Source organism: Ornithorhynchus anatinus, chromosome 7 (genome assembly GCF_004115215.2).
Source record: "Ornithorhynchus anatinus isolate Pmale09 chromosome 7, mOrnAna1.pri.v4, whole genome shotgun sequence".
NCBI classification, from domain to species: domain Eukaryota; kingdom Metazoa; phylum Chordata; class Mammalia; order Monotremata; family Ornithorhynchidae; genus Ornithorhynchus; species Ornithorhynchus anatinus.
The window spans coordinates 58,922,005-59,055,401 of record NC_041734.1 but is presented as its reverse complement, the minus strand read 5'-3'; the positions used below and the strand labels follow the sequence as shown (position 1 = coordinate 59,055,401).

Genomic DNA, 133,397 nt, shown 5'->3' with positions numbered 1-133,397 from the left:
CCCAGGCTCTTTCCATTATTTATATTCTTGCTATTGATGCCTCTCTACTTGCTTTGTTCTGTTGCCTGTCTCCCCCTTTCTTGACTGTGAGCCCGTTGTTGGGTAGGGATGGTCTCGGTCTGTTGCCAAATTGTAATAATAATCATGATGTTGGTATTTGTAAAGCACTTACTAGGTGCAGAGCACTGTTCTAAGCGCTGGGGGGAGAAACAGGGTCATCAGGTTGTCCCCTGTGAGGCTCACAGTTAATCCCCATTTTACAGATGAGGTAACTGAGGCACAGAGAAGTGAAGTGACTCGCCCACAGTCACACAGCTGACAAGTGGCAGAGCCGGGAGTCGAACCCATGACCTCTGACTCCGAAGCCCAAGCTCTTTCCACTGAGCCACGCTGCTTCCCCTACTTTCCAAGTGCTTAGTACAGTGCTGTGCACACAGTAAGCGCTCAATAAATACGAATGAATGAACAGGCGCTTGGGAGTCAGAGGTGGTGATCCAGGCTCTGCCACTTGCCCGTGGTGTGACCTTGGGCAAATCACTTCACTTCTCTGTGCCTCAGTTACTTCATCTGGAAAATGGGGATTGAGACGTGACCCTCATGTGGGACAGAGACTGTGTCCAACCTGATTATTTTGTATCTATCCCAGCGCTCAGAACCGTGCTTGGTATACAGTAAGTGCTTAACAATAACAATAATAATAATAATAATAAATGTGGCATTTGTTAAGCACTTATTATGTGCCAAGCACTGTTCTAAGCACTGGGGTAGATACAAGGTAATCAGGTTGGACACGGTCCATGTCCCTCTTAGGGCTCGCAATCTTGATCCCCATTTTACAGCTGGGGTAACTGAGGCACAGGGAAGTTAAGCGACTTGCCCAAGGTCACACAGCAGACATGTTGCAGAGCCGGGATTAGAACCCACGACCTCTGTCTCCCAGGTCCGTGTTCCTTCCACTGTGCCATGCTGCTTCTCAATAAATATCATAATAATTATTACTATTGTTATTGACATCGAGGGGCTTTGAGCCCACCTCTCATGTCCCCTGATGGAGTTGGGAGAGAAGCTGAGTCCAAGACTCATCCAAGGACCCCCTAGTGAGTCAGAGGTCGGGGAACAGGCTCTGGACTTGGCTCCCTAGTCTGAACTTCACTGCCAAGTAGCATCCTCTTTCTCCTCCTCCCTGTCCCCTCCCATTCCTCTCCCCCTCCTCTCCAACTCCTCCTCCTCCTCCTCCTCCACCACCTCCTCCTCCTCTTCTGGGCAGTTGGGTGTTGCAGCAGGGGCCACACTCTCACCCCAACTTCCCCTGCAGGTGGGAAGCTGGAGGTTTGTGGTTCTTGACTCCTCCTCTCTCTGGGTAAAATAGTCCCCGGGGACTGCCAGGATCCTAGGCCTGACACTGATGGAGTCTCCCTCCTGCACAGTCCAGGAGCCCTGCCTGCTCCCCCTTCTCTTTCCCAGCCCTCCCTCCTCCTGCCACTGCTTCCTCTCCACCCCAAAGGAGGGAATTGGGGTGACAAAAGCCATACAAGCGAGGGCTCTTTGAAGGATGACCGGTGTGGGCCCAGGAGAGCTTCCTCACTGTTCTGGTGCCACCCCCCACCCCTCAGTCCTCCTCTCCCCCACCCCCCGACCCTCACCCTTCACTCCTCCCTCTTCCTTTCCCCCTGGCCTTCAGTGGCAGGAAGCTCAGACCACCCTGGCCTCAGATGGTTCTCAGCCTCGTGAATCTCACCACCCATCCGGACTCAGACCCCGTCTCACAACACAGGCCCCAGAGACCCGGAAGGCATGAGGGTCCTGCCTAGACGTCCTGCAAGGGGAGGGGCTGGCTCTCCTCCTGGCAGATCTCCATGGAGCCGCTTCAGCACCCTAAACCTGGCATCCCGCTAGTACCGGCTTGGCCCAGCCCACAGGCCGGTCTGCTTTCACTGCCCTCCGACACAGTAATCCGCAGTACATTTTTCTGGCCTCTCTCTCCCTTTAGACCACTTCAATTCTCCCTCTGCCTCTGTTCCCGTCTCGGGCCCTGGTTCTGCCTCTTCCTGCCGGCCTCCCCATTGGGTCTTTCAGTCCCCCGGGCATTTTTAATTCTTCCCTTCCCAGAGGGTCCCTTCCACCTTCTCCTCTTCCGATAGCCTCAGGACTGTCCCTGGCACCAGAACCCCAGACCTTATGGATCTGGCCCTTGGGGGCTTCTAGCTGGGCAGCAGAGGTGGAGACAAAACACCTAATATTGGGCGGGGGGGTTCTGGGAGGATCTCAAAATTTAAACGTATACCACAAACTCAGCCCAGGCAGCAAAACCTTGCTGTGTGATCTTGGACAGGTCACTTAGCTTCTCTGTGCCTCAGTAACCTCATCTGTAAAATGGGGAGCAAGACTGTGAGCCAATGAGGAACATGGACAGTGCTAGTCCAGTGCTTAGTACAGTGCCTGGCACATAGTAAGTGCTTAATAAATACCATAAAAAACCCCACCCATCCATCCCTTCTCTCTTCTCTCTTTCCTGGAGCTCTGTCCTGCCTGGCATCAGCTCCGGGGGTGAGGGTGGGGCGCGAGGATGTGGGACTAGAGCTCCTTCTAAGCTGCAACAGCTAGCACATTTGAGGGGCTCAGTCTTCCTTGGCTGTGCCATAGTGGCAGTGGGAGGAACTCAGTTCTCTCTGCTTAGATGTATATCTGCCCGGGGGGACAAATGCCCCAAGAGGAGGAGTGTGAAAGATGGACACATGGACAGATATGAGGCAGCTGGGGCAGCTTGGAAAGGGAAGAATCCTGAATGCCTTTTCCCTAAGGGAAAGCGGAGACTCGTTCCATTTCCAAAGATGGCATCAGTCCCGGCCCCTGGAGCTGGCCGTCCCAAGGGCTGGAATGCTGGGCTCACAGCCTTATAGTGGGGAGCTCCAGCAGACCCCTCCCATGACAGAAAGCCCAGGCTAAATGACAACCGTCTCCGACAAACTCCCACCCCAACTCCTTCCCAGTCTCCTCCTCCCCGGGCTGGGCCTGGAGGCCGGGGAGGGTCTGATTTCAGGGTTGAGTAAACAGGGTGCTGGCTGTAGCCTGTCACCTCCTCACCTGCAGTGAGACACGATTTTGCAAAGTAAACCCCACAGAACATTTTAGGGAAATGGGATAGAGCCACGAATCTGAAGGAGATCATCCTAGGGATGCTAGGATGCGAGGAGCCGCGTAGCCTAATGGAAAGAGCACGGGCCTGGGAGTCAGAGGACCTGGATTCTATTCCTGGCTCTGACGGCTGCCTACTCGGTGACTTTGGGCAAGTCACTTAGCTTCTTGGTGCTCTTGGACATGTCACTTCTCAATGCCTCATTCTCCTCATCTGTAAAATGGGGATTCAACTTCCTGTTCTCCTCCTACCTAGACTATGAGCCCCATTTGGGACAGGGACTGTGTCTGACCTGATTAACTTAGAACAGTGCTTGCCACATAGTAAGCACTTAACAAATACCACAGTACCATGCTAGCAATTCCTGTTCTAGGTAGAGAAGCAGCATGGCTTAGTGGAAAGAGCCTGGGCTTGGGAGTCAGAGGTCATGAGCTCGAATCCCAGCTCTGCCACTTGTCAGCTGTGTGACTGTGGGCAAGTCACTTAACCTCTCTGTGCCTCAGTTCCCTCATCTGTAAAATGGGGATTAACTGTGAGCCTCACGTGCGACAACCTGATGACCCTGTATCTCCCCCAGCGCTTAGAACAGTGCTCTGCACATAGTAAGCGCTTAACAAATACCAACATTATTATCTGGGTTGGGGTATTTTTCTGCCTCACCCTTTCTTCTGACTGAAGAGTGAAACCCTCTTTCACTCCACCCCATCCCCCTCCATCAGTACTTCTTCACCTTCCTTCCTTCCATTTCCCACCCTCTCTCTGCCCAACCTTCTCTCACCCAAGATGAACCCACTTCAGTGCCTGGTTCCCCCCCCCCCCCCCGGGGATGGTTTAGAAGCACGCACCACCTGGGGACATATCCTTCTTCCCTCTTTGGCTACCGCTGTCTCTTCCCTTCCGGGTTTTCTCAGTCTCTGGCTCATTCCCAGTGAAATGAAGTCATTTTAGCTCCAAGAGATAGAGGGCCTGAAGGATGTCTCTGTCTGATGTGTGGGGGTTGAGGGGGTTGGGGCGGGGAGGGAGGAGAAGGAAGCATGGCCTACTGGAGGGAGCAAAGTCAGAGGATCTGCGTTCTAATTCTAGCTCCACTGCTTGCCTGCTGGGTCACCTTGGACAAATCAGTTAATTTATCTGTGCCTCACCTTCCTCATCTATAAAATGGGATTAAGACTGTGAGCCCCACACGTAACGTGAGCTGTGTCCGACCCATAAACAAGTCTAACGTTAGAAAATGCCCAAAACATCACTCCAAGACCCTGTAGAATATGGGACTAGAAAAATTGTCTCAGAGGTTAACAACCTCCTGAGGGCAAACTGCCTGCCCAGGGCCACAAGGGACCCAGTGTTTCCTAGCACCCTAGGCCAACTAAAAGGCCAATTCCTCATCTCTCTCCCAGTGGTTGGAAAATTGATCAGAGAAGCCCGTCTTCACAGCACAACATGGATAGGCAGCCGGAAGATCGGAGCATCATTCAGAATAGGAACCGCCCCCATCGCTCTGGGCTGGGGGAGGGATGTCCTTCTGGAGGCGGGGGGATGGACAGTTTTATTCCCTGGGGATCCTACCAATCTGGCTACCCCTGAGACATGAACGGTAATTGTAGTGCTAGTAGTAATAATGTTGGCATTTCTTAAGCACTTACTTTGTGCCAAGCACTGTTCTAAGCTCAGGGGTAGATACAAGGTCATCAGGTTGTCCCACGTGGGGCTCACAGTCTTCATCCCCATTTTCCAGATGAGGTAACTGAGGCACACAGAAGTGAAGTGACTTGCCCAAGGTCACACAGCAGACAAAGGGCAGAGCCGGGATTAGAACCCACGACCTCTGACTTCCAAGCCCGTGCACTTTCCACTAAGCCTCGCTGCTTCTCTGAGACTCACTGGGTGCAAAGGTCTGTTCCAAGCTCTGGGAAAGTGTTCACAGGTGGGAATAATAATTATGGTATTTGTTAAGTGCTTATTCTCTGTCATGCTCTGTTCTAAGCCCTGGGGAGGAGACGAGCATATTGGGTTGGATACAGTCCCTGCCCTACAGACTCGCAGTCTTAATCTCCATTTTACAGATGAAGTAACTGAGGCACAGAGAAGTTTAGTGACTTGCCCAAGGCCACACAGCAGACAAGTGGCAGACCTTGGATTAGAACCCATGACCTTCTGACTCCCAGTCTCATGCTCTAGCCACTATGTCATATACTGACCCTATCTCTCCAGGGTCTATAACCTATGACTTTGGAAGAGGAGTGGGGGAGTACGGGGAGAGGACTGGAAAAAAATGAAACACTAAAACATTAAAACAGCAAAATGGACAAGGACAACCACACAATACACAAAAGAAAGATCATTAGGAGTCGGAGTGGACACTGATACTGCCACCGGGCAAGAAGGACAAAGAGTGGAGACACCAAGGAAAGAGAAGAACACAGAGGAAAGATTTAGACTTCCATCAGTCTTGGAAGATTCCAAGCCAGGTCCTGGGATTGGGAGAAGGTGGGACAGCCTTATCTTTCAAGGGTAACCAGGCAACAGATTCCCGGGACTCTATGTTCCAAATCCAGTCTTGGTCAGTTTTCCACTGGACTGACTCCAGCACTAATTTCTCCTCCCAGAAGCCTAGATCACACCTTGTTTTAGAAAACTGGTTTCACTGGGCCAGTTGAACCTTCTAGAGGACAAGTGGGATATTCCCCTGCCTCCAAGTACCATGAAACCAGTGGGTCACCTGTACTATAGGTACATGGCCTCTAGTTCTCACTTGTCAGCCAGTCTTTCATCAGAAAGTTCTTCCTTTGTTCTAATTTCAATCCCTCCTGCTTCTAAACTAGAGAAGCAGCATGGCTCAGTGGAAAGAGCACGGGCTTTGGAGTCAGAGGTCATGGGTTCGAATCCCGGCTCTGCCACTTGTCAGCTGTGTGACTGTGGGCAAGTCACTTAACTTCTCTGGGCCTCAGTTACCTCATCTGTAAAATGAAGATTAAGACTGTGAGCCCCACGTGGGACAACTTGATTCCCCTGTGTCTACCCCAGGGCTTAGAACAGTGCTGTGCACATAGTAAGCGCTTAACAAATACCAGCATTATTAAACTAATTTCCTCTTGTTCCGTCCTCACAACAGTTTATCACTCTTTTCTTCAACATCATCCTTTCTAAGCTGAGAAGTGATTGAGCTGCTTGCCCACCAGACCCAAGAGAGCCTGACTTCTAGCCCCGAATTTCAGATGGTGGAAATAGCCCAAGGTGGAAAACTGAAAGCCAAAGGGTAGAAGAGAATATCGCCAAGATCCGCCCTTTCCTCTCCACCCAAACGGCTACCTTACTATTACGGGCTCTCGTTATATCCCGGCTAGACTACTGTGTCAGCCTTCTCTCTGACCTCCCTTCCTCCTCTCTCGCCCCGCTCCGGTCTATTCTTCACTCCGCTGCCCGGCTCATCTTCCTGCAGAAACGATCTGGGCATGTCACTCCCCTTCTTAAACAACTCCAGTGGTTGCCTATCGACCTCCGCTCCAAACAAAAACTCCTCACTCTAGGCTTCAAGGCTCTCCATCACCTTGCCCCTTCCTACCTCTCCTCCCTTCTCTCTTTCTACCGCCCACCCCGCACGCTCCGCTCCTCTGCCGCCCACCTCCTCGCCGTCCCTCGGTCTCGCCTATCCCGCCGTCGACCCCTGGGTCACGTCCTCCCGCGGTCCCGGAACGCCCTCCCTCCTCACCTCCGCCAAACTGATTCTCTTTCCCTCTTCAAAACCTTACTTAAAAATCACCTCCTCCAAGAGGCCTTCCCAGACTGAGCTCCTCTTCCCCCTCTACTCCCTCTGCCGTCCCCCCTTTACCTCTCCGCAGCTAAAGCCTCATTTTCCCCTTTTCCCTCTGCTCCTCCACCTCTCCCTTCCCATCCCCACAGCACTGTACCCGTCCGCTCAACTGTATATATTTTCGTTACCCTATTTATTTTGTTAATGAATTGTACATCGCCTTGATTCTATTTAGTTGCCATTGTTTTTACGAGATGTTCTTCCCCTTGACGCTGTTTAGTGCCATTGTTCTCGTCTGTCCGTCTCCCCCGATTAGACTGTAAGCCCGTCAAACGGCAGGGACTGTCTCTATCTGTTGCCGACTTGTTCATCCCAAGCACTTAGTACAGTGCTCTGCACATAGTAAGCGCTCAATAAATACTATTGAATGAATGAAGAAGGGTGGCATTCTTGGATCTCTCTAGACTGTAAGCTTGTTGTGGGCAGGGAATATATCTACCAACTCAGTTATACTGTTCTCTCCCAAGTGCTCTGCACACTATAAATGTCCAATAAATGACCTTGATTGATTGATTACCAGGGCAGGGGCTCTGGTTAAAGGAGAAAGGGATGGTTTCAGTCATACCGAAAACACCTTCCTCCTTCAGATCCGAAAGTGCCTCCCTCAGGTGACCTCTTTTGTCCCACCTGCCTGGGAGTAGTGGGGAATTGGGGAACTGGGAATACATTCTTCACTGGGCAGAGGAGGAAGCTGGGGTCTAGAGAGGGCAAGACGCTGTCCCAAGGTCACATAGCACTCAGGAGCAGAGCCCCAGGTGTCCTGGCACCCAGGCCAAGGTCCTAAATACCAAACAATGTCAAATACGATTCAGCTTTGGTGTGTCGCAGACTTCCACCCGCTTTGGACTCTCCAGAAGTCCCAATTCGCAGCCTTCCAAATTCTTACTACTGAGTTCCTGACCCTCCTCTCCAAGCAGCCCCGCAGCCAAGCACGGGGCCTCGGTTCTGATCTCCCTCAGCCTCCGCCCTCTGCTCCACCAGCCATCCAGAGGTTGGTTCTTCCTTCTGCTCTTTAATTCAATTAAGAAAACATCCTCTCGGCACCAGGGACTCCACACCCAGCAGCTCTCTGGCCACCCTCTGCCCTAATCACACAGCCAAAGGGTGCCAGTTCCAGGACTCGATTCCATTCGGGCCATGGCTGTAGCAGAAGCCAGATAACTCATCCTAGCTCTGGCAGTCCTGTCACTCGCCCCTTGGCCCAGGATTTCGTGCTTTGTCCCTAGTCACTGAACCTCGGCCCACCCTCTTCCCAAGGAAGCGCCCCCAAGAAGGTCCTTGGCGACAGGTCTCACAGCCCTCGTCCCCAAAACCCGAGAAAACAACAGGAAGGCAGGAGAAATCCCCCACTTCCCAGAGCCCTGGGCTGGCCCTGGGATGAGAACCTAGGAGTACCGATCCCCTGTTCAGTGCTCAAGAGGCGAGGGTCCAGAGTGGTTCCCGTCATCTGGATGGTAAAGTGGTGGGACTCCCAGTGGGAGTTCAGCGTGTTAAGCATTTACTCCACCTCCCCCTCTGGTGTCGCTTCACACCGCTTCAAGGCCCCACGTCCTAGGGCTCCTGCCCCCCAGTGAGGCAGCCTGGGGCAGGGCCACAGGAGGACTGGAAGTAAAGGGGACCCAGGGCAGCCTGCCTTGTTGCCCAGAGATCTGGAGAGGTTAATGGACAGCTCCACTCCTTTGGTGCGCCAGCTCCTCAACCTGAACATGACTAAGGCTGAACTTCTCTCCGTTCCTCCTCCTCCCTCCTCCTAAACACGTCCCCTGACCCTAATTTCCCTCTTTCTACCCAAGAGGATTGGCCCACTATCCTCCCTGACCCAGAAACCACTTTCCTGTCATCTTTGATTCCTCACTGTCTTTCTTTCAGTGCTAAATCCTGCCTGTTCTTTCTGCACAGCTGCTCAAACAATTGGTGGTAATTACTGAATTTTACTCTGTGCAGAGCACAGGATTAAATTCTTAGAATATAATACAGTAGGGTTGTAGAAAAGTTCTGAGCTCTCTTAGGGGCCGTCCTGTCTCTAGCATAGGGAACAATCATATCCAGACTTGCTGACTTGGATCAGCGACTTTCTGTCACCGGATAATCTAAACAATTTCCCTGCCTTTGGACAAGACTGCATCTAAACCACCCCCAACAGCAAACATCCCAGGCATCCTAGATGCTATTCTTTGCAGCTGCTAAGCTAACCTTCTTGCTGTGTTGTATCTCTAGACTGAAACCTTGTTATAGGCAGGGAATATGTCTGCTAATTCTGTTGCGTTATACTCCTCCAAGCAATTAGCATAGTGCTCTGCACATGGTAAGTACTCAATAAATACAATTGCTCGATTTCCTGGGCCTTGTTCTCCACACACCCCTTTCAATAATTACTCACACTCTTCAGAATAACAATAATAATATTTTTAAGCACTACCGTGTGCCAAGCACTGTGCTAAGTGTTGGAATAGATAAGAGATGATCAGATCAGACGCAGTGCCTGTATCACCTGGGGCTCAAAGTCTAAGGGGGGAGAGAGAAGAGGTATTTAACAGTTACAAAATAGTTAATTGACTGGCCCAAGGTCACACAGCAGACAAGTGTTGGAGCTGGGATTAGTCCCCTATCCAGAATTCCTTCCCTATCCAAATCTGTCACAGCCCTTCCCATCCTGTCGTGCTCTTACTGTCACCAATTGTATCTATATGTTTCCTTCCACTTGCACTGTATATGGATTATCTCTGCCTGCCTGCCTCTCCCAGGGAAGGGATCATTTCTTTTCCTAAAATAATAATAGTAATAATCATGTTTGTTAAGCATTTACTGTGTAAAGGCACTGTACTAAGCACTGGGGTGGATACCAGCTAATCCCGTCGTACACAGTCCCTGTCCTACCTGGGACTCCCAATCTCGCTCCCCATTTTCCAGATGAGGAAACAGGCACAGAGAAGTGAAGTGATTTGCCCAAGGTCACAGAGCAGCAGGGATAAGAACCCATGACCTTCTGACTCCCAAGCTTGTGCTCTATCCACTACACCATGTCTCCCAAGCATCTAGTACAGTATTCTGCACAAAGTAGACACTCAATAAAGACTATTGAATGAATTAATATTTTATCATAATAAATAAAATGTCATAACCGTCATGTTAATGTAGAATTCCTGCTCCCATCTCTTTATGCTGTATTTCAAGACTCCCAACATTTTATAAACTTGAGAAACAGAACATTGCAAAGGCTCAGTTTTCCTTCTTTTCCTCCACATTTCACAGGATGGGGGTTTGGTTGTTTGTACGGAGCAATCCATCACACTTATTGAGCTCCTACAGTGTGCAGAGCACTGTTCTAAGCAATTGGGAGAGTACTGTAGAAATTAGTATTCAGTGAACCTGCAGTCTAGCCAGGAAGACACTTTCATAAGTTACTGAATGCTTAACACAATGGTCGGCACATTGTAAAGGCTTAATAAATGCTATTAGTGTAGGAGGAAGTAATAAACTAAAAGTGCTGTGGTGGACCCGGCTGGGAGTTTTAAGTACTTAAGTGCTTACATGATGTAGAAGGGCTGAATTGACAGTAGGAGAAGAAAGAGGAGAAGGAGGAGAAGGAAGAGAAGAAGGAGGAGGTGAAGAAAGATGGGGAGAGGAAAGAGGAGAAGGAGGAGGGGAAGGAAAGAGAAGAGGAGGAGGAAGAGGAGGGAGAGGAGGGAAGATGGAGGAGGAGAAGGGGGAAGAGAGGGAAGAGGAGAGGAAAGAGGAGGAAGAGGAGTTGAAGGGGGAAGAAAGAGGAGGAGAAGGAAGGAGGTAAAGAAGGGGGGAGGAATAGGAGAAGAGGAGGAGAAAGCATATGTTCTCTCGATGTGAGAGTGGGGAGTAAATGGAGGATTTTCAGAGGTCCCTACCTATGAAATCTCAGAAACTTCTAAGAATCCCTCCTTTTGCCCTCCTCCTCCCCTTCCATCCTCCAGGGGACAAGGTGGAGAGAGTGCTCTTTTTGCCTAAAACAGGTCCAGAGAGGTCGAGCGATTTCCCCAAGTTCACACAGCATGTCAGTCGCAAGATTGGATAAGATCCCGTTATCCCAATTCCCAAGCTCTCACTAGACTCTGCTATTTCATACCATCTCACCAGTGGTCTCAAATCTCTTCAATCCCCATGGCAACACCAAAAAAAGGTCCATTTTTGAGAATCCCCTGAACATGGTTTCTAGGAAGCTTTCTTCTGACTTTTATTCCCATCCCACTGCGGCAGAGAGCTGGAACCTCCAAGCCCTCAGCCCCCATACACGCTCTGTACAAGAATTGGAAATAACTGGGGGGCTCAGGACTAAGCCCAGAAAAGAGACAGGGCCCTTATTCTTTAAATCCAAATCCACGTGTCAGCCTCAAGCCCCATCTCCCACACCTGGCCCCAAACCCCACCCCTAACCCCAAATACCAAATCCTCCAGACTATAAGCTCCTTGTGGGCAGGGATCATGTCTATTGCACTCACCAAAACCAGTGGTACAGTGCTCTGATCAATAAATACTACTGATAGATTGATGAACTGAAATCCTGCCTCCGTCCCCAGTGACCCTTCTCTCGGTCCCTAGAGGAGTGTACCGAGTTCCTGCTTGGGGCGGTTCACTGTACAAGGCGCTGAGGGAGATGAGAAGGAAAGAATAAAGCCCAGTCCCTGCCATTAAGGATCTGAAAATCTAATGGAGAAGATAAACAAACAAACAGAAAAACCTTACCAATTGGAGAATATGCAGGAGGCAGAAACTCAGGAGAGACGCCTCACTTGCTGAGTAGTTAAGGTGGTTCCTCTGATCAGGGCAGTGGGGAAGGAGAGAATGGAGAAGGGGGTAATCTGGGAAGTCTTCCTGGAAGAGGTGAGGTTTTGGTAAACATTGGATGGTGGAGAATCTGTAATCAGTCAGTCAAGTGATGGTATTTATTAAGTGCTTACTGTGTGCAAACATTTACTAAGTGCTTGGGAGAGTACAATATGACAATGTAGCAGAGTTGGTATATATGTTCCCTACCCACAGTGATCTTGCAGTCTAGACAGTATTAATATAAATCAATTATTTATAGATATGCACATAAGCGTTTGGGGATGAGGGTGTGATGACTACCAAATGCCCAAAGGGTGCCGGTCCAAGGGCAGATGACGCAGAAGACCCATTTACTCTCAGGGTAGCAACTTCAGGCTGGATTTCTGCCCAGCATCTCCCATGGTCATTTTAGAGGTGGAGATCCAAGGTAGACTAACCTTCTTTATCAACCTTCTTTCTCCCACAGCAAAGGTCTGGAAGTCAGAGGATCTGAGTTCTAATCCCAACTCTGCCACCTGTCTGCCACGTGAACTTGGAAAAATCACTTCATTTCTCCGTGCCTCAGTTACCTCATCTGTAAAATGGGGATTAAAACTGTAAGCCCCATGTGGGACATGGACTATGTCCAACTTGATTATCTTGCATCTACCTCAATGTTCAGACCAGTGCTTGACACAGAGTAAAGGGCTTAACAAATACCATAAAAAACAAAAACTGCTCACCTCTGGCCACAGGACAGGCAGCCCCAGGCAAGGTGGACCAGGCACCCTTGCTCTTCCTGGCTTTCTGAGGTAGGCGGCACCAGGCCCCGGCCAGCTTCACCCTCTGCTTGGGTGTAGGGAGGCGGGGTGCCACTTACAGCCCACAGGGGCATTGGACAAGGGGATTCCTGTGACATCAGACATTGGATTTGGGGCACACAACCTGACATGGTGATGTCATGGACTCCATTTTCTAGAAGTATATAAGTACCACAAGAACCTGGAGCATTTTTCTAGGGGACCTCTAAACCCTCCACTTCTCCAAAGCCTTTGAGTTCCCCTCCCTGGCAGCACAGCATCTAAACAGCAGAACTCGGAGAGGCAGAGGGAGACTTGGAGAATGGTGGTCGGACCCATGAGAAGGAGCATGGAATAGTGGAAAGAGCACAGGCTTGGGACTCAGAGGACCTGGGCTCTGATCCTGGCTCTGCCACTTGTCTGCTGTGTGGACCTTGGGCAAGCCACTTAACTTCTCTGGGCCTCAGTTACCTCATCTGTTAATGGGGGTTAAGATTGGGAACCTTATGTGGGACAAGGACTGTGTGTACTTGATTATCTTGTATCTACCCCAGTGCTCAGTACAGTGACTAACACATAGTGAGCACTTAACAAATACCTTAAAAAAAGACAACAGAGAGGGGCTGACCAGCTGGAAACTAGATGCCTTGTAGATGATGGGACGATTGCTCACCCTGGCCCTTTCCCTGCTGCTCCACTAACTCGTGCTTGTCTGTGTGGAGTGAGAGACAGAGTCACGGAAGGCCAGAACTGGGTATGGGCTGGGCTGTCATGTTGTTATATCGCACTCTCCCAAGCATTTAGTACAGTCACTGTGCATAGTAAATGCTCAATGAATATGATTGACTGACTAACCGACTAAGACCGGGCAGGCTGCCAAAGTGCTTTAGAGCAGGGGCCCGGGAGTCAGAAAGACCTGGGTTCTCATCCCAGATCTGCCAAATGTCTGCTTTGCGACCTTGGGCTTCACTTCTCTGGGCCTCAGTTACCTCATCTGGAAAATGGGGATTAAGACTATGCGCCCTGTGTGGGACAGGGACTGTATCCAACCCATGCATTCATTCATCCATTCAGTCGTCTGTGTGCATAACACTGTACTAAGCGCTTGGGAAAGTACGATACAACAATAAACAGTGATAAACCCTGCCCACAGCAGACTCACGGTCCAGAGTGGGGAGGGAGGAAGCACCCGTTTACCTTCTAATAATGTTGGTATTTGTTAAGCGCTTACTATGTGCCGAGCACTGTTCTAAGCGCTGGGGTAGACACAGGGGAATCAGGATGTCCCACGTGGGGCTCACAGTCTTAATCCCCATTTTACAGATGAGGTAACTGAGGCCCAGAGAAGTGAAGTGACTTGCCCACAGTCACCCAGCTGACAAGTGGCAGAGCTGGGATTCGAACTCATGACTTCTGACTCCAAAGCCCGGGCTCTTTCCACTGAGCCACGCTGCTTCTCTGTCTGTCTATCTATCTTCTATCTACCCCAGCGCTTAATACTGCATCTGGCACAGAGTAAACACTTAACAAATACCACAGTTATTATTGTTATTATTATTCCCAGACCCCAAGGGCCCCGTCCCGGGATAAGGGGCAACTGATTCTCCTGAAAAGCTTGTGGTCTCCGAGTTCAAAGCAGCAAGGGTAGGAACGCAGCCTCGAAAGCTGGATTTCTGAGGCTCCATTTCCCTCTGCTGGTCAGAAAGAAAGACCAGGCAGGCACCCGAGTCACAGGCCCACTGCTCTTGGGCTCCCGCTGTGCCTGTGTGTGGCCACCTGCCCGGTTGATCCCGAGAAGATGCCCAATCCAGCCGGCCAGGAGAGGGCACGGCCCAAGGCTTCCATTGCCCGCACCAAGCAGGACCGTGACCGGGATGGTCCGAGAGGGGCAAAGGAATGGGGTGGCAACCCCCCCCCCACCTCCACCCCCGCAAGGGCCCAAGGCCAGAAATTGGCACTGCTTTTGGACTGAGAATGTCCGGAGCTCCAGGAAGGGGCAGATGACAGCTGGGAGGGGTTTGAGGGGCAAAGGGCCCTCGTTCACCTTGCCAACTCACTGGCGGGGCCAGGTTGTGACCGGTAGCCTCCCTGCAGTCACCCCTTGGCTCTCCGTGACCCCGTACAGTGATGAGGCAAACTCTGGGACCTAGTGCTGCTTCACTGTCCTTCCTCCCCATCCCTGTTGCCGCTCCCCCTGCTGATTCCAGCATCCCCTAGTGGCTGGTCCCCTCTACCCTCCACTGCTCGATCCAAGGCCCTCCCCAGTTCCTCACCCCACCTCCGTGCTCTCCAGCTGTCGCCCCCACTTCCCCCCCCCCGCCCCGCAAGGCATCTCCCTGGGGCCACCGTGAATCGTCTGCATTCACAGCCCCAGAGCCCCAGAGTCCCCACCTGTTCAATCCCCGAGGTCTGAGGTCTCCAGGGTAGCGGATCCCCGCCGGCCCCCTGCCCGATGTCCCTCTCTCCAGCGGGTGCCAGGCCAGAGGTTAGGGAGAAGACTCCCACCTTCCTTTCCTCACGGGGCCCCCAAGCCAGGCAAGCCCCAGGGCGGGGAGAGACAACGGCAGAGGAAGAGAGACCACCTTAGGTCCTTGCCCCTCAATTCAATGGGCTGTGAAGGAGAGGATAAGAGAAAAGCCTGGAGATCCGGCCAGGGGAGGAAGGCTGGGGTCCACAGGGGTGCAAGATGGGGAGACGATTTCTGTCTACGAAGGGTTAGCGTCAGAAAGGAGAGGATAATCAATTATTCTCCGTGGACAAGAAAAAGGTAGCTGACACTTCAGCGAGCCTTTTTAGATGTAAGAAGAGCTTCTGCCTGCCAGAGGAATCAGATCAGAGAGGGTGTGGAGTCTTACCATGGAGTTCTTTCAAACGCCTATCGGTCCCTGAAGGGCTTGGGGACTCACCTTCTTGGAAACAGGGGGCTGGACCAGATGAATTCTTGAGGTCCCTTTCATTTGAGATTGTCTGTCCCCAGACTGGCCCCTCACCGAGCCCCAGCCTTGACCCCCATTCCTAACCAACGCCCAACGCCCCCAGCCTGTAACCACCCTCTCTCTGTTTATGGAGAGGGAGGAGATTGGAATCTCAAACCTCCAGGGGAATTTGCTTTCTCCCCAAGTAGTCCCAGGCTCCAGCTGCTGCTTCCGGTTCACAGTCCAGGGCTCGGCACCCACCAGCCCCGCCCAAGGCCCCTCTTCACCCCTTGCAACCTTCTCTGCCTCCTCCCCTTGCTTTTTGATGCGGTTCCTTCAGTCTCTCCCTCCATCACACCTCCCCAACCCTGCAGCCCCTCAGTCCTTTAGGTCTCCCCTAAACCTGCTCCCACACCAGAGATCCTCAAGTAGCTCTTCTTCCACATCCCCACCCACCCCCTTTCCTCCTCAAAGATGGCAGGGCCAGTCTCAAGAGCCAGAGGACAGATGGTCAGGGGTGGAGGAGGGGGCGTCTCTCCTATTTCTCAGCCACTAGTATGTGCATCAAACAGCTTTCACTTCCAAGCATTTCTTTTCGATGGCTGCCCTAAATCTTTCCTGCCACAGTCTAGAAGCAGCTCGAGGGATCTGCTCAGCTTTCTTCTTTTCGACCTCCCGAGGATGCAGTCCTGCTCTGAGAGCCAGGTGGAATGGACAGCCTGCCTGCAGCTCTGCCCTCTCCTCTCAACCCTTTCAGACCTGCCTCCGGTCTCTGAATCTCTCTCCATATCCTTTTCCCAGCAGGAACCTGTCTAGCTGAGGATTTCCACTCCAGCAGGTTCCTGCGGTCCACGGCCTTCTATCTAAGCAGATTCCGCTTGGTTCTCCCTCCCCTGGGTCTGCCTTGGGCATGCGCACTGATGTTGACCAAATGTGAGGGGTGGATGAAACTCTTTTAAAGCAAAAACGTCCATAATTTTGGAGGTGTAGGGTGAAGGACAGAGCTGGGGCAGGAATAAATGGGGAATAATCCACATCCGCTCTGATATCTGAGGATGCCGGAGAGTTTGCTTGGAGTCTTTGTCTTCTTCTGAACATCAGGGGCCGAGTGGAGCAGGTGGTCTGGTTATTTATAGCCCATGATCTGTTGGCAAGTTTGACTCAGTGAAGACAAGAGGCCTAGGAAGAAATGGGGGATCCCCACCTCTCCACCGGGGAGTTTGCATAGGACACAGGACACCCAAACATAGAATCCTGAGATCACTGACTGAACGACCTTGTCTTTCCCCTTTCCTCCATGAAGGAAAAAGCCTACAGATTCCGGATGAATGAGAAGCAGTGTGACTGGACTATTTTATTTGTATTAAGCATCACTTAGCACATTGCTCGGAGAAGAAATGTGGGCCTGGGAGTCAGAGGATCTGGGTTCTCAACCCAACTCTGCCAATTTGTCTGTGTGACTTTGGACAAGTCACCTCACTGTGCCTGTGTTTCCTCCTTTGTAAAATGGGGATTCAATACCTGTTCTCCTTCTCCCTTAGAGCCCAGTATGGGACAGGGACTATATCTGACCTTATGATCTTCTATCTACCTCAGCGCTTAATATCGGGGGGAGGGGGAGCAATGGTATTTGTTAAGTACTTACTATGTGCCAGGCACTGCACTAAGTGCTGGAATAGATACATGCTAATCAGTTGGACACAGCCGATGCCCCACACGGGGGCTTATAGTCTTAGTCCCCATTTTACAGATGAGGTAACAGAAGCACAGAGAAGTTAAGTGACTTGCCCAAGATCACACAATGGATAAGTGGTGGAGCCAGCATTAGAACTCAGGTTCTCTGACTCCCCGCCCCATGCTCTATCCATGCTCAGCACAGTGGGTTATCACTTAGAAGAATTACCACTTAGAAGACTCTTAATGAATATCATTACCAATCAATCAAGGAGTTCTGACTTCACTGACCTTAAATTTTGTTCCTAAACTTTTTTAGGCCCCAGTCCAATAACTCACCAATAACCCAGTAACCCTCAGTAAGTTCTTCTTCATGTGTAACCTAAATCCCTCGTGCTGCCATTAAATCCCTTCTCCAATATTTTGCCTGAGGGAGAAAGAAAACAGCTGCCCACCACACTCAGGAATATCCTTTCATAGCCTTCAAGATGGTTATCACATTTTTCATCCATCTTCTAATTTTAGATCTGGCCATTTTGTCCTGTCCACAGTGAAGACAAAGAAATGCTAGGCACCCCTTCCTCCGTTTCTTCTTAACCATAAAACTGGGCTATCTCAAAGGTTCTTTGGGTCTTTGCCTAGTAACCTATGGGATAAATTGCTATTTATAGCACTTGGCGAAGGTGTGGGAGAAAGGGCTGCCCCTAACCCCACCATGCAATACTCATCCCTCTATTAGTGCCACAGGTCTGGTGTTTGTAAGCCCAACCCTGCATCATGGTAATTCACCCAACCCACAGGGACAGGTATTCCTCCAACGCTGCCATCTAAACACACTGAGACTCTTGCCTGCCATTCTTCTCCATCCTGAATCACCCCAACTCCTTTAATGGGCCAAATTTAACTTAATTCCACTTTATCACTCTCTTGTGGAAAAATGGACAGAATTATTTACAAGAATCACCTGAAGCCCAGAGAGGTCATTCATCCATTCATTCATTCAATCTTATTTATTGAGCGCTTACTGTGTGCAGAGCACTGTACTAAGCGTTTGGAATATATAATTTGGAAACAGAGAGAAACAATCCCTGCCTAACAACGGGCTCACAGTCTAAAAGGAGGAGACAGATAGCAAAACAAAACAAGTAGTCAGGCATCAATATCATCAAAATAGATAAATAGAATCATAGATTATAGATCAAACGGCTGACCCAAGATCATCCAGCAAGTCTCAGCAGAACTGAGGAACAGGGTGGTCTAGTGCAAAGAGCGAGGGTATGGGAATCAGAGGACCCGCGTTCTATTCCCAGCACTGATACCTGCCTGCTGTGTGAGCTTAGGCAAGTCACTTCACTTCTCTGTGCCTCCAATTCCTCATCTTTAAAATGGAGATCCAATGCCTGCTCTCCCTCCTACTTCGAGTGTGAGCCCTGTGTGGGACAGGGACTGTGTCTGACCTGACTCACCTATATCTACCCCAGTGCTCAGAATAGTGCTTGATACACTGTAAGCACTTAATATAATAAAAATAACAACAACATTTTTTATTATTAAGTGCCTTCGAAACAACAATGATAATAATAATAACCAGGACCAGAACGACTTCACTCCCAGGAAGGGGAAAACGTAAGTTTCCTGAGGAATCGTGCAAAGTGGATTTAAACAGATCTGGAAATTGAGGGCCCACAAAGCAGAAAAATATCAGGTCAATACTCAAGGGGGGGTGGTCGGGGGGCAGGTCAATGAGGATACTCCAGAAGGTGGGGCTCACAAATTGTTTTGTAAGATCTCTTCAAAGACAAGGAAAGGAGAAAAAGAGAAACCTGGGGAAGGAAGAAGGGACTTTTTTATGGTATATGTTAAGTGCTTCCTATGAGCCAGGACCCATATTAAGTGCTGTGGTAGATACAAGCTAATCAGGTTGGACCCATTCCATGTCCCACTTGGAGTTCACAGACAATCCCCATTTTACAGGTGAGGTAACTGAGGTACAGAGAAGATAAATGACATGCCCAAGGTCACCAGCGGACAAGTGGAAGAGTTGCGATTAGAACTCAGGTCCTTCTGACTTCCAGACCCATGCTCTAACCATTAGGCGACACTGCTTCTCAATAGAGCGATAGGAGTTCTTATGAAAATAGCACTCGAGAAAATATGAGGACATGTGAGTAAAGTGACCATTAGATTCAGGGACCCATCTCTGGACTTTGTCAATAACAGTAGTTGTGGTATTTGTTAAGTGTTTCCTATGTTCCAAGCACTGTGCTAAGCACTGGGGCAGGTATAAGATCATCAGGGCAAACCAAGTCCCTGTCCCTCAGGGGGATCATGGTCTAAGTGAGCAGGTATTGAGTCCCCATTTTACAGCCACAGAGAAATGAAAAGACTGACTCTGGGTCCCACAGCAGGCAAGAGACTGAATACGACTTATTCATTCATTCATTCAATAGTATTTATTGAGCGCTTACTATGTGCAGAGCACTGTACTAAGCGCTTGGGATGAACAAGTCGGCAACAGATAGAGACAGTCCCTGCCGTTTGACGGGCTTACGGTCTAATCGGGGGAGATGGACGGAAAAGAACGATGGCAATAAATAGAGTCAAGGGGAAGAACATCTCGTAAAAACAATGGCAACTAAATAGAATTGAGGCGATGTACAATTCATTAACAAAATAAATAGGGTAATGGAAATATATACAGTTGAGCGGACGAGTACAGTGCTGTGGGGATGGGAAGGGAGAGGTGGAGAAGCAGAGGGGAAAGGGGAAAAAGAGGGTTTAGCTGCGGAGAGGTAAAGGGGGGGTGGCAGAGGGAGTAGAGGGAGAAGAGGAGCTCAGTCTGGGAAGGCCTCTTGGAGGAGGTGAGTTTTAAGTAGGGTTTTGAAGAGGGGAAGAGAATCAGTTTGGCGGAGGTGAGGAGGGAGGGCGTTCCGAGACCGCGGGAGGACGTGGCCCGGGGGTCGACGGCGGGATGGGCGAGACCGAGGGACGGTGAGGAGGTGGGCGGCGGAGGAGTGGAGTGTGCGGGGTGGGCAGTGGAAAGAGAGAAGGGAGGAGAGGTAGGAAGGGGCAAGGTGATGGAGAGCCTTGAAGCCTAGAGTGAGGAGTTTTTGTTTGGAGAGGAGGTTGATAGGCAACCACTGGAGTTGTTTAAGAAGGGGAGTGACATGCCCAGAGCGTTTTTGCGGGAAGATGAGCCGGGCAGCGGAGTGAAGAATAGACTGGAGTGGGGCGAGAGAGGAGGAAGGGAGGTCAGAGAGAAGGCTGACACAGTAGTCTAGCCGGGATATAACGAGAGCCCGTAGCAGTACGGTAGTCGTTTGGGTGGAGAGGAAAGGGCGGATCTTGGCGATATTGTAGAGGTGAAACCGGCAGGTCTCGGTAACGGATAGGATGTGTGGGGTGAACGAGAGAGACGAGTCAAGGATGACACCGAGATCGCGGGCCCGAGAGACGGGAAGGATGGTCGTGCCATCCACGGTGATAGAGAAGTCTGGGAGAGGACCGGGTTTGGGAGGGAAGATGAGGAGCTCAGTCTTGTTCATGTTGAGTTTTAGGTGGCGGGCCGACATCCAGGTGGAGATGTCCTGGAGGCAGGAGGAGATGCAAGCCTGAAGGGAGGGGAGAGGACAGGGGCTCAGCTCCTCTGACCCCACATCTGTGCTCTTTATACTAGGGCACATTACTTTTTTCACACTGGTCTTCCAGTTCTGTTCTTCCCTGACCCTCAGTTTTCTACCCTGTTGGAGATAGAGAGGAATTCCTCCCCAGCCAATGGTGTGGTGGGGAGGACAGTGTAACAGACCAAGTCGACACCATCTTGAGCTCAGCGGGGCTGGAAGAAAGCTAGGTGACATCAACTCGGGGCCCTGACATGGCTTGTGGCCACAACTGCTTGAAAAACAAGGATCGAAGGCTCCGAAGATATTGGAAGTAGGGAGCCTGGGGACTGTCAGAGAGGAAAGCGAGCGATCCGGCCCGTTCCACCCTCAGAAGGGGAATTCCATCCAGCGCGAGGGCCGAAAGGATCTGGAACAAGATCTGAGGTCTCAGAACGTCCTGTTCCAAGTCTGGCTGCTCTGAAGGGAACATGGCAGATGTGGCTGTCTTTGCCTTGAGTGAAACATTTGGTCGGACCTCTCCCACAGTCTTCCTGAAGAGAGGGCTCAGTTAAGATAGAGTGGTAACTGGCAGATGAAAGATTGAAGAGAAGCAGGGTGGGACTCTAACCCCAGAAAATTGGAAGCTCAAGGAGAGGCAGAAAAATCTCAGGTCAATATTCTTAGAGGAGGTGGAGGTCAGTGAGGATATTTCAGAAAGCAGGGGTGAGAGAGAGGGGGTAACAAACTGTTTTGTAAGATCTCTTCCTAGACAAGGAAAGGAGAAAAAAAAAAAGCTAGAGAAAGGGAAAGTGAAAAAGATCTCATGAAAATGGCACCTGAGAAGGCTCGGAGAAATGGGAGCAAAGTGGTGGTGAGACATTCTGCTGTCAAGACGGAAAGATTAAGGATCACCCAAAGGGGAGGGAGTCTATGAAGGGTGTTTTTAAGGGGGAGGTGGGAGCTAGTCCTCTAGGAATTTTTAAGAGGAGAGCAAAACCCTTCTCTGGGATGGAAGCGGGGTGGTCCTTCCTGAGGCAGAGGACTGGACTCATTGTCTTTTGGAACTCTGAGTCTGTGAGGAAGAGCAGTCAATGACCTTGTCCCCTCCTACCTCACCTCACTGCAACCCCGCCCGCACACTTCGCTCCTCTAATGCTAACCTTCTCACTATACCTTGCTCTCGTCTATCTCGCTGCTGACCTCTTGCCCATGTCCTGTCTCTGGCCTAGAACTCCCTCCACCCTCAAATCCAACAGACAATTACACTCCCCCACCTCAAAGTCTTACTGGAGGCACATCTCCTGCAAGAGGCCTTCCCTGACAAAGCCTCCTTGTCCTCTTCTCCCACTCCCTTCTGCATCACCCCGACTTGCTCCCTTTATTCATCCTCCCTCTCAGCCCCACACCTATACACATATCTGTGATTATATTCATTTATATTAACGCCTGTCTCCCCATCCTCTAGACTAAGCTCACTGCAGGCAGGAATGTGTCTGCTTATTGCTGTGTTGTACTCTTCCGAGTGCTTGGAACGGTGCTCTGCACACAATAAATGCTCAATAAATACAATTGACTGACTGACCGAGCCAGGCTGTTGAGACCCCACCCCAAACCCCTGGGATATGCATCTCCATCTCCTTGCCCAGGTCCCCCAACCGGGATTGAGGAAAAGAGAGAGAGCAAGACCCTGGACACTATCTCCCTGTCCTTCGCTATACCTGCTGCAGGTGCAGGCTTCTACCTCCGTCTCACCCAGGTTTGAGCCCCTACCTGCCTGTGAGCCTACCTGCCCAGACAACCACCTGCCTGACTTCCCACCCGTCTGCCCGCCCACCTGCCTCTCTGCCCATCTGTCTGCCTGTTTGCGAAGCGGCCTACTCACCCCCCAACAGTCTTGACTTCCCATTTGTCTGCCAGCCTGCCTGTCTGTCCACCTACCTGCCTGCCTCTCTGTCCATCTGCCTGTCTGCCCATCCACCTTCCCGTCCAGCTGCTGGGGTCCCAGACTCCAACAGCCCGGCTGCTCTGAGAGTCCAGATCTCCTCCTCTTGGGCCTTCTGGGAGATCTAGAGAGGTCGAAGGCTCAGAAGGGTCCAAAGAGTTGTTTGGCTGCAATGACCAGCCCAGCATGCCTACCTCCTAGCCTGCCTCCCTGTCTGCTCTCCTTCCCTTTCTGCCCTTTATTCCTCATATCACTCCTGCTTCCCTCATTCCCTCCTTACTCTCTCTTGGGAGAAACATGCTTTTTCTCCCCTTCTCAGCAGCTCAGAGATCCTGGCATGGAGAGCCAAGAGTTGGGAAGCCTGAGGGAGACCCCCAAGGGTGGCAGGAGGGAAAAGACCCACTGGAGAAGAGCTGCTGCAGAAGTAAGAAGTCCTGGGCCCGGGAATAGCAGAACCTGCCTGAAGGGCGCAAGTGGGGGAAGAACCGATGAGCCCAGGTGGCAAGAGTGGTGAGAAGAAAGGGGCTGGGGAGGGTGGGCAAGGAGCGGATGGGGGGAGCAGGAAGGAAAGGAGAAGGGAGTGAGGAGGGGCAGCTGTCTGGTTTAATAATGGTAATAATGAAGATGGTATTTGTCAAGTGCTTACTATGTGCCAGACACTGTACTAAGCGCTGGGGTGGGTACAAGCAAATTGAGGTGGACACAGTCCCTGTCCCAGGTGGGGCTCACAGTCTCAACCCCCATTTTACAGATGAGATAACTGAGGCACAGAGAAGTGAAGCGACCTGCCCAAGGTCACACAGCAGACGAGTGGCAGAGCCAGGATTAAAACTCATGACCTTCTGACTTCCAGGCCCGGGCTTTAGCCACTACGCCATTTGCTTCTCCGGTTTGAGAAATGCCTCAGAGGCAAGTTGGCCGAAACAAAATTAAAACCCAAGAGCTGCCCAGTTTGGCGTCCGGTGGACTCAAAGGACTCCAGGGGCTTCCATCTTGACTGCACCCAGGGTGGTCTCGAGTGCCTGGTCGCCTGGCCCTCTCTGCCAGGGGAAAGCTGGAGCAGAAGAGGCTCGTGGGAGCCCAGGACTCCCACCCCCGACCCAGAAGGATGTGGGGACCCCCACGGCTTCCACCCCCACACCTGTCCTCTTGCCCCCCCCCCCCCCCCAGCCACATTCCTGCCCCAACCCAGGAAGCGCTGTGCGTCCGAAGCTGGGGCGGGGGGCTGGGGCACATTCCGGGGAGGGGGCTCTGAGAGGGGAGGGGCGGGGGGAGGGGAGTGCGCAGGCATCTCCACCCGGGCGGCAGCTGCTCCCAAATATGTTACAACTTGTCAAAGCGGCAGAAATAGAAGCTGGGATGGAAGCAGAACTGAGGCGGAGGTGGAGGGACCTTCGGAGAGGCCGGGTGGGGAGTCAGGGGGAAGGGGCAGACACAGAGAGGAAGGAGGGTGAGAGGAAGTGAGTTTGTGGGGAAGAGCCTAGCCCAAAGACTCAACCAACCAAGAGGACTGCGGTGAAGACTTCAGGAAGGAGCTGGGCAACAGGGTTCTGGGAGGGGGCAGTCGGGGGCCCTTGGGAAGGGATGAGGGAATACTGGAGGATGCAAAATGTTCCTTGAATGGAAACCTGCCCCGATCTGACCTTCCAAGTGCCTTTCAATCCCCTTCTCTTGAGCCCCTGACTCCCGACAGCCTCCCCAGATTTCCCCACCCCTCTCTGACCCGGAGCCCCCACCCAGCCAGGCAGAATCTCTCAGTGAAGCAGCCTGGCCGGTACCACCAGATTCCAGGCGGAGCCGGGATTTCCCAGGGGTCATCCGATTCCCTCTCTCCCAATGGAAACAATGTGCAGATTCTCCTTTTCCCACTGTGAGAGGAGGGATGGGGCTGCCCAAGTGGAGAGAGGTGGAGCCGGGGGAGGGAAAGCCAGGGAATGGTCAGCTCTCCCCTCTCTGCCCCCACAACTCCAACTACCCCTCGCCCCAGCTGGGAATCCTGTCTCCACCGCCCTGTGGAATCCCGATCGCTGTGGGCACAGAAAGTGTCTACCAACTCTGTTGTACTGTACTCTCCCAAGTGGTTAGTGCCATGCTTTGCATACAGTAAGCGCTCAGTAAATACCATTGATGATGATGATGATCCACAGCCCGGTGGATCCACTGCCCTCCAGTTTCCACCCACGCACTGCTGCCCTTGTTTCTCCTTCTTCCCTCCCTGCAGCCTGGGACCTGCCTCGCGACTGCCTCCTTCCGCCTATACCCTCCGACCCTATTGCCCAGGCCTCGCTACCCTCCCAGCCCCCCTTCTGGGTGGCCTCCACCAGGAAGCCTTCCTTGATTTCAGAGAGTCCCTTCTTCCCTGCCACACAGCTGACTCATCCGGCTCCCCCAGCCCACCAGCCCTGTCACTCTGATCTAAGAAACAAACCAACCGAAAGAGTACGTCACGTGCTCCCTCACTGGCATGTTTCTGTCAGCTTCAGCCCTTCTTAGGGTGCCTCAATAATCAGGGTCCCCCAGCCAGGGCTGCAGGGTGCAGAGCCAAAAAACCCTCAGCACTCTCCCCCTCGGTCCTGCGCCTCTTATCCAAGATGTTCACGCTGTGGACTCAAACTGTAATAGTTCCTGCCTTGCAGGTTCTCTGGAAAGCTAATGTCCCACAGTCCAGGGATTCCCCCGGCCTGGGCTCTCTGTCACCCACCGGGGACCATGAGGACTCTCGGTGTGAACGTTCCAGAACGCTTCATCCATGATAGCCCAGTTTCAAACGGAGCCTGGCCCCTGCCCTGAGCATGAGCCATAACAAGGAGAGGAGGGCCATTCCATGGGGCATTGCCCAGGCATCTCTTCTTGTCCAGAGCCTACCATCAACTCCAGTCCCATCATGGTCCTGAGCCTTTCCCTTGCAGAAGAACCAGGAGGGAATGGGCCCGCTGGGTGGGCCCACCCAGTCGTGGGCCATGGGGTTGGGGGCCAAGTCCCACAGGGTCCTTTCCTGCCCGGCAAACATCCCGTGGAGGGCAGGAACTAGATCAGACTCCATTCTCTTGTATCTCCCCCAGAGTTTAGTACAGTGCTTGGCGCAGAGACAGCACTTATCAAATACTGCAAAAGTTATAACACCGAGTCCAACCTATCATTCGTTTTGGCTGGGCTAGTCCAAGCCGACATAGTATGGGTGGGAGGCCCCAGGCCAGGGGACCTTGAGGGAATGGGAAGAGCAGAGCAGAAGGGGTTGGGCAGATTTCTAAGCATTCTGACATCCGGCATCTTCCAGATGCGGGCAAGTAATTTCCTTGGAGCTGGCAGCTTGGATCTTTGAGGGAGGGGGTGACCTGCCCACTCTGGACCAGGAGGTAGTGTGAGGGTGGCGGCAGAAGCGGGGAGGGAAGCCAAGAGACCAGGAGACCCAGAGACCCGGAGAGCAGCATTTCGGGGCAACGTGAGGGGAAGCCGGGGAGAGGGCAAGGTTGCGGCGTGGGCCCCGGGGCGGGCGCCGGCTCGGGGATTACCGCTCCGTTGCCTGCTGTCGGGTTGGAGTTGACGACCAGCCGCCGGTGGCAGGAGCACAAAGACGGTCTGTGCCTGGGACTGGGGTCAACGTGTTCCTGTCCATCACCGGGCAACCTGTTGAGGGGAGCAGAGGGAGGGAAGGGGGGTCGGGGGGGAAAGGGAAAGAGAGGAGCCGTGAAGCCCCAGCCCAGGCCTAAGGAGAAAGATCCTAACACAAGCCCCAAAATGCAGCTTCTCCCCACTCAGTCTCTTCCCAGCCTTCGACGAGGGTGTCTGCCCCTGCTCCCTTACCCTACTGAAACACACATTCACACTGTCTATAAATACACACACATATACTTCTACACACAACCACATCCTCTGCTAAACAGCAGTCAATCAATGGTATTTATTGAGCACTTACTGGGAGCAGAGCACCGTAGTAAGAGCTTGGGAGAATACAATCCAACAGAGTTGGTGCACACGCTCCCTGCTCACAAGAAGCTTATAGTCTAGAGCTTGCCCCGCTCAACGCTTTGAAATGCTCCCTCCTACATATTCACTCTCCAACTCAGCGCGCGCGCACACACACACACACAACCCCTCCCTACCTACATCCCTCCTACTCCCTTGCTTCAGAACAAACTTCCGTACATCCCTTCTCACCCTCCCCTTTCCAGTCACGCTTCCCACAAAAACACCGCCTGCCTAGATTTCCATCTGCTCTTCAACCTAGGCACATTTCTCCAGAAACAGCCCTTGGTCTGGGGGACAGGGACAGGGACTGTGTCCAATCTGCTTCCCCTGCATCCCCCTCATGCTTAACACAAGCCTTGGCACAAATTAAGCCCTTAACAGACACTTCAATCATCGTTACTATCATTCACATAAATACATCTAAACCCACCCACCTTACAATTCCTAGCACCACTTTCCTATCACACGCATTCCTCTCTGCATAGGGCTACATTTTCACCTACACATTCTTTCCAGTACATCCTTGCCTCTTTCCAGATGGACCCACCCTCCCAATAGACATACTCCTGCTTTCATAGGCACACACCTCCAAACATATACACACCCTTCCGTCTGCCCGGCCACACGGCTGGCAGGGTACGCACACTATCCTGCCGGCACAAACACTGGAACTATAAATTGCCATATATCTCCCATCCCTGTAACCTTTCTTAAGTTGGCCAGAAGAAGCTGAAGGTCCCCAGTTGATTGGTCAGGCTCTCTCTCCCTCCCAACCCCTCTCCCTCCCTCCTTCTCTCTTTGTTTTCCTCCCTTTCCCACCTCCCAGACTTTGCCCAAAGCAATTTTGCATTTGGAAAAGACTTCCTGCTCCAAACTGCCCCTCTTCTCTCCCTGTTTTCCCACCCTATTTTAGCAGAACTCAAAGACAGCTCTCCAGGAAGTTTTCCATGATAGTCCACCCACTCCCCAAGCTACCAATCCATCTGGAAACCAACACCTCCCTCTCAACTGCTTTCTAAAATAGTAATAATAACGGTATTTGCTAAGCACTTACTATGTGCAAAGCACTCTAACTACATGGGAGATGGAGGGATAAATTCCCTGAGGGCCATCTGGATTAATAACTGTAGTATTCTTTAAGCTCTCCTAATACGATAAGTACCATACTAGGGTAGATACAAGATAATCAGGTTGGACACAATCCCTGCCCTAAACGGGGCTCACAGTCTAAGGAGGCAGAAAAGTTGTTGAATCTCCATTTTACAGCTGAGGAAGCTGGGGCACAGAGTAGTGGAGACAGGGTGAGAACCCAGGTCCCCTGACTCCCAGTCCTGTGCTCTTTCCACTGGGCCACTCTGTCCTCTAGCATTCTGTGAGTAACTGAAGGGTCCAAGCTCTGAGCCACCTCCTCCCTGTCACCTGGAGCCGGGGTTAACTGGGAAGTGGGGGCCTGGCCTCAGACTCTCCAGAGTAATCCCCACTCCACACCCCCAACCCAGACTCCAGATCTCAGGAGAGGGCCATGCCCCCTACCCCTCAGCCTCTCCCCATAATGAGGTCGACCCACTAACCCACCCAGGCCCCCACCCCAGCCTCTGTCCAGAGCAGGCTCTGGTTGATTGAAGAGTCCCTTGGACCCCACTGTCCAGAGCGACTCGGGTCCCCTCCAATGAGGTGAGGTGGGCCGGGCCTTGAAGGGAGCCCAAGGCAGGGCCCTGGGGACAGCCCAAGGCCAAGGCCCTCCCTAAAACTTGTCTTCATCCGTCAAAGGCTCCAGGTAGCAGGCCGGGGCCAAGGCCCTACTCAGCGCCCAGAACTGGGCAGTGCTGGTCGCTCTGTCTGGATCTCTGCTCCAGGACAGAGGACCCAATTCTTTCTTATGGCATTTGTTAAGCACTTACTCTGTGTGAACACTATTCTAAGCACTGGGGTGGATACAAGTTAATCAGGTTGAACAGAGTTCCTGTCCCACATGGAGCTCACAGTCTAAGTAAGATCCCCAGTTTACAATTGAGGAAATTGAGGCAAAGAAAAGTTAAGTGACTTGCCCAAGGTCACACAGCAGACATGTAGTGGAGTTAGAACCCAGGTCCTCTGACTCCCAGGTCTGTGTTCTTTCCACTAGGCCGTGCTGCTTCAATTAACTGGGAGTAGTCAACCCCAAAACCAACCAACCCACCAACACCACCTGCTCTTCCTCAGCGACCCCACTACCAGGGGATGGGGTTGGGTAGGGGGTCTGGGGGAATTAGTTCCACTACAGGTCCCGTCATGCTGCTTGTTTGTTCCCATTCCACGGTCTATGGCTACGGGGTTGGCCCAGCCTAGGCAATGTCCAGTTGAGGAAGACGAGGAGGGGCTTGCAAGAGAAGGAGCTCTCTGTGCTGGAGCGGAAGGAGAGAGCTCGGGGACGGCTGGGAGCTGGGACCATTTTCTCCCTCCTGGGATGGGCTGTCCAGAGCACCATGGGGGGGGGCGGGGGGGACTTGCTCGCTCTGCCCTAACATCCAGTCGGCAGGCTGGGGGAAGAAGCGCGGCGTAGTGGATAGAGCACGGGCCTGGGAGTCGGAAAGTCACGGGTTCTAATCCTGACTCTGCCATTTGTCTGCTGTGTGACTTTGGGCAAGTCACTTCACTTCTCTGTGCCTCAGTTACCTCATCTGTCAAATGGGGATTGAGACTGGGTGCCCCATGTGCAACAGGGACTGTGTTCAACCTAATTTGCTTGTATCGACCCAGGAGCTTAGTACAGTGCCTGGCACACAGTAAGCACTTAACAGATACCGTAATTATTATATTGGGCTCAGCCAGGATTCTTTCTGTAAGCTCATTATGGGCAGGGAACATATCTGCTAACTCTGTTGTATTGCACAAGCCTCTATACATAATAAGTGCTCAATAAATATCACTGATTGACTTCTGCACTCCAGAGAGCCGATGAGGATGCTTAGTACAGTGCTCTGCACACAGTAGACGTGTAATAAATACTGTTACTATTACTCCATCGATATTAAGCCCAGACACCAGCAGCCCTTGCGAGCTCTGGGGGCGGGCAGGAGATGATTCGAAGATGGCATCCAACCCGGGAGCCGTGATAGTCAGTGGCCATTAGACAATCAGGGGTCACTGTTCCCGGTGCCCAGGGCCGAACCAGTCCCAGGCGGCTCCCCCCGGCCCCGACCCCCGGCCTTAACACACCCACACACACTCATACAAGCTCCCCACCCCTCAGCAGGGCAGCACCGCTGCGAGCTTGGAGATGCAGGGAAAGCCCTTCAGCGGGAAGTCAGATGCTCCAGGATCCCGAGGGCCCCTCGGAGGGTCTCCCGGATCGATGAGAAATTCAGTGAGGATTGCCTGAGGCTGAGAGGCTGGGAGGTCCCGCACCTGCCCCCCAAGTTTGGGCAGGCTCCCAGGCTCCATCTTTCTCTTCCCCACAGCCAGCCTCATCCTCCGCCACTCTAGGTAAGGAAGACACAAGAGTGGTGGCTGTTGAATTTGGGATATTGAAGGTAGAATTATGAGACATCCTGGGACTCCCCTACTACCTGTCCCCAGCTCCCAGATGGAGGGGCCGGCGATCTCCGGGTGCCTCCGTAGGAGGCGGCAACTGGTGGGGGAAGACGAGCAGAGGCAGGACGATGGATGCGGTGAGGAAAAGGATCACCATTCTGATAGGACTTTTGTCCCCGCCCAGGGCCAAGTTCTAATTCCCTGTGTCTGACGCGGCTTCTGTCATCTGTCCAAGGCCAAGTTCTAACTCACCGTGTCTTGTGACTAGTACCTTCCCGAACCCTTGAGCTTCAGTTTCTCTTTTAGTCACTCAGTGAGAGGGCTCAAGGTTCAAGATCAAAACCACAGCCCAAATCCTTCGGTCTGCAGGGACCTTTCCCCACCAAGAAGAGGAAGTCCAGCTGGTCTGGGTCCCCCAGCCCGGGGACAAATAAAAAAGAAGAAAGCAGAGCCTGCAGCAGGAGTGATTTAGGTTAAACTACAGGAGGAACTCCCAGTGGGTGGGACTGTCTTTAAACAGAGGATGGACTGTCTTCTGGCTAGGATGGGTGAGGGAAGGGACGAGGTGACCTCTCGAGTCTTCGGCTTCCATGGCTCCCCGCCCCCTCCCTCTTCCCTTGCTGCTTTCGAGACACCAGGGGGCCCGGCTGCCTTCCTGGGAATAATTGAAAGGAGCAGATGAGAGAAGAATCTCATGCGGCTGGGGGCGGGGGTCAGGGGGGTGCAGAGGGTGGAAGGAGTGGGGGACGGAGGGCGGGGTGCCACAGAGGACAGTCAGCCCCTACTTCGGCCGCAAGGCAACGAACACTAATCGTATTACACCAGCAGCCTCCCTCCCCTGGCACCCAGCAGCCTGCCTAGGTCCGGGGACGGGCTGGGCCGGGGTCTGGATCGGGGTGGGGGTAGGGGGCGGAGAATCACTTGAAATCCGATGTAAATGTTTTGATGTGCAGCAACAGCTTAGGGCCGGGGTCAGGTTTCTCGGGGTCGGCTATATTTATCTCTGTGATTCCATGCCAGCGGGGAGACTTTAAATGGCACCTGGCAGTTGGCGTGAAGGGACTCAGACGCCCGGAGACCAGGCGAGGCTGCTGGACCGAACGCTCCCATGGAATTCTACGAAACGTCCCCCTACTTCTTCCCCGAGCAGAGGCTTTATGAGGATGAGAACTACCTTCCTGGCCGGCTCCAGGGCTACGAGCAGCCCGGCTACGGGGAGCCGGCGGAGCTGGGGCTGTGCCCGGAGGGTCGGGGGGCGCTGGAGGAGCCGGGGCCCGGGGGACCGGACCACTGCCCGGGCCAGTGCCTGCCCTGGACCTGTAAGGTCTGCAAGCGCAAGACGGTGTCCGTGGACCGGCGGAGGGCAGCCACGCTGAGGGAGAAGCGGAGGCTCAAGAAGGTGAACGAGGCATTTGAGGCCCTGAAACGTAGCACGCTCCTGAATCCCAACCAGCGCCTGCCCAAGGTGGAGATCCTGCGAAGCGCCATCCAGTACATCGAGCGGCTCCAGGCCCTCCTCAGCTCCCTCAACCAGGAGGAGCGGGACCTGCGCTTTCGCTCTGGGGCCCCCCAGCCCGGGGTAAGTGGCCCCTGAACACACACACGACCGCCGGTACTCACCCAGCGCAGGTCCGAGGGACGGGGCAGGTTGGCGCAGGCCTGAGGGAACCCGGGGTGAGGGGAGAGAGTCGGTGTCCCAACTCTGATCCCCGACAGAAAGTCTTCAGTGAGAAATCAGCCCACCGGGGAGGCCGGGCAGTCTCCGTCTCCGGGGTTCCGAAGAATAGCGGAGAACCTGGCTGGGCAGAGGCAAGGGGATGGGCGGTTGTCCCGCCAGCTGGAAGCAGGGCCGTAACGGGACCTCCGGGCCCGTGCTCCCTCTAGGACGGTCCTTCCCTGGGCATTGGCGCTCCTCACACACTGTGGAAGGCTAGCACCTCGCACCCAGAGCAGCTGGGTTCTGGGCCGGCCTCCTGGATGCCCAGGCCTGTGGAATGACCGTGGAGAAGGGTACGATAGGCCCAGCTCCCCCCGCTCTCCTAAGCGGGACCCTTCGTGGCCGAGGACCGGAAACTCAGGCTCGCAGATCTGCCCTCAGCAGGTGCCAGGTGAAACTCCTCCTCTTCACCCGTCTCTTCCCAGGCATCACTTGGCTCTGAGGTCATCAGCTGGGAGAGCCATGGGAGTCGGGGCGATATTAGGAACACACTGGAGGCAGACACGCAGGCAGAGGAAGCCATTTGGGGCTTGGATCTAGAACCCAGCAGGCGCCTTTAGGCAGGGAATTCTAGACACATGGGAGATGGAGAAATGGCAGGAGAGAGCCCTGACCGGTGCCAGCCTTGCCCCTCCTGACGATCTCCCGAGAGCTCTGCCCTGCTTCATCTGACCCTAGCACTCCTCGCTCCCTGGTACAACGCCAGGGGCTGATGGCCCGCTCCCACTGGTGCCACGATCGGGTCGGGTAGGGTCAGCTCTCTTGCCATTGCTTGGGGACCCGGACCTTTTTAATGACTTCACCACTTGTGCCCTCTGTCCCCTAGGTGCCCAGTGAGTGTGGTTCCCACAGTGCCTCCTGTAGTCCGGAATGGAGCACCGCCCTGGAGTTCAGCGGGAACCCCGGAGGTAAGTGTCCCTGCTGCTGGGCCGTGCTCTCCTCAGGGCGATGGGGAGAGGCCTCAGTGGGAGGGAGGGTATGGGGTCTCCAATCCCCCGGGAGTCCCCTAAAGCCCCAACATGCCACCCCCAAGCCCTCGGCACCAACTCCCACCTTCCCAGATTGGAGTCGGTGCCCCATTTTGCCCTCCGTGGCCTTCCCCAGTTTCCCAGAACCCAGATCAGCAATAATTCCACCAGTTTCCAGCTCCTGACCCTTTGAATCTTCCTTTAGCGGGGAGGTGGAGAGATTGGGATTCTGAAGACAGGTAGAACCTGCCCCGTTCCCCAGGAGGTCCTGCCCAAAGTTCCCCAGGAGGTCCTGCCCAAAGTCAACCCCTCCCTCCCAGCTCCAAGGGAAGAGGGCGAGGGGAGCAAGAAGAGGAGAGGGACTGAATGCTCTTCCAGCAGAGTCACGGGAAAACAAAACTGGGAGTAGCCAGTGGTGGATCGAACACCAGAGAAATATTATCCCCTCTTGACCTCTATTCCTGGCTACCCAGCACACCTCTTACACCCCTTGCAATTATGGCTTCCAAATTCCAAAGGAGGGTAGGAGGCAGTGGAGGTCACATGCTGGGTTAGCGGGGAGAGACATACATTCCCTTAGCCCGGATCACATGACTCCTGGGTTTTCCGGATGTGCTGTGTGGCCTTGGGTAAGTCCCTTGCCCTCTCTGGTCTCGGATATCTCCTGCCCAGTGGGAGAGCTCATTCAAGGCCCTCGTATCCCCTCCCTATGAGGAGAGGAGAGCTGGGCAGGGAGAGAAGATCACTGGATTTGGAGAATATGCTCTAGTTGTAGACCCACAGCTTCCCTAGGAAATGAAGAGAGTTAATCTTGTGTCACTGATTCGAGCTCTTAAAGACTTTGAGGGGAAAGAATGGGGAGGGGTCCAGACAGTGCTCAAGCCCACCCCATTCCCCACTGACCCTCACCTCCCTTCCACAGATCCTCTGCTCCACGACGACTCCGCCGACGCCCGCAACCTACACTCGCTCACTTCCATCGTGGAGAGCATCACCGTGGAGGATGTCTCCGCAGCCTTCCCTGGGGAGACCAGGACCAACTGAGGCTTAAGATGCTGGGAGGACCACCCGGACTGCTGACGAGGGTGGTCCCAGGACCAAGATTCTCTCTGCTGCCGTGGGGTCGGCCCTGACCCATTTCCCTGGCCGAGCCTAAAGACAGTCAGCACTCCTGTCGCGCGGATTGCTTTATTGGGTTTGCCCGTGGCTCAGAGGCAGAAATGGGCTCCTCCTGTCCTCTCAAACTGGATGCCAAGTTCCAGGGCTAGTTTTTGCCTTCTCTGCATGAATAGAAAGACAGGGAAGCCATCCTCTGGCCCCGCCACTGCCCCTTTCATTCCAGCAGGGGAAAAGTCCCCCTTCCCTAGCCCCCTGCCCAAGATTTCTGAACAAAGGCACTGGCATCCAGGCTAGGCTGGGACATCGGCCCTTTTCATCTCCCTGCGGAGCCCTGCCCTACATGCCCCAGACCTGGGCCCTCCCTGGGTCCTGCCCAGTGGAGCGGTGGGGGGCACTCTGCCTCACTGTCGCGGGGGCGGGCAAACTATCGTATTGTTGATCATTCTTGTGTTGTTATTGTTGTTGTTGTTTTTTAAGTTGCCATCTGACCAATTCTGCCCCAGGACCCCCAAGGTTGGCAGGAGGGGCCGGTAGGGTGCGGGTGTTTTTTACTAAGCATTGTGTGGATTTGCTATTGTTGTATTTCATTTTTGCTAACTTATTTGAGTTTTCATTCCTTGATATTTTTTAAATAAAGAGCAAAGTGTTTGGAGAGCTTGGGGGACCTGGGGACTCTGCCCAACAGCCTCCCTTCAACCGGGGCCAGCCTCTTGCCCCAGAATGCTCAGTACTTCCTCCATGACCCCAACCAAAGGGAAGGGAGGCATGGCCGGTGGCTACTCTGCTCCGCTTCCACCCCCTAATGACATCACAGAGGACCGTGCCAATCTCCCTGCTGTCCTGCTCCAGAAAACCCCACCCAAGGGTGCACCCACATGGAAGTTTGCCCTGCCTGAAGAGGAGAAGGCCATTCTAACCGACCCTTAAACAATCTGCCCCGCTCGCTAACTAGCCAACAGGCAGAGCCCCTACAAAGTTGTAACAAGACGAGGGACTGCCATGAGGGCATAATATGACTGAGCCCAGACATCTGACATGATCGGTATGGGTGTTTACCCAACTAAGGAAATCGCCCATAAGTCTTTAGACATTGGGAACTCACCCTTAGGAGAACTGTCCGGAAAGTAGGTCCCCAGGGAGTGAACTCAAAACAGGGCTGCTGGAAAAGGTTGTGTCCATTCTACTCTCCCCATGGTAGGCCTGAATAGAAACTGGGAGCTTCCAGACAGCTAGCAGTAGTTGATAGTAAGTGCTTACTGTATGCAGAGCGCTGTACTAAGCACTGCAGAAAAAGGTACAGAGTTGAGAATTAGAATACTTGGTAAGGACAAGAATGTGAGTGAGAGATTAAGATAGGAGGAAGCTAAGGTCTGGACTTGGTTTGCAAATTGCTTTATATCAGATTTCACTCTGCTTCGGTTAGATGCTTCGGTTAGATTTACAGCCTCCTTTCCTGAAATTGCCTCACTGTTCTCCCAAGGGAACTTGCTCAGTTTACCGAAAAGGAGGGAGCACGGCTGGGAAGTGGCAGGTGGACTACAGTGGGATGCAGGGAGGGAGGGAAGGGGAGGGAGTGAAAGGGTGAGTGAATGAAAAAGAGAGGGGTGTGACTGTGTGCGTGTGTAGGGAGAGTGAGTGGGTGAGTGAAGGAGAGAGGGGTGTGTGTGTGTGTATGTAAAAGAATACTTTTTTCTCTGGAAAGGGAGATGGGAAGCCCAAAGCAGGTTGGAGAGGGGACAGAAATATAGCGCAACCATAATCTTGAAATGTCTCATCCAGGCTCTGTTAATAGGAAGTTCTTCCCAGGGTCTAGCCTAATGCTTTTTGCTACACTCGTCACACTTCCCTCTCCTCCTCATCCCCCGTGAAGACAGACTTTTCCATCTTCTAATAATCCTTCCTAATAGACCTTAAAATCCTCTCTGGCTTTCCTTCTCCAGCATGCTGGAGACAAGGGCCTGGCCTCGGCCTGCAGCTAGCCGGCTATTGACTGGATTAGAAGTCTGACTGACCACATGGATTTTGCTCTCTTGAAGCTGCTTAAAAGGAATGCGGGGAGTCTGAGAAACCCAGGGCAGTGATGAAGGTAAAAAGGAGGAGACAAGGCCTGATGTTGTTTTAAAATCTGAGTTTATTGGTATGTACACACATCCACACACATCTCCACATCTCCACACATCCACACACACACACATACACACACATCCATTCCTGATGCTAGGGGAGCCAATACAGTACTGAAGAGGGACCTGATGGGACAGAGTAAGGGCAAGGACCGGTGGGCCACTGGTGACTCTCCAAATGAAAATTTTAAAAATCTATCAGGCATTAGGTAAGGAATACACCAAGACAACACCCCCTGGCCCGCTCCTTTGCCATGGCCAACTTCTTCCAGCTGCTGCCCGGGACCAAGCTGGGGAGGGACCCAGGGAGGTGGGCTGCAGCTCAGGGCTCCCACCCAGCTTAGCGCCCTAGTGTTGGGGGAAAATTTTAAAAATTCAAAAGTTCTCTAAACTGTAATTGATGGCACCATGATCCTTGTGTTCCCAAGACTCAGATCCTTGACCCCCTAATCCTGAAAGAGGTCTTGGATCCTAACAACTGATCCCTAGAAGGCTTGGAAAGGACTTTACGTTCTCACCCATATTGCGGTTCCCTGTCTCTCTCTCTCGCCTCAATATCTCTCTCTCTCTCTCTCTCCTCAATCTCTCTCTCTCTCACCTCCCAACCACACCCCACTCTCACCTCCTAAGACACCCTCGGCTCCCAAACCCATCTGGTCCCTGCATAAACCAGGCTCAATTTCTTGCTCCTGGGAAGGAGGGGTGGGTAACAGATTCTCACTGAGTCCAAACTACCATCAGGACTGTGAATCCCTCACAACTCCCTCCTCCCTGGCAGAGCCAAGGCCTCAGCAGTGTCTCAAACCTTGGCACGGACCCCAAAGGGAGGGAGACAAGGCAATACTATGTGAAGGACTTCCTCCTCTGTAACCCCTTCCCAAAAAAAGCAGTGAACGAATCAAGCGCCGAACACTGGCGCTGACCACTCTCCCTTCCCTCCTCTCTGCCCAGATCAGAGAGCTCTGCTCACCCACCCTTGTGGCCTCAGCAGCCCCTTCTGGAAGAAAACACGCCTCGTGCCCTCTGGTCGGCCGCGGGACCGGTGCTCTGCAGAGCACCGACAGTAGCCTGGAGATAGACCGACGCTGTCCCAGGCCCAGAGGTTCTCACACCCCGAGGAAGCGAGTGAGTAGAGTGCGGCACCCTGCGAGGAGTCGGGGGACTGAATTTGGCCCTGAGTTATCCTGGATGGAGCCAGGATCAATATTCAAATGCTGGAAACGCTGGGAGCAGAGAGATTTCCAGGCTCACCCCGGGGCAGTGGAGAGCCCAGGGGAGGCTCTCTAGGCCGAGGTTTACCACCAGCCACTGTCCTGGGGCCCCTTATCCCTCTCAATCCCCTAGGGCCTGCTGGGACTGCCAGTCCCCTGCCCCACCTCCCACCCCCGCCCCAACCGGAGGACCATGGCAGAAGTAGGATAGGGGCAGGAGCTGTCAGACAAGCCCTGGTGATCCTGCTCAAAAGTTCAAGTAGCTCTGCACTCACCCCTCTGGCCCTGGCCCCGGCCTGGCCCTGCCCCAGCTGGGCTCAGGAGTGGGTGGCCTCAATCCCTGCTGGGACCCGACAGAGCTGCCGAGCCCTACTGCCTCTCTCAAACGCTCCCCCGGGAAGCAGTCTGGGAAATGAGGAGGCAGCTGGCCCCTGGTTGGGACCTGCTAGCCCCAAGCAGCAACGGTGTCCTGGTGGTTGGATTTGCTTTATTTCAAGTGGAAAAACCACAGTCTTCTGTGGGCATCTGGCAAAGAGAAGGGGCAAGGGGGCAGGAGTACCAGGAGCTTCATATGACCAGGCTCCACTCTGGGCCTCTGGCCCTCCCTCTTTCAACCCAACCAGGTTTCTCCTTCCCTTCACGGCCCTACTTCTCTCGCCAAGCCTCTGGTCTTCCTGGCACTTCCCAGAACCTTCTGCAGGAACTGGCACAGAGCCTACGCCGGGGGCAAAGTGGGCTAAACTGGACAGCCGCCAGACCAGAACCCCAGCTTTAACTGCTCGCTGTGGACGGATGGGTGTGGATTTGAGATCCCTTCTCTCTCCTTTTAAACCCACTCCAACCACCCAATCTAAAGCCGCTGGAGAAGGAAGGGAAAGTGGAGATCCAGGCATCCCCTTAGGGTGACACACACTCCAGCTTGCGGGTAGGGAGGGAACGCTGAAGAAAGCCTTTCTAAGGTCAGGAAACCTGCAATGAGTCCACAAATGAAGACCGACCAGAATAGAGATCACTGCTGCCTCTGGGAGGGCAGGCCCAGAGTCGCGGCCGGTGCCATTGCCCCTTCAGCCTGGAGCTGTGCCAACTTGCCGAACAGGATATCCTCTGCCCCATGGCTGCCAGGGTAAGGGTATGAATCACTTTCAGCCTCCAGACCCCCACGCAGAAGAGGAAGGGTCAGGGCTGGCCCCTCAGTCCTAGCATGATGGGCCGGAGCCCGGCCAACAAGGGCCCTTAGTAACATCCACACGAGACACGAGGATGAAGGAAGCCCGAGGGACAGAGGAAAGCCAAGGGGAGCGGTGGACGATGAGTATATTCTTAGACCCAGAGGCCAGGGTGACTGGAGAGTTCACAGACAAGACTGGGGGCTACTGGGCAGGGAACAAGCAGGAGGGGACGGGTCTGTTGCCAGTTGAAGAGGGAGCTGGTTGGGGGCACTCAGTCTCGAAAGGCGGAGAGCATGTGTCCATACAGATAGTGGGAATGCACTGGGAAACGAGAGAGAGAGAGAGAGAGAGAGAGAGAGACAGAAGATGGGGAAAAGAAGAGGAGATGGGGGGAGAGAGGAAGTGAGAGGGGAGTTAGGGCTGGGAATTCCAACCCCCCCTAATCCCAACCACTTTCAGGAGGGCATAACTCCCTGAACATTCCCAGCAAAGCAAGCGAGAGGACAGGCAAAGGCAGGCTGGGAGGAGAGGAGGTTAAGGTCAGGGTTGGAGAGCAGGGGCTGGACCAACATGACAGGGAAGCTGGGCCCCAGTCACCATCTCTGCCCAGGACCCTTGGGGACAGACGGGGAGAGGTGCGGGGGGGCATCTGTGCCCACTTGGCAGAGTGGAGGAAGGGAGGGGGTAGGTGGCGAGGAGAAGCCTGAGGCTGAAGTTGGCTAGCGGGGGTCCGGGGCCCAATCCCAGGCTGGCAGGGTGCATCCCTGCACTTACCCCGAGCGACGGGCAGATCCCCGTCAGACCCGGGGCAGGGCGGGGCGGGGGCTCAGCAGGAGTAGGTCCGGACCGTAGAGGCCTCCAGTCTCTGTGACCCTGGTGTCCCGGCTGGGAGCAGTCAGAAGCGATGGAAACACACAGAGCCGGGGGTTAGTGAGCTCACACAGCCAGGGGGAGGGCTGGGAATGGGAGGAGAGGGCGAGGGCTGGGAGTTAGAGATGGGAGTAGGGGGGAGTGTCGAGGAGGGGAGGCAGTTGGGGCACTACGGGCGCAAAGCTCTGGGGGAAGGACTCCGGTTGGCCCATCAGCTCAGCCTTAGCAAGAGTTGCTGCGGGGAGCCCGTGCTGGGTGGAATGAACTGCAGCCATGGAAACCAGCCACTCCCTAGTGGTGCCAGGGTTTGGCTATGTCCCCCCCGGGCCCCAGGCCCCTTTCCCCTTCAAGCTGGGCTCCCGGGCACCAGGGGCGCGGGCCAGGCCCGTGGTTCGGAGTTACCTTCCGGCAACATCTTCTTTGGAGGGGCTGAAGTAGGCTGCAGTGGCCCCATTGCAGAGACCCGGAAGGTGGCAGGGAGCGTCTCCGCCGACGTGCTGAGCACACTGCCCCCATGGGCATCCCGAGGGCGGAATCGCTTCCTCCAGGATGGGGCCCGCCGGAATGCCTTGTCATCTCCCTGAGGGGGACAGTCCATCATCATCATCATCGATGGTACTTCTTGAGCACTTACTAGGTGCAGAGCACTGTACCGAGCGCTTGGGAGAGGCAGTACAATAGAGTTGGCAAACTTGATCCCCGCCAGAGACGATCTTACAGTCTAGAGGGGGCGATGGTCATTAATATAAATAATTTAGAATAAGTGCTGAGGGGTTGAAGGTGAGGCAAATATCAAATGCCCAAAGGTCACAGATCCAAGCACATAGACAACTCGGAGGGAAAGGGAACCGGGGAAAAGTGGGCTTAATCGGGGGAGGCCTCTTGTGGGAGATGTGATCTTAATAAGGTTTTGAAGGTGGGGTGAGGGGTGGTCTGGCACATATAGAGAGGGAGGGAATTCATCCTGCTTCTAATTAGCTAGTTAGTTAGTCCTAAACTAAATTTCTCCATTTCCCACCTAGCTAACACCCCGAGACTTTCAACAGTCCTTGATAAAGTGGACTCCAACAAAACAAGTACCAACCCAACAGTACCAACTGCTGGTGTCTCCTTCCCCATCCCGCTCCGTCTTTTGGCTGTTTCTCAGCTCATCAGATCCTGACCCACAAGACTGGCCTGGTATTTAAAGATAACCAAGATCTGGCTGAAGGACACTCAATCAATAGAACTATGACCCTCTGTAAGCTCACTGTGGGCAGGGAATGCATCTGCAATATTAATACTCTCCCAAGAGCTTAGTAGAGTGCTCTGCACACAGTAAACACTCTCTCTGACCTCCCTTCCTCCTCTCTCGCCCCGCTCCGGTCTATTCTTCACTCCGCTGCCCGGCTCATCTTCCTGCAGAAACGATCTGGGCATGTCACTCCCCTTCTTAAACAACTCCAGTGGTTGCCTATCGACCTCCGCTCCAAACAAAGACTCCTCACTCTAGGCTTCGAGGCTCTCCGTCACCTTGCCCCTTCCTACCTCTCCTCCCTTCTCTCTTTCTACCGCCCACCCCGCACGCTCCGCTCCTCTGCCGCCCACCTCCTCGCCGTCCCTCGGTCTCGCCTATCCCGCCGTCGACCCCTGGGTCACGTCCTCCCGCGGTCCTGGAACGCCCTCCCTCCTCACCTCCGCCAAACTGATTCTCTTTCCCTCTTCAAAACCTTACTTAAAAATCACCTCCTCCTAGAGGCGTTCCCAGACTGAGCTCCTCTTCCCCCTCTACTCCCTCTGCCATCCCCCCTTTACCTCTCCGCAGCTAAAGCCTCATTTTCCCCTTTTCCCTCTGCTCCTCCACCTCTCCCTTCCCATCCCCACAGCACTGTACTCGTCCGCTCAACTGTATATATTCTCGTTACCCTATTTATTTTGTTAATGAATTGTACATCGCCTTGATTCTATTTATTTGCCATTGTTTTTACGAGATGTTCTTCCCCTTGACGCTGTTTAGTGCCATTGTTCTTGTCTGTCCGTCTCCCCCGATTAGACTGTAAGCCCGTCAAACGGCAGGGACTGTCTCTATCTGTTGCCGACTTGTTCATCCCAAGCGCTTAGTACAGTGCTCTGCACATAGTAAGCGCTCAATAAATACTATTGAATGAATGAATGAAAGAAAATACGACTGATTGACTGGTCTGTCTCCCTTTCAAAAACTGCACTCTGGGTGGGCAGGGGTCTTGCCCAACCTTGACGCTGAAGACTCCACAGTGCCCAAGACGGGCCACGCGCCCCCACAAGAGGTTGAGTCCAGGCGTACTTTGATTTGTACCCTTTATTCACCCCACCTTCAGCCCACAGCACTTATGTACATATCCATATTTTATTTACTTATATTAATGTCCGTCTCCCCTTCTAGACCGTAAGCTCCTGTAGGCAGGGAATGAGTTTGCCAACTCTGTTATATTGTACTCTCCCTAGTGCTTAGTACAATGCTCTGCACACAGAAAGCACTCATTAAATACAATTAATTGAGTGATAGAGGTGAGAGAATGATGAAGGCAAAACCATGAGGTCAGAGACAAAGGAAACAATGGAAGCACAAAGCCTCCTCTGAGTAGGTCTCAGACGCAGCGAGATGGCAGGAGACACCAGTTCCTGCCTTCCGCGCCGAACCTCAGCACATGGTTGAGTCTGGCTGGGCCCTCAGGCTCCCTTTTGGGTCCCAGAGACAAATATTGTCATCCTCACTCACCATATCCATCATGATCCCAAAGCCAGCAGGCCCTCTGGAAGTCAACCAAGTCCCTTCCCCTGCTTCCATGTGGGGCAGCATCTCACCTCAACCGGTCCAATCGCCATCTCCCCTTTCCACCAGAGAAAGAAGACTCCCTATCTCCGAGTCAAGGAACCTTTCCTGAGGTCAATTTTCCTCCAGTGACAACTACAGCTCACTCTCTGTTCTCCTGGACCCCAGGGGAGTCGCAGACCTGCCTTTCTCATCTCTGCACACCCTGGAGGAGGCTCATCTTGCAGCAGGGAAGGTCCTGGATGATTTCCTGGAAATGACCTCATTCTCTCTCAGCCCCCTCCCAGCACACAATACATCTCCACCCAGGCACTGGGCTTCTCTCTGCTTCTCCCTCACCCTTCCTGGGCTCTGTCTCCTCGGCCTCTCCCCAGAGGATCTGGTAGAGGCCTCCGTATACTGTGGGCACTGGAACAGACTGGTGAGAGCCAGACTAGAAAGCTAATCTTTATTCCAGCCCTCTCCACCTGACTTCTATTTCTTCTCTTGAGGAAGGTTGTTGGCCACTAAATCCCATCCCCCAGAACATCAACAGAGAGGGAAGGAGTCAAGGGAGGGGCCTGGTCCCCCTCAAAGCACTTCCCACTGAAGTAAAGACTCCACAAACTCTTTCAGGTTCCAGTGGGGTTCTCGCACCTCACTTGGATGATTCATCCCTCCCTCTGCCTCCTCCTCTTCCTCCTGTTGCTGCTGCTGATCTCCCCAGAAGCATTGCTGCCCCGCAGACTTTAGCATGGAAGGGACCAAGGCCTGATCCCATTCCCTAATCCCACCCCAGTGCCAGCTTTCCACCCGAAACCGATAGCGGAAGGCTGCTCACTCACATCATCCAGCCGTCGGTCCGTGCCCAAGGCCAGGAGGTTGTTGAACTCTCTTTCCATTACTTGCCGGGCCTAGGGATAGGCAAGGAGGGAGAAATTGGGGAGGAGGATGGGAAGTGGGGGGTCACAGTCAAACGTTCCCCAGAGGAGAGGTGGGGGGCGGGGGGCTTTGAGACATCCCCTGGTACCCAGAGAAACAGCTGCAGAGCCTATCTACTGGATGGCAGGATTCAGGATGTCATCACCCGCTTCTCTGCCCTTCATCCACCCCTCCTGCCAAACCTGCTCCCACTATCACCTTTTGGGCTGTGGTTCCAGGGCTTGGGTACTCTGGCCACCCCCTCTTTTAAGAGGGCTCCACTTGGGTCCCCAGAATTCTCCACAAGGACATGGGTCTGGAGTAGGGCAAGTATCAGGTCTGGTCCAGACTAGTCCTAGGAAGGCCAGTTTGGTTCTTGTCTGGGCTCACTGTCCAAGGTCCAAGGTTTCCTAGACATGAACTATTCAACCCAACCCAGATTAGAAACCAACCCCCATGTCCCCTAACCCGGGATCCTCAGGGCGGGAGTTCCTCCTGACCCACACTGGGATGAGAAAGGTGGGGTCCCCTTCCCCTTGATTCACCTGAAGGGGCAAGAGGACCTCCAATTCACCCCACCTTTGCCTGCTGCCTCTCCTCCTGAGGAGGAGAGAAATGAGAGAGAAAACTGGAAACTAGATTAAGTTCCTGGAGGGCAGGGATTCTCTCTATTAATTTTATTGTACCTTATTATATGGTGCTCTGCACACAATGAGGACTCAGTAAATATCATTGATTCATTGATTGATAGGGCAATCCTAGTAGCTTCCCAGAAGGACTTCAGCCAGGAAGGCCCCATCCTTGGTTCCTGCCTCTCTGCCTCTCATGTTGCCAGGTCCAGTAAAAACAGCAGGAGCCCAAGTGGGCAGAAGGCTCAATCTAGAGTTAGAAGTCAGGGATGTGCCATCCATGACACTCGAGCGGCTCCTCACCCCAAGCCCACACCCAAGCCCAGAAGACATCTTCCTCCTCCCTACTCCATGGGGCTGCCAAGGAGCAGCTTGTGGGGAGGAATCTGATGGGGAGGGGCTAAAATGTACCCAGACTGCCCCACCACTTCCCTCCCCAACAACCAGAGATGCCACACACTGGGACTAAGATCGGCAGCGAGGGAGAATGAAAACCAGAGTCAAACAGGAATATTCTGGAATATCCTCAGTTTTAGAAGGGACCGGTCAGGAGACTCATGACCTAAGGGGAGGGTCCGTCCGTTGCTGATGGACTGCTGGACTTAAGACAAGTTGCTTAGGTTCTTGGGATCCTGGATTCCTCTTGTTGTCCCTGGCCCTCCATATCCCATGGGGAGTTGTTGAGAGGAAAGAGGGGAATTTGAAGTGTCGCCACCAGTGCCAACATTATCATCACTGTTACCTGGGTATTCTGCGTGGGGATCTGTAACACCAGGGCCAGCGTGTTGTGATCAAAGTTCTCGTCTAGGGCGAGGAGGGCCCCGTGCACCCCGCTCTCGTGGAGGTTGTTGGCATATTCCCGCAGGCCAATGGACTGAATCCAGTGCATCACCTGGTCGTTGGTCCACACCAGCACATCTGGGGACGGGGCAGGAAGACAGAGAACCCCATGCTCGGCCCAGCTGCTCTCATAGGATCGGGGCAACCCAGAGTGCTCGTCCCGGAGCCCGGCTGCTCTGAGGCCTCATGGAGGTGGGCTGCTGAGGGAGCAGTCCTGGACCTGAATCTCCCCCGTGCTGGAAAGAGTCCATTCAGACCCTGTGCTATATCGCTCACCTGGATTTCAGTGTCACCATCCCCCAAGATGACCCACGGAATCGATCCGTGACCAGTGAGCACCACCGCCCCCGCTCCCCTCTCGCCAAGGGAATGGTGGCTCTGCTTTTGACCCAGAGGGTGACTTTGGGTGAGTCACTTAGCTGCTTTAGGCCTCAGTTTCCCCACTTGTTAAATGCAGAGAATCTTCCTGATGGTAGGAGATACTGTGGGGTTGATGGAAAAGCACTTTGGGAATTCAAAGCTCCATAGAAATTCAAGCTATTATCATTAATATTATCAATGATATAGAATATTTCAATGAACCAAAATGGGATGGCACCAAAATCATTCCAGATAAGTTCTTCTGAGAAAGGGAATTCGGTGTAAAAGCTCAATCAATGGCTGAGGATCCTTTTCTGAGGGCAAGGAGTCTCTCGTCCTTGCTGAGCCCTCTCGCCCAGCCCAAGACCCTTTCTGGAGGCTGTGGCTACAGCTTCTTTGCCTCTGGGCATAGGCTGATGAAATCAGCAGAAGGAGAATGAGGGAAATCTTGGCAGAACAATGAAAAATGGGAAATCCAAGACTAAGTTGTTTGGAAAAACGTGATCTGTGTGGTTTACCACCCCACAGCACAGAACAGTCACCTTGGATTTCATGCTGGCTCTCCTCGCGCCTCTTCTCCAGTTCCTTCCGGTCATAGTTGAGCCTCTTCAGGCACATGATGCCATACTGCAGGCTGGACCTGTTGGACCCGAACCACCTGCTGAGTGGGGACCCCCAGAGCCGGTGACACTGTCTCTCACCCCCCAGGGCAGGGGCTGCCTTTCCTCCCTCCAGCTCCAAACAACGCCTCATCCTCCTGGGTGGGTCAGGGTCGGTGTTTCTACACCTTCCACACCCCTCCTTATTCACTCCTGCCCAATATTCTCCCACTCCCAACTCAAAGTCGTCTCCCCGTCAGAGCCCCCTCAAAAGTTTCTTTCCAGTCAGGGGTCTCCCTCTTGTCTCTTCTCTATCTCTCTTTCTCCTTCCTTCACCCCCCGTCTCTCCTTTCTTCGCCCTTTCTTCCCTCCCTCCTTCCTTCCTCCCTCTCTCCTTCATTCTGCCCCTCTCTTTTTTTAATGGTATTTCCTAAGCACTTACTATGGGCCAAACACTGTATTAAACCGTGGTGTAGATCCAAGATAATCAGATTAGACACAGTCCATGTCCCAAATAGAATTCACAGTCTTAATCCCCATTTTACGGACGAGGGAACGGAGGTACACAGAAGTTAAGTGACTTTCCCAGGGTCACACAGCAGAAAAGTGTCAGAGCCAGGATTAGAACCCCAAGCCTGTGCTCCTTCCATTAAGCCACACCGCTCTCTCCATTCTTCTCCCCATCCCCTTTTCCCACCTCTCAACTTTCTTCCCCACCTCCCTTCCTCTACTCCCCTTCCCCCTTCTTCCTTCTCCCCCTTCTCTCTCTCTCTTCCCTCTCACCTTTCTTTCCCTTCTTCCTCCTTTTTTCAATCAATCAACTGTATTTATTGAGGACCTATTCTGTGCAGAGCACTGTATTAAGCACTTAGGAATGTTCAAGAGAGTAGGTAAAACTGAACCCTGCCCACAAGAGAAGCGGCAAAACTTAGTGGCAAGAGTCCTGGATTGGGAGTCAGAGGTCGTGGGTTCTAATCCTGGCACTGCCACTTCTGCTGTGTGACCTTGGGCAAGCTACTTAACTCTCTGGGCCTCAGTTACCTCATCTGTAAAATGAGGATTGAGACTGTAAACCTTACGTGGGACAGGGACCGTGTCCAACCTGATTGCCTTGTGCTTAGAACAGTACTTGGCACATAGTAAGCACTTAACAAATACCATAATGATTATAATTATTATTAAGGGTATTATTAAGGGGTTTACAGAGACAGACATTTATATAGATTAAGGATAGGGGAAATAGTAAAGTGCAAGAATAGTTATGTAAATATTGTGAGGTTAGGATGAGTGTCAAAGTGTCATAAGGGATACATAGCTAAGTTCATAGTTGACGCAGCAGGGCAGGCAGATGGGAAAAGAAAGGACTTCCTCTGGGAAGGCCTCTTGGAGGAGACATGATTTAAGAGGGCTTTGACTGTGGGAATAGTGGTGGACTGTACGATTTGAACGGAGATGGAGTTTCAGACCCAAGGGAGAATTTGGGCAAGGGGTCAGTGACGAGATAGACGAGATCAAGGTTCAGAGGGTAAGCTGGTGTTAGAGGAGCAGTGTGTGGGTTGGGTTGTCGTAGGAGACAGCTGACTGAGGATCAGTGTGGCCCCCTGGAAAGAGCAGGGCTTGGGTGTCAGAGAACTTAAGTTCTAACTCCAGCTCCACCACTTGTCTCCTGTGACCTTGTCTTTTAACTTCTCTGTGCCTCAGTTTTCTCATCTGTAAAATGGGGATTCGATACCTGTCCTCTCTCCCCCTTTGACTGTGAGCTCCAAGAGGGACACGGGCTGCATCCAACCTGATTATCTCGCATCTACCCCAGTGCTAAGCACATAGTAGACACTTAACTAGGGAGGCACTTAACTTAGAGAGCCAGTGTGGCTCAGTGGAAAGAGCCCGGGCTTGGGAGCCAGAGGTCATGGGTTCTAATCTAATTCTCTTCCCCTCTTCAAATCCCTACTTAAAGCTCATCTCCTCCAAGAGGCCTTCCCAGACTGAGCTCCCCCCTTTTTCCCTCTGCTCCCTCTACCCCCCGCCCCCTTCACCTCTCCGCAGCTAAACCCTCCTCTCCCCCATCCCTCTTCTCCTCCCCCTCTTCCATCCCACCCCTCAGCAATGTACTCGTCCGCTCAACTGTATATATCATCACCCTATTTATTTTGTTTAGTGAGATGTACATCACCCTGATTCTATTTAGTTGCCATTGTTTTTGAGATGTTCTTCCCCTTGACTCTATTTATTGCCACTGTTCTTGTCTGCCCGTCTCCCCCGATCAGACTGTAAGCCCGTCAAAGGGCAGGGACTGTCTCTATCTGTTGCCGATTTGTACATTCCAAGCGCTTAGTACAGTGCTCTGCACATAGTAAGCGCTCAATAAATACTATTGAATGAATGAATAATCCCGGCTCTGCCACTTGTCAGCTGTGTGATCTTGGGCAAGTTCCCTCAGTTACCTCATCTGTAAAATGGGGAGTAAGACTGTGAACCCCACATGGGACAACCTGATCACCTTGTATCCCCCACCCCCCAGCGCTTAGAACAGTGTTTGGCACATAGTAAGCGTTTAACAAATACCAAAATGTATTTTTAACCAATAACAGTATCACCATCATCTCTCCACTCAAAAACCTCCAATTGTTGTCCATTCCTCTCTGCATCAAGCAGGAACTCCTAGTCCTTTTCTTCAAGGTATTCAATCAGCTTTTTCCCCCACTCTTTAGCCTCACTTCTCTCACACTACACCCCACAGTTCACACACGTCGCTCCTCTTAAGCCAGGCTATGCCTCATTCTCCTCTCTCAGACTGCTGACCTCCCTCCCACTTCAAAAGTGGCAGGTCGCTACTTTCCCCCTCTTCAAAGCCCTTCTGAAATCATAGACTATAAGCTCCTTTTGGGCAGGGATTGTTCTTACCAACTCTACTGCATTGTATTTTCCCAAACATTTAGTACAGTGCTCTGCAGACAGCAAGTGCTCAATAAATACCATTGATTGATCTCCCGGAAGTCTTCAGCATGGTCTAGAGCATGGGCCTAGGAGTCAGAAGGTCACGGGTTCTAATCCCAGCTCCACCACTTGTCTGCTATGTGACCGTGGGCAAGTCAATTTACTTCACTTTGCCTCAGTTCCCTCATCCGTAAAATGGGGATTAAGACCGAGACCCGTGTGGGACAGGGACTGTGTCGAACCCAATTGTCTTGTATCTCGTCTGGGTTCGATTCCCAGCTCTGCCACTTGTCAGCTGTGTGACTGTGGGCAAGTCACTTCATTTCTCTGTGCCTCGGTTCCCTCATCTGTAAAATGGGGATCGACTGTGAGCCTCACGTGGGACAACCTGATGACCCTATACCTACCCCAGCGCTTAGAACAGTGCTCTGCACATAGTAAGCGCTTAACAAATACCAACACTATTATTAATATCTACCCCAGTGCTTGGAACAGTGCCTGGCACATAACAAGTGCTTAAGTGCCATAACTATTATAATTATTAATCTCTCATCTCCTCACCTTCCCCTCCAACTGCGGCTTGAGCTCTTCTGGGTCACCTGGATACACACACCCTGTCCTCATTGATCTTACGTAAATATCCTCAAACTCCAGTAACTTATTTTGGAGTCTGTCTCCTCGGCTAACTGGTAAGCTCCTTGAGGGTAGGGATCATGCCTACTTACTCTACTGTACTCTCTGAAGCACTTAGTAAAGTTCTCTGCACACACAGTAGGTGCTCAATAAATATTAGCATTGCTCAGTTGACTAAGTTGAGCACTATTCTTCACATACCGCTCTGCCGAGAACCAGCGTGAGCCAGGGAGAAACAGCATGGTCTCGTGGAAAGATCACAGGACTGGGAGTCAGAGGTCCTGGGTTCTCATCCTGGTTCTGCCACTTGTCTCCTGTGTGATCCTTAGCTTCTCTGTACCTCAGTTCCCTCATCTGTAAAATGGGGATTCAATACCTGTTCTCCCCCCTGCTCACGCTGTGACCCCCATGCGGGATCTGATTATCTTGTGTCTAACTCAGCACTTAGTACAGTGCTTGACACAATGTAAGCGCTTAACAAATACCACTATTATTATTACCACGTCCACAGAGGGCAGGATTAGGCCAAACAGGCCTTCAATTCCAGTTTCCTGTCAAGGAAGAATTTCTTTGTAATAAGGTTCTAAAGGAGAGTCTGGGGAGTCACCCTTCCTGAAGACCGAGGGAAGGTGATGTCCCCATCTGTCTGGGCTGGGGGCAGGTGGCGGGCCTTCCCGGAGGTCCGGCCTCCACAGCCAGGCTCACCGGTGGAAGCTGTCCACCATCTTCAAGTGGACGCGCAGATCCTTCTTGGTGAGGTGATCCAACATGCGGGCATCCACCAAGCACTCCATGAAGTAGCTGCGGTACTGGGGGAGGCCCAGGCTGGGCAGCCACTCGTTCCCGATCCACTCGTGGTTCATATCCCCATAGGCCAAGGTCTGCCGGAGCAAAGAGAGGGCGGGCTCCCAGGATGGGCAGGGAGGACAAGAGGGGAGACAGGGTTAAAAGGGAAAACACGGGATGCAGATAAGAGGGGGAGAACAGGGGAAGGAGAGGGGGAGCCAGGCAACAGTGGACACATTACTCCCTTCGGTTTTTCTCCCAGGGCACCCGCTGTACCCTTGAAAGAGGGCAAGGACGAGAGGAGGAGCCTTACCTGAGCCCAGCTCCCCTCTTCTTTGTCCTAGCGCAGCGTGGCAGGGGAAGAAGCAGAGTCAGTAACCCTGGCACTCCACCACCCCAAGATAGAGCCTTGCATAGGCCAAACCCATCCCGTGGGTCCACCAGGCCTGGTCTCCTGGACCCACGGAGTCAAACCTTGCTAAACTTAGCTGGGTTTAGACCCCCCAAGTACCTCCCAAGCCGCCACTTGAGGGATGCTTGACTTCAGGAGGGACTGCAGCCGAGCAGTGATCCCGCTGTCCACGCAATGGTTTCAGCCAACCCCCGGAACTACAAGTCCCAGAAGCCCGCCGTAGTGACGGCCGTGAGTGGGAACAGCACAAGGGCGGTGCCACCGCTTGGAACCGAACTTCGGCTTCACTACTTTCGAGCCTCTCTCTGCTCCGGGTCCCGGCCCAGCGGCCCACTGTCTCTACTCAGGCAGGGCAGACCAGGTCGGGTAGGGAAAGACGTCAGATGGTCAGCTGCAGTCAGATGGAAAAGGCTGGGGGACTTAGGCCGCTCAGAGAATCAGAGAGAACAGACCCAATATGTAGGAGGAAAGAAGGAAGGAAGGCGGAATGTGTCCGTGTAAGTGTGTACATGCGAGTGTGTGTGAACCCGTTGGTATGTGTTCATACAATTGCATGTGGACACTCTAGAGTCTCCAAACTGGCTTGAGACCCTCCTCACCCCATTCTCCTAGTGACCGGAAGAGCAGAGCCTCAATATCTGCCTTCCCTGCATCCCCCAAAAGTTCTCTCTACCCGCTGCTCTGCCTATTCCTCTGCCCTCAAGCCTCTGACAGTCTGGGCTGGATCTCTTGGTTTTGAATCCCTGCGGGCCAAGGTTGCCTCAATGCCAAGCACTCCTTGGCCAGCACGGGGTTAGCCGGTCTGACTGTCCACACGCAGGAATGGAGCCCAAAGAATGACCCCCACCTTCCCAGATGCCCAATAGTAAGTAGTAGCCGCAGTAATACTATTTACTGATACCGGTCCTCTCTGAGCTGGACTTGGATAGCCCCCCAACCCAGACTCAGGATGGACTCACGGTCTTGGTTGATGTCGCCAGCGTCTCCATCTCCTCGTGGGTCACCCAGACATTCCCAGAAGACTAAGGGGAGAAGGCAGTTGGGAAGTCAAGTGGGATAAGGATTCAGCGGTAGTCAACACATCCACACAGTTCTAAGAAGCAGCAGAAGCAAGGTAGTAAAAATGATAACAATAATCATCATCGTATTTGTTTAGCACTTCTATGAGCCAAGCGACAAAGTAGAAGTACTGTGGCCTAATGGGAACAAGCACAGATCTGGGAATCAGAGGATCTGGGTTCTAATCCCAGCTCTTTCAATTGCATGCTGTGTGACCTTGGGCAAGGCACTTAACTTCTCTGTGCCTCAGTACCTCATCTCCCTCTAATTTAGACTGCGAGCCCCATGTTGGGCAGAGACTGTGTTCAACCTGATAAACTTGTACCTACCCCAGCGCTAAACAACAGTGTTTGATAAATAGTAAACGTTGAACAAATACAATAAAAAAGCACCATATTAATTGCTGAAGTAGATACAAAATGAACAGATTGGACACAGTCCCTGTCCCACAGGGAGTTCACAGCCTAAGAAGGAGGGAGAGCAGACAAGGAAACTACAGCATAGAGCAGTTAAGTGACTGTAAGCTCCTTGTGGGAAGGAATCTTGTTCACCAACGCTAGTGTAATATATTCTCTCAAGCACTTAGTACACTGATTGAATTGACTTGCCATAGTCCCATAGCAGGCATCTGGCTTTGCCCAAATCAGGTCTGTGACTCCCAGAGCTGGGCTTTTTCCACCAGGCCATGTTGGCTCTTCAGAGTCTGTTTTGTTTCCTCAATCAGGCTGTGACAATTTTGTTTTTGTTTGCTTTTTAAATAGTCTTTGTTAAGCACTTAGTATGTGTCCAGCACTGTTCTACGTGCTAGGGTAGAAACAAGTTAATCAGGCTGGATACAGTACCTGTCCCACATGGGACTCATATTCTAAGTAGGGGAGAATAGGTACTGACTCCCTATTTTGCAGTTGAGGAAACTGAGTCATAGAGAGGTTAAGTGACTTGTCCAAGGTCACACAGCAGACAAGTGGCAGAATCAGGATCAGAACCAAGGTCCTCTGGCTTCCAGGCCCATGCTCTATCCACTAGGCCATGCTGCTTCCCCTAAGGGAAGTGAATTCCCTGAAGGCGAGATTCGCCTTTGCTTCCCCATGGCCACCTAAAGCCTACAACAGCCCTCCCTCCACTGAGAGGGCTCAGGATGGATTCAAAGCGTGCGAGAAGCCCCGAGGAGAGGGGTCCTGGGGGGACCACTCACCGTCCTGGAGGTGGGCGGGGCGGAAGGGCTGGTCAGCGACACCATCTCCTGGATGGCCAGTCGGAGCTTGAGCCGGTGCAGGGCGTTGCTGATGCCGATCTCCCGCTGGATCTCCGTGTCCGACAGGGCCGACATGATAGCGCCACTCTTGACGTTGGCCCGGCAGGCCGCCACGTACCAGGCGGGCATCCCTACCCACAGCTGCCCGTGAGGGAGGAACCGGGGCGTGTTTGCGCGTGTCTGTTTCTCGTTCCGAGCCACACCCCCCAGGATCCTCTCACTCTTGCTTGCCAACCCCGCTCTCCCTCTCCTTCTGTACACTGAAGTTTAAGGCCCCTCCCCCATGAAGCCTTCCCTATAAACTCCCACCTGCCCTTACAGAATCTTCCACCACCGTTGCATCTCTAGGGGAATGTTAATGTCAGTCGTCTGCCCTGCCTCCCGCTTCCACTGGCAACTCCCCGAGGACAGGGAACACCCCCCTCCACGATCCCCCCGCCGGTGCCAGAGCTGGGCCAGGCATCAGCCGTAGAGCAGGAGGCCAACGTCTGCCCCAGGCAAAGCACGAGACGGTCCCCAAGGCCCAGGTCACAGTGTTGGGAGATCCCTGGTGGAAAGCCTCTCCGGCAAAGGGAGATTAATGCCATCCACAGAGTGTAAACACCTCCAATAATTAGGGCTCATCAGTGCGCTTTCCCGCCTTCCATCTCCAGTGAACCCAAACAGATGGCCAAGGGGAAATTGTACTCATTAGTGATATCAATTAGGTTCTTCAAAACAACTTGTGAGAAAGGAGCATGATGTAGCGGATGCGGCGTTGGCGCCAGCTGCGGCAGGGTAGGGTGGGGAGCGGGGAGAGGACGGGCAGAGGAAAGACTGTGGCTCGGGCAGCAAGGAGGATCCTGGGAGCAAAGACTCCGCCACCCCCAACCCCTCGGCCTCGGCCCCTCCCGACAGACCTCCACGCCCCCAGTGGACCTGCCGTTCAAGGGGCCAGCACCGCCAACTCCGCCTCACCTCCAGCCATGACACCACCGTGGGTCCGTCCCAGTGGGCAAAGGGCATCCCCTTGCGACGGGCATCTTCCAGGAGCTGGTGCCTAATGGGAGGGGAGGCAGAAGAGCCTCACCTGAGAGGGCTGGGGCCAGGCCCCTTCCTTCCCTGTCCTTCTGGAACACCCTGCCTGGGGGGAGGGCCTTTCCAACCATGTGTCCGTGTCTAGGGTGGCTGCTCCCAGAATGCTCCCGCCCCATCTCGACACCCAATCCAATCCACCCTCTGGCCACAGCCTCCCCCGCTACTAGAGGCACTTATCCCACCTACTCTGTGAACAGTTAAGGATCAGAGAACTGGATACTGAACTACAATCTTTTCAGCCAGAGTGCTGGGTCCTTGGTACATCTGTGTAACATTTGCATGCTCCTCTTTCGATATAAAAATGCCCAGGCATCTCCCCACATCCTGTTCCTTTCCCTCTGGGGTCCCTCCCGCCCGCCGGGGGCCTTTTCTGGGTTGGGTTCGGCCAGCTAGTCCAGCTCTTTCCCTCCTCCATCCCCACAGCCCGTGGGAGAGGGGCGGGGACAGATCTGTCCTCAGGATACCCAGGGTGGGGAGGGGGTCGGAGGAGGCCCTCCCCCTGCTCTGCATGCTCCGCCCAGTCCCTAGACCCCAAGACCCCCCCCCAGGGCTCTCACTTCTTCCTTAATCGCCGGTCCTTCTCTGCCTGGGTGCCCAGCTTGGCAGGCACCAGGGGCTCCTGCAGGTTCGGCTCCGATTCCGACAGCATAACTGAAAATAGCACCACCGGGGCGTCAGTGTCCACTGTCCCTCAAGTTCACCCAGCAGAGTCTTTCCCCAAGCTGATGGTCAAGGCTTGGGAAGGAGCACAGAGCCAGGTCCCAGAAATTCAACACCAGCTCCACCTCCTCTCTGCCCCATCCATCTCAGACTCCAGCCGCCTCCCAACCACCGGGCCTAAGTGGGGCCTGGCCATCCAGCCGTGGCCCCCGAGGCCGGAGATCTAGATGCGGTCGGCATAGTCCAGCGGCCGCCGGCCCACGTCGGCTCTCCACATGGCTGGGCAGACTCTCCCCATCGGCACTCTGCCCTCCTCTGACGTGCTGAGTCCCTAAATCGACTTTGCCTGCCTAAGGCCAATCGTCTAGAAAAGAGGTATCTGGTGATATCGCCTTAAATTGTAAACTCTTCGTGGGCAGGGACTGTGTCCATTATACTGTTGCATTATACTATCTCAAGCGCTTAATACAGTGCTCTGCACACAGCAAGCACTCAATAAATAGGATTGATCTCCTATAACCTGAAGAGATAAAGGGAGTTAGGCTTCCTTCCCTCGTTTGTCCGGCACCTTCCAAAAGGAACTGAGCAACGAGTGGTTCCCGAGGAACCCCGAGGCTGGGGGCACCCTCCCCTCCCTCGCCCCATCCTCCACCTGCCCACCCAAACGGTCCCTAGGTAGAAGGGCGGAGACCGTGGCCCGGGGCTCCTTCCCTGCTCAGCTGGATGAGCCGACCCTTCTCCTTCTTCCCAAACAGGCGGCCGATGGAAGACTTGATGCCTTTGCGCTTGGTGCCCTTGTGCAGAGAATCCTGGCTGCTGTTGCTGCTGCTGCTGGGATTACTGCCCTGGTCGTCCAAGGAGCTGAGCGGCCCGGGGATCGGGGCCGAGGACCAAAGGAGAGAAAATGGACTTAAATAGCAGCGGGAAGGAGTCAGGAGAGAGAGAAAAAAACTTCTTCCAAACTGCCTGCAAGTGTGAAAACCCCTGGAGTGCTTAGGGAGGAATCTCCTGCTTCAGTTCTCTTTTGGAATAATAACAACAATAATTATGGTACTTGTTAAGTGCTTACTAGGTACCGAGCACTGTTCTAAGCACTGGGGTAGACTCAAGTTAGGCTGGACACACTCCCTGTCCCACACAGACCTCACACTCTTAATCCCCATTTTACAGACGAGGTAACTGAGGCCCAGTGAAGTGAAGTGAATTGCTCAGAGTCACACAGCAGATATGTGGCGGAGCTGGGATTAGAACCCATGACCTTCTTCTGACTCCCAGGCTCGTGCTCTATCCACTAAATCTTGCTGCTTCTGGAATAGGGAGGCTGCCTGCAGAGCCAGGCTGAGGGAGGTGCAAAGTTGAGGGGAGTCTGCTCGAGGGCAGCATCCAGAGCCCCCCACCCCAGCACCCAACCCCACCTGCTCACCTTTTGCCATCTTCCTGGCTGGGGGCCAGGTGGCCGAGCCTTTCCAGCCGCAGGGTCCTGGGTGAGGAAGGAGGAGAGGTCTCACATTTTATGGTGGTTTTGTCTTCTCGGCTCTCTTCCCGAGCAACTGGAGACTGAACAGACGGCGAGCCGTGAGGGGAAGAGGCAGAGAGGGTGGCCAACACGGCCGCCTGTCCACCCGGGGGCCCGCGTGGATGTCCAAGCCCGCCGTCAGGGAGTCTCAGTCAATGTGGGCGACCTGGTGGGGAGGAGCGCTAAGAGAGGATCTGGGGGTCTACGAGGGCAGAATGACACCAACCCAGGGTGCCCTGACATCAGGCCCCAACAATCCTCAGTGGGCACCTGCGGGGTGCTTGGGAATGCTCCCAGGCCTTTGCGGTTAACCCTTCGGCACCTGAAGTAGTCTGAGGCCCTGATTGCCCAAGGGGGACCAGCTGTCGCTCACCAGAAGCTTCCTCCTGTGTTTCCTTAAATCGCTTGGCTGGGAAATGCAGGAGAGAGAGAGGGGGGCAGAAAAAGAGAAAGGGAGAGAAGGAGGGAGAATAAGAGGGAGGGAGATGGGGAAAGAGAAAGAGAGAGAGACAAAGTCAAAACCCTTTCCTGGGGCACCGAGGCCCCATTTCAATCCACAGCGGGCCACAGCCCTTAGGATGAGGGCCAGATAAGCCATCAGGTACACTAACCCCTGATGCTTCTCTCTACTCGGCCCCTCAGCATCTAAGTCTGAGGACCTGGAAGTGTCTTTTGGGGGCAAGCTGGGACATCTTCCAGGATCAGGCTAGAAGGAGGCGGTGATTAAGATGGCGAAGGGAGCTCTCCCTGAAGCCAGCGAGGCAAGGGATGGGGCCACTATAGTCAAATGTCTTCTCTCCTTGCCCCCACCCTCCGACCGATCCCGAGGCAGACGCGGCTGAACTCGCCGGTTGCTAGGCAGATCTCACCAATGTCATGACCCCCATGCGGTCCAGATCCTGGGCGGCACTGCGGGAGGTGAGCTTGGGGGTGGAACGGCCGCTGAGGGGCGGGGAGGCACTGGCCAGGGACAGGGCCGTGAGGGAGGTGGGGATGGAGCCCCGCTTGCGCAGCTGCGTCAGGTTCAGGGCCTCCATGCTCCCACTGGTCACCCGGGTCTCGATCTCGTCGGCCCGCAGCTCCGTGGACTCTTTCTCTTCCTGGATCATCCTGCGGGAGGCCGAGGGGAGGGAAAATCAGAATCAGAACAGGCCACAGCTCCCCCACTGCTCTCTCATTCAATCATTTATTATATTTATTGAGGGCTTACTGTGCGCAGAGTACTGTACTAAGCACTTGGAGAGTACAGTATAACAATAAATGCACACGTTCCCTGCCCACAACGAGTTTATAGTCTCTCACCCACACCTGCGTGGCCTGGGTCTGCTATCCGACTGGAAGATGGATCCAGCCAGCCTAGCGGCCACTGGCTCCTAAAACATGAGCTCGGACCAGTCCTGATCAAACCCCTTGGGGCCGGGTCAGACCCGTCCGAGCAAGGGCAACTCAACACGTCCAAAACAGAGGTCCTTATCTTCTCTCCCAAATCCTGTCCTCTCCCTGACTTTCCCATCACTGTAGACGGCACAACCATCCTTCCCATCTCACAAGCCCGCAACCTTGGTGTCATCCTTGACTCCGCTCTCTCATTCACCCCACATGTCCAATCCGTCACCAAAGCCTGCCGGTCTCACCTTCACATCGCCAAGATCCACCCTTTCCTCTCCATTCAAATCGCTACCACATTAGTACAGTCAAATATCCTATTCCGACTGGATTACTGCATCAGCCTCCTTTCTTACTTCCCAACCTCCTTGTCTCTCCCCATTTGAGAGCATACTTACTCTGCTACCTGGACTATCTTTCTACAGAAATGTTCTGGACATGTCACTCCCCTCTTCAAAAATTTTATGTATTTATATTGATGCCTGTTTACTTGTTTTGATGCCTATCTCCCCCATTCTAGACTGTAAGCCGGTTGTGGGCAGGGATTGCCTCTCTTTACTGCCAAATTGTACTTTCCAGGCACTTAGTACTGTGCTCTGCACACAGTAAGTGCTCAATAAATACGATTGAATGAATGAAAGGGTCCTCCTGGGAGTGATCCTCTCCCATGGGCAGTGGCCCCAGCAGGATCTAGGGAGAAGGGTCAGCTCTAGACCCCTTCTGGAAAGGGCGGTGGCGGGAGTCGGGGTCCACATCACTGCTGCTATCCCCAGGCTTGGGGGCTGGTTTGGCCATCCCTGGGCCCCTGTCCCGTGTGAAGCACCAACGGCTGAGCAGTATGCCCTTCTGGTTCTTTCCAGGAGGCCCCAGGGCCCAGGAGGGTCCGCCGGACATTGCTCCCAAACTCCTACCTGATCTCCTCATTGATGGCGTCCAGCTGCTCCTGGAGCATCATGGCCAGGGTCTGGGCATCCGAGTGGCCGCTCGGGGAGAGGACGTCCACAGGGCCCACCGGCCCCGCTGGCTCATCTTCGTCCACATCTGAGATCTCAGGGTCGCTGTCAAAAGCAGGGGCCGCTGGGGCCAGGACCCCCGGGAGCGGGGAAAGCTCCCAATCCTAATGGTGTGTTTAGTAAACACTTACTATGTGCCAAGCACCAAACTAAGCACTGGAGTAGATACAAGATCATCAGGTCGGACACGGTCTCCGTCCCACACAGGGCTTGCGATCTAAGTGGGAGGGAGACCTGCTCTTTAGTCCCCTTTTCACCGATGAGGAAACAGAGGCCCAGAGAAGTTAAGAGACTTGCTCAAGGTCACATAGCAAGTAGCTGAGCTGGGACTAGAACCCAGGTCATCCGATTCCCAGGCCCATGCTCATTCCACTAGGCCATGCTGCTTCTCTGAAGTATCGGAGGGGCAAGGTGAGGGAAACAAGACAACAAATAAGGATCCCCAACATCTTGCCTCCCTCACCTCTCACTCCCCACACCGGCTAGAAGGCACTGCATCTGTCGGACTAGATCCCACTCTCTGCCTTGGAGAGATTCCCACAAGCTCAAAGACTTTGGGGGCTGAAAGGGACCAGCGGCCTCCCAGGCCCCCTCAGGCCCTCTGCCCACCATCCCAGGATGGCTCCGGGCCAGCTGGCTATCGGCCAGCCCCTTCCCCAGAGGGGAGGAGGGAGGGTGAAAGGAAGCACGCCGGCAGCTGGGACCCCTGATTGACGGGCCCAGCCCTCTTGGCCACAGCTGTGAGGACCCAGGGAGTGGGGAGGAGAGAGGGCGGCGCACAGGATTTGTAACACACGCCAGGCCGCAAGCTTAACCGGAGGCAGGCACGCGGCTGGCTGGTCCCCGGGGACCCCCCAGGAGAGACCTCCCTCTTCTCCCCCAACACACAGACACACTCATACCATCTCCTACCTTGCTGGGCTCTTCCCGTAAGGCAGAGAAGCGGCGGTGAAGGGCATGGGGACCGGGAGGAGCGTGAACCACGCTGCTTAGGGGAAATCGCAGGTCCACGGCGCTCCCCAAGTGGGACCTGGGAGGAGCGGGACAATCAGCACGGGGAGATGAAGGTGGAGGGTTGGGCATCACCCCAACCTCTCCACCTCCTGCTCCCTCACCTCCCCCAGGCCAGGATCAACTCTTAGGCCCTCCGGTTGCCTGATCACTCCCCAGAGCTCCTCTTTCCCGGGCAGCAGGAGGTTTGGGCCGCCTCGTGCCTTCAACAGAGCTGGTTGGCCTGGCCACCCCTCACCACCTCCGCTTGACCCCCGGCTCCCCAGTTCCTTCACAATCCTCTCTGACCGGCATTGAGCTTCAAGGTTCAGAACCGGGCCTGAGCTCAGGAGGTAAGAGTCTTCTAGTCACTCTGAACCTTTCCCCCATTTTTAAAAATCCCCTCGTCCCCACAATCCAGCACATGGGCTCTTTGGGCATCTAGCTTTGGGCCACTGCCAAACTTGCCCCCATCTCCACGAGACAAGAGACGTGGGGAGAACAAAAAGCCAGGATTCAGCTCACTACTTTTCTCTGGCGGTAAATCATGTTGGGCCGGGAGAACAGCTGTCTCCACCCTCAGAGCGATAACTCTTCATGGACCTGAACGTGGCGATTCAGACCCAGTAGCTTAGCCTCCCTTCTCTGGGTTGAATTATCCCTTCACTTTTCCCCTTTCCCCTGGGGCGCAATTTCCCCACCTTTTACCCTCTTCCCTTCTCTCCTTCCTCCAAGACTAGTTCTCCGAGCCCAAACCCAAAGCAGGCCCCAAGGGAACCAGTGGATTGCTGAGTCTCCCGGATTTCCCGGCACTGAGTAGAACACAACCCGGGAACGTCCTGGCCTGCCACAGTCTTCTCTTTCTCAGTCTCTGGCCATCCTCTTCCCTTTTCTCCCAGGCGCCAATACAAACAGAAACACACGCTCAGGGGTGGAGTTTTCCTAGAATCCTGGGCTCAGGCAGGACCCCCAGGGTACATTAGACCCATCTCTCTGTCTCTGAGCATGTCTGCCCCTCAAACAAATCAGACAGACTCCTGCCTTCCCTTTTTCTTATCCATCATCTCCCTCAACAGTGAATCCTGGAGCCTCATCCTGTTCTCCGTCCTACTTTTTTAATGAAACAGTATTTCTTAAGTGCTTACTATGTGCCAGGCATTGTACTAAGCGCTGGGGTAGATACAAGCTAATGAGATTGGACGGGATCCATGTCCCTCATGGGCCTCACAGTCTTAAGCCCCATTTTATAGATAAGGGAACTGAGCCACACAGAAGTTAAGTGACTTGCCCAAGGCCACACAGCAAGCAAGTGGCAGAGACAGGATTAGGACCCAGAGCCTTCCGATTCCCAGGCCGTGCTCTGTCCACGAGTCCACGCTGCTTCCAGTCGGAAAGCTCTTCCCGCTACCGAACCCAATCGATCGTATTTATTGAGAGCTTACTGTGGACGGAGCACTGTGCTAAACCTTTCAAGCTGCAATTTAGCCCTCCCCTCCTGTTTTTTCAGGGGTGCCCTCCGCCCACGCCCTTTCTGGACATGCCGCCCGCCTCTGGCTGGATTCAACGTGAAAGCCTGTGGCAGTGGGGCAGCATGGGCCTTTGGGTTTCTGGGGTGAGCGCTTAGTTCGACGGGACCACTTCCACGACTGTTTCTCCCCATCCTCCCCTGGTCGCAGTGGGCCCCTCCCCTCCTCCCTGCCAAGGAAATTACAGTTAATCGCAAAATGGAGCTGTCGGCAATGCCCGCCCAAGGGATTGGGAGCTCATCAGACTCTCCCTACGGCCACCGACTGCCCCCGGATTGCAGTGCCCCAGACAACCTCCCTGCTCCTGCCCTTTCTCCTGTACACCCTGGATGCTCCTCAAGGGGATGAATTCTGGGGACACTGCCCACCAGCCCCCCCTTCCTGGGAGCTACCTGGCCCCCTGACTAACCAACCACCCCTGGGGGGAAGGCCAAAGCGTTCAGATCTAATCTCAGGTCCGTCGCTGATTCCCGCCTGATGTTTCACCTGCCCTGCGGGCCTCGGCTTCCCCACCTACTCTTCTCCAGGGTCGGGCTCCACCCCGGGAATCGATCTTTGTCAGGAGCAGGGAGGGAAACGCCTGGAGCACAAAGGCATCTGGGAAGAGATCCTGGGGTTCCCCACCGGCCCGTCGCAACCTCCGCTCCCCATTTCCCTCCACCCCCTCGGCGATACCTGGAATGGACCCCCTCCCCAAACGGGCCACTCCGCCCCCTCAGCTGGTCCACTTCCAGGCGCAGCTTCTCGATCTCCTCCGACAGCCGGCCCTGTGGGACAGGGCAGAATCGAGATGGGGGTCAGGGCCCAGGATGGACGGGCCAACTGAGTCAACTGGGGGCAAAGGCAGAGCCTCATTCCACAGCCAGGGTCCTGGCTAACTCAAGAGAAAGGAGGCAAAGGGGGAAGGGTGTCAGGAAGGCCTCACAAGCCAGGAAAGGTGCGGCCAGGAAAAGTTTCTGTGTCACACTCACCTACAAACATACACAAATGTCCCACAGGTGTGACCGGGAAGAAGGCCCCATGCATATACACACACATATATATATACTCCCTCTCAATTTAGGCCTGAACCCTGGGGTCAGAGAAAGGGCAAGGGAAGGAATGTAGCTAGAGGGACCCCACTGCTGCCAAGACCTCCCTCCTGGTCCCCCCACCCCACCGCAGTGCAATCAATGAAATGTATTGAACACTTACAACATCTTAAGCATTTGGGAGAGTACAGTACAAAAGTGCTGGTTGACCCAGTCCCTGCACTCAAGGAGTTTAGAGTCTAGAGTGTCCCGCTCCCTGGTCCTCTACACGGGGCCTCCGTCTGAAGGGCCATTTTGCTCCCGAAGAACCAGAAAAGAGAGCACCCTGGGCCACGAAGGCGCTGGAGCAGCTAACGGAGCCCATTTCCTTCCCACTAGTCTGGGTCGTTGGCGACACGTGGCACAGTGGGGCCCGCGCTCCCGCGGAACCCCGCTCCCCCGGGCCCGGTCTGGCCCTCCTCCCTCACCTTGTGGTGATGCTGTTCCTCAATCTGCCGCTGGGAACTCTCCAGCTCCTGGATCAACGTATTCTAGGAGACGAACAGCAGCCCATCGCAGGGGGAAGCACTGCTCAAGGCCGACCAAGCCTCCCCTCCAAAGACATCTCGGGCGAGAGCCTGGATTGGGCCCCTTTCCCCAGTAGAGAGATGCTCCCCTCCCAGGTGGGCCCCGAGCCCCCTCCCCAAACTCCCTTCCCCCTCCCATCACGGCCACCTTACCGACATTCCCACTGCTCTCCTCCAACTCCCCTTTATGGCCCCTCTCTCTTCCCATCCCGACCCCTGCCTCCAATCCTGTCACCAAGCAGCTCCCGGACCTTCCCATAATCCCCTTAGGGCCATCCCTGCTGGCTCCTTCCCTTCTAACAGAGTTGATTTTCCTCCTCCTCCTCTTGTTCCTCCTATTCCACCTCCTCCCAGGGGGCCAGGCCCCTGGGAGGAGCTTGTTCGCTTGCTGAGAAGAGGTTTCTGGCCCGGTGACATCCTGTTTGGTGTCACTAAGGATCCAGGTAAGGGGCGGACCAGAGGTGCCATGTGGAGAGCCACCGCTTCCTTGCCAGGCCACTGAGCGACCAGCCAAGAGCCCAAGAGGCAGACCGGCCCACCCGCCGCTCAGGGGCCCTACCTTCTCCTCCAGGGCCGCCATTCGCTCCTTGAGGTGCAGCTGCAGCCGCTCGTTGGACTCGCTCAGCAGCCGGTCCACCGTGTCCGACAGGCGCTTGTTGTGGTCCTCGTTCATCTTCTCTCGCTGGCGCACCTGCCAGACCACCGGCATTCGCCCTCATACAGACCCCTCGCTCGGGAGCATCCCACCCGGCCTCCCTCTCTGTTCCATTCCCCACCCCCCAAACCGTGAACCTCTCCTACCTCTGAAGCTGCACCCAAGCCACCCCCTTCTGGCCAGGAGCGTCTCCCCGCCCCTGTCCTCCCTCCCACACATTGACACCCCAGGTCACCTTTGCCAGAAAGCCTGGAGCAGTGGGGCCCAGCAGAAAGGGCATGGACCTAGAAGTCAGGGGATCTGGATTCTAATCCCAGTTCTGCCATTTGCCCACCGGATGACCTCGGACAAGTGACCGCACTCATCTGTGCCTCAGTTTCTTTATCTGTAAAGTGGGGTTCGATACCTGTTCTCTCCTTTAGACTGTGAGCCCCATGGGGGACGGGCACTGTGTCCAACCTAATGATCCCGTATCTACCCCAGGGCTTAAAACGGTGCTTGGCACACAGTAAGTGCTTGAACGAACACCATTATAACAACAGCTTTTCCTCTCTCCAACTTGCCTACCCAACGTGACTCATCCCTCCTCCTCAATATGCTCTGAACTTTCTGGGTCTGCCTGGCCCCGCTGCTGTGGATTGTCTTTGGGTCTGTCTATTCTGCTTTCCCTAAGAAGCCAGGATCTTTGCAAGGGCTGGGCAGGGTCTGAGTTGGCTCTCGGGCCCCAGCAGGATGTTGGACACTAGGAGGGGCTCAGAAAGGGCTTTCTAGCTGACTGCCTGAAGAAGGGCCCCCTTTCTGAGACTTGAGAGATTTCTCAAAGCCGGGGGGGGCGGGGGGGGGCCTCTCCTCCATACTCCCAAGCCCAGACTGCACCGGGGTCCTCCCGGGACCCCCAGGCAAGACTCACCCTGGCCAGCTCCTGGTTCTTCTCCTCCAGCTGCCCCTCCAGCTGCCTCAGGTGTTCCTCGATGTTGCCATGCCGCTCCTCAGCCTGTGGGCACCAGCACAGCACCCACTCAGCACTCGCTCAGCATCCCATCACCCCCCGCAGGAGTCCGTGTCTCGGATCCAGGCCCGATCGGAAATGTAGGGCCGGTTCCTAGAGCGGACTCGTCTTCCCTGCCCTTTGACCGACCTGCCCCCCTAGAAAGTGGCCGGGAACACCCTCCCGTCCCCCCATCTTCAAGGCACCGGGGAGCCTGGTTAATGGCCCTAAGGGCTCCCCGACGGCAGATGCGCCCACCTTGGTGAGGGCCGCAATCCTCTGGGCCAACTCGGCCTCTACTTCGGGCAGGGTCTCGGCCTTGCGGATGGTCTGCTGCAGCTTCTGCTCGGCCAGCTCCAACAGCTCCTGCAGGTGCCGGGATTTCTCCTCGCACTACGGAGAGGGGGAGAAGCTGGGCACAGGGGAGCAGGCGGGGGCCGACGGGGAGGGAAGAGGACAGAGGAAGGAGAGGAAGCTGGGGTGGGGGAGGTGGTCTTGGGACAGGGGCTGAGGACACCCCGGACTCAGGTCAATGACCCTCTGCGGCGCAGTCTACCCATACTGTTCAGGCCCACGGGTGACAACTCCAAGTGGAGAGAGTACGCGGGACCCTCAGGGTCCTGCCACATCCCCCCCTCACCTCCGTTCCCATCACAAGGCCGGGGGCAGGAGGCCCCGCCCCAACCATGTGGCCCCTGGGGAAGGTGCCTCCCTCCCCGGCTCCCGGCAGACGCGGACCTGGCGGTGTAGGGATGCCTCGGTGGCCAGCTCATTCTCCAGCTTGTCGTTGAGGTCATGGATGGACGTGGCCTCCCGCTGGGCCGCCAGGTAGCGCTTCTCCAGCGTGGTGATGCGTTCTTCCATGTCGTCCTTCTGCGCCAGGGCCTGAGGGGCCGGCGGGGGGGCAGGAGGGGTGGGGACCGCAGATAGACGGGGGTGGAAAAGTAGGTAGAGGAGGGGAAGTGACTTTGCCCCTGCCCATCCAGGGTGGCACAGCAGACTTCCCCAAGTCACTATCTGGTCTCCGAACGCTGGCCAGGACCCCCACCCATCCCCACAAGACCTAGCGCTGAACGCCCACCCCACCTGCGGGGGCGGGACAGCGGGCAGGGGTTAGGGGTCCTGACCTCACGGAGGTCCCGCTGGTGCTTGCTGCTCAACTCCTCCGACTTGATAAGGTCCTTGCGGGCGGTGCCCAGGTCCTCCTCCAGCTCGGCCACCGTAGCCACCAGGGCCGCCAACCGCTCCCGGGCCTGGGCCAGCTCCAGATTCTGCTTCTCCAACAGCTCCTGCAGCTCCAGCGTCCGCCCCACCTCATCCTCCGGATGCACCGAGCCATTGGTCAGTCGCTGTGAGGCCCGGACACAGTAACGGCCCCTCACCCAGGGTCCTTCCAGCCCCGGGGCTCTCCGCACCCCTTCCCAGACGTAGCCCACGGTCAGACTCCCAGGTCCTACCGTGCGTGACCTCTGCCCCCAGTGGGCCACCCCCAGTCTTCTCTAGGTCTCCCCGGCCTGCTCTAGAGATCTGCCTTTGGTCCTGATTGTTTCCGGGTCAGCCCAGAGGCCCATGCCCTCCTGCATCCCATCACTGGGGGGTCCCTGGGAGGCGGGGGAGGGCCTCTCATCCCATTCTAACTATAGAGACCCGGGAAGGGGGGTGGGGAGCAATCTAGCCCAGAGTCACAGAGAAGAGGCAGTGAGTGGGGAGGGGAATTGCCTCCCAAATATCTCTAGGGGTGATAGCGGGAGAGGCTCCAACCCAGTCAGCCCCTCAGCCCCTGCTCCCAGTACCCCCAGGGTGGGAACCCGGGCTGGAGCAAGCCACGGGGAAGGCCCCATGGGGGAAGTCCAGGCGTAGATGAGGCTTGAAAGGATCCCATTCCCCGCAGCCCGAAAGCACCCACCTTCCACAGGAGCTTGGGCCCCGGCTCCGGGGCCTCTCCTCGGCTCCCCACCTCCCCTGGAGCTGCATCTCGGGGCCGGGAGCCCTGCTGCAGGGCAGACACCTGAGGGGCAGAGCCACCACCAGAGCTAGGCTCTTGGAGCCACCCAGTTCAGAGCCCAGCACCCCCACCGCACCCCTCTCCTTTCCCTCACACCTCCCACCCCGGCTCCTCCCTGTAGGAGCGGAGTTGGGAAGAGAGGGGCGTGCTCCCTGGCCATCCCAGGGCAGAGATGCAGTGGGTGATAGGGCCGGCCAGGATGGGCCCGCCTAGGGACCGCCTGGGGATCCAGGGACCACAGAGCTTCTTGGAAGGAACAGAAGCAGAGGATGCAGACTGTCCCACCGGAACCAGCCATAGCCTCAGAGCGGGGAGCGGGCCACGAGGCGGCCAGGGGTCTCACCTGCTGGTGGGCTCCGGCCAGCTGCTCCTCCAGGGTGGTGACACGCTCCAGTGCCGCCCGCAGCCGCTCCCGCACCTGTGGCAGGGGGGAGACGGGAAGGGATGGGGCCGACCAGTCTGGGGCGGAGGACACTTTGGGAAATGGCCACCACCAGGCAGACACCAAGAAGGGCCTGTGACCGGCAAGGGGCGGACCTAATGCTGAGTGCTCCAACAGAAGGCTGTGCGGGGTCCGGGTAGATACGTCGGGCTGACCGGCAGCAGGAGCAGCCTCAGAGACACCAGGGCCGGCGGCGTCAATGGCAGACACGCCGGGCCGGCCGACCCTTAATCAGGGAAGGTGAGAAGTGGGGACCGGAGAGGCCAAGCAACCTGAGCCCGACCCGGCATCTGGCTCACCTTCTCATCCAGTGCCTTGTGGTGCTCAAATAGGGACTTGAGGGCCTTGAGGACCTCCACCTCACTCGACACGCCCGAGGGCGACTGGGCCTGACGCTTGACCACCGTCATCCGTAGAGAGCGCTCGTGGCGGGACACCAGGCACTCCAGGTGCTCCAGGAGCAGCTGAGGGAGTGAAGAGCGGCATGTGCCTCCAGGCCGGAGGCCGGACCACTGGCATCCCAGTCCTCCCCCAGGAACCCCACCCCCTTACCCTCGTGTTGTTTCGCTCGGCCTTCAGCTCCGAGATCTCCTCCTCCCTCTCCAGGAGCTGCTCCTGACAGACGTTCAGCTCCCGGGTCAGCGTGGCAAACTCCTGCAAAGCCCAAGGGTCTGCTCGGCTGGGGGCTCCTGCCCGGAGAAGGGCCGGGGCCTCCTGAATCAGCAGGAGCGGCTCCTGCCTCGGGGGACCGGCTCCCCCGACTGACTGGGTGGTGGTCGTTCTTCTCTTGTCCCTGAACCCCAACTCCCTTCAACCCTCTTGGGAACACACCCTCCCCTGTAAATTGGTGGGGAGAATATGGCGGGCTGCCCAAAGGGAGGAAAGGGATGGGGGGGGTCACTCCTTTCCTCTGACCCTCGGTCTGCTGCCATATCCAGTGTGCTGCTGCTTAGAGCGACACATCTCTGGCCTCCGGGAGCCCCCACCTTCCACTTAGACTGACAGACAGACACACACACACTCCACCTTTCCCCCCGAACCATCCCTTAGCTCCGTCACAGCTAGACACTCTGAAGAAAGCCTGACCCGGACTCTGAGGCCCCTGAAGTTCCCAGACCCACATTCCAGCTGCCCCCTGCCCACTTCCCAGTTTACCAGACTCCCCTATCAGCCACGCTCAGCCCAGTTATCAGCCCGGAACCTTGGTCGTCCAGTAACAGAGTAGAAATACAGTCAACTGTATGCCAAGGAAACAAGACCCGGGACTTCGGTTTCCAACCCGAGGCTTGGCCCTTCCCCAGGCTGGCGCTGTCTGAGGCCCAGAAAGGAAGGCGCTACCCAACAGGAGAGGTGGCTGCAGTGACCTCGTTCCCAGCTTTCTGCTCGATGGCAAAGAATCGGGATTTAAGCAGGGATCCGCCAAATCTGCCCATTCCCATAATCCCAGCCAAGAGACCAGAGAGGGAGAGGCCAGAAGCAAGATGGGGCACACAAGGAGAGATTGCGATACCTGACTTACACACTCATGCATACTCTCATACAAACAACCCACCTGTGCCCCCTGAGGGTCACTCACATCCCCGAGTCCCAAGGAAGTGGCTGCTCCCCACCCTCCACTCCTTGACTCCTGGACTTTGGGTTTCCCACAACTCCACAGGTCCCCCAAATCCGAGCGGTCCACTTAAATGGCTCTGGAAAGGGCCCGGAGGATGGGCCCACCGGGGATGTGGCTACTCAGCTCCCCCTCCCTTCTGCATCACCTCAACTCGCTCCCTTTGCTCTTCCCCCCGTCCCCACCCCACAGCACTTATATGAATATACATATATCTATAATTCTATTTATTTATATTGACGCCTGTTGCTTGTTTTGATGTCTGTCTCTCCCCTTCAAGACTATAAGCCTGGTGTGGGCAGAGACTGTCTCTCTTTATTGCTGAATTGTACTTTTCAAGTGCTTACTAGAGTGCTCCACACACAGTAAGCGCTCAATAAATACGACTGACTGAATGAATGAATGAATGACTGGGACCTGAGGGATTGGTCTGTGCCACTGCTCTGGGGTCCGAGGTGGGTTCTGCAAAGCCGGTGTGAGGCACCCCCGTCCATTTAAGATCTGCCATGAGGCCAAGTGGCCAATAAGCCCTCAGTTTATTAGAGAGGAAGAGGGTATGATGAGGGGGGCAAATTTTGGAGAGGGTGGGGGATTGTAGGATGGAAATGCTTGGGAATCCCTCTACCCTGTAGGTTCCTTTTTTTGTGGTATTTGTTAAACGCTTACTGTGCGCCAGAATTGTACGAAGCACTGACGTAGATCCAAACCGATCAGTTTGGATGCGCCAGGATTGTACTAAGCACTGATGTAGATACAAACGAATCCGTTTGGATGCGCCAGGATTGCACTAAGCACTGATGTAGATACAAACGAATCAGTTTGGACACAGTCCATGTCCCACACGGTTACAGATGAGGTCACCGAGGCCCAGAGAAGTGAAGTGGCTTGCCCAAGGTCAGACAGCAGACAGGTGGTGGAGCCGGGATTAGAACCTAGGTCCTTCCGACTCCCAGGCCCGTGCTCTCTTCATTAATTGCCGATTTGTACATTCCAAGCGCTTAGTACAGTGCTCTGCACGTAGTAAGCGCTCAATAAATACTATTGAATGAATGAGTAATCCATTCGATTCATTCAATTGCTCTTATTGAGCATTTACCGAGTGCAGAGCACTGTTCTAAGAGCTTGGGAGAGTACAAATTAACAACAGACACCTTCCCTGCCCACAACTTTTACTTTTACTTGAACTTTTACTGTGAGCAGAGCACTGTAATAAGCGTTTGGGAGACTACGCTACAACAATAAACAGACATGTTCCCTGCCACAACGAGCTACAGTCTAGAGATGAGTTTACAATCTAGTCCATCCACTAGGCCACGGTGCTTCTTATAGGTAGGGATCATTCCTACCAACTCTCTTGCACTGCAGGCTTCCAATCACTTAGCAGAATGCTCTGTGCCCACTATGGCTTAGTGGAAAGAGCAAGGGCCCGGGAGCCAGAAGGAGCTGGGTTCTAATCCCAGCTCCACTACACGTCTGCTGTGTGACCTTGGACAAGTCACTTCACTTCTCCGAGCCTCAGTTACCTCATCTTTAAAATGGGGATTAAGAGTGTGAGCCCCACGTGGGAGTGTGTCCAACCGGATTAATTTGTACCTACCCCAGTTCTTAGAACAGTGCTCGGCCCATAGTAAGCACTCAACAAATACCAAAATTATTAAATAATAACAGTGATTGATGATTAATTGATTGAACCTCCCCCCACCAGCTCCCTCCTCTGACACCTAGCGGGCTCAGCCCCAAGGAAACTCTCTAGACTGTAAACTCCTTGTGGGCAGGGAACATGTCTGTTTATTGTTGTAGTGTAGTCTCCCAAGCGCTTATTACAGTGCTCTGCTCACAGTAAAAGTTCAATAAATACGATTGAATGAATGAATAAATTAATGAATAATAGTAATAATAATGTTGGTATTTGTTAAGCGCTTACTATGTGCCGAGCACTGTTCTAAGCGCTGGGGTAGACACAGGGGAATCAGGTTGTCCCACGTGGGGCTCACAGTCTTCATCCCCATTTGACAGATGAGGTAACTGAGGCACAGAGAAGTTAAGTGACTTGCCCAAAGTCACACAGCTGACAAGTGGCCGAGCCGGGATTCGAACCCATGAACTCTGACTCCAAATGAAACCCTGAGGAGATCGGGCCAAACGCCATCTGTGCTTGGTGAGTGTTTCAGGATGCCAAATTTGTCCCACTTCCAGATCGCGCCAGTTTCGCCACCGACCCCTGACCCGTGTCCTACCCCTGGCCTGGAACGCCCTCCCTCCTCAAATCCGCCAGACGACGACTCTCTCCCTCTTCAAAACCTTACTGAAGGCCCATCTCCTCCAAGAGGCCCTCCCAGATAAGCCCCACTTTTCCTCATCTCCCACTCCCTTCTGTGTCACCCTGACTCGCTCCCTTTGCTCTTCCCCCTTCCTTCACCCCACAGCACTCATGTATATATCTGTCATTTTATTTATTTATACTGATGTCCGCCTCTCCGCCTCTAGACCGCGAGCTCCTTGTGGGCAGGGATTCTCTCTTAATTGCTGCATCGTACTTTTTTAGTACAGTGCTCCGCACACTGTAAGCGCTCAATAAAGCAACGTGGCTCAGTGGAAAGAGGTCATGGGTTTGAATCCCGGCTCTGCCACTTGCCAGCTGTGTGACTGTGGGCAAGTCACTTAATAATAATGTTGGCATTTGTTAAGCGCTTACTATGTGTCGAGCACTGTTCTAAGCGCTGGGGTAGATACAAGATACAATTAGGTTGTCCCACAAGAGGCTCACAGACTTAATCCTCATTTTACAGATGAGGGAACTGAGGCACCGAGAAGTTAAGTGACTTGCTCAAGTCACACAGCTGCCAAGCGGCGGAGCCGGGATTAGAACCCAAGACCTCTCTGTGCCTCAGTTACCTCATCTGTAAAATGGGGATTAACTGTGAGCCTCACGTGGGACGACCTGAGAGACGACAGTGCTCTGCACATAGTAAGAGCTTAACAAATACCAATATTATTATTATTATCATTATTATTATTCTCTGGGCCTCAGTGACCTCATCTGTAAAGCGGGGACTGTGAGCCTCACGTGGGACAACCTGATCACCCTGTATCTCCCCCAGCGCTTAGAACAGTGCTCGGCACATAGTAAGCGCTTAACAAATACCAATATTATTATTATTATTATTCCCTGGGCCTCAGTGACCTCATCTGTAAAGTGGGGACTGTGAGCCTCATGTGGGACAACCTGATGACAGCGCTTAGAACAGCGCTCTGCACATAGTAAGCGCTTAACAAATACCAACATTATTATTATTATTATCTCCCCCAGCGCTTAGAACAGTGCTCGGCACGTAGTAAGCGCTTAAATACCATTATTATTATTATTCTTCTTCTCTGGGCCTCAGTGACCTCATCTGTAAAGTGGGGACTGCGAGCCTCATGTGGGACCACCTGATGACCCTGTATCTCCCCCAGCGCTTAGAACAGTGCTCGGCACGTAGTAAGCGCTTAACAAATACCAACATTATTATTAATAAAGACGGTAGGATGAATGAATGGATGAATGAATGAATGAGGGGGTGGGGAGGCCCCCTCCCCTCGCGCCTCGTTCCCGCTCAAATTCAGATGCGGGGCAGGGGCGCCACCTGCTGTCCCGTTGCGGTACTGAAGCGACCCAGGCCGGCCCCCCTTGCCTACCCCCCCTGCCCTCCCGCAACCCTCCGCAAGACGATGGACGGCTTGGACCACTCGTGTCAGGACAAAGGTCCGAGGCGGATGATAATGTCGGTATTTGTTAAGCGCTTACTATGTGCACAGCACCGTTCTAAGCGCTGGGGGAGATACAGGGTCATCAGGTTGTCCCACGTGAGGCTCACAGTCTTCATCCCCATTTGACAGATGAGGTCACTGAGGCACAGAGAAGTGAAGTGACTTGCCCCCAGTCACACAGCTGACTAGTGGCGGAGCCGGGAGCCGAACCCACGACCCCTGACTCCCAAGCCCGGGCTCTTTCCACTGAGCCGCGCTGCAGAGCTCGGCTGGGTGGAGCGACGGAAAGGACGGACAGCTGCCACTCCGGCTGCTGGGGTGAGCTACGGCTGCTCTGCTGCGGTGGGCCGCCCTGAGGTCTCCCCGCCCTGCCCGTCGTTCTCTCCACTCCTCCTTCCCCACTCAACCTCTCCTGCTGTTGCCCCGAAGGGAGGACAGTTGGGGGATAATAATAATCATAATAATGTTGGTATTTAAGTGCTTCGTGCCAAGCACTATTCTACGCACTGGGGTAGATACAAGGTCATCAGGTGGTCCCACGTAGGGCTCACAGTCTTCATCCCCATTTTACAGAAGAGGGAACTGAGTCTCAGGGAAGTGAAGTGACTTGCCCAAAGTCACACAGCAGACAAGTGGCAGAATCGGGATTAGAACCCACGATCTCTGACTCCCAAGTCCAGTATCTTTCCACTGAGCCACACTGCTTCTCTAGAGCTGGGTGGCTGTCTATAAGCAGGCAGAGAAGGGGCTCAGGGCAGGAGGGGGGAAAGGGGAGAGCACTCGGACAACTCCCTCACCCAACCGGATGAGAAAGCTTGTCATTTGATTGCCATTAGAGAGGCGGCGTGGCCTAGTGGATAGAGCACGGGCCTGGGAGTCGGAGGGTCAAGGGTACTAGTCCCGGCTTCACCACCTGTCGGCTGTGACTTTGGGCAGTGACTTCACTTCGCTGGGCCTCGGTTACCTCACCTGTAAAATGGGGATTAAGAGTGTGAATCCCATGTGGGACATGGACTGTGTCCAACTCGATTTACTTGTATCCACCCCAGCCCTTAGAATAGTGCCTGGCAGCCACCTGACTCACCCAGCTGTCCTCCCTTTGGGGCTGTAGCAGGAAAAGGTGAGCTGGGAGGAGTGGGGAAAATAAAGGGCAGGGTCAGGGAGACCTCGGGGCAGCCCATGGCATTGGAGTAGCCATAGCTCACCCCAGAACCTGGAATGTCAGATCATCCAGATTATTATAATTATTATTTGCCAGGTCCAGTCACGGGTACCCCCAGAAAAGTTGCCGGTAAGGGTGGGTAAGTCTGTTCTTTCTCTGGTGTTGGGAAGGTACCGAAGGCTCCAAATAACATCCGGGCAGGTCCTTAATCTTCTCGCCAAGGCCGGACTGGGGTACCCCGGGCTGGGGCTGGCTAGGCAGGGCTTTGTTGGGACAGGAGATGAGATCGAGGGAGGTGGGGGTGGGTCTGGCCTTGAGACCAGCCGGGGTTGGTTGAGCCCAACAGGCAGCTGGACCTGCCCCGGAGGCTGGCCCAGTACCCGACAGAGAGTTGATTGGCCCCGGAGACCGGCGGGCCGGCACCGGAGTCCATCAGGGAATCGGACCAGTACCAGAGCCCGGCAGGGAATCAGACTGGCACCAGTCTCTGACAGGGAGCAGGGATGGCCCAAGAACTCGGCAGGGAGCTGACAGGCTCTGGAGCCTGGCAGGGAGTCGAACCAGCACCAGAGCCCGGTAGGGAGTCAGAATGGCACCGGACCCTGGCAGGGAGTCGGGCTGTCCCAAGAGTCCGGCGGGATCCGGACCAGCCCAAGAATCCAGCAGGTAGCTGACAGGCCCCGGAGCCCGGCGGGCCGGCACTGGATCCCGGCAGGGAGCCGGGCCGGCACCAGAGCCCAGGAGGAAGTGGACCGGCTCCAGAATCCGGCAGGTAGCTGACAGGCCCCGGAGCCCGGCGGACCGGCACCAGATGCCGGCGGAGCGGCACCAGATCCCGGGCGGGAGCCGGACCACCATCAGAGCCTAGCAGGGAGTCGGTCCGGCCCCAGAATCCGGCAGGTAGCTAAAAGGACCCGGAGCCCTGCGGGCCAGCACCGGCTCTCTGTAGAGAGACCCCCAGAGCCTGGCAGAGAGTCAGACTGGCCGGGGAGTCTGTCAGGAAGTCGGAACGGCCCCGGAATCCAGCAGGTAGCTGACAGGCCCCGGAGCCCGGCAGACCGGCACCAGGTCCCGGCGTGGAGCCGGACGGGCCCCGGAGCCCGTCAGGGAGCCGGCTTACCTGGGGCAGGGCGGAGTTGAGGTGGCGCTGCAGCTGATCCCGCTGGTGCAGGGCATCCTGCAGCCGGCTCTGCGTGGCCCCCAAGCTCTCCTGACTCTCGCGCAGGGACTCCAGCAGCTTCTCCCGCTCATCCAGCATGTTCACCATCAGCTGCTCGAAGTTGGCGTCCGCGTCGGCCGGGTGAGAGGGGCCCAGAGGGTCCCCCTCGCTGATGGTGGGCATCACCTCACACATGGTGGGAAGCGGTGGGGTTCTCCCGGGGTGGGTCACTGGCTCTCAGCCTCAGAGAAGGTGGAGCCGGGCAGAAGTAGATCCCAGCAGGGAGCTCTCCCCATGCCCACACACGGATGCAAGTCAGAGACCCTCACCCCGCCGAGATCCTGCTGCCTGGAGGTGATGCAGAGCCCTGGGGGGTCCCTCAGGATGGGCAGGATGCTGCCTGTGCCTCTCGAACCTCCAGCCAGGCAAGCAGGAGACGGGCAAGCAGCAGCCAAGCACGGCCATGATAAAGAGATGCCTGTACCAGGAGAGTGGGTGCCCTACTTCTCCCACTGGGCACTGGATTCTGGTAGCATCCACACTGGGCACCGTGATTTCTTTAGCCCTGGAGAGCTGGACTAGATCTGCGGACAAGAGAGAGGAGACAGACGTGAGGTTGGCCAGCCGTGGGAAGGCCCAGATAGACGCCCAGGGCGAGGTCTGGGCCGGTGGGGGAGGAGAGGATGAGCCGGCCCCTCCCCGGATTGCTCCAGCCTCCTGCAGCCCCGTGCCCCACCCCCACCCCTCCCCTCCAGCGGCTGGCAGAAGAGCAGTCGCAGTGGTTTCTGTGCCACGTGGCTCGCTGACCAAATATAGAAGTGATCCACCTAGCAGAGGAAAAGAGATCAGCCAGCGGGCACCCCACCGGCATCCTGCTCCGGTGGCCACCGCCCCGCTTCCCGCACTGCCCCAACAGCACAGGAAGGGTTAAGGGGGTCAGGGCAGGTACAGGTTTCCCTAGAGGGCCTAGAAACCCCAGGGGCACCTTTGTGCATAAGACACTGGGAAAGCCAGTGCCCACCTCCCAGGCTTAATTCAGAGGGCACCACTGGGCACAGAGGCAGGATGTGCCAAGCAGCCGCAGGACAGGCCACGGGGGTGGAGAGTGGGAGGAGAAAGAGGAGTCATAATAGATTAAATCAGTTAGACTGGTCTGCTTTAATCCAATTCCCCTCTATTAAGCCTGTCACCCCGGGTGCTGCCAGGGCAGCAGGGCATGCAGGAAACTCAGCCGCTCCACTCCACCCCCCGAATTTAGGCAGAGGGACAGCAGGGCATGAGGTGTAACACAATCACATGGTTAGCAGCATTAACGAGAGCCTCCCACGTATACACTAAGAGGACAGTGAGGTGGAAAGTTGAAGTCCAGCCCTCCGCCGGTGGTTGGGTTGCACCCGGCCAGGGGTGTCGACCCACCGGCAGCTCTGAGAAGCAGCGGGGCCTGGTGGATAGGATCCCGGGCCTGAGAGGCAGAGGACCTGGGGTCTAATCCCAGTTCTGCCACTTGCCTGCTGTATGACCTTGGGGAAGTCACTCTACTTCTCGGTGCTTCAGTTTCCTCATCTGCAAAATGGGGATTCGATACCTGTTCTCCCTCCCACTTAGACTTTGAGTCCTGAGGAGGACCGGGACTGTGTCCAACCTAATTACCTTGTATCTACCCCAGTTCCTAGTACAGTGCTTGGCACAGAGTAAGTACTTTAATACTGTTATTATTGTTGTTGTTCTTAGTAGTAGTAAGAAGAAGAAGAACCGAATAATAATAAAACATTTTCCCCTTAGAGGGCCAGGAAGGTGCCCTGGCCTGAAGGATGACACCCTCTTTGCCCTCCACTTGCCCACTGCTCAGGTCCAATAGCAACAGGGATGCCCCATGGCACGAGAATCCTGGAACTGGAGGGAACCAATCATTAATTAATTCAATCATACTTATTGAGCGCTTACTGGGTGCAAAGCTCTGTACTAAGCATTTGGGAGAATACAATATAATAACAGACATTCTCCCAGTCTAGAGGGGGAAACAGACATTAATAGTGCCTGGCACATAGTAAGCACTTAAATATCATAATTATTATTAAATAGATAAATAAATTACAGATATATATATTTGTGCTGCAAGGATGGGAGGGAGAATGAATGAAGGAGCAAGTAAGAGTGGCATAGCAGGGAGTGGGAGAAGAGGAGAGGAAGGCTGAGTCAGGGAAGGCTTCTTGAAGGAGATGTGCCTTCAGTAACGCTTTGAAGTGGGGGAGAGCAAAAATGAGGAGGGAGGGTGTTGCAGGCCAAAGGTATAATGTGGGTAAGAGGTCGGCGGCGAGAGAGATGAGATCGAGGTACAGTGAGAAGGTTAGCATTAAAAGAACGAAGTGTGCAGGCTGGGTTGTAGTAGGAGAGTAATGAGGTGAGGGAGGAGGGGGCAAGGGGATTAAGTGCTTTAAAGCCAGTGGTGAGGAGTTTTGGGAATGAGACCATCCCCTCCAGCCCTCTATCTCCAGGACACATGGTCGTTAGTTCCTTTCATCAACGAGTATGGAGATCCCACAACATTCTCTCAGTGTCTTGTCTCTCTTTAACAAATACAATTCTTCCTTATGCCCATTCAGAATCCCTCCGAATCCAATTTCCTCTTCATCCCCTTCAGTAGCATTTCCTGAACATCTGCTGGGTACCTAGCTCTAGAACATTAGGCCCTTGGAACATAGAACTGCAAAGAAAGGGGTGATTCCTGCCCTCAAGTAGCTTCCCATCCTCCTGTTCTGTCCTCGAGGCATGTGGAGAAGAAAGGGTCATCACGCTCCCTGAGATGCTGGGAAATGGTAAGGTTTGGGGCCCGACTCATACCTCAGACATGACCCCCCCTCTTGCCCCCTGACCCCCCTCATCTTGTGGAACTGGAGCTTTACCAGGAGGAAAAGAGGGAGTGGGAGGGTAGGAAGGGTGTGGCCCAGCAGCAAAGGCTGATAGCGCCAGGACAGGAGGATTCCCTCATCCTAAGGAGGGCTAGAGAGGCCGGGGAGTTGGGTGCTGCATTTGGCTGGGATTTCCCAGATCTCTTGGCTCTCTCTGGGAACCCTGGTCAGGAACTCCACCTCCCTCTCCACCAGGCACCCACCATGACATCAGCAGTGGCAGATTTGGCAGGATTCAAAATTGGGATCCCGAGGAGTGTGGGGAGAAGCCATTCTGCTACAGAGACTGGCTACATTCTGCCCCTAGAAAGGACCCCAGCCCTCAGAACACATGGCTCAGTGGTGCAGTAGATGGGGCCCGCTGAGACCCTCGCGGCCAAAGCCCATCTGTTTGGCCAGAAAGGGGCTGGAATCCCAAGGTCCCCCCTCCTTCATCACTCCTGGCAAGACTCTCGCTGAGGGGCTGCAGAACCAGAGAGATGTGAATTGGAGTCAAGTATGCTTGTTTAATCTAGTCCGCTGCTGACCCGCTGGGTAGCCTTTCCAGCCGCAGCTTCCCCACCTGGACCAAGGGGAAAATAAAGTCCGCCCCTTCCCGCCATATAGGAATGTAAGAGGATAGCTGAGGTGGAGGGTGGAAAGAGTTTTGAGTGCTTCAGAAGAAAGCGAGGCTGGCATCCAAGATACTGAAGGCAAAGGGGCTCCCAGATCAGTCCTTGAGCCTTACTTAGTCTGCTCTGACCAGCCAAGTGGTCTAAGCTGATGAAAAATCCTTATGGGGGAAATCCTAATTAGTATTAGCAAAAACAGCAGCAATTCTCTTTTATCCTCAACTGGATCGCAGTGCATCAATCCCTCCCCCATCCAATCATTGCCCCCCATCCAATCATTGCCCCATCTTCCCCTTCCAGTCCCCATCCCCAAATCCTCCAACTTCTGACTCCATTTTTTTTCCTCTTCCTCACCCCTCTTGACCCTCAGCAATCTGGCTTCTGCCTCTCTCACTATACCCTCTCTGCAAGGTCACCAACGACAGCCTCCTTGACAAATCTAATGGATTCTATTCTAGCCTGAACGTCCTCGACCTCTTGGCTGCCTCTCACACACTGTAGACCGCTCCCTGCTCCTGGAAACACCGTCTTATCTTGGATTTTCTGACACAGGCCTCTCCTGGTTCTTCTCTTACCTCTCTGGCCAATCCTCCTCAGTCTCTTTCACCAGTTTTTTCCCTGCCTCCCACTTCCTAACTGTTAAGGCTCTGTTCTGGGGTCCCCTTCTCGTCTCACTTTAAATCCACTCCCTTGGGGAGCTCATCCCCAAGGAATGAGAAACAGTATGACCTAGTGGAAATAGAAAAGGCCTGAGAGTCAGAGGAACTGGGTTATTAATTATTATTATTATGGTATTTGTTAAGCACTATTATGTGTCAAGCACTGTTCTAAGCACCAGGGTAGATACAAGGTAATCGGGTTGGACACGGTCCCTGTTCCACATGAGGCTCACAATCTCAATCCCCATTTTACAGATGAGGTAACTGAGGCACAGAGAAGTGAAGTGACCTACCCAGGTGACACAGCAGATAAGTGGCGGAGCCGGGAATTAGAACCCACGACTTCTGACTCCCACGCCTGTGCTCTTGCCGCTAGGCCGTGCTGCTTCTCTAATTCTGGGTACTAATTCTGCCTCTGCCACTTCTCTGCTGTGCAACCTTGGGAAAAGTCGCTAAATGTCTCTGTGCCTCGGTTACCTTATCGGTTAAAGGGGGATAAAGAAATCCATTCTCCCTCCTTTGTAAACTAGGAGCCCCAGTAGGATAGGGGTTGTATCCGATCTGCTTGGATTGTATCTACCTCACGCTTAAAATGATGTGCTTGGCACACAGTAAGTACTTGAATATTATTATTATTATCCACTCCCATAACCTCAATTACCACCTTTATGCAGATGACTCCCAAATCTACCTTTCTAGCCCTGACATCTCTCATTCTCGACAATCAAGTCACTCAGTGGTATCTACTGAATCCTTACTATGGGCAGAGCACTGTACTAAGCACTTGAAAGAGTACAATATAATTTGTTGACATAATCCCTGCCCAGTTTACAGTGTAGAAGGGAAGGAAGACATTTAAATAAATTATAGATAGGTGAAATGGCAGAGTATAGGATCAGACAGACAAATGTCGTGAGGCTGGTGGTGGAGTATCAAAGTGCTGTGTGACTGTGGGCAAGTCACTTAACTTATCTATGCCTCAGTTACCTCATCTGTAAAATGGGGATCAAGACTGTGAGCCTCACGTGGGACAACCTGATGACCCTGTATCTACCCCAGGGCTTAGAACAGTGCTCTGCACATAGTAAGCACTTAACAAATACCAACATTACAGACTCTAGTGGATGGATCAAACAATCGATTGTATTTATTGAGTGCTTATGATGTGCAGAGCACTGTACTAAGCACTGGGAAGAGTAGAGCAGACATGTTGTCTTGTACAAGTGGCACAGAAGAGAGTGCGAATAAGGTGGGAAAATGAGAATTTAGTCAGGGAAGGTCCCTTGGAGGAGGTGTGACTTTAGTAGGGCACTGAATGGGGGTCTGTGGTGTATGCGGGGGAGGGAGTTTCAGGTCAGTGGGAGATCGTGGGCAAGGAGTAGGCGGTGAGACAGATGAGATGATTGAGGCACAGTGAGTAGGTTGGTATGAGAGAAGGGACGTGTTGCAGGCTGGGTTGCAGGTGATCAACAAGGTAAAGTAGGAGGGAGAGAGTAGATTGAGAGCTTTAAAGTCAATGGTAAGGAGCACCGTTTGATACAGAAGCAGCTTGGGCAACCCACCGGAGGCTTTGAGGAGTGAACCTTCATGGACTGAATGGTCTGCAATCTCTTCCTGCCTCCAGGACATCTCTACACAGATGTCCGGCCAGCACCTCAGGCTCATCACATCCCAAACTGAACTCAACTTCCTTCCCCAATCTCTTCCGCCTAACTTGCCCATCACATTTGACACCACCACCATTCTCCCCTTAAATCCATAACCTTGGCAATATCCTTGACCCCTCCCTCTCTTGCTTGGGCCTAGGAGTCAGAAGGATCTAGGTTCTAACCCAGCTCTGCCACTTGGCTGCTGGGTGACTTTGGGCGAGTCACTTCACTGCTCCGTGCCTCAGTTACCTCATCTGTAAAATGGGGATTAAGACTGTAAGCCCCACGAGGGAGAGGGATTGTGTCCAACCTGCTTAGTTTGTGTCTACCCCAGCAGTCAGGACAGCGCCTGGCTTAACGGATACAATTTAAAACAAACTCAAAAGCCCCCAAATTTAGCCTGTCACCAAGTCCTCTCATTTCTTCCTTCTCAACATTTTCAAAACTTGCCCCTTCCTCTCCATTCAAATGGCCACCAGAACTTGAGAAGAAGTGTGGCCTAGCGGATAGAGCAAGGCCTCGGAAGTCGGAAGGACCTGGGTTCTAATCCTGGCTTCGCCACTTGTCTATGTGTCCTTGGGCAAGTCACAACTTCTCTATGCCCGTTACCTCATCTGTAAAATGGACTAAAGACTGTGAGCCCCAAGTGAGACACGGACTGCATCCAACCTGATTCCTTTATATCTACCCTTACCGTTGGCTTTAAAACAATGCGAGGCCCCTTCCTACCTCACCTCACTACTCTGCTACTGCAACCCAGCCCATCCACTTCATTCCTCTAATGCTCACCTTCTCACTGTACCTCGATCTCATCTATTTCACCGCCAATCTCTCGTCCACATCCTACCTCTGGCCTGGAATGCCCTCCCTCCTCATATCAGATAATTGCTCTCCCCCATTTCAAAACCTTATTAAAGGCACATCTCTTCCAAGAAGGCTTCCCTGACCAAGCCCTCCTCTCCTCTTCTTCCACTCTCTTCTGCGCCGCTCTTAATTTGTTCCTTCATTCATCCTCCCTCCCATCCCCACAGCACATATGTATGAAACTGTGTATATACATATATATATATCTGTAATTTATTTATGTTAATGTCAGTGTCCCTCTCTAGACTGAGCGCTCTGTTTCAGCAATGTGTCTGTTGTTGTACTGTACTCTCCCAAGCCCTTAGTACAGTGCTTTGCACACAGTAAGCACTCAAATACGATTGAATGAATGCATCTACCCCAACACACAGAACAGTGCCTGACACAAAGTAAACACTTAATAAATATCATAAAAATACCATGTAAGAAAAACTTACCTCGTCCTCCCTGTCCCAGCTTGGCTCCTGCATCATGCTTCTCAATGACCTCAATATGCCAGTCCATACTTCACTCTGCTTGCCCAGGTCACCTTTCTAAATAGTTCATCCTGCACACATCTCCCCACACCTCAAAAATCTCCTTAATAAGCAGAAATTCCTGACCATCAACTTCGAGACAGTCACCTCTTGCACCCTTATACCCACTCTCTTTTTCCTCTATACCCCAGCTCAGGTACTTTATCCCCCTCAAGACAGCAAGGCAATTTGCCTCCTTGTCATCTCTCCTTCCCAGTGACCTCTTGCTTATGCCCTGCCCTCTGTCTAAAACTCTCTCTCCTACACTTCCAAAAGATCATGACGTCTCCATCTTCAAAGCTCTTCTGAAATGACACCTCCTCCAGGAGAGTTTCCCTGATTATTCTTTCATCTTCCCCCTACTGTCACTTCAGCACTTTCTCGCCACCTAAGCACCTGGGTCGTCACGATTCCCCCCATGGCGATTATATATAGTAATAAAATATTATTTTCTAAATGCCTGTCTCCCCCATTAGACTGTAAGCTCCTTGAGACCAGGGATCATGACTACTGATTTTAGTAGTGCTCTGCATCCAGTAGGTGCTCAGTAAATATTTCCGATGGATTGGCTGACTGATTTAGGAATTGGATTGGTTCCACCGACACGAGTTCAAATGGGGTCTCGTATTGCTCTGGCCTCGACTCAGAGGCAAGGCTTTGGCAAGCTGTCCTATAATCAAGAGATTTGCCTCTCAATGACATCTGATTAGATTATTCTAATATTCTAAGAATGAGCGGTCTAGTGGAAAGAACATGGGCCCGGGAGTCAGAGGACCTGAGTTCTAATCCTCACTCAGCCGCTTGCTTGCCGTGTGGCCTTTGCCAAGTAGCCTCCCTGGAGCTCAGTTTCCTCAGCCACTTGTCTACTGTGTGACCTTGGGCACTTCACTTCTCTGTGCCTCAGTTACCTCATCTGTAAAAATGGGGATTAAGACTATGAGCCCTACGCGGAACGTTATTACTTTGCATCTACCCCAGCGCTTAGAGCAGTGGTAGGCACATAGTAACCGCTTAACAAATACCATAATTATTATTATTTGTCATCCCAACCCCACTATACTTAGATACATATCCATAATTTAACAACTGTCTCTTCTTCTAGACTGTAAACTCCTCTGTTGTAATATACTCTCCCAAGCAGTTAATACAGTGTTCTGCACACTGCAAGCACTCAATAAATATCACTGATTGATTGTTGGTAAAGCTGAATGTGAACCAAGAACTGCTCTATTAATCTCTGCCCTGATGGAGGCTTTATTCTTGCTTTAGAAAGGGTGAGTCGCCTTGCACCTTCTGGGCTGTGAGCTAATAATAATAATGATGATGATGGTATTTGTTAAGTGCTTACTCTGTGCCGAGCACTGTTCTAAGCGCTGGGATAGATACAATGTAATCAGGTTGTCTCACGTGGGGCTCACAGTCTTAATCCCCATTTTACAGATGAGGTAACTGAGGCACAGAGAAGTAAAGTGACTTTCCCAAGGCCACACAGCAGATAAATGGTGGAGCCAGAATTAGAACCCATGTCCTCTGACTCCCAAGCCCGAGATCTTTCCCCTAAGCCACACCACCTCACTCTGGGACTCAGGACTCCAAGACTGGAAGGAAGAAAGGGACAAACCCCCAGTGATGTCCCATTCCCCCCAGCGATGCCCCACCCTCAGTGATCCTCCGCCCCCACCATGGTGCCCTCTCCCCCTTTGCCAGTTGTCAGGAGGGAGCCGAAGGGAGGTGTGTCCTTAAGCCCCAGGATTGGTCTTTGGGGGAAAAGTCTAGGAGTCCCCAGGGGACCCCCCCAACTGCCAACACTCCCAGAACTGTCAACACTAGTCTAAGGGAAGGTCCCCTCCCTGCTCCCTGACACCCTGTTTCCATTTTTAGTGACACCTTAAGGAGTCTGTACCCCACCCCCAACACATCTTCCCTCCTTCTCGCTCGCTCTCTCACACACAAACATACACACACACACACACACACACATCTCATCTCATCACAATGACATGCTGCTAACCCTGACAGGATAATGAGAGGCTGGAGAGAGTCACGGCAGCTGGGAAGCTACCCACCCCAACCCCCTCCCCGTGACCAGGTTATTTTTATTTCAGTGGTCGTGGCTTTGGGGCCCAATCTCCAAGAGTGCCAACGTGCAGTCTGCCGGCCGCCCCTCTGCCCAGGGGCTCGTCTCTGCGGCTCCCACCGCCCCCGTGGACAGATCCCCGAGCTGAGACAGGCTGTCCTCCCTCAGAAAGGATGGAGGAGGCGAGCACTGCCCGGCCCTGTCCAAGGGGCCCGCCTCAGGCAATCCTCGCGGGGCCATCCAGAAACCCATCCTTCAGATGGCATCCATGGCAACCCGGCTTGTAAAGGGTGGGATTTGGCAAACTAGCCAGGCAGACCAGGGCACGGGGGTCCTGGGTTTGAGCCCCGCCTCAATTGCTGACTGGCTTGGGCTTCAGTTTCTGCATTTGTACAATGAAGAGAAGGTCCCGGGGCACTGAGGGACCTAAGCAGTGGTGACACATGCCCGAGGCCTCCCACCCCAGAGGACCACCGGGAACCCAGGCCAACTCCCACCGGGCCAGCCTGAGCCGTCGCTCCCGGACTGCCCTATGGCAGAAGAGGTGCAGGAGGTTGAGAAGATTATGGTTATGATTGTTGGACTCTGGTCCCCCTTACCACCAGACCACTGAGGCCCATAGCTCAGGAGAGAAACTGCTTGGTCCCACACCCTCAGGACTTCCTAAATGCCCCTGCTCCAGCCCGGGAAAGGTGAAGAGGCACCAGTAGCTTGAGGCCTCCTCAACCTCTAGAACATGCGGAAGCTGCAGAGAAGCAGCAAGGCTTAGTGGATAGAGCACGTGTCTGGGAGACAGAAAGACCTGGGTTCTGATCCTGGCTCTGCCATCTTTTTTCTGTGAACCTTGGGCAGGTCACTTCACTTCTTCGGGCCTCAGTCCCCTCATCTGTAAAATGGGGATTGAGACTGTGAGCCTCATGTGGGACGTGGACCGTATCCAACCTGATTACCCTGTACCTACCCCAAAATTTAGAACGGTTCCTGGTACGTAGTAAGCGCTTAATAAATACCATAAAAAATCCCCGGGACTTTACCATGTCTCCCTCGACCCTAACCACACCCTCCAACATGGCTGTGGCCACGATGAATGCTGGGCTCTGAGCCACGAGGAGCCCGAAATGCTGTTCCTCTAGCCACAGAACCCTATTGCCCTGACTGTATTTATCATTTGTCTTTTATGCTGTTTTTGGCTTTGTTTCATCTTTTCTTATGTTTCTCACCAAACCCCTTCCCACCCCTTGTTCTTAGACTATCAGCTCCATGCCTAATTCTCTCCCACATATTATTTCTCAGCCCTCTCAACAGAGTGCTGGGAACACAGGCAGTGCTTAGTAAATACTATTACTACCAATCAATCAATCAATGGTATTTATTGAGCATTTACTATGTGCAGAGCACTGTACTAAACACTTGGGAGAGTCCAGTAGAATATGAAGGCACAATTCCTGCCCTCAAGGAATTTATAACCTAAACTGGGGGGGAGCGGACATTAACATAAATTACAGGTAGGAGAATGGATCAATCAATATATTTATTGAGCGCTTACTGTGTGCAGAGCACCATACTAAGTACTTTGGAGAGTACAATATAACAAGAGTTGGAAGACACATTCCCTGCTTCTGATGAAGCAAGAGTATAAAGATATGATCATAAGTGTTATCTATGGTGCTGGGGTGGAGTGAGAATCAAAGTGTTCAGCCTTAAGTGAACAGGTGATGCAAGAGGGAGAGAAAATAGAGTAGAGAGATGAAGGATTAGTCAGGGAAGGCTTCCTGGAGAAGAAGTGATTTTAGCATGGTTTTTTGAAGATGGGGAGAGTGGTAGTCTGATATGAAGTTGAGGGGATGTCCAGACTGAAGGGGGAGGTGAGTAAGGAGTGAACGTTGAGAGAGACGAAATCAAGGTACAGAAAGTAGGTTGGTGATAGAGAAGTGAAGAGGGTGTTCTGGGCTGTAGTGGGAGAGGAGCAAGGATAGGCAAAGAGGAATCAAAGTCACTGGTAAGGAGTTTCTGCTTGATGCAGAGATGGATGGGCAGCTATTGGAGATTGTTGAGGAGTAGGGAGTTTTATTACTGGTAAGATAGACTCCCTGCATCCCAGAAATAGCATAGAGCAAGGGAGATCCAAACTGAGCCCTTAATAATAATAAAAATAATAATTATGGTATTTGTTGAGCGATTAGTATGTGCCAAGCACCATTCTAAGCACTGGGGTAAATACAGGTAATCACGTTATCCCACGTGAGACTGACAGTCTTAACCCCCATTTTACAGATGAGGTAACTGAGGCACAGAGAAGTCAGTGACTTGCCCAAGGTCACACAGCAGACAAGAGGCAGATCTGGGATTAGAACCCACAACCTTCTGACTCTAAGGCCCGCGCTCTATTACATCATGCTGCTTCTCTGCGAGAAGTGTGTGGAGACCCCGGGGGTGGGGAGAGGAATTCAAAGGAGCTGCTCGCCACATGAACAAGCAGAATGTAAAGCAGGTCCATGACCAAAGCTTAGCACTATTTAGGGCCGTTTAGAACTTAACAGCCTCCAACGATGTGAAGTTGTTTCAAAGAACGCGCAGATCTGGGGTCCTCCGAGACTAAAGAATTGGCCCGAAGAATTTTCCGAAAGCCAGGGGAACGAAACCCTGGAGCCGCCAACCAAGGGAACATAGCGGAGTCGCCATGCCCAGAGAGCTTTTCAAACAAGCGAGACCTCCGGCTGCCCCAGACCATCTGGGCAGTTACGATCTGGGGAGTGCAGGACTCAACAAAATAGCCTCAGTGACCCTTTTCAATCTACGACTCTGGGACATCATTATCCACCACTATTTCTGCCTCTCCGGGCCTATCTTTCCCTCAGGAAGAAATCCGCTCCCTGCATCCCTTCCCTCCTGCCCCTTTCCAAGAAACAATGAGACCATCTGGAGTTCTCATGGTCTACCTAGACCCAGGTCAACCCACATAATGTGTCAGGAATATAGTGTTTATTAAGCTCTTTCTCTGTGCCAAACACTATAGACACAATCTCTACCCTCAAAGATTTTACAACCTAGAAGAGGTGACATATAGTAACATAAATTGCAGTGTTCATTAGGTACTCTCTCTGTGACAAACACTGTACTAAGCCCTGGGGTAGATACGGGAGCATCAGTTCAGACTCAGTCCCTGTTCCACTTTTTTTTTTTATGGTACTTGTTAAACACTTACTATGTGTCAGGAATAGTACTAAATGCTGGAGTAGATACAGAGTATCAAGTTGGACACAGTCCCTGTCCCTCAGGGGGCTTACAATCAATCTCCCTTTTACAGATGTGGTAACCGAGGCACAGAGAAGTTAAGTGTCTTCCTCAGGGTCACACAGCGGACAGGTGGCGGAGCTGGGATTAGAACTCAGCTCCTTCTGACTCCCAGGTCCAAGCTCTATCCCATAGGCCATGCTGCACAGTCTAAGGGGGAGGGAGAACAGGTATTTCAATTATATGCGTCGCATTTACAAATAAGGAAACGGAGGTCCAGAAAAGTTAAGTCACTTGCCCAAGGTCACAGCACGGGCAAGTGAAAGAGCCAGGATAATAATCATAGTAATAAAATGTTGGTATTTGTTAAGCGCTTACTATGTGCCAAGCACTGTTCCAAGCACTGGGGTAGATACAAGGAAATCAGGTTATCCCACGTAGGGCTCACAGTCTTCATCCCCATTTTACAGATGAGGTAACTGAGGCAGAGAGAAGTGAAGTGACTTGCCCAAGGTCACACAGCTGACAAGTGGTGGATCCGGGATTAGAACCCATGACCTCTGACTCCCAGGCCCGTGCCCTTCCCACTGAGCCACGCTGCTTCTCTAAAGAACCAGGATCCTGGACTCCCAGGCCCGTGCTCTTTCTACCAGGCTACAGTGCTCCTCCAAGAAGAGGGCTAGGAAACCAGGCTCAGAGACCAGGGCACCGGGGGATGGTGGCACAGAGAACCACCCCCAGCACCACATGGGTCCTGTAGGCCTCTTCTGTGCCAGGCTTGGCTAGAGACCACAGAGATCACCCTCATCTGCCCAGGGGACGCAACATCATTCAATCGTATTTATTGGGCGCTTACTAAGTGCAGAGCACTGTACTAATCACTAGGTCCTGATGTTGAGGAGGCAGAAGACAGCATCCTTGCCCAGAAGGATCTTAGGGGGAAGGGCTCTTGGCCCTGCCTGTTGTGGGGAGAGCACTGCGGGGCCATTCGCCCGACACCAACCTCCCCTAAAATAAAACAGAAGAGAAAACCCCCACTGGAGCAGGCAGGAGAGAACTCGGCCACATCAGGCCTTGGGTTTCCTTCTCCTCCGCTCCAAAGTGGTTTTTAAATAGCTCAATTATCAGCTCAGCTTCAGAGAACCTTCCACAGTGCTGTATGGTTTCTAAGTAACACTCGCAGGTCTCCGATTCTGGGGCAAAACCACCCTTCCCGGCTCCAGGCAATCTGCAGTCTGGGCATGTGGGCAGAAGGAAGCTAGCGGTTGCCTGGTGCAGACTCAGCAGACAGTCAACGAGGAAACTGGTCTATCTTGTCCTCTGCATGGAGGCTCTTTTAATGGTAGGGATTGTCTTGCCTAGACTCAATCATCATCATCATCATCATCATCATATCAATTATAATAATAGAGCCCCAACCCAGGAAGCCCTGTCTTTAAGGCGAAAACAATTGAGACAATAGCTTGAGAAAAGTGAGGCAGCAGCCTGGGTAATCCAAGCCAGAAAACTCCATTTTATCCCTTCTTCCAGAACCCATTGTAGTCTCGGGGGAGGGCTGCCCTTAATAAGGAAAGAGTATTTTAACTGCAAAAATTCCTATCTAAAACACCCCTCATTGGCTCCTAGCCTTGTGGCTTCCAGCCTCACTAAAATATGACACTCCCGGGCTGCTTAATTCAGCAAGACATCACCACATCATCATGATTATTATTACCATCATCATCATTATTTATGGTATTTATTAAGCGCTTACTATGTCAGCCCATTGTTGGGTAGGGACTGTGTCTATCTGTTGCCTAATTGTACTCTCCAAGCACACAGTAAGCGCTCAATAAATACGACAGTGAATGAATGTGTCAAGCACTGTTCTAAGTGCTAGGGTAGATCGCGTTAATCAGGGAGAACCCAGTCCCTATCCCACCTGGGGCTCACAGTCTCAATAGGGAGGAGAACAGGTTTTGAATCCTCACTTTACAGTTGAGCAAATGGAGGCACAGAGGAAGTGCAGTGACTTGCCCAAGGTCACACAGCAGGCAGTGGCAGAGCCAGGATTAGAACTCAGGTCGTCTGACTCCCAGGCTTGTGCCCTTTCCACCAGGCCACGCTGCTTCCTACGGCCTATTTTCTGTGGGAGTGCCCATCACCCATGTTGTCGCTGCTGCCGTACATGCTCACAAGATACTTCCCGGAGACGTTTTCAGGAGGGGAGCTCTTGTCCTCTCCCCTCCTCCAGCCCCAGATCTCTTCAGAGTCGCCTCAGCCTCCTGTTGCTCCTTCCCTTAAATCGTGGTCACACCTCTCTCCTTCCCACCCCCGACTCACCCTGACTCATCACACACCCCCTAAACACATACACCTTCCCAATCACGTCATCTAATCAGTCACCTCAGCACTCACAGATTTATCTACTTGCGATTTCTTTATTGACTTGGTTTTTTTTCTGTTGTTTACATCTATATGGTACGCTTGAAGAGTTTAGAACTCCAGTCTCCCCGACTAGAGAGCAGGGACCTCAAGGGTCAGCATCGTGACTCCGACTTCCTTGTCGGCACCAAGTTCGGTGCTCGGCCCTCAGTCGGCGTCGATACTGTTTATTCGGATACAAATCCTACTCTTAGCGCCAAGCCTCTCTCTATCTCTCAGCTTCCATCTCCAACCCCTTTCCTGGACTTGCCAGGTAATATGGCTTTTCTACCGTGTATTTAGCACAGTGCTCTGAGCACCGCAGGTGCTCAATAAATACTAGACTGATTGACTGGAGGCCCTAACCTGGCTCACGTCTCTCCCGCCATCCCTTGCCCTTGACAGTTCTTCTCAAGGAGGGAATCCTAGGGCCACGACAGTGAGAACGTGGAGGCATCCTCGCCCTTCAAGGTGTGAAATCCAAGGCCCTCCAATCCCAGTTCCAGACCTCCACCCTCCTCCCCCTTCCCACGACCCAGGGCTGAAAGGTCCTTCTGCGGTCTCCCCCCTCAGGGCTGTGAGGTGTCTGAGGCTACACCAGGCTCTAGGCTATTTTCCAGGCCTTTCATCACTTTTTTTAAATGGTATTGATTTAGCAGCAGTGTGGCCTAGTGGAAAGAGCACGAGTCTGAGAGTCAGAGAACCTGTGTTCCGACCCTGCTCCTCCTCACATCTGCCGTGTGAACTTGCACAAGTCCCTTCACTTATCTGTGCCTCGGTCCCCTGATCCGCAAAATGAGGATTCGATACTTGTTCTCCCCTTCTGCTTAGACTGTGAGCCCCATGTGGGACCTGACTATTTTGCATCTTATTATGTGCCAGGAACTAATCCAAGCCAATCAGATTGGATACAGTCCATGTCCAACATGAGGCTCACAGTCTTAATCTCCATTTTACAGATGAGTTAACTAAGGCACGGAGAGGTGAAGCGACTTGCCCAAGATCACTCAGCAAACAAGTGGCAAAAAGGGCCCTCCTTGGCACGCCCCCCTCCCCCAGTCCCAACCACATGTCCCGACTGCTTGATTCCACCCAGTTCTTCCCACTTCCCCGAGCCCCCTCACCCCCTGCCCCAGATCCTGGGGTTGGGGCTGGATGCCCTTTGGAGAGAACTTGGAAGACCTGTCTCTGCACCAATTTCACCGGCCGGGATGAACGCACACCGACTAGGGGAAATTTCTCCAGATGGAAAAAAAGCCAGCCGCACAGTGGCCGAGAAAGTCAGAGAGTCTGGATTCCGTTCCCCATGGCCCAGCGTTCCTATTGATTGACTGACTGGGGGATGGAAACAGAGACCTGGATGAACCAATGACCCACCAGGACCAAGGAGAGTCAGCCCAGGGTCTGCTAAAAGTTTTGCTGGTGGTTTGGGAGGAGGAAGCAGACGATCAGTAGCAGCTTCCGTCCCACCCCCACCACCCAAGATCCAAACACATCCCCAACTCGCCCCCACAGAGGCATCCCAAGGCCCAGCTTCCTTAGCAGCGCCAGGTCTTCCCCGACCCAGCCAGCCCTTAAATGCCTCCGTTTCTGGATCGGAGCACAACCCCATGGGTCCTCAGCATCTTATTACATTGTAACATTCCCCCCTTTCCCTGCAAACCTTCCCAGGATCCCAGGCCTATGAATCCCACGGAGAAAGAGGGGAAAGAGTTCTCTAATGGATTCTCAGGCTCCCTGTTTTCTATGATGGCACAAATGTCTGGCATCTTTCTGGACCTCCTCTGGCCCTCTTTACTGACCTCCCCTCCCTTCTCCCCCTGCCTCCATGGACTCAGTGCACATACACACACGCACACTCTCTCTCTCCTTATCTCTCTCTCAGCAAGCATGGCAGCCTCAGCTCCTTTCCCCACTGACATCTCCGGTTCCCACAGCACCCAGGCAGCGCTCAACCAAAGTGCCTGTTCCACTCGACTACTCCCGGTTTCTCAGTCTCCTTGACCGGTGTTCTCGAATCTCTCACCGGCGGCAGTGATGGGGATGGGGGGGAGGGGGAGGCGGGGGCCTTGTCAGGCTCGCCGGAGTGGAGACCACCCCTCCCCTTTCCCCTTCCCAAATTCTGGGGCAATCTAGACACTCCCCCCAGAGCCAGGCCCCATCGCTGGGTCTTCCATCCGCACCCCCGCAGGTCTCCTTGGCCTCAGTGCTCACTCGGCCCATCTGAAGGCAGCTCTGCCCCTGCCGCCCGGCAGCTAATTATAGGTCAGTGAGTCGCCAGGCCAGGGAGAGGGACAGATGGTGGCTGTGTGTGGTTGTGCCACTCACACCATCCCTCCCCCACCCCCACTCAGGTGCTGAAGGCAGGACCCCGATGACGGCAGCTCCCCCTCACCGACACCCCACCGCAGGTCCCACATCGCTCCGTTTCCGTGGAGACAGACTCTGGTCAAACCAGAGCAGTAGGCCTTCAGCCCCAGTCTCCGAAGGACCCAGGCTCCTGGGTAACGAGGACGGAGGCTGCCTCAAGCCACCTTACGAGTCACGGGCTTATAGGGTGGCCCATCCCACCGCCAACCTGGCCCTCCTCAAACCTACCACAGTCCCGGGGCAAATTCCACAAATTGCCCCAACTCACCTCACTGCATATCAGCAAACTAGCCACCAAGCACAGGCCCCAGGTGCCTTGACTCCCAGCATTCTACCCAACTCTCCACAGATAGCATCAGAAAGGCTGATGACATCCAACTGGTCTTGACATTATTAAGCAACACAATCCTTAATTCCAGTGAAAAAGAATTCACTTCATTTCATTCATTCATTCAACAGTATTTATTGAGCGCTTACTATGTGCAGAGCACTGTACTAAGCGCTTGGAATGTACAATTCGGCAACAGATAGAGACAATCCCTGTCCAATGACGGGTTCACAGTCTAAACGGGGGAAACTTCCAACCTCGCTGTTCTTCCAAAGGTGCCGTGTCCATTTCTGGGTTAAATATCCCTTCCTCTTGTTCACCCTCTCTTTCCTCTATGCCCCCACATACCTGGGAAGCTCCCGCCTGAAGGACAGTGCTCTAGCCAAGTGCTTGGCAAGCAGCACTAGGAGGAGGAGGTAGGGTAGGGGGAATAGCATGGCCTCTTGGGAAGAGCCTGGGAGTCGGAGGACCTGGGTTCTAGTCCCGAAGACTCTGTCACTTGCCTCCTGTGTGACCTTGGGAAAATCACTTAACTTCTCTGTGCCTCAGAGTTCTCAACTGTAAAATGGAGATTCAATACCGGCACTCCCTCCATTAGGCTGTGAGCCCCATGTGCGACAGAGACCGTTCTGCCCAATTAACCTGATCTACCCTAGCATTTAGAACAGTGCTTGACACATAGTACGCACTTAACAAACACCATAAATAATAATAACGATTATTATTAGTAGGAGGGATTCGATACCTGCTCTCCCTCCTACTTAGACCGTGAGCCCCACGTGCGACAGGGTCCGTGTCCGATCTGATCATCTCCCATCTGCCCCACCGCTTAGAGCGGCGCTCGACACATAGTAAGCGCTTAACGAGTACCATTTCAAAAAGGAGGAGGTTGGCCGGCCAGGATGCTGTGGAGGTCTGAGGCAGAAGGGGAGATCTAAGGGTTTCTTGTCTTTCTGATCCATCGGGGTGCCAACATACCTGGGGGTCTCTGCCTGTCACCCCAGCCCCGAGAAGCTCCCAGCTCTTCTGCATCCCAAGGTCACACCGGCCCGAGGAGCCCAAGGTTTGAGGTTCCACCCCAAATTCCCCAGGATGCATGCAGGATAGGTACGATGGAAAAGCTGGGGACTCCCTCCCAACACCCACACCATTTTCTGAGCTCGCTCCGGGCAGGGGATTAGGGAGGTGCCCCTGAACCTGAACATCTCCACCCGTCCAGGAGGGAGCAGAGAAGAAGAGAGGAGGTGGGAAGATGAGGCAGCCCACCAGACTCTGAAAGGCGACATGCAAAAAAAGGGATAGGGCGGGCAGAGGGGCATGGGGAAGCTCCCCATCCTAGCCACCTCGACCTGCTTGCTCTCAGTGGTATCTTTCCCAAGTGGCTTCCAACACCTTCCCACCTGCTTCCCCGACCCCAACACAACCTCACTCTCTCCTCCCTCACCAAGAAATCACCCCCGGAGGAAAGGCAGAAGGGCAGCCAACCTGGGGGAGCCCCTTTCCCGCACTTCATCCCCTCCGGGGGTGGACCAGGCCTGGAGGGCAGGCAGGACCACCTCCAGGGCACTGGGGGACAAGGGAATGGGGGGGAAGGGGATGCCCCTGGGTCAGACCCCCCAGCTGGCGCGAAAGAGAGAGGGAGGAGACCGACTGATCCAACCCAGAGAGGGGGTTCGAGAGTCCAGCAGCTCTGCCCCCTGCCCAGGAGCTCGAGGAAAGGGATGGAGGGGAGGGGGCTCCCACCAAGGCCGGACGGGTGCGGGGCATCGCCGCCGGGCGGAGGCTGCAGCGGGGGACGGTGCGGGGGCGAGGGGCCGCTCACCTGCCCTCGGATGGCGGGGTCCCGGTGGGCCCCGGCCGCGTCCACGCCGAGCGGCGGAGCGCAGGGTAGCGCGGAGCAGGGCAGCGCGGAGCAGCCGGCTGCGGCGCCGGCTCCGGCCCTCCGCCCCCTGCCGCCGCGGGCATTAGCATCGCCCGGCCTCCAGGGGGCGCGGTCTCACGCGGTCCCGCCCCCAAAGGGGGGGTGTGCAGATCCGAAGCCGCGCCCACAAAGGGGCGTGTCATCGCGTAGGCCACGCCCCCTATGTCCCGCGGGGGGGGGGCCTCAGCCCTACCACGTGACGAGGAGGCCGAGGCGGCCGGCGCCATCTTGGTGTGACAAGAGAGGGCTGCCAAGGCCCTGCTTCCCTCATGGCCACCAGGCCCTGCCCTTCCTCTCCCCTCCCTTTATCCCCCACCTTAATGGCTTCCCCACCGAGGGACACACCTCTCCCCCGACCACTGTACCTGTTTTTTGTTTTTTTTAAATCCTTGCCCCCAAGTGGAGTGGCCTGTGATGGGGTCTTCTCCCCATGTCGTCCCCTTGACAGCAGGCCCGGCCTCCCTCTGATACGGGGATGGCGACCAGCCAATTCAGAGGCGCAGCCTGGCCTGGTGGCAAGAGCACAGGCTTGGGAGTCAGAGATAGTGGGTTCTGCTCCCCGTTTCGCCACTTCTCTCAACTCAGTGGAAAGAGCCCGGGTTTGAGAGTCAGAGGTCATGGGTTTGAATCCCGGCTCCACCACTGGTCAGCTGTGTGACTGGGGGCAAGTCACTTAACTTCTCTGTGCCTCAGTTCCCTCATCTGTAAAATGGGGATGAAGACTGTGAGCCTCACGTGGCACAGCCTGATGACCCTGTATCTGCCCCAGCGCTTAGAACAGTGCTCTGCACATAGTAAGCGCTTAACAAATACCAACATTATTCTCTGCCGTGTGACCTTGGGGAAGTCACTTCTCTGGGCCTCAGTTACCTCATCTGTAAAATGGGGCTTGAGACTGTGAGCCCCATTACTTTCAATCTGATTACCTTGTATTTACCCCCAGCGCTTAGAACAGTGCTTGGCACATAGTAAGCGCTTAACAAATACCATAATAATAATTATCCCGGCTCCGCCACTGGTGAGCTGTGTGACTTTGGGCCAGTCACTTCACTGTGCCTCAGTTACCTCATCTGTAAAATGGAGATTAAGACTGTGAGCCCCGCGTGGGACAACCCGATTACCTTGTATTTACCCCCAGCGCTTAGAACAGTGCTTGGCACATAGTAAGCGCTTAACAAATACCATAATAATAATAATTATCCCAGCTCCGCCACTGGTGAGCTGTGTGATTTGGGGCCAGTCACTTCACTGTGCCTCAGTTATCTGTAAAATGGGGATTAAGACTGTAAACCCCGCGTGGGAAAACCCGATTACCTTGTATTACCCCCAGCACTTAGACCAGTGCTTGGGACATAGTAAGCGCTTAACAAGTATCATAATAATTATCCCGGCTCCGCCACTGGTGAGCTGTGTGACTTTGGGCCAGTCACTTCACTGTGCCTCAGTTACCTCATCTGTAAAATGGGGATTAAGACTGTGAGCCCCGTGTGGGACCTGATTACCTTGTATCTACCCCAGTGCTTAGAACAGTGCTTGGCACATAGTAAGTGCTTAACAAATATCATTATTTTATTTGATATCCAGTGTTTTTAATTTGATCACAGCCTCCCTCGGCCACGGGTCCTGCTGTTGCATTCTGTGGATAACAGTAATGATGGTATTTGTGAAGCACTCGCTATGTGCCCAGCGGGGGGAGATACAAGGTAATCAGGTGGTCTCACGTGGGGCTCACAGTCTTAATCACCATTTTATAGAGGTCACTGAGGCCCAGAGAAGTGAAGTGACTTGCCCAAGGTCACACAGCTGACAAGTGGCAGAGCCGGGAGTAGAACCCACGACCTCTGATTCCCAAGCCCGGGCTCTTTCCGCTAAGCCACCCTGCATCTCTCAGAAGATCCTTCCCCCATCTGATAAGCGTATGGCGACCAGCCAGGTTTCTAGCCAGTATTTTTCATTTGATCACAGCCTCCCTCTGCCACGGATCCTACTGTTGTATTCTGCGGATCACGTCCCTGTGCAGAGGAGCCCGGGAAGGGAGTGGAACGGCTATGGAGCATGGGGAGTCGGGGGTATTTCCCCCTTCCCACCATAAAACTCAAAGTTCAGGTGAACCTGATGTAATTGTGCAAAATGACTTGGGTCATTACATCATGTGTCCAAAGCAACGGTGACCACACATGCAGCCCTGCCCATTAGCCTCAAGGTGCAGCAGTGGTCACCCTAAATCAGGCTGTTTTAGGGCTTTTTATTTCTAATCTAATGCAGAGAACTACCCTCCCCGGATTTCAGTCACCACTGAAACTGCAACTACGTGCCAGGCACTGTACTAAGTGCTGAGGCCTATATACATCAATCCGTTTGGACACAGTCCATCTCTCACATGGGGCTCAGTTTTAATCCCCATTTTACAGATGAGGTAACTAAGGCAGAGAGAAGTGAAGGCACTTGCCCGGCATCACATAGCAGACAAGTGGCCGAGTCGGCATTAGAACCCAGGTCCTTCTGACTTCCAGGCCCACGCTCTAGCCAAGTCACACGAGTCTGCTGTTTCTGAAGCTACCCCCAATTCGGTTTTGTAACTTCTCTTTTACAGATGGGGAAGCACATCCAGAGACATCGTACAGCCTGGAAAACCAGGGTTGCACAACCTCCTTCCCAGCATCTGGAGCTTCAATTAGGGACTCAGCTAAGTGACCTCCCTTCATCCTTCCCTCCCTTGGAGTGGGTAAGTATCAAATTTATCACAGCAAAATGTGCCTGCTGGAAATACATTCTAGAGATTCATAATGGATTAGGAGGAAAATTAGAAAATGCAAAGTGAAAGGTAAAGGATGTTAGGTGGTCCCTCCCTGATACTTAGGATGGCGGTCAAGGAGGGCAACCATCGCGAAGTTCCTTTGAACATCTTGTTGCCTCTGCCCAGGACAAAATCTTGGATTGAGGCTCGATGGACCTTTAGATTGACCCAGTAATGGCCCTACTTCCTCTCTTTATGAAAAGAGTGGTCACATGGTAATGTACAAAATGAGCAGACTTGAGTCATCGCCCATACCGAAATTCCTGACTGCCAGAAGGGCTTTGGCAAGACACCTTCCCTGATTTACTACTGTTACCTTCTTTACATCAGCAATAGATCCTCTTTCTGATCTGGTTGTGACCCTCCACTGTGCTTATAAAAATCCATTAAGAGCACCTAACATCTTTATAGAAGTGCCAAGTATATTTTTATAGATGCAATGTGTACATATATGTGTGTGTGTGTATATATATATCACGTTTTATTTCAGTAGCCCACACTGTCGGTATAGCAGCAGAATGGTGGTATTACAGTCATTTCCCTTCTCTACTCTTCTTTCTCCAAAAATGTTTCTTTAAGGTTGAGCCGCCGCATGTTTTGGAAGGAGTTAGGGGGAGGTGATGCTGAATAGCTCTCCAGTTTTCGAGTCACAAAATAACTATCTACTAACTGTGGCCAAAGGTGTAAAATGTAATCTTTTCATCTCCTTCGTTTGCCAAGGAATTTTTAGTCAGAAAACTTACGGGTAGGCAAGTGAACGAGATGCCTTGAGTACAGTCACCAGAAATTGGGCCCGTCGAATTCAGCTTCAATCACTGCCAGGGAAGTGCAGCATCTTACTGGAGAAAAAACCCAGAGGCTTTTGAGCCCATTCACTATTCCCAGGAACGTGAGGTCTAGAAACATAAGCTAGGACGGGCAGTGTCTGAGGCCAAAGGAGCCTCGGGGCACGGGCACCGAAGCTAGAGACGTGATGTCTTTTTCCAGTCTGGAAAATGAGCGGTAAATTCTCCAAGGCGAACGGTGGGGCCAGACCTGGCTTTTCCAGATTATTCCCGCCCGCTTGCCAACCCCTCGGCAGAATCCACGACCCACTCCTCCCCGTCCTTGTAATTGCTTTTTCCGTTCACATCGCTATTCTGTATCATCTCCCGTGGTAGACTGTAGGACCGAATCCGGGGCTTAAAAGTCACACTCCCCAAGTGCCTAGTCACCCATCTGCCGGACACTGATACTGGGTCCTGAGTGGCACTCAGCTTTTGTATCACGGAGAGAAACCAATTGAACAAGTAGAGCAGAAGTGGGGAGGGCAAATCAGTCACTCCACCCCTCCCCCGCACCATTTACCAGTCAAGCTACTCAAATCATCTCCAAAAAGCAAACAGGGCAGACCTCCGATAACAATAATAACAATAACTGCGGTATTTGTTAAGCGCTTTCTATGTGCCAGGCACTGTAGTAAGCGCTGGGGTGAATAGGGAAACAGCGTGGCTCAGTGTAAAGAGCAGGGGCTTGGGAGTCAGAGGTCATCTGTTGCCAAATTGTACATTCCAAGCGCTTAGTACAATGCTCTGCACATAGTAAGCGCTCAATAAATACTATTGAATGAAATGAGTTCTAATCCCGGCTCCGCCTCCTGTTAACTGTGTGACTTTGGGCAAGTCTCTTCACTTCTCTGGGTCTCAGTTCCCTCATCGTAAAATGGGGATTAAGACTGTGAGCGCCACGGGGGACAACCTGATCACCTTGTATCGCCCCCAGCGCTCAGAACAGTGCTTCGCACATAGTAAGCGCTTTACGAATGCCATCACTATTATTATTATTACCTACTTGGTTGGTCTCAGTCCCTGTCCCACATGAGGCTCAGTCTCAATCCCCCCTTTAATAATAATAATGTTGGTAATTTTTAAGCGCTTACTATGTGCCAAGCACTGTTCTAAGCGCTGGGGGAGATACAGGGTCATCAGGTCGTCCCAAGTGAGGCTCACAGTTAATCCCCATCTTCCAGAAGAGGGAACTGAGGCCCAGAGAAGTGAATTGACTTGCCCAAAGTCACACAGCTGACAGGTGGCGGAGCCGGGATTAGAACCCATGACCCCTGCCTCCTAAGCCCGTGCTCTTTCCACTGAGCCACGCTGCTTCTCTGCAGAAGAGGTAACTTAGGTAAACGACGCAGAGAAGTGAAGTTACTTACCCAAGGTCTCACAGCAGACAAGTGGAGGAGCTGGGATTAGAACTCCCAGGCCCGTGCTCTACCCGCTAGGCCACGCTGCTTCTACAAAAGAAGCATGTCCCAGAAGGGAGTACTTCGGAGAGTCGCCTCGCACCCCTCCCCTCCACCTTCCTTCCGTCAGGGAGCCGAGGAGAGGACGGAGCGGCTGTCATGCGGCTTGAGCATCGAGGTTTGCCCGGCACTTGCAGCTCTTCAGTGGCAAAGTGAGATGTAAATGCAAAAGGCTGATCTCACCGCCCCGGGCTCACGCTTCCCGTGTGAACGGCTCAGTGCCACACTGGCTCTGGGGGGCAGCTGGCTCTCCCTGGCGGCGGTCGGGCCGGGGTGCCAGGCGGGTGGCTGCCAGCAGCCTGCTCGGTCCACGGGGTCGGGGGTGCGGGAGGACGGTGGGAAAAACGACTGGGCTCATTCAGAAGCTGAGGCAGAGCTGCCTGCAGCTCCCGCGGGGCTCCCTGAGGAGAGAAATACTACGTCGGCTTCGCGGCCCCCGGCTGGCTCACTCATGGAATTTTTTTTATAAGTCGTCACAGGCTACAAGGTGTCTTTATTTTAAGAAAAACCCCAAACCACACACTGTCACCTCCCTGCTCAACAGCAAGAGAGTCCCAGCCCGTGAACGCCAACTTGCGGAAGCCAAGGGGCTCAGAGTGGCATCCCGGCTGGCTTCAGTGACAGCAGCTGACTGCGGGGCCTCGCTGGGGTTCTGCCCCTTCCTGATCCCTCAGAGATCCCAGGGCCACCTCTGCCAGAATCCCGGCAGAAAAAATGAGAGCCTACTTCTCCGTCGGCCAAAAGCCCCATCTAATTACGTCATCGCTTTCCCTGCAGAACCACGGAATGTCCCGACCATCTGGATTAAGATGCTGACCTACATTCCGGGGAGCTTCTTCAACCAGGTTACTGATAACACCTTTAGTTTGATGAAAAAATGATAATACTTCAGCTCTGACAAACCCATCTGCTTCTCCCCCTCCGCATGCCCGCCCGCCCGCCCCCTCCCTCCTAGCACTTCCCAGCACAGAGACGTGACTGGTTCGCTTCGTTCCTCACCTCTGGTTCTCAGGTCCCTACCTCCTGAAAAAGCCGTTGAGATTTAAACAAGAAATAACTAGCCCCTCGCACTTTTTCCTTTTTCTAAAATGCAAAAAACATTCGTTCTGAATCGGTTCTGAGAGCCCGTCGCCCACATTTTTCTTTTGAGGGGTGAATGGGAAAATCCATTTGAAACTGTGGGGGAGCTAGTCAGTTGGCACTGACAGCTAGGGCTTGCGGGTTCCTCCGTGACACGAGGGGAAGGCTGAGGCCTTGTAGTGGAGGAACCCCAGACTGACTTCTCCCCCAAGTGCAGGGACAAACTTCCTCCCCGGGCAGCCCCTTTCATCTGAACGACAGAATACAGGACACCAGTCTCATTAGCACCAAAGGAGGGGTTTTAAAGCAGAAAAGAGGGCCGGGTTTCTCCTTTGAAATCATAAAATGTAAATGTAAATGAAAATGGGTTTCCAAATCATTCTCTCCCCAGCCCCACCACCCGCCTCCGTTCTTCCGCTCGCGGGCAGGAAAGCGCCAGAAAGCCAGGCGGTGTTAGATGGGAAACATAATTCAGCCGCCGCCTTCCCGGGTGGGTCCCGGCAGCGGCCTGGTTGGGCTTGCCCCGACAGGTGGGGGATTGGGAATTATGCCCTCAGGGAGAAGGGGTACTGCGGGTGCCACCAGTCAAAGAGCCGCACGCTGTGCACAGGGTCTAAGACAACTTGCACACCCTGCTCACTGCCCAGCTTCCGGCCATTCTGGATGGGAGAATCCTGGAACACCAGTCTCACACGGTGGTGCCTCATGTCGGTGCTCACATTTATGGTAAACTGGGAGAAGAAAAAGAAACAGAAAAAGAAGCTCTGTGAGGCAGTATCCAAAGAGAACACGGGCGCTCAGGGCCGAAGTTAAGAAAAAAAATTGCAGTCGGGCTAGACAAGCACGTCTCTGTGCCTCGGTTATCTCATCTGTGAAATGGGGATTACGGCTGAGGCCCGTGTGGGACGTGGACTCTGTCCAACCTGATTAGCTTGTATCTACCCCAGCGCTTAGTATTCATTCCTTCATTAGTATTTATTGAGCGCTTACTATGTGCAGAGCACTGTACAGTGCCTGGCACGGAGTAAGCGCTTAACAAATACCATAAAAAAAATAAAATCCACCCCGGGTTCATTATTACAGAAAGCAGCAAGCACCCTGTATGATTACCAAAGCCAAACCAGCTGTCTTGAAGACCCGGAATCAGTCCGTACACTCAATCTGGAGGCGTCGAGCACAGACAGACGTCCCCCAAAGTAAACCCAGGGATCCCCACCAAAAATCCTCATAACCTCGGACGGCTCTCCGCTTTGGAAAGCAACCGGGTACCACGGGCATGGAAATAACGGCTTAAAATCGGGAGGTGTTAGGCTAAGGCCAAAACATTTGGGCTCGGGTTCAAGCGTTTGGGATGCACTTGCTCCCTTCCTTGCAAAGTGCCATTTTACAATCCCTGGGGGCCCTGGGGGCCTTGGCCAGAGGTTCACCTTAAACTTGAAAAGCAGTCATTAGTCAGAGACACCTGGAGCTTTCAATAAACATTAAAAGCCAATTCAAAGCCCAACCCTCAGTGAGTGAAGGGGCGGTCCCAACTCTCCAAAAAGGGAAAGAGGCAACTGCTTGAAGCAAAGTACTTGGGGCCCTGGCATGCACCGAGAACCCAGCTTATGGTACTCAGAGGCGGCTTTTCCTCTCTAATCATCTCCTTCTGGCTGGTTAAGGTTAGATGCATTCTTTCAAGACCCAATCAAAGGAGAATCCATAACCGATCTGGGAACGGAACTTTGGAGTTCTTGGCCCCGAGCCGATTCCAGCCCCTTACCCGACCTCCACCTCTCCATCACCCCACCTGGCTCATTCAGGGAGGGGAATTTCTGAGGGGGGAAACAAAGCTGGCTGGGGCGACTCATTCACCCACAGGTTGCATGCAAGTTGCCCTCTACCTTGACTTACCAAGGTGAAGATCATGCCCATGACAATTGGGATGAAGATGAAGTTGAGGGTGGTGACCTGCAGCAGGCAGCAGTCCTGGTCTGGGTTGGTGTGGACATCCTCATACTGAATAGGGGGTTGTAACCCTCCCACACACTTATTCTTTAATCTGGGAGACTGAACAGACCACAGAGTTAGCCAAGTTTGGCGAGGAACACAAGTGGCTCAGAAATGCCGGTCGTGATTGCGGCAACTCAGCTGAAACTGGCGCTTCCCAGTCTTCGTTTTCTCCTCCCCTGTGCATGGCGCGAACCATTACACCCCCCACGGAGGACCAAATGGTACAAAGAACAGCCAGTCAATGATTAAGCCCACGAAAGAACAGGAGGCGCGAGAGGAGAGAGATTCAGGGTGTCATATGTTGCAAGTTTGGACCCACACTAGAACATCAGGCAATTGTTGACGATGAAGGTAATTCCCGATCATCCCGGACTAATCTCTGTTTTCCCTCTCTTCTGTGTCACCTCTGCACTTGAGTCCCTTCCTCTGAAGCACTTAGGGATTCACCCCCTTGTCCACAGCAAAGCACTTGTGGATAGATCCTCATACTCAGTTGCCTCCCCTACTTGTAGTTTATTTTCATGTCTGTCTCCCCCTGCTACACTGTAGGATTTTAGAGGACAGGGTTCATGTCTACTTACTCTATTGCACCTCCCCAGCGCTCAGTATAGTAGTCTGCCCACAATAAGTGCTTAATCAATACTCCCGATGATTGAAATCCACCTATCAATCGTATTTACCGAGCGCTTACTGTGGACACGGCACTGTACTAAGTGCTTTGGAAGTACAATATGACACATTCCCTGTCCACAACGAGCTTACGGTCTAGAGGGATAATCTAAAAAGTTCATTTTAATGGGTGCTCACGTCCCCCAAAGCCCTGACTGGGTAAGGAACCTGCATGGTCCTGGACCAAGGTTTCTGAGATCCTCCCAGAACCAGGGCAGACTGGTAATGAGCCTGGGCTGAACTGGGTTCATTCCCACTGACGGTAGCCATCCGGGGGCTACTACGCGTTGCAGTCCCAGTTGCCCGGGAGACAACTGGGTGTTCAGCGCTCAGAAGTGCTTGGCACATAATAAGCGCTTAACAAATACTCTTATTATTATTATGACAGTGAGGCCGGGATCATTTTAAGTTTGGCCAGTCTCACTTTCAGCCCAGCCAGTAGCTCTGCCAAGTCACTGCCCACCATGGGCCCCCCCCAACAGGAGAGACGGAGGGAGATCAGACTGGCTCCAAAATTCTTATCAGGAAATCTGACTAGAGGTGAGAGCCGCGGCGAAGAAGGAGAGGGAGAGCTGAGGAGTTGAAATTCCTTCTGTCCACTGCACTAGACTGTAAGCTCGTTATAGGCAGGGAACATATCTGCTAATTCTGTCGAACTCTCCCAAACGGTTAATACAGCGTTCTGCACCTGGTAAGCCCCCAGTAAATACCACTGATTGATCGACTGATTGATTGCGCTCATCTCTGAATAATTCCTTTCTTGCTTAGCACCCCTTAGGAGGCCACTGCGGCCAAAGGAATTAAGAGGAGCTTCCGGGAACCACGACCACCGGATGTGACCAACCTATCCTGGACCGGCTCGCCAGGCAAATCCCAATAACCTAGTGGACCGGCCCGGAGAGAGTGCCGGAAGGGCATGTGAACCCGGCCCAAGCCCTTCCAAATTTGGCTCTGTGCCTGCCAGTCCGACCCGGTCCCAGTGGCCTAGGTCCTACCGAAACTCTTACTGGAGCTGGTACCGAGAAGTAACATGGACTGGTTTCAATTCCATCATCCTTTCCTTCCTCTGGAGGGGTTAATCATCAATAAAATAATCCAACGGTTGGCAAAAGGAGGGAGAAAAGGAAGAAGGGCCCTAGACAAGCCAGAGTTTCTCCCTGTATACTGAGAAGTGGCAATATGAACTGGATCTCGGAGAAGCCACTGGGCCTGGGTTGAGAAGCGAGCTACTCTGTGGCCAGTCCTCCGCTTTTCCGCCCTCAACCTACCAACTGCAAATCCACAAAGCAGCATCTCGACGGGGTTGAGCCGGGAAGGCGAAGATGCTTCCACCAAAGATGAGATTATCCTTAGAGGGGAAGGACACACTACTGCCTATCCAAGTAAGGCCAAAGGAGGAAGAAGGGGAGGGAGTTGGGAAGGAGGCTGCAAACGCAACTATACAGGCCGAATTTTAAGAATTACAATGGAGGAAGCTTCCTGCTCAGTCTACCAAGCTTCAGCTCCAGGAGCTTGAACAGAGGAGAGAAATCCCGGTGGCAAGGCGACCCGGAGCAGACAGAGGCCCCACCTCGTGAAGTTCCCAGAAAAAGAATCTTAGCAGAGGGGATAGACAGGTAGGCGGGAACCAGAGCTGCCTGCAGAAGGAAGAAGGAAGGCGGCTGAGATGTGCAAGGTCTTCCCTCCCCCACAGCCGTTGTTTCGCTGATAGACAATGAGTCACACGGTGAGTCCTGAGCGGCAGGGACTGGGAAACAGTCCTTGCCTCCTTAAAGAGTTCGGAGGGTGTAACCAACGGAGGCCGATGGATTTAGGTGACTTGGGTCAAGTCAACAGGAGAACTCCCTTGCGGCCGGTGGTAAAACCCCGAGCGAGGTCCTAGGTCGAGGTGGTTCCCCAAAACAATCAGTCAGTCAATCAACCGCATTTACTGAGCGCTTACCGGGTGCCAAGCACTTGGGAGAGTACAATAGAGCACTGTGACAGACACATTCGCTGCCCACAACAAGCTTCCACTCTAGAAGAGACAGACTTTAATATGTAGGGACTCACGGAGCAGGAGACGGTTCTGCGGTCAACTTGGATTTATTTAGCTGGGAGACCGCCACCCGTGCTCGTTTCATTCCCCGCTCCCGCCGGCCCCGTTCCCTTCCCTCCAGATCCAGGCCCGGGCTTCGGGGATGTTTCTCACCTGCTTTTTGAACTTGAAGTTGAACTCCCACATTGGTTCCTGTCTGTTCCCAGCGATCTTCCTGCACCAGAAGAGCAGACACTGTGGGAAGAAGACAGCGACACGGTAACCTACCGAAAAGCGAAGCAGGTAGGAGAGAGTCATCGGCCTCCCTCTCGCCGCCGTCCCAGGCTGGGAACGACCTCAGGGGCCGCCGGCTGTCGCCCCGGTGCCCAAACCGGGGGTCGGCCCTTCCGCTCAAGACCCCAAACTCGGGTTCTAAGAGAGCCCCTCTCGATCCGGGGGCTGCCAGGCGGAGGGGAAAAGATCAGCATAACATCGCCTAACTGCCAAACATAGCCGGGTGTCGCTCCGGTCGTCCCCGGCTGCCCACTCCCTTCAACACAGAGACGTAGCCTGGTGAGAGTGCCGCGTTGGCTCTGATCGGGCAGGCCGCACCCCCGTATTAGAGGCCCGGGGGCAGTCATCCGCCGCCAGCAGCTGCCGGGCACGGTGCCGGCAAGGCTGTCGGCCGGGCGAAGCGAGGCCCACCCCCTCCGGGGGAGATGAACTGCTCGGGGTGCCCTGGGAACCCCGAAAGAGAGGGACGGCCAGGACTCCGGATTAACTGGGGGAGGGTCTCGGGGCAGCCGGGCCACAAGCTAGGGTTAAGCACAAGAAGCGAAGTACCTCCCAAGGGGGCAGGGGCTGGGTTGTCCGCCGTGCCGGCCGTCCTGCCCTTCAGACATGCCCTTTACGTCCTGCAGTTCCATCAAAATTAATGCACTTGGCTTTAAGGGGCAAACACCTCCTCTGACATCACAACGGCTCCAGGATCACACAAAAGCTATGCTACTGAAAGAGAGAGAGGGGGGAATCAAATAGAAGAAGCAGGAGTGCAGAAACAAAGGGAACGCTCCCCTCCTGGCACGCCGGCTGCTCCCCGAATGCCACACGGCGGCGTGTAACCCGACTGGCGAGGCCGTGCTTGGCACCGTTGCCACTCCAGTCCCCCGCGGAGCCTCTTCCACCCAAAGCAGAGCGGGGGCATCGGGCAGCCTGGAGGAGTTCAGGCCCCTGCCAGGATTCCCACACTGCTTTTTATATTTCATTTCCTTGGATGTCTAAAGCCCATCAAGAGCTGGGCATGAAGACGTCGCAGTAGCAGCTGCGTTCTGCCCTGGAACCGGAGAGATGTGGCTAGAGGAGTTCCCCGGGTGCTGCTCTCCGCCTTGCAGGCGGCACCGGGTGGGGCACCTGACGTCAAAGGGACGCTCCTAGTCCTCCTGCTTTGATCCGAGAGTGGGGGTCTTCCAAAGGGGGCCGGACAAATGTCCGTTCCTGCCAGAAGCAAAGCGGCCGCTGGGAGCAGATTCTCCGCTACTCCTACTCTAAAGAGCGACTGCTACGGTAGGTTCCTCCGATTCCCGCCTTCTCTGGTCCTGCCCCTCGATTTCTGACCACTCTAGAGAGGAGGGAGGATGGGGGAGGAGAGATGACTTCCCAGAACTCCGGGTCCACTTATGCGAAGGAACTAAAACCTTAAACTAACCACCTTTTTGAGGTACTACCGGAAACGAAAAAAACCATGAACCCGGCACAGTAAAGCTGAGGAATCTATTGAAACAACTAGGAGGTCGCACGGTCCAGGACATTGGCCACCACTTAGGCTGAGGAAAGAAAGTCAGGGTGTTTCATTCACTCAAGAGTATTTATTGAGGGCTTACTACGTGAGAGCACTGCACCGAGCGCTTGGAATGTACAATTCGGCAACAGATAGAGACCATCCCTGCCCAATAACAGGGTGTCTGTCCGCCATCACCCTGTCCCCTCCCTCAAGCTCCCCACAGGTGAAGGTACGGCTGGCGGTCCCTCTCCTTTCCGGTGGGAAGCCACGATCCCAGAGGGGCTTTGGAAGAACATCCCCGTAACTTGCCCCAACTCGGATACCTGCCAGTGACTCGGGGGGGTAGGGGGGGTCTGGCCAGGCCAACCTACTCTGAATCCACGGCCCAGACTGGGAAGGAGCTTTGGATCCACCAGAGTTGTTGCAGGTTATTCTTAGCCAATGCCTCCTGACCAGTTGCCTAACGGAAACCTCCAGGAGTGCCCTGAAAATCTGCCACGGCACCTCCGTCACCTTGCCCGGCACATGCCAATCGACCCCTTATGCCCATGACTTCCAAAAATTAGACTACTATCTCACTTCTGCAGTCTGCAAACCCCCTTGTCCTGGGCCGCTGGCCCTCAAACTGCTCATCCTGGCTTCGGTGTGGCCCCCTCCCCAACCCCCCAAAGAAACACCTGCAAAACATTATCCTGCACTGCCCGGCCCAAGAACGAGGCGGCAACTCAACTCCCCGCCAGACTCGAACCTAAACTTTCTCCGGCCCTTCCCGATCCCACCCAGTAGCAGGGGACCCGGGGGATTTCGATTTTGGATAAGGACGGCGTTAAAAAGGAGCTGGAGAAGAGGTGCACAGAGCTGTAGGGAGAGCCTTGTAACAGCTCAATTTTTGCAGGGCCTCCCCGCCTCCAGATATCCCACTATTCAACATCCGGCCAGGTCTGATGGTTTTCACATGGGGTGTGTTCTCCCAGAGACTACCGGCAGCCCCAAGCCCCACCGGCCACATCCTCTTACTTACTTTGGAATTCTTTAAAATGCTGGGAGTGATCTCTGGAATGGCCGGATTCTTGGAGATTCGAGCAGCAAACGGCTCATACATGTGGTACAGAGACCGGATCACACAAGCCCGGAGACAGCGTAGTTTCTCCATAGACTCCGGCCGCAAACGGAGGGGCAGATAGGCATCCAGCGTGTAGTGCCTGAAACAGGACACGTTACCATACCGACACGCTAGCGGCCACATTCCAGACCTCGCCGCCAGATGAGCAGCGAGCAGATGGGTTGATTGACCGGGCTACCCCGGGGCGTCGTGCTCAGCTAACCCACGCCGCTCGACCCTGACGGACGGCCTTTCTCGCTCACAGTTCCTCAGCTTCTCAGCCGCCCCCCAAAATTCAGCCGGGGCCTATCCCTCCCTGCCTGCTCTGCAGCACCACAAAATATGTATCCTCAAATTTCCCCATATCAAATTTCCCGGCCACCCGCGGAAACAGGAAGTCTCCAAGCGGCGGGAGGGAACCGGCGACAGATGGCACAGGGCGGGGAAAGGGACAGGATCATTCTGCAGTGACATTCTGAATGGACTCTGGCCCCTTTCTTCGGACGAACTTAAACCCTTTGCTGAAACAGAGTGAACAATGGGGAAGGGCAGAAACTCGGGGAGCGACCACCCGCCCGGTATTTAGTGTGGCCTCTAGCAGATTCTCCACTCGTGACTCCCCGCCTCCTCCTCGACTCCACTGTCTACTTCCGGCTGACGTAAATCCTGGCAGTCGGCAACCGAACCCAGGACCCTTACAGACCGCCACCCGGCCCTCCATTGCTCAGCAGCTCATCAACACTTCAGAAGCAACAATCGAAGCGGAAAGACGACGGTCTGACGAGTGATATCAAAAAAAGCAGGTTTTACCCTTCCCTCAGGATGAGAGAAATGGCACCGCTAGCTCCACCCGCACAGTTGGAAGTGTGGGAAAGAAGGTGGGGATGCCTCTAACCCCTAAAAGGTCTGTCTGGGGAAAGTCGCTGCTGCTTCTATCGGCTGGAGCCAGCCCTGGGGAAGTGACGCCCACCGCAAGCCGGGTATTTCAAACAGAGATCGCGGAGGCGCTCGAGACCGATCTGGGAAGTCCAGGAACCCACTCCGAGCCACTCCAGTCCTGAAGGAGGCTACACACCCGCTCCGCACCCTAAGATCACTGGGGTCTCACCTTCGGTAAAGTCTGGTCCAAAAGGCGGCAGTGCAAGTGACGGTCCAGGCGTTCTTACAAATCAGGGAAAATTTCACTATGTCCTCAGGACGAATGTAGGCGGCCAGCAACAGCCAAATATCCATGGGATATTCTTCTCCAACGGCCCCCTCGGGGGTTTCTAAAATGGAATGAGCACAAGTCAGAGGTAGAACCGGTGCACGTGTCCTGCTGCTTCATCACTCTCTGAGGAACTCAACGTCATTCAACACCCTTCCTACAGGTGGGCAAAACGGAGGTCCGGTTCTGATATCAGACGCTTAGAACGTGCCTTCTGATATCAGATGCTTAGAACGTGCCCACAGACTTCAACCAAGAAAGCCTCTTAGGGCTTAGGGGAGAGGAGAAGGGTGTCCCCCGCCCCACACAGCTTGGGACCTTAAACACTATCAATTCCTTAGAAATGCCACGAGCCAACTTATCCGTTAGAATTCATGAAGCTTCAGTGAGCTCTGGGCCCAGAGGTTCTCCCCAGCCCTCTCACCCCGGGGCACTTAAACCAGCTTCAAAACCCTGGGCTCCCACGAACCTCCATCTCTCAGCCACGTCTCGCTTCCTAGGGGCCGAGCTGGGCTTTCCCCAAGTCCCGTAGCTCTGGTTCCCTGAAAAGCCCAATCTGGGTCTTTTTCCCGGGGTTCCCTCCTCCTAGCAGGCAGATATCACTTGCAAAGGTCCAAGGTGGGAACAAGCCCGGAGAAAAAGTTCCCTTCCCCCCGCCCACAACTCCCAACCAACTGCACCTTTGTGCCTCTTGCTTTTCTTCTTTCTGGAGAGCGTTCGTTCATTGGGGCCTTCCTCCTGGGCATCCAGCTCATCGCCGCTGCCACATGGCTCTCCGGCCCCACAGAGAGCTTCTTCCGCCGGGACCCGGGAGGCTTCCAAGCCACACAGAGACTTCACTGGGAGAGAATGGGATAAGAGGGGGAGAGAGGAAAGGAGAACAGGATGATGCAACTCTGGCCAGCGGTGGAAAAAGACCCATTATTGGGTCCAATTCCTTCAGGAGAATTCCTGAGCCGGGGATGGGTGAGGAAGGGGGGACAGTCTGCTAGGTTAAGACCCACAATTCTGCTGTCAGCATCTCGTCTCCATTTGGACCAGAGGCTCCAAAAAACCGGAGAAGAAGCCAACTGACCAAGCATCAATAAGGACCGGTTTCCTGAACGGCCACAATTCCAGAAGCATCCCTATGGAAAGGAGAAGGCTTTCTCCTCAGAAGCCTGAACTCCTCCCCATCTCTGTTCACCACGAAAGACCGAAGGGGGATTTCCTACATCAGCCCCGGGGTCTGGGGAGGAGTCTCCTTTTAATTAAAAACTGCCCGAAGAAAGAACCAAAGACCTTTAAGGCAAAATAGCCGGAGCAACGGGGAAGGAAGAGACCTGTGGTGGACGAGGGGGGGGTCTTTCCCAGGTGAAAGTAGTGGGAAAGGAGCAGTAGAAGACACGCGAACCAAGGGAACGAGAGAGAAGACCAGGAAGGAAGCCAATAGAAGGAGTGGTCAGATCTGGAAGGGGGAAGATGTCGCTGAGCATTCTCTACCCTGGTTGGTAAAACTTGCCAGAGGCAACTGATGAGAAGGCAAACAACATTAGGGGAGGGAATCTGAAAGCTCCAGAGAGAAAAATAACATCGGAGCCACTCTGGAGCGGAGGCCCCACCCACCAACAGTGATGCTCTTCTGCTTAAACCCCGGGCAATAATAATAATAATGGTATTTGTTAAGCACTTACTCTGTGCCAAGCACTGTCCTAAGCACTGGGGTAGATTCAAGGTAATCAGGTCCTCCCATATGGGGCTCACAGTCTTAATCCCCATTTTATAGATGAGGAAACAGAGGCCCAGAGAAGTTAAGTGACTTGCCTAAGGTCACACAGCAGACAAGTGGCGGAGCCGGGATTAGAACCCAAGACCTTCTGACTCCCAGGCCTGTGCCCTAGCCACTCCGCCATGCCGCTTCTCCCAAGCGTGGGGTCGACACAAGATGAGGAAATCAGACAGGGTCCCTGTCCTCCGTGGGGCTCAGTCTAAGAGGGGAGGAGAACCGGTATCTTATCCCCATTTAACAAGATGAGGCACAGAGAGGTGAGGTGACACCCCCCCAAGTTCACAAAGCAAGGGGCAGGGCCGGGATTTGAACCCAGCGGTCCTAACTGCTAATCCTGTGCTCTATCCGTTAGACCACTCTGCCTCCCCAGTTCAGGACAGACGACGGCGATCCAAAAGAGCGAGCCCCCGGGAGAGGATCCTCGGCCACCGAGAGACCTACCTTCCTGCTGAACTGCGTTGGCGACTGCTTTTTTGACGCGTCCGGACTTCACGACGGCCGGATCTGAGTTAGCGTAATCTGCCACAGTCACTGAAAGTGAAGGAAGCGCCTCAGCGGGAGGCATACCTGCTACCCTCTCCCTGGTCCCCACCAGCCTTCCAAAGACCCCTCAGGGCCACCCGGGGCAGATCGGAGCAGGTTAACCAATCCCACCCTTGCCCTGCTCAAAGTTCAAGTGAGGGTCACCCCCTTCCCTCCGTTCCCCAAGCTTCTCTCCTCCCATCTACCGCACTGAGCGTTGCTCTCCTTCCATTCTTCCCCATTAAGAGGGCCACTTCAGGCCTCCTCACCCCTCCACTCAATTCCGACCCCCCAAACGCCCACCCTCTTCTGCCACTTTCCCCACAGTCCACTCCCACCGCCCCCATCACTCCTTCCCACATTCCTTTTCATTAATACCCGCTTCCTGCTCTCGCCCTTCTCCCTGTCAGCCGTCCCCAAGGCAAGGCGAACCTCAATAATGATAATAATTCTGGTATTTGTTAGTAATAATGATGATGGTGGTATTTGTTAAGTGCTTACTAAGTGTTCTAAGCGCTGGGGAGATAATAATGTTGGTATTTGTTAATAATGTTGGTATCTGTTAAGCGCTTACTATGTGCCGAGCACTGTTCTAAGCGCTGGGGTAGATACAGGGGAATCAGGTTGTCCCACGTGGGGCTCACAGTGTTAATCCCCATTTTACAGATGAGGTAACTGAGGCACAGAGAAGTGAAGTGACTCGCCCAAGGTCACACAGCAGACAAGTGGCAGAGCTGGGATTCAAACTCATGACCTCTGACTCCAAAGCCCATGCTCTTTCCAATGAGCCACGCTGCTTCTCTTCTCTTGTATCTCTATAGATACAAGGTGATCAGGTCGTCCCACGTGGGGCTCACAGTTTTAATCCCCATTTTACAGATGAGGTCACTGAGGCACAGAGAAATCAAGTGAGTTGGCCAAAGTCACCCAGCTGGCAAGCGGCGGAGTCGGGATTGGAACCCATGACCTCTGACTCCCAAGCCGGGGCTCTTTCCACCGAGCCACGGTATGGTGCCAGGCACTGTACTGAACGCCGGAATGGATACGAGCAACTCGGGTTGGATACGGAACCTGTCCCTGATGGGGCTCGCGGTCTCAAACCCCTTTTTCCAGGCGAGGTGACCGAGGCCCAGAGAGTGAAAAGGTTTGCCCCAGGTCACAGAGCGGGCAAGGGGCGGGGCCGGGAATCGAACCCAGCTGTCCCAACCCTGTGCTCTATCCATTAGACCCCTCCGTGTGGCTCGGTGGAAAGAGCCCGGGCTTGGGAGTCAGAAGTCATGGGTTCCAATCCTGGCTCTGCCCCTTGGCAGCTGTGTGACTCTGGGCCAGTCACTTCACTTCTCTGTGCCTCAGTGACCTCATCTGTCACATGGGGATTCACTGTGAGCGTCACATGGGACCACCTGATGACCCTGTGTCTACCCCAGCGCTTAGAACAGTGCTCTGCACAGAGTAAGCGCTTAACAAATACCCACATTATTATCCCCGCCCCCCAAGAGGTCGAGGTCAGGCTGCAAGCGGCGGAGGGGGATTAGAACCCACGACCTTCCGAGTCTCAGCTCCCTGCACCAAGCTGATGCCGGCGGTACTTGCTGAGCGCTTGTGAGCCTCACGTGGGACAAGCTGATGACCCTGCATCTCCCCCAGCGCTTAGAGCAGTGCTCTGCACATAGTAAGTGCTTAACAAATCCCAATATTATGATGATGATTATTATTATTAAGCTCCATGGCCCCGGCCACAGATGGAGTCCGTCTGCACCGCTCCCTGCACCAAGCTGATGCCGGCGGTACTTGCTGAGCGCCGGTGAGCCTCAAGTGGGACAACCTGATGACCCTGCGTCTCCCCCAGCGCTTAGAACAGTGCTCTGCACATAGTAAGCGCTTAACAAATACCAACGTTATTATTATTAAGCTCCGTGCCCCCGGCCACCGATGGAGTTCGCCCGCAGCAGCTCCCTGCACCAGGCCGATGCCGGCGGTACTTGCTGAGCCCCACGGGGGGCCACCCGATGACCCTGCGTCTCCCCCAGCGCTTACAACAGTGCTCTGCACATAGTAAGCGCTTAACCAATCCCACCATTATTATTATCGCGGTCCCTGCAGCCGGCCACAGATGGAGCCCGCCCGCAGCAGGTCCCGGCACCAGGCCGATGCCGGCGGCACTTGCCGAGCGCTTAGCGGGTGGCTTGGGCGCTCGGGCGAGCCCCGTGGAGTGGGGAAAGCCTCTCTCCCTCCCTCCCCGCACCTCGGCCGGAGCAGGCGTCGTGGGCCCGGAACTTGAGACGCTTCCCTCTCTTGGGCATGGCGGGGGCGGGCTGGGGGCGGCCTGGCGGGCCGAGGCCCCGGGCCATGTCTCGGGGCGGGGAGGCGCGGAGGCCCGGGCAGCCCACCCACACCCACACGGCCCCGCCCCGCCCGGACTCGGACACCCTCTCTTCTCCCCCCCACCCCTCCCCAGCTCTCGCGAGACTTCGCCCGGCAGCCCCTCACGGCCCGTCGGGCGGGCGCTGTGACGTCATCACCCGGCGCCGGAAGTGCTCGCCCACACCCGCCTCGGGGGGCGGGGAGGGAATAATAATAATAATGTTGGTAGTGGTTAAGCGCTTACTGTGTGCCGAGCACCGTTCATTCATTCAGTAGTATTTATTGAGCGCTTACTATGTGCCGAGCACCGTTCATTCATTCATTCAGTAGTATTTATTGAGCGCTTACTATGTGCCGAGCACTGTTCATTCATTCATTCAGTAGTATTTATTGAGCGCTTACTATGTGCCGAGCACTGTTCATTCATTCAGTCAGTATTTATTGAGCGCTTACTATGTGCCGAGCACTGTTCATTCATTCAGTAGTATTTATTGAGCGCTTACTATGTGCCGAGCACTGTTCATTCATTCATTCAGTAGTATTTATTGAGCGCTTACTATGTGCCGAGCACTGTTCATTCATTCATTCAGTAGTATTTATTGAGCGCTTACTATGTGCCGAGCACTGTTCATTCATTCAGTCAGTATTTATTGAGCGCTTACTATGTGCCGAGCACCGTTCATTCATTCAATAGTATTTATTGAGCGCTTACTATGTGCCGAACACTGTTCATTCACTCAATAGTATTTATTGAGCGCTTACTATGTGCAGAGCACTGTACTAAGCGCTTGGAATGAACAAGTCGGCAACAGATAGAGACAGTCCCTGCCCTTTGACGGGCTTACGGTCTAATCGAGGGAGACAGACAGACGAGAACAATGGCAATAAATAGAGACAAGGGGAAGAACATCTCGTAAAAGCAATGGCAACTAAATAGAATCGAGGCGATGTACATTTCATTAACAAAATTAATAAGGTGATGAAAATATATACGGTTGAGCAGACGAGTACAGTGCTGAGGGGATGGGAAGGGAGAGGGGGAGGAGCAGAGGGAGATGGGGGGGAAAAGAGGGTTAAGCAGCGGAGAGGTGAAGGGGGTAGATACAGGGTCATCAGGTGGTCCCACGTGAGGCTCACAGTTAATCCCCATTTTACAGAGGAGGGAACTGAGGCCCAGAGAAGTGAAGTGACTCGCCCACGGTCACCCAGCTGACAAGTGGCAGAGCTGGGATTCGAACTCATGACCTCTGACTCCCAAGTCCGGGCTCTTTCCGGCCCAGCTACCTCCCTCCTTCACCATAATAATTACGTCAGTAGTCGTTCATTCATTCAATAGTATTTATTGAGCGCTTCCTATGTGCAGAGCACTGGACTAAGCGCTTGGAATGGACAAATCGGTAACAGATAGAGACCGTCCCGGCCCAATGACGGGCTGACAGTCTAATCGGGGGAGACGGGCAGACAAGAACAATGGCAATAAATAGAATCGAGGGGATGAACATCTCATTAAAACAATAGCAAATAAATAGAGGCAAGGGGAAGAACATCTCACTGAAACAATGGCAAATAAATAGAATTAAGGGGATGAACATCTCATTAAAACAATGGCAAATAAATAGAATCAGGGTGATGTACATCTCATTAAACAAAATAAATGGGGTGATGAAGATATATACAGTTGAGTGGATGAGTACAGTGCTGAGGGGAGGGGATGGGAGAGGGGGAGGAGCAGAGGGAAAGGGGGGAGAAGAGGGATTAGCTGAGGGGAGGTGAAGGGGGGATAGAGGGAGCAGAGGGAAAAAAGGGGGGAGCTCAGTCTGGGAAGGCCTCTTGGAGGAGAGGAGCTTTACCTGACTAGGTGCCAAGCACTGTTCTAAGCGCTGGGGGAGATGCAGCGTGGCTCAGTGGAAAGAGCCCGGGCTTTGGACTCGGAGGTCGTGAGTTCGAATCCCAGCTCTGCCACTTGTCAGCTGTGTGACTGGGGGCAAGTCACTTCACTTCTCTGGGCCTCAGTTACCTCATCTGTAAAATGGGGATTAAGACTGTGAGCCTCCTGTGGGACAACCTGATTCCCCTGTGTCCACCCCAGCGCTTAGAACAGTGCTCGGCACATAGTAAGCGCTTAACAAATACCAACATTATTGTCAGGTCGCCCCACCTGGAGCTCACCGTCTCCATCCCCGTTTTACAGATGAGGGAACTGAGACCCAGAGAAGTGCGGTGACTTAGAATAATAATGTTGGTATTTGTTCAGTCCTGACTAGATGCCAAGCACTGTTTTAAGTGCTGGGGGAGATGCAGGATCATCAGGTCGCCCCGCCTGGAGCTCACCTTCTCCATCCCTATTTTACAGATGAGGGAACTGAGGCCCAGTGAAGCGACATAATAATAATGGAGCACTGTACTCAGAGCTCAGAATGGACAATCCCTGCCCCGCAGTGGGCTCACGGTCTAAAAGAGGGAGAAAGCAAAACAAGCAGTCCGGCATCAATAACATCAAGATAAATGGAATCATAGATATATACACATTAATAAAATAAATAGAGTAATAAATGATACGTACAAATATCCACAAGTGCTGAGGGGAGGGGAAGGGAGGTAGAGCAGAGGGAGGGAGTCGGGGCGATGGGGAAGGGAGGTGGGGTGGAGGGAAAGGGAGGGCTCAGTCTGGGAAGGCCTCCTGGAGGAGGTGAGCTCTCAGTAGGGCTTTGAAGAGGGGAAGAGAGTGGGGACAGTTGGGCGGAGGGGAGGGCGCCCTCCGTCCTCCGCTGCAGTGACCAAGCCTCATTCCTTCCATCTGTCGATTTGACTGAGCGCCAACTGTGTGCGGAGCACTGTACTAAGCGCTTGGGAGAGGACAATATGACAATAAACAGACCCATTCTCTGCCCACAACGAGTTTCATTCATTCAATCGTATTTATTGAGCCCTATGTATAGAGAACTGTACTAAGCGCTTGGGAGAGTACAATTCAGCAACAAATAGAGACAATCCCTGCCCACAGTGTACAGGGGGAGACAGGCATTATGATGATGATGATGATGATGATTGATGATGATGATGATGATGATGATGATGATGACGTGCCATCGAGTTGTTTCCGATTCACAGCGACTCCATGAATACTTTCTCCAGAAGGTCCTGTCCTCTGCCTTAACCCGCAACCTTTCTAAGGGTTCATAAACAGTGACATTGCCTGCCCACAAGGAGCTTACAGCCTAGAGGGGAATAAAAAAATCCAGTCTGCCTCTTCTTCATTTTCCTTGGACTTTTCCTAGCATTATCAGATTTAGATTATGTGTCTAAAATATGCTAATCTAAATCGAGTCATTTGGCCTTCCGAAGGTCACTTGGCTTAATGTGCTCTAAAATCCACCTGTTTGTTTCTCGCGCATTCCATGGTAGTCGCGACGGCCTTCTCCAGCACCACATTTCAAAAGAATCGATGTTCTTTCTATTCTGTTTTTTCACCCATCCAGCTTTCAGATCCACACACTGTCACCAGAAACACCACAGAATCGACGATTTGTATTCTTGTGGCAGTTGTTACATCAGCCCATTTCGTGACCTTTTCTGGGCTCTTCATAGCAAGTCTTACCAATGTTAATCGGCGTATTTCTTGACTAGAGAAGCAGCGTGGCTCGGTGGAGAGACCCCGGGCTTGGGAGTCAGAGGTCACGGATTCAAATCCCGGATCCGCCGCTTGCTAACTGTGTGACTTTGGACAAATCACTTTACTTCTCTGTGCCTCCGTTACCTCATCTGTAAAATGGGGATTAAAAACTGACAACCTGTTCACCTTGTATCCCCCCAGCACTTAGAACGGTGCTTTGCACATAGTAAGCACTTAAATACCACCATTATTATTATGACTAGTTCCTTTATTATTGATTAGCAACCTCAGGAGAGAAAAACTGTCAGCTGTTTCAATCTTCTCTCCAACCACTACAGTTGGGTTAAAACTTCCATTGTCATGATCTTGGTTTTCTTGACATTCAAATACAGGCCCGTCTTTTTGCTCTGTTTCTTAACTTTTAAGAGTAAGCCCTTCAATTCTTCTTCACTTTCTGCTAGTAGGGTTGTATCGTTAGCATAAAGGAGATAGACATTAATAGAAATAAATAAATTACGGATATGTACATAAGTGCGGTGGGACTGAAAGGCGGGGGTTGAATGAAAGGAGCATGTCAGGGTGACGCAGAAGGGAGTGGGAGAAGGGGAAAGGAGAGCTCAGTCAGGGAAGGCTGCCTGGAGGAGATGTGCCTTCACCAAGGCTTTCATTCAGTCATTCATTCAATCGTATTTTTTAATTCCCCTCTAGACTGTAAGCTCGCTGTGGGCAGGCAATGTCACTGTTTATTGTTGTACTTTCCCGAGCGCTTAGTACAATGCTCTGCACACAGTAAGCACTCAATAAATATAATTGAATGAATTTTTTATTATTATTATTACTAATAATAATAACGGTATTTGCTAAGCACTTACTATGTGCCAAGCACTGTTCTAAGCGCTGGGGTAGATACAAGGTAATGAGGTTGTTCCACATGGGGCTCCCAGTCCTCATCCCCATTTTACAGATTGAGGCCCGGAGAAGTGAAGTGACTCGCCCAAAGTCACACAGCTGATAAGGGGCGGAGCCGGGATTAGAACCCACGACCTCTGCCTCCCAAGCCCGGGCTTTTTCCCCTAAACGACGCTCCGCTTGGGAGAGTGCACTAGCACAATAAACAGACACATTCCCTGCCCACGACTAGCTTACGGTCTTGAAGGGAGGGCGAGGCCTCCCTCCGCCGTGGCCAATCCTTCCCCACCTCTCGCACCTCGTCTTCTTCTTCGGCCCCTCATCCCCAACTCTGGGGGTCCCTCAGAGCTCTGTTTCCGGCCCCTTCTCCGTTGCCTTTACTCACACTTCCTCTGGAACCCCTCTCCTCCCCTGGCTTCACCTACTACTTCTCGATGGTCGACTCCCGCGTCCGCTCCCTGGGCCGGACCTCTCTCCCGCTCTGCAATCTTCCATTTCCTCCCGTCGCCCGGACCCCATTTGCCGCAAATGACCCGCTGGCACATCAACTCATTATGTCATTCATTCTTTCAATCGTATCTATTGAGCGCTTACTATGTGAAGAGCACTGTACTAAGCACTTGGAATGGACAAGTGGGCAGCAGATAGAGACCATCCCTGCCCAGTGACGGGCTCACAGTCTAATCAGGGGAGACAGAAGGCAGAGCAAGTCAGAACGAAACCAAAACAAGACAACATCATCACAATAAATAGAATCGGGGGGTGTACACCTCATTAACAAAATAAATAAGGTAATAAGCAATATATACAAATGAGCACAGCGCTGAGGGAAAGGGGGAAGGGGGAGGAGCAGAGGGTGGAGGGGGAGCAGAGGGAAAAGAGAGGGGCTCAGTCTGGGAAGGCCTCTTGGAGGTGGTGAGCCCTCAGTAGGGCTTTGAAGAGGGGAAGAGAGTTTCCAGAACTGAAGTCTTCCTCTTCCCTCTCCAGCCCTCTCCTCCACTTCACTTTCCTATCCCAGTTTTTTAGTCGTTGCTTTATGAATCATATTTGTTAAGAGCTTAACATAAGAAGCAACGTGGTGTAGAGCACAGGCCCAGGAGTCAGAACGTGGTGGGTTCCAATCCCAGATCCTCCACTTGTCTGCTGTGTGACCTTGGGTAAATCACTTCCCTTCTCTGTGCTTCGGGTACCTTATCTGTAAAATGGGGATTGAGACTGAGCCCCACGAGGGACAGGGACTGTATCCAACCTGGTTTGCTTTTAATAATGTTGGGATTTGTTAAGCGCTTAGTACGTGTGGAGCACCGTTCTAAGCGCTGGGGGAGATACGGGATAATCAGGTTGTCCCACGTGAGGCGCACAGTCTTCATCCCCATTTTACAGATGAGGGACCTGAGGCACGGAGAAGTCAAGTGACTTGCCCAAAGTCACACAGCCGACAAGTGGCAGAGACGGGACTCGAACCCATGCCCTCTGACTCCCAAGCCCGGGCTCTTTCTACTGAGCCACGCTGCTTCTCTCTTTTATCCACCCCAGCGTTGAGGATAGCGCCTGGCACATAGTAAGCGCTTAACAAATACCATTATTATTATTATTATTATGTGCCAGGCACTGTACTAAGCAGAGAGGTAGATAAGAGACGGTCCATATCCCTATGTGGGGCTCACCGTCTGAATCCCCACTGTACCGATGAAGTAACTGAGGCACAGAGAAGTTAAACGACTTGCCCAGGATCCCACAGCGGACAAGTGGCAGAGGCGGGATTCGAACCCTGATCCGTGCTCCTTCCGTTAGGCCACCCCTGCTTCTCGGTTGACATGAGCATCCTTTTTTGAACCTGTAACCTCGATATTATTCTTGACTCCTCCCTCTCTTTCAAGTCCTGGAGACGACCTATTGCCAACCCCCGTCGGTGTTTGGTCCATAACACTCCCAAGATCCGCCCCTTCCTCACCATCCAAACAGTTACCGATCTCGTCCAGGCTCTCATCTTGTCGCAGTTTGACTATTCATTCGATCGTATTTATTGAACGCTTACTGTGTGCGAAGCACTCTACTAAGCGCTTAATAATGATGGCTTTTAAGCGTTTACTATGTGCCAAGCACTATTCTAAGCGCTGGGGTAGATACAAGGTAATCGGGCCGTCCCTCGTGGGGCTCACAGTCTTAACCCCCACTTTACAGATGAGGGAACTGTGGCACAGAGAAGTTAAGGAAGGGAAGTGGCTTGCCCGAGGTCACAGAGCAGACGAGCGGCGGAGGCGAAATTAGAACCCACATCCCCGTCTCCCAAGCCGGGGCTCTTGCCACTAAGCCACGCTGCTTCTCTTGTTGCATCAGGCTGCACCCTGGCCTCCGGCCAGCCGGTCTCCCCCATCTCCAGGCCATATATCAGTCTGCTGCCCGGATCATTTTTCTGAAATGTGTCTCTGCGCCCATCTCAGCGTGGCTCAGTGGAACGAGCCCGGGCTTGGGAGTCAGAGGTCACGGGTTCGAATCCCGGCCCTGCCACTTGGCAGTTGTGTGACTGTGGGCAAGTCACTTCACTTCTCTGGGCCTCGGTTCCCTCATGTGGAAAATGGGAGTGAAGACTGTGAGCCGCCCGTGGGACCACCTGATGACCCTGGATCTCCCCCAGCGCTTAGAACAGTGCTCTGCACATAGTAAACGCTTAAATACCAACACTGTTATTATTCGGGAACCATATCTCTTCACATCAAGCAGAAACTCCTGACCTCGGGTTCCTCCTTTTTAACCTATCAACTTCCTTCGACCGCACTCCATCTTGCACTCTTCATCCCTCTCAAATTAACCTAGTCACTGTGCCTCTCCGACCACCGAGCCCCCGCTTTACCCCCTTCCCCCTGCCTGGAACTCCCACCCACTTCAAATCTGACGGGCCATAGCTCTCCCCATCCTCAAAGCCCTTCCGAAATAATAATAATAATAATTTTGGTATTTGTTAAGCGCTCACTAGGTGCAGAGCACTGTTCTAAGCGCTGGGGGAGATACAGGGTCATCAGGTTGTCCCCCGTGAGGCTCACAGTCTTAATCCCCATTTTACAGATGAAGTAACTGAGGCCCAGAGAAGTGAAGCGACTTGCCCACAGTCACACAGCTGACAAGTGGCAGAGCTGGGATTCGAACCCGTGACCTCTGACTCCCAAGCCCGGGCTCTTTCCACTGAGCCACGCTGCTTCTCTCTTCCAAGAGCCTTCTCCCAGTCGCTCTCCAATCTCCCCAGGGTTAAATTCTCCAGCTGTTTCTTCAGCACTCCTCCCCTCTGAATTATTACACTCACCACCGCCTCATCTGTAAAATGGGGATGAAGACTGTGAGCCTCACGTGGGACCACCTGATGACCCTGGATCTCCCCCAGCGCTTAGAACGGTGCTCTGCACGTAGTAAGCGCTTAACAAATACCAACATTATTCTTATTAAAAGGGAATGTAGCTATGAGTTAGCGCTTAAACAAATGTAAGATGCGTTCTGACAGGTGGCAGAGTTGGAATTTGAACCCAAGATCTCTGACTCCCAAGCCCGTGCTCTTTGCACTGAGCCACGCTGCTTCTCTACAGATGAGGTAACAGAGGCACAGATAAGTTAAGTGACTGGCCCAAGGTCACACAGCTGCCAGGAGGAGGAGCTGGGAGCGGGGATTAGAACCCATGACCTCTGACTCCCAAGCCAGTGCTCTTTCCACTAAACCACGCTGCCTCTCTTGATAATGATAATAAGGGTATTTGTTAAACACTTATTACGTGCCAAGCACTGTTCTAAGCAATGGGGTAGCTACAAGGTCATCAGGTTGTCCCACGTGGGGCTCACAGTCTTCATCCCCATTTTACAGATGAGGTAACTGAGGCACGGAGCAGTGAAGTGACTTGCCCAAAGTGACAGGTGGCGGAGCCCGGGATTAGAACCCACGGCCTCCGACTCCCAACCCCGGGCTCTTTCCACTAAGCCACACCGCTTCTCTGCTGCTGTTCGGGATCAATCCACCTGCAGCGGAAAAGTGAAAATCGGCGCCGCTCTGAACACAGTAGATCAACAGCAATTAGAAACCCTCAGATTCTCTGCTCCTGCTCTGCCTTTTAATAAATGCTGTCGGTATTTAAGGGCTTAGTATGGGCAGAGCACTGTTCTAAGCGCTGGGGGAGATTTACAGGATAAGCAGGTTGTCCCACGTGAGGCTCACAGTCTTTGCCCCCATTTTCCAGATGAGGGAACTGAGGCCCAGAGAAGTGAAGCGACTTGCCCACAGTCACACAGCTGACAAGTGGCGGAGCCGGGATTCGAACCCATGACCTCTGACTCCCGAACCCGGGCTCTTTCCACTGGGCCACGCTGCTTTTCCTCACCTTCTCCTACCGCTGCTGTTCCCCTCCGTGCTGGGCTCCTTTCAGCTATGCCATTCTGAAAGTAGCTATTTTGCCAGTTCCCCGAGCCTTCTTTGAAGAGTGCGTAATGAGTCTACCTTAGTCGATCCATCGATTGTATTTCTTGAACACTTAGAGGCAGCTTGGCTCCGTGGAAAGAGCCCGGGCTTGGGAGTCAGAGATCATGGGTTCGAATCCCGACTCTGCCACTTGTCAGCTGTGGGACCGTGGGCAAGTCACTTCTCTGTGCCTCAGTTCCCTCAACTGGAAAATGGGGATTAACTGTGAGCCTCACGTGGGACAACCTGATGACCCTGTATCTACCCCAGCGCTTGGAACAGTGCTCCGCACATAGTAAGCGCTTAACAAATATCGACATTATGTGTGACTGTGGGCGGGTCACTTAACTTCTCTGTGCCTCAGTTACCTCATCTGGAAAACGGGGATTAAGACTGTGAGCCTCATGTGGGACAACCTGATTACCCTGTATATCCCAGCGCTTAGAACAGTGCTCTGCACATAGTAAGCGCTTAATAAATAGCAACATTATTATTATTATTAACATTGTTATTAGAGTGGGCAGAGCAGTTTATCAAGCGCTTGGGCGAGTACAATATAACGGAGTTAGTAGAAACGTGTTTCCTACCCACACCGAGCTTACAGTTTCAAGGGGGTCGCGTTAGCCTCATCTCAAAAGCCCGACCTCTCTCTTCCAGGTTCTCTCTCCCTCACTATGGTCTCAGTCTTCTTTCCCACACTTCGCTTTGCTCTTATCCCCCAACTCCCTTTTTTTAAATTGCTATCTGTCAAGGCCTTGCTAGGTGCCAGACCCTGGACTGAGCACTGGGGTAGAGAGCCGCTAATCAGGTTGGATACAGTCCATATCCACGGGAAGCAGCGTGGCTCAGTGGAGAGAGCCCGGGCTTCGGAGTCAGAGGTCACGGGTTCGACTCCCGGCTCTGCCACTTGGCAGCTGTGTGACTGTGGGCGAGTCACTTCACTTCTCTGGGCCTCAGTTACCTCATCTGTAAAATGGGGATTGACTGTGAGCCTCACGTGGGACAACCTGATTACCCCTGCGCTTAGAACAGTGCTCTGCACATAGTAAGCGCTTAACAAATCCCAGCATTATTATTATATCCCTCATAGGGCTCACAGTCTTAATTCCCATTTTAGAGATGAGATAACTGAGGTACCGAGAAATGAAGTGACTTGCCCGAGGTCACACAGCAGAAAAGTGGCGGGGCAGGGAGGAGAACCCAGATCCTTCCGACTCCTTCTGACTTGCGCTCCATCCATCGTACGTACTGCCCTAAAATTCGGAAAAGCCGTTTATTATTTACATGCAGTCACCTGAGTTCAGTAACCAGAATCCTCAGCATTAGATGACTTGTTTGAAGAACTCCTAATGGCAATTCCTAACCTTTTCAAATGTTTTCCTGGACGACAGAGCCACACTTTCACATGACTTCCAGGCTCCTTGTGTGGATCAGAATATGGCAATAGAGAGCCATTTGAGGATTACACTCCTTGCTTTGCTCCTTTGCTTTCTTTTATGGTTTTCTGTCTGACTTGCGCTCCGTCCATGAGGCCACACTGCTTCTCCTTTCCGCCATGCCACATTCCCTCAATAAATAATAATAATAATTGTATATTTGTAATTACGTGCCAAGCACCGTCCCAGGTCCCACACGGGACTCACAGTCTAAATAGCAGGGAGAACATCCCCATTTTGCAGATGAGAGAATTGAGGCACAGGGAAGTTAAGTGACTTGCCCAAGGTCACAAAGCAGATAAGGGGCAGGACCTGGGTTCTAACATGAGTAACATAAGTTCTAACGTAAATTCTAACATAAGCTCTAAGTTCTAACTTAGTCATAAGTTAGAACTAAGTCATAAGTTCTAAGTTCTAACATAAGTTCTAACGTAACTTCTAACATAGAGAAGCAGCATGGCTCAGTGGAAAGAGCCCGGGCTTGGGAGTCAGAGGTCATGGGTTCAAATCCCGACTCTGCCACTTGTCAGCTGTGTGACTGTGGGCAAGTCGCTTAACTTCTCTGGGCCTCAGTTACCTCATCTGTAAAATGGGGATTAACTGTGAGCCTCACGTGGGACAACCTGATTACCCTGTATCTACCCCAGCGCTTAGAACAGTGCTCTGCACAAAGTAAGCGCTTAACAAACACCAATATTATTATTATAAGTCTGCTCTGTGACCTTAACTTCACTGTGCCTCAGTTCCCTCATCTGTAAAAGGGGGATTAAGACTGTGAGCCCTATGTGGGACAGGGACTGTCCAACCCGATTATCTTGTATCTACCCCAGTGCTTAGCACAGCACCTGGCACACAGTAAGCGCTTAACAAAAACCAAAAAAAAAAAAAAAAGCGGGACAGGGACAGTGTCCCACCTGATTGGCTTTCGTCTACCCCGGCACTTAGTTCAGTGTCTGGCACATTGTGAGCACTGAACAAATATTAATTTTTTTTTTTAAAAAAAAGGTGGAGACAGGGAGAGAAGAGATGGCAAGTTGAGAGCTGAATCTTGTGGCTTTTCCCTGCTCTTGACCTGAGAGTCGGCTTTCACACGTATAAATAAGTAATTCCCCGTCCCCAGAGTGGATTCCTGCACCCCACGGGAATCAAGAAGGAAGAGCCTTGGTCTTTGGCGAAGGAGGGGGCGTCCAAGGAGGCCATCGAGTCAGGTGCGTAACGACCGAGCCGAGAGCTGAAACCGGCTCAGAGGGACTGAGCGGGAGCCTGAAAGACCCTCCCTGGTCTAGTTGCCCTAGTTTTCCTGTTACGGATGGGAAGAACGGGAACAGAAGAAGCCAGACAGTCCCCCAGACCTTCCAGCCGGTGGGCTTGGCGGGGACTGCTGTTCGACAGTCAGGAACCGAGGGAGTCCCTGGGCTATTGAAAGGAAGAGCCACTATCCAGGTTCTCCTTGCCCAAACATCCCCACCAACCCCCAACCCCCAACTTTCCAAGCCCTCAGTACAGTCCTCTGCACGCGGTAAGTGCTCAGTCAATACGATTGAATCCTTGAGCTCCTTGGGGGCAAGGAAATGTTGTTCGTTTTATACTTCCCAAGCACTTAGTAGAGTGCATTACACCCAGCTGACACTCAATAAATACTATGACTATCATTACCGCTAATCTCTCTGTAAATCCTCTGGGGTTTGAATTACTTTCATAATCTCCCTGTCCCACCCTCACCTGCCCAGAGCTGCCCGTTGATCCCCAGCTCCATTAGAAGTCAGGGCTTGACCTCCAGCCAGAGGAACTAAAGGACAAGTGTGACAAGGTACAAATGCAAAGCGAACAAGGATGAGGCAAAACTGGGGACCTTATATTTGAATTCAGTTCCTCTTGGGCACACGCACACACACCCAGTGAACCCGGGGAATCATTCTGAGTCCTCTTCAGGGAGGCTGCGGTGTTTAGGGTTGGGGAGAGGCCCACGCCCGAGTCCTCGGCATCGGACCCTCTGGGATCTCCCGGGACTGATTCTCCTGAGACCTAACGGTAGATCTGCGGCTCCTCCCACCCCAGGAACCCAACCGTCCGGCTTCTTCCTGCGCTCTTTCAACCTCTTCCTTCTTCTTCAGAAAGGTAAACCAAGTCATGCCTCTCCCCCGACCTCTTTCCCCCTACAGAGAAAGGTAAGGGGCTTAAGCGACCCACTTACTGCTGATTCCACCTGACTTTTCTCCCCCAGCTGGAGTTTCCTCAGTAGTCTCTCGGGCTGGAGGAGGCTCCGGGGCTGCCACTCGGATTGTCCATCCCAGGCTAAGACTAGACCTCCCCTAGGCTGCGAGCTCGGTGTGGGCAAGGAATGGGGCCGTTCTTTGTTGTATTGCACTCTCCCAAGTGCTTAATACAGTGCTTGGCGCACATTACTAAGTAAATAAGGTTGAATGAATGAATCATTCGAGTAGGACCAGCTCAGCTCCTCTCTAACTCACAGACCTGAGCCGGGACTGACCCACCTGTCTCGCTCATTCTTGTCTTAAAGGCTGCCAGGACGAGGGGCCTGAGAGGACTGCCTCAAATAATCTTGGGGGAGGCAGCCAGAGGTGGGGGGAGTCCCTGCCCCTTTCTCCCATTCCTTCAATCGTATCCTTTGTCTCCTTCATTAGGGTGAATTTCCTGAAAAATAATGAGAATAACTGGTATTTGTTAAGGGCTTACTTTATGCCAGGCACTGTACTAAATGCTATGGTGGATACAAGCAAATCGGGTGGGACACAGTCCCTGTCCCACGGCGGGGCTCCCGGTCTCCGACCCCATTTTCCAGATGAGGTGACTGATGCATAGAGAAGTCAAGTGACTTGTCCAAGGTCATACAGCAGGAACGTGGCGGAGCCGGAATTAGAACCCGTGACCTTCTGACTCCCAGGTCCGTACTCTATCCACTATGTCACGCTGCTTCTCGTAACAATAACGATAATACATTTGTTAAGCATTTTCTAATAAGAATAATAGTACTCGGTTAAGGGCTTAATAGTAATAATAATAATAATAGTACTTGCTAAGCACTTACTGTGTGCCAAGCACTGTTCTAAGCCCTGGAGTAAATACAAGTTAATCAGGTTGGACACAGTCCTTGTTCCACATGGGGCTCACACTCTTAATCCCCATTTTACAGATGAGGGAACTGAGGCCCAGAGAACTTAAGTGACTTGCCCAAGGTCACACAGAAGATAAGTGACGGAACCAGGACTAGAACGCAGGTCCTTCTGACTTCCAGGTCCGTGCTGTCCAGCACTGTACTAACAATAATATTTCTTAAGCATTTACTATCTGTACTGTACCAAACCCTGGGGTAGATACAAAAATAATAAGGACTGTGATATTTGTTGGGCGCTTACTATGTGCCAAGCTCTGTTCTAAGCTCTAGGATAGATACAGGGAAATCAGGTTGTCCCACTTGGGGCTCACAGTCTTAATCCCCATTTTACAGATGAGGTAAATGAAGCCCAGAGAAGTTAAGTGACTTGCCCAAAGTCACACAGCTGACAACTGGCAGAGTGGGGATTAGAACCCACGACCTCTGACTCCCAAGCCTGCGCTTTGCCACTAAGCTGCGCTGCTTCTCTATCAGGTCCCACATGGGGCTCGCAGAAGTAGGAGGGAGAACAGATATTAAATCCCCGTTTTGCAGATGAGGGAACTGAGGCACAGAGAAGTTAAGCGACATGCCCAAGGTCACACGGCAGGCTTTTGGCGGAGCTGGGATCAGAAACCCCGTCGATTCCGACTCCTGGGTGCGTGCTCTTTCCTCTAGACCATGCTGCTTCTCTATAAGGCAGGTTGAGCGGTGAAAAAAAGGAGTGTGGCCAAGGGAATGTTAGAGGCTTGACTGGGATGAAGAGAGCCGGTCGGGAAGTAGGGAGGGATGAAAAATTAGCTTTTACAGGGGGGAGATGCATGAAGTAAAGAATTTAGACCTGATAATGAGCAGCTAAGAACTCAAATTTCCATGGGCACGTCATTCAGTCTTCGGCATTCCAGCTCAGGGAATCTCCCAGGCCCCGTTCTTAGCAGAAGCTTCCTCTGTCTGCTTCTTCCCACCACAGTACAACTTGCCCACCCGACCTCCCCCTGCGCCCACCAAATACACAGACCTTTCTGTACTTCCCATCAGTTTTCTCACCACCCTTTCCTGGGGTGGTGCCCGTGGTCTAACGGATGTTTTGAACGACGGGGTAGATCGTAAATTTGGGGAGAATGTAGCAGAAGTGAGACAGGCCCACCCTTCTGGGAGGATTACCACTCTCTTGCCCTCTCTCAGGCCATGAAGAGTTTCCAGTCCGCTACCGGTCTCGGCTACGGGAGGGAGAGTCAAGCAGAGTCCTGCCCATTCCATTCGTAGGTTGGGCAGTTGCTAATGAGTGGAAGGCCATCGGCTACAAGTCAAAACTCACCCTTGCTGGGCAGCAGCAGCCCGGGAGAGAGTCGAGGGCAGAGACTCAAGTTGACTGCACAGAAAGAGGTAGTGGTAAACCACTTCTGTATTTTTACTGAGAAAACTCTATGAAACCACTTCTGGAACGATGGCAGATGGAGGTTGGGCCTTCTGGGAGAGATGCGTCCGTGGTGTCGGCGCGGGTCGGAGACGACTCGACGGCATAAGACAAGATGGACTCGCTTTCCCGCTTTGGGAAAGAGCAGTTGGAAAAGAGGAAAAAGACTAATCAGTCAGTGCTATTTATTAAACGCTAACTACGTGCAGGACACTGTACTAGCAATTGAGAGAGCTAAGTACTAAAGAGTTGGTAGGCGTGAGCTCTGCCTACAAGAAGCAGGAAACAGCATAGACTGGTGGATAGAGCGTGGGCCAGGAAGCCAGAGAACCTGGGTTTTAATCCTGTCTCACCACTTGTCTACTATGTGACCTTGGGCAAATCATTTAATTCCTCTGTGCTCCAGTCTACTCCTCTGTAAAATGGGGATTTCATACTTGTTCTCCCTCCTACTTAGACTGTGAGCCCGATGTGGGGCGAGGACTGTGTCTGGCCTGATTAACTTGTATCTCCCCTAGCGCTTAGAACAGTGCTTGACACCAAGTAAGCGTTTAACAATGCCATAAAAAAGGAGTTTACAGACTAGATTTAGTTCGATGGGATGGAATGGGATGGGATGGGATGGGTTGGGATTGGAATGGGGAAGAGTCAGGGAGGTGAGGTGGAAGGGGCAGCAGTTCCCCTCTAGATTATAAAGTTGCTGTGGGCAGAGAATGTGTCTGTTTTATCATACTCTCCCAAGCATTCAGCACAGTGTTCTGCATACAGTAATCACTAAGCACTCAATAGATACCACGGATGATAATATTAATCTTTAGAGCCTGATTCCCCCATCCCCCATCCCTCATAGAACCCTTGCCCTCTTTTCATTCATTCATTCATTCATTCATTCATTCAATAGTTTTATTGAGCACTTACTATGTGCAGAGCACTGTACTAAGCGCTTGGAATGTACAAATGGGTAACAGATAGAGACAGTCCCTGCCCTCTGATGGGCTTACCGTCTAATTGGGGGAGACAGACAGACAAGAACATTATGCAGGGAAAGCAGGGCAGGTGGAGTCGCATTATCACCACTTAGATGTTTAAGAAGTAAAAATTGCAAGATGATTTCCATATAATCTCATAGTCTTCATTTACTATCCAGATGAACGATGAGTCCAGAGCTCCCAAAAGACACTTTGTGGCTTGACTGGTTCTACACACTGCTCTATGCACTGGGCCCTCGGATCTAGGAAATAACTTGCAAAGCAAATCCAGTAAGGGTGTCAGGTGATGTTGGAGAAAAGCCAGATGAAAGAAACTGAATCTGTAGATCAAGTTCAAAGTCTCTGGGGCTCAGGGAGGGGTACTTTCCTTGAACTCCTCTGCCAAATATCAAGATTATGGGCTGGTTTTCCCCAGTTCAGTTTCCTCTGGTAAATCTCTTTTTTTAGACTATATGTGACAGGGACTGTATCCGACCTGCCGATTCACCTGTACTGAACTTCCCCGAGCACATAGAACAGTGATCTGCACATAGTAAGTGCTCAATAAATACCACTGATTGAAAGATTGATTGACCTGATTATCTTGTGTCTACTCCAGCGTCTAGTACAGGGCTTGGGTCATAATAGCCGCTTAACAGATATCATTAATAGCGTAGTAATAATACTATTAAGTCCTGACTAAGCCCCCCTTTTCCCTAAACTCCCCTTTTCCTCAGCTCCCCCCCCACAGCGTTGCCTCGATTCGCTCCCTTTATTCTACCCCACCCCACCCACATATACACGTATATATATGTAAACATGTTTATATGTACATATCTATAATTCTATTTATTTATATTGATGCCTGTTTACTTGTTTTGAGGTCTGTCTCCCCCCTTCTAGACTATAAGCCTGTGTGGGCAAGGATTGTCTTTCTTTGTTGCCAAATTGTACTTTCCAAGCGCTTAGTACAGTGCTCTGCACACAGTAAGAGCTCAATAAATACAATTGAATGAATGAATGAATAATAATACTTCTGAGAAGCGGCATGGCCTAATGGAATGTTCATGGACCTGGGAGTCAGGGGTCCTAGGTTCTAATTCTGGCTCTGCCACTTGCATGGTGTGTGACCTTGGGCAAGTCACTTAACTTCTCTGTGCCTCAGGTAGCTACCTCATCTGTAAAATGGGGATTAAGACTCATGTGGGACATGGATATGTCCAACCTGATTAGCTTGTATTCCTCCCCCAGGGCTTAGTACAGTGCTTTAGCAATTAGTTGACACTTGACAAATACCCTTAAAAATAGTGTTATTAGTGTTATTTTGGAACGAGCTTAAGCTTTTCAGAGCTAAAAATGTCTTTATCCCCCTCAAGGCTACTAAAGATCTGGATCTGTAACCTTCGGGTACTCGATATGCCCCCTTACCCTCAGCCCCATAGCGGTTTTGGACCTAGCGGTAACTGATTCAATAAATACGATTGAATGAATGATTTATTCATATTAGTGTCTATCTCCCCTCTAGATTGTAAGCTCATTGTGGGCAGGGGTCATGTCTACCAACTTTGTTGTATCGTGCTCTCCCGAGTGCTTAGTATAGTGCTCTGCACACAGTAAGTGCTCAATAAATAGCACTGATTGATTGAAGAGGGAGGGTGGAGCCAGATTAGCCCCGTAATTGAAACATTCTGTACATGCTTTTCCAGTTCACAAGCAGGGTATAGTGGAAAGAGCACAGGCCTGGAAGTCAGATGACCAGGTTTCTAATCCCAGTTCTGCCACTTGCCTGCCGTGTGACCTTTTTGAGCAAGTCACTTAAATTCTCTGGGCCTCTTTTTTCTCATCTGTAAAATGGAGATTCAATCCCTGTTCTCCCTCTCCATTAGTTGTGAACCCAGCATGGATCAGGGACACTGTCCTACCTGATCATCTTGTACCTACCGCAGTACTTAATACTGTGGTTGGCACGTAGTAATTGCTTAACAAATGCCACGGTGATTATTATCGTTGTTAATGGAATCCGCCTCCTTGGATCATTCACCTGGCAGAAATCCCTATTCTTCCTTGACAAATGGGCAAGGCTGCCTTACATCCTCAGCTCCAGGAAGTTGCCGGTTCTGGATCATTCTCTTCACTCCTTTCCAGAAGGGGAAACTGGGATCCGGGGTGGGAGTCGGGGGGTTGGGTGAGGGAGGGAGTCAGTCAGTTGTATTTATTGAGCACTTACTGTGTGCAGGACACTCTACTGAGTGCTTCGGAGAGTACATATAACAATACAACGGACACATTCGCTTCCCACAACGAGCTTACCATCTAGAGGGGCAGACAGACATTTATACAAATAAATGAATTACACATATATGCACATAAGTGCTGTGGGGCTGGGAGGGTGGGATGAATAAAGGAAGCAAGTCAGAGTGATGCAGAAGGGAGAGGAAGAAGAGGAAAGGAGGACCTAGGGAAGGTGTCTTGGAAATGTGCCTGGAAAGAGTAGGGCCTATTGGAAAAAGCACAGGCCTGGGAGTCAGAGGACCTGGATTCCAATCCTGACTCTGCCACTTCTCTGCTGGGTGATCTTGGGCAAGTCACTCAACTTTTCTGTGCCTCAGTTTCCTCATCTGTAAAATGATGATGCAATCCTCCTACTCCTAAGTAGTACCCCTCCTACTTAGACTGTGAGCCCCATGTTGAAGAGGAACTGAGTCCAACTTGATTATCTTGTACCTACCCCAGCCTTTAGAATAGTGCACAAAGGTGCTTAAAGGATACCATAATAATTATTATTCTTATTATTTATTGAGCACTTACCATGTGCAGAGCACTGTACTAAGCACTTGGCAGAGTACAATACAACAGAACTGGTAGACACGATCCCTGCCCACCACTAGCGTACAGTCTAGACGGGGAGAAACTAAGGAAGGAAAGATTCCTTCCAGACCTAAGGACTCACAGTCTTCCCTGAGCAGGAAAAGAGCCCTGCCCCAGGGATAGGCTTTCTTGGATCAGTGGTGCTGCCAGCAGGGCAAATGGGAGATGCCCAATTCACCACTGGCACCGAGCCCCTTGAGGCGGAGCTCGGGTAAGCACTGAGCACATCACCCGGGCTGCGGGCTGAAATGGTTCCCGTTAGGAGGGAGGAACCCGTCCATGATCTGTGCGGGCAGGCACCCGGCTAGGCCCAGCCTAGAGCCTGCTAGCCCACCTAGGAGTAGCCCGGGGAGCCGAGGTCCCCTCCTGGCCCCAGCTCAATGTCAAACAATGGCTGTGGAGGGGAGTGTCCACCAGGGAGGGGCCCCAACAGGTTCAGCCGGTCTGGGGATTAGAGGAGCCAGGCACTGGGATCCGTCCAACACTATCCTGCCCCGGCCCCACCTCCTCATTTGTTCCTTCCAGGTGGAGGAAGAGGAGGAGGAGAAAGAGAGAGAGAAAGAACACCTTGGACACCGAGAAGAGATTGGCATCCACAAAGAGCCCACCCGATGTGAAGCAAATGGATAAAATGACTTCGACAGACCCCCGGTGGTGACGATCTCCAGACCAAAGGTGGACGTTTTGCTTTCCCCGTAACTTCTTTTTGCCCCTACCCTACCCACCTCTCAACCTCTCTCGGTCTCTTTCTGTCTCTCTCTGTCTCTCTCCCCCTTCCCCATATGGGGGCGAAGAAGGGAAAGGAGGGGAGACTGAAGAGGGGAGACTTGAAGGAGAAGAAGCCAGGAGAATAGGAAGATAAGTCTGGTAGTGGGAGCTGAGATTCCAGGTAGAAGGACGGGATATGTTTGTTATTTTTCACCCCATACATACCCAGCCCTTGCGAAGGTGGTGGGACTTGGACTGGGCAACTTGACACTCTAGTAGGGTCACGGGTCATTTGGGTTGGGGGTGGAGGGGTACACAGCATGTCCTCCAGAGACCACCCCCACCCTCTCCGGCTTCACTCCTCTTCTGTGCTTGTTTCACAGCCCTGATTGACGCCTCCCTTACACCCCAGTTTAGTTGACCTTTGGGGGAGTCTTGGGGCCTACGCCAGAAGGGGTCTTGCTCAACCCTTGCAGCCCAACTCACCTCTGGGAGGTTGGTAGTGGTAGTCACGTTTGAGTGCCTATGGGGTGCAGAGCATTGTGCCAAGCTCTGGGAAAATGTCCATGGTAAGAATTAAGTCAAACATATTTATTGGGCACTTACTGAGTGCAGAGCACTGTACAAAGCACTTAGGAGAGTACAAGATAATATAACAGGCACCTTCTCTGCCCACAACAAGTTTAAAGTCTAGAGGGGGAGACAGGCATTAATATAAATAAACTACAGATATGTACATATGTGTT

At 53.1% G+C, this 133,397-nt stretch overlaps 3 protein-coding genes across 7 annotated transcripts; 1 reads left to right on the top strand and 2 right to left on the bottom strand.

Moving 5' to 3' along the window:
- Positions 1-31,249: 31,249 nt before the first annotated feature.
- Positions 31,250-34,387, top strand: MYOG (myogenin). The gene is made up of 3 exons (XM_029069744.2): positions 31,250-31,720; positions 32,685-32,766; positions 33,749-34,387. The coding sequence occupies exons 1-3, from the start codon at positions 31,250-31,252 to the stop codon at positions 33,868-33,870; spliced, it is 675 nt and encodes a 224-aa protein (XP_028925577.1). The 3' UTR covers positions 33,871-34,387.
- A 1,666-nt stretch (positions 34,388-36,053) lies between these two features.
- On the bottom strand, positions 36,054-93,634 carry PPFIA4 (PTPRF interacting protein alpha 4). 5 transcript variants are annotated; one of them, XR_003760953.2, is made up of 31 exons: positions 93,499-93,634; positions 74,019-74,641; positions 66,927-67,028; positions 66,674-66,838; positions 66,276-66,350; positions 65,834-65,935; positions 65,055-65,276; positions 64,666-64,812; positions 64,186-64,320; positions 63,850-63,933; positions 62,844-62,975; positions 62,186-62,248; positions 61,363-61,454; positions 59,084-59,201; positions 58,070-58,275; positions 56,642-56,882; positions 56,146-56,181; positions 55,680-55,813; positions 54,948-55,117; positions 54,154-54,247; positions 53,477-53,558; positions 52,460-52,660; positions 51,165-51,227; positions 50,107-50,133; positions 49,713-49,888; positions 45,381-45,478; positions 44,381-44,556; positions 42,934-43,002; positions 39,721-39,898; positions 39,223-39,333; positions 36,054-38,769 (listed from the first exon to the last, which is right to left on the bottom strand). XR_003760953.2 is itself a non-coding variant. In XM_029069249.2 (30 exons), exons 2-30 carry the CDS (start codon positions 74,250-74,252, stop codon positions 38,720-38,722), a joined length of 3,672 nt encoding a protein of 1,223 aa, XP_028925082.1. In that variant the 5' UTR covers positions 74,253-74,641; positions 93,499-93,634; the 3' UTR covers positions 36,054-38,719. The 5 variants fall into 5 exon arrangements, 2 of the variants coding, with proteins under 2 accessions (XP_028925082.1, XP_039768479.1); XR_003760954.2 differs by lacking the exon at positions 50,107-50,133; XR_003760956.2 differs by lacking the exon at positions 65,834-65,935.
- A 6,401-nt stretch (positions 93,635-100,035) lies between these two features.
- Positions 100,036-113,219, bottom strand: TMEM183A (transmembrane protein 183A). The gene is made up of 8 exons (XM_001521466.4): positions 113,061-113,219; positions 110,735-110,824; positions 109,206-109,364; positions 108,427-108,586; positions 107,238-107,418; positions 104,611-104,691; positions 101,652-101,807; positions 100,036-100,489 (listed from the first exon to the last, which is right to left on the bottom strand). Exons 1-8 carry the CDS (start codon positions 113,164-113,166, stop codon positions 100,304-100,306), a joined length of 1,119 nt encoding a protein of 372 aa, XP_001521516.3. The 5' UTR covers positions 113,167-113,219; the 3' UTR covers positions 100,036-100,303.
- Between the last annotated feature and the right edge of the window lie 20,178 nt (positions 113,220-133,397).

Bases quoted from the DNA above. Each gene is read 5' to 3' on its own strand.
- MYOG (XM_029069744.2), top strand. From the start codon at position 31,250: ATGGAATTCTACGAAACGTCCCCCTACTTCTTCCCCGAGCAGAGGCTT. The intron at 31,721-32,684 runs GTAAGTGGCCCC...TCTGTCCCCTAG, and splicing joins CTGGGGCCCCCCAGCCCGGG to GTGCCCAGTGAGTGTGGTTC. The intron at 32,767-33,748 runs GTAAGTGTCCCT...TCCCTTCCACAG, and splicing joins GTTCAGCGGGAACCCCGGAG to ATCCTCTGCTCCACGACGAC.
- PPFIA4 (XM_029069249.2), bottom strand. From the start codon at position 74,252: ATGTGTGAGGTGATGCCCACCATCAGCGAGGGGGACCCTCTGGGCCCC. The intron at 55,118-55,679 runs GTGAGCAGGTGG...CGGGCCGCTCAG, and splicing joins AGCCAGGAAGATGGCAAAAG to CTCCTTGGACGACCAGGGCA. The intron at 45,479-49,712 runs GTGAGCCTGGCT...CGGGTCCAACAG, and splicing joins ATGGTGGACAGCTTCCACCG to GTCCAGCCTGCAGTATGGCA.
- TMEM183A (XM_001521466.4), bottom strand. From the start codon at position 113,166: ATGGCCCGGGGCCTCGGCCCGCCAGGCCGCCCCCAGCCCGCCCCCGCC. The intron at 110,825-113,060 runs GTGCGGGGAGGG...CTTCACTTTCAG, and splicing joins CGACGCCTGCTCCGGCCGAG to TGACTGTGGCAGATTACGCT. The intron at 107,419-108,426 runs GTGAGACCCCAG...GTCCTGTTTCAG, and splicing joins TGGACCAGACTTTACCGAAG to GCACTACACGCTGGATGCCT.